The 121,896-nt window shown below is 45.9% G+C and overlaps 5 protein-coding genes across 12 annotated transcripts in view; 2 read left to right on the plus strand and 3 right to left on the minus strand.

The window, feature by feature from the left end:
* The window catches only part of yap1 (Yes1 associated transcriptional regulator), a 28,715-nt gene extending 18,613 nt beyond the window's left edge, over nucleotides 1–10,102 (minus strand). The window contains exons 1-2 of one of the 2 annotated variants that reach the window (XM_030381165.1): nucleotides 9,447–10,102; nucleotides 8,135–8,370 (exon numbers count right to left, since the gene is read on the minus strand). In XM_030381165.1, the coding sequence (XP_030237025.1) occupies nucleotides 8,135–8,370; nucleotides 9,447–9,650 (440 nt within the window). In that variant the 5' untranslated portion in view covers nucleotides 9,651–10,102. The remainder of the gene's footprint in view (nucleotides 1–8,134; nucleotides 8,371–9,446) is intronic. The other variant, XM_030381164.1, reaches the window with a different exon arrangement.
* Nucleotides 10,103–14,376: 4,274 nt separating this feature from the next.
* Nucleotides 14,377–26,569, minus strand: cep126 (centrosomal protein 126). The gene is made up of 11 exons (XM_030380401.1): nucleotides 26,268–26,569; nucleotides 26,020–26,139; nucleotides 24,718–24,872; nucleotides 23,596–23,695; nucleotides 22,886–23,093; nucleotides 19,297–21,361; nucleotides 18,184–18,341; nucleotides 17,345–17,414; nucleotides 16,094–16,273; nucleotides 15,384–15,442; nucleotides 14,377–15,243 (listed from the first exon to the last, which is right to left on the minus strand). Exons 1-11 carry the CDS (start codon nucleotides 26,300–26,302, stop codon nucleotides 15,157–15,159), a joined length of 3,237 nt encoding a protein of 1,078 aa, XP_030236261.1. The 5' UTR covers nucleotides 26,303–26,569; the 3' UTR covers nucleotides 14,377–15,156.
* A 179-nt stretch (nucleotides 26,570–26,748) lies between these two features.
* Nucleotides 26,749–41,279, plus strand: trpc6b (transient receptor potential cation channel, subfamily C, member 6b). Its single transcript, XM_030380409.1, has 13 exons — nucleotides 26,749–27,412; nucleotides 28,229–28,288; nucleotides 29,410–30,251; nucleotides 30,915–31,103; nucleotides 31,786–31,950; nucleotides 33,476–33,692; nucleotides 34,718–34,945; nucleotides 36,366–36,630; nucleotides 38,121–38,316; nucleotides 38,999–39,205; nucleotides 39,580–39,636; nucleotides 40,245–40,320; nucleotides 40,590–41,279. The coding sequence occupies exons 3-13, from the start codon at nucleotides 29,526–29,528 to the stop codon at nucleotides 40,742–40,744; spliced, it is 2,481 nt and encodes an 826-aa protein (XP_030236269.1). The 5' UTR covers nucleotides 26,749–27,412; nucleotides 28,229–28,288; nucleotides 29,410–29,525; the 3' UTR covers nucleotides 40,745–41,279.
* A 2,136-nt stretch (nucleotides 41,280–43,415) lies between these two features.
* On the plus strand, nucleotides 43,416–53,563 carry pgr (progesterone receptor). 2 transcript variants are annotated; one of them, XM_030380410.1, is made up of 8 exons: nucleotides 43,416–44,748; nucleotides 45,029–45,138; nucleotides 46,649–46,768; nucleotides 47,099–47,395; nucleotides 48,102–48,246; nucleotides 50,255–50,385; nucleotides 51,051–51,208; nucleotides 51,793–53,563. In XM_030380410.1, exons 1-8 carry the CDS (start codon nucleotides 43,787–43,789, stop codon nucleotides 51,946–51,948), a joined length of 2,079 nt encoding a protein of 692 aa, XP_030236270.1. In that variant the 5' UTR covers nucleotides 43,416–43,786; the 3' UTR covers nucleotides 51,949–53,563. The 2 variants fall into 2 exon arrangements, with proteins under 2 accessions (XP_030236270.1, XP_030236271.1); XM_030380411.1 differs by having other exon boundaries at nucleotides 43,417–44,748; nucleotides 46,652–46,768.
* arhgap42b (Rho GTPase activating protein 42b) lies at nucleotides 52,487–121,394 on the minus strand. Of its 6 annotated transcripts, XM_030380403.1 has the most exons (27): nucleotides 121,052–121,393; nucleotides 105,540–105,635; nucleotides 99,789–99,850; nucleotides 84,057–84,128; nucleotides 74,810–74,911; nucleotides 73,730–73,840; nucleotides 71,946–72,050; nucleotides 69,529–69,658; nucleotides 68,928–69,028; nucleotides 68,689–68,798; nucleotides 68,199–68,309; nucleotides 67,657–67,713; nucleotides 65,861–65,939; nucleotides 65,038–65,077; nucleotides 64,527–64,589; nucleotides 63,570–63,644; nucleotides 62,731–62,815; nucleotides 62,403–62,461; nucleotides 61,671–61,776; nucleotides 60,800–60,959; nucleotides 60,416–60,566; nucleotides 58,641–59,060; nucleotides 58,309–58,468; nucleotides 55,874–55,936; nucleotides 55,691–55,770; nucleotides 53,963–54,058; nucleotides 52,487–53,009 (listed from the first exon to the last, which is right to left on the minus strand). In XM_030380403.1, exons 1-26 carry the CDS (start codon nucleotides 121,203–121,205, stop codon nucleotides 53,970–53,972), a joined length of 2,841 nt encoding a protein of 946 aa, XP_030236263.1. In that variant the 5' UTR covers nucleotides 121,206–121,393; the 3' UTR covers nucleotides 52,487–53,009; nucleotides 53,963–53,969. The 6 variants fall into 6 exon arrangements, with proteins under 6 accessions (XP_030236263.1, XP_030236264.1, XP_030236262.1 ...); XM_030380404.1 differs by lacking the exon at nucleotides 52,487–53,009 and having other exon boundaries at nucleotides 53,199–54,058; nucleotides 58,641–59,048; nucleotides 121,052–121,394; XM_030380402.1 differs by lacking the exon at nucleotides 52,487–53,009 and having other exon boundaries at nucleotides 53,199–54,058.
* Nucleotides 121,395–121,896: the final 502 nt, after the last annotated feature.

Below are 121,896 nucleotides of genomic sequence, written 5' to 3' on the forward strand. Positions count from 1 at the left end.
AGAGAGAGAGAGAGAGACAGAGAGACAGAGAGAGAGAGAGAGAGACAGAGAGAGAGACACAGACAGACAGAGACCCAGAGGTTGGAGGGCCACTGTGGTAATCCCAGGCTGTTTGTCTGCTCGCTCTCCCAAAGAGATAGAGACAGACTGACTCAGCACTCTCCCCCTTACCACACACACACACACACACCCCAAACACACCCACACCCACACCCACCCACACACACACCCACCCACAAGCCCATTTTGAAGCCTCTTGTTTATGCTTTACTAATCAAAGGAGTCCCCCCCCCCCTGAATCACCACACACACACCTCCCCCCAACTAGCCTATTCTCTCACGCACAACCACACACACACACACACACACACACACACACACACACACACACACACACACACACACACACACACACACACACACACACACACACACACACACACACACACCAAGCTGTAACTGCTCTCTGCAGAGGGGCCCCATGAGACAGGTCACGGGGGGGAGGGGAGGGAAAAGGGGGGAGAGAGAGGAAACAACAGCGCTACGGAAACAGTCCCGGGCGACCCCATTGGCTGTTGGAGTTGCTGAGGTCCTGTTACACTCCCCGGAACTCCACCCTCTTTTTAGCTCTTCCAACTCAGGAAACCATCCCATTTACAATGGTGGGTGGGGGGGGGGGGGGGGTGTCCTGCTAGACCCTGACTTGTTTCGATTGGTGCTCCAGGACTCGAAGATGATTCCTATTGGAGCAGTGTGTCTGGAGTCGGAACCACAACACAACACTGGCCACATTCTAACCAACGACTCCCCCTCCCTCCCCCCCCCCCCCGCCCCGTTATTATCGTTATTATAATAATATCAGTATCACAGAGAACAGATAAAAGTTACAAAACAAAAAAGGCTGGAGCTGAACAATGGTGGAGCGGGGGACGCACAAGGCTGGCTGTGTGTGCGACAGAGCAGAGATAAAACACCAGGTGCCCGAGCCTCTCCCCCACAGAGCCTCCCTGTGTGTCCGCAGTCGTCGTCGTGGATCGCTGGGCGACGAGGAGTGGTAAATGAGTGACCAACGGCCGGTGATTCATCAGCCAGTTTTAAAGACTAAAACATAATCCATTCACCATCTTCAAAAGTCTACCGCCACATTACTGCGCTGCACCAACCTCAAACATGGCCCCGCAACCACGGCAACGGCCACGGTAGTTTCCCTGAAAAGTGACTGGTTTTCCCGAGAAAGTCGGAACCTGGCACGTTTTATCCCCGGCCGTGCATAACATAAAACGGTCAGCCGCGGGTTTAAGGGTAAGTCTATTGATTACCCAGGCAGATCCTTAAAAAATAGCCTTAGTTTCACTAATCAGATTATGACATTGAGAGAGAAAGCCGGTTAAAGAACAGCTAGCTTACTACTAGCTACTGACTTGGCGCCTAGCCGTGCTAGGTTCCCTCAGCCCTTTTCTTCCCCTGGCCACGAGCAAGAGCAGTTGCGATGAACCAACTGCTACCGTTTACAGGATTTTAATCTGAGGATTAAAAAAAAAAAAGCCCAACCCATTGAGGAATCCTGTTCCTAGATAGAATTGTGATAAAAGATGGTTTGGTAAAAAAAAAAAACAGCACTCATACCTTTTTTGGCAGCGAAACAAAGAGAGGCCTCTGCCAGCAGCAGGATAGCCCACCAACTCGTACAGTTATGAAGTTGCCGAAGTCCCACACAGACACATCAACTGATTATTCCTGCCTTAAAGTGTGTGTGTGTGTGTGTGTGTGTGTGAACGGAGCAAGTTCCTACGTGACCCCTGGGCACAGCCCCGCCCTACGCTCCCTGTGTTTGTGTTTACATGTCCTGCTGATAAAAAGCACAAAACCTCCGCAGGATAGCCAGACCTAACAGCCACGGCCCCCTACCCTACTACCCTACCCCACCCCACCCTCACACCCCCATCTAATCACCCCTAGGGAAAGACAGACAGACCAAACTGGTTCCAGCTTGTTGTGGTTTCTTGGCTATGGTTACATATCTGTATGTTATTTCGCTTTGGCCATTAGGGCTGGGCTGGGTCAAAGGGTGGGCCATGACAAAAATATATGGTTAACCGAAAAGTTGTTCAAATATAGCCACGACCAGTATTTTTGTACGACAGCAATCTAGCACAATAGTGACAGTAAAAAAACAAATGGGAATGTGTGGCTTTGTGGGAATTTAGGAATGAAGACTCAATTTCGACCCAAAACCCAGACTCTCCATTTGTTTTCTCTGTTAAAACGTTAACGATCACAAACACAACTTCTCGCCTGGTCATAGTTATAGGGGAACTTTTTGAATGAAGCGACTTGACAGAAATCATCAAAAGCACAACACACACTTTGAATGCGTTTTTTTAAAAAAACAACAGTTTTCTTAAGGGTGGAGGAGGGGACTAAAAGCAGCTTGGTGAGGGAGTTGTCGTTCCTGGGTGACAAGATAGATTGCGATCCCCCCTGACTGAGCTGGAGGCATGGAGCCTGCAGCTTGCCTTGCAGAATTCTCCCCCAAGCTGTCATTACTGTGGCTTGTGAGGGGACTCGATCCACCAGCCACTCCGCGTCTCTCTGAGTGATGGCCCAATTATCAAGGTGCTGTTTATTGTGGCAGTGTTATTTATAACGCCACATGTGCAAAGGGGTCGTGGGGGTGGAGCCTTCACATAGAGGCTAGGCCTGATGTCACTAGGTTTACTGAAACTGATGTGGCAAGGCAAGTGTCTTCTTGAGACACAGACAGACAGACAGACAGACAGACAGACAGACAGACGGCTTAACAGCGCTAATCAGTTCCGGGCCGCGCCCGAGCTGCGGGTTCCAGGCGCTGATTTCACGAGAATTCAGGAGTTATGTGCGAGTGGCGGCAGTAAAGCACAAATAATGTTGAATCGGGGTTGGTCTGAACTGTGGAGTGTGTATCATAGACACTACACATGATACATTTAAGCCAGCTGATGCCGTTGTTGTTGTTGCTGCGAGAGAGAGACGTAAACACGAGAGCCTCGGGTCATGGAACCACAATGACTTTCCCGCCACTTCTCGTGGCGGGAAACTTGTTTTTCTAGCGATGAAAGCGATGGCCATGCCTGTGTGGTGTAAAACGGCACGCTGAGCACCACTTCCAAGAGGTGCTGGTCGTACAGAACTAACAAAAGGAAGCAGATCAAAGCTGGTTTGTTGTTAAACTCAGACTGAGCGCAACATTCGCCAGACCATAATAAAAACAGGGGTAAAATGTTGTGTGTGTGAGAGAGACAGAAAGAGACAGGCGGACAGACATTGAGTCATAGAGGAAGGTTCCCCGGCCAGGGACCAGGATAAAAAGTGGGCGGAGTTTCCAGGAGGGAGAACAGATCTCGTCACAGCTCTGAAGTAACGATGACGACGATGAGGAAGATGTTAATGATGATGAGACCTCCGCCCTGCCCTATCGGGGTTTTCCGGTCGGGTGGCTGCACCTCTGTGACCCCGGCTGTGGATTTAGGATCTAGCCTTTGAAGTGGCGCCCGCTCTCGCCTTCTCTTTCCCCTTCTTCTCTCCCTCTCTCATTGGCCCCTTATCCTCATCATTACCAAGCAGGCCAGTGATTCAGCCGTGATTCAGCCGTTCAAGACAGTTTATTTACGGTTTTTCAGTTGCTCAACACAACCCCCCCCCCCCCCCCCTGCACGCACACACTAGTTAAACAAATGCAGAACTCAACAGGCTGACCAAGTGGTTTAAAACAACAGCTATAAAAGAGTCGTGTTTGAGCCCAACAGACATTTGGCGCAACGACGTGCCCCTGAGCAAAGTGTTAGGGTCGGGTCAATGCAAGGTGAAACTTTATGTTAGGTGGATCCCAACCATCTATCTGTCCACCTCAGATAATACATTACTTCATGATGGATGAAAATTGAGGTGATCTGTCTATATATCAATCAAGGTGTCCTAGTGCTAAAATAAAGCGTGTTCACAAATGCCACGCCCCCAGAATACAATGTTTACTTTCTTTTTTTAGATATAGATTATAGATTGATTAGATTAGATATATGCCTAAGCAGGAGACAACGAAACAAAGCAATGTGTCAGCTCCGTTATCTGACTGCAGTTAGCCTGGCTTGTGTGTGTAGCAACGGTGAGGTGGCGGTGAGTGGGGGGCCGGTGAGGACCAGATAGAGGCACTCTGTGAAGATGCCTTCACTGACAGTGGAGCTATTGATGTCTGGAGAAGGTGTCACACCAGGGCTTCGGTAAACACCAGCTTTCTCACACTCCCATTTGTGTACTGAGCTGAACAGGAAGGGGCCTGTGTGTGTGTGTGTGTGTGTGTGTGTGTGTGTGTGTGTGTGTGTGTGTGTGTGTGTGTGTGTGTGTGTGTGTGTGTGTGTGTGTGTGTGTGTGTGTGTGTTGTGTGTGTGTGTGTGTGTGTATGGTCAATAAACCAGAAGTTTGACAAACACAAAGTTTCTCCAAATGAGGGTGGGGGGGGGGGGGGGGGGGGGGCTGCAGTACCATTTGTGAGGTCCCTCAATTCAAAACAGCTTCAGATAAAAACCTAGTTAGCATATTTAGCAACTCTAATTTCCGATGTGTGGTTCGAAGCTTAATTGCCAGACTAGATGAGGACTCGAAAACACTGTAATTACAAAGTGATGGTGGTTTTGTTATAACGTAGCTACAGAACTGAATTGTTGTGCAGTTTAATGGCAGGTTGGGGAAACAAAGTTTAAATGGGGTTAAAATGGAATACACAATGCTAGATTAAGTTAATAGACACAACAACAATGGCATTGTAGTTTATAGAGCTTTATTCTCCTGCAAGCTCTGTATCCTTCGGATAAAGGCTACTGCTATCCTATGGTTGCAGAAATAGGCTACACTAGTAAACAGTGTGACTAGTGCTTTGGAGTATATACTTACACCACTTCCTGAACATCTGTTGAATGAGGAGGACAAAGTCCTCCATCCCCCCCCCCCCCCCTCCCACCCTGAAGGAAAAGATTAGTGTCGACCAAGACTATCTGGGACCACAGCAAAGCACAGCAACTATTGGAGAACAAGCTAGATTAGCCTAGCACAAACTAGCACAGCACAAAGAACGTCAGCCACCCATGCGCAAAGTTGCATGGCGTGAACTACATTAGCCTTGCACAAACTAGCCTTGCCTAGCAAAAGTGAGGCAACAAAAAATTTGCCCGGTCTAGTAAAAACTAGCATAGTCTAGCAAAGACTAGCAAAGCGCAAACCAATAAGACTAAATCGACCTATCAAAGACAAGTTATCTAACCGTGACAGCCAAACAGATATCAATACATTAAATATCAATATAATTAAAGACACAAATAAAAAAAAATAGTGTAGCATTTGAAAATAGTGTAGCATTTGTTGTCGCAAAAAGACTACCAGCAACAACAACAGACTCATCCCCAAAGAGGAGTTAAAAGCAAACCCCCATTTAGAGAGCACAATGGGTTGTCTAATGAAGCAGTGCTACCTGGCCCCCGAGGTCACATGGAGCCCTCTCACCCCTCTAGAAGCCTGCTCTCTGCTTGGGACCGACTTCCCACAGAGACAAGCTTCATTCAAAGCTCCATTTAATAAGCCCCCGGAAACACTGATTACCCCCCCCCCCCCCCCCCCCCCCCCCCCCCCTCACCCCTCCTGCTCCACTGGTGTGTCTAAATTAGAAACCACCATTAGTGTATGACCCAGCTCTAGAGAGCCCTTCCCCCAACCCTCTAGTTCTCAGTCCCAGGCAGGGGTGACCCATGTCCTCATATCCCCCCCCCCCCAGATACATGGACCAGAGTTACGGGAAGACAAGCAGCAGGGATAGCCCAGCACCCAGACTATGTTGACCTTCTCCCAAACTTCTACTTCTTCTTCTTCTTCTTCTTCTTCTTCTTCTTCTTCTTCTTCTTCTTCTTCTTCTTCTTCTTCTTCTTCTTCTTCTTCTTCTTCTTCTTCCCCTTGTTTTATGAAACTGGCTGAGGGTAACCTGAGAGCCTGAGGCGGAACATTACCCCCCCCCCCCCCCCCCCCCCTTTCTTCATTCAGGAGAAGAAAATAGACGGTTCCCCCCAAGCTCAGGATCCAGAGATCATGACACAGCCACAGCACTGAAAACACCCAAAAACCACTCCAGTTCCCCCGCGTCTGTCTCGAAACTCACCAGCCGCTGAAGTACGCCGTGAACACATCTAAACACCCCCCCCCCCTTCTCTTTCCCACCCCCACCACTACCACCATCTTAAAACTCCCATGGCAGCCATTTGTCTATTTTTGGAGGGCTCACATGAGTCTCAACAGACCTGCAGTGTGAATAAAGATCACTGTTTCTGTGCCGGGACAAAGGCAGGGCTCCCCCCAAGCCCCCCCCCCCCAGCCCCCCCTAGCCCCCCCTAGCCCAGCCCAGCCCACTTCCCCAGCCTCTGCTCTAGTCATCTCCACATGGCTGCCATTTAAAGTCCAGCAACACAAAGGGAGGGCCACGGTGCCGTCATGGCCCCTATTCAGCCCCGTCCCCAGAACGGAACCTCGCGCTCGAGCCACGTCAGCTCCGCAGCGCCACTCTGACTCACCCCTATATTCACCCCCTCACCCCACCATTCAACCCCCCACCGTCCCTGTCCTCCGTCCCCCCACCACCACCCTCCATTCACCACCTCAACAACCCCACCCCTCCTCCTCCTCCCCCCCTTTATCCCCTCGCTGCCAAAAATCAGGGCTCATGACTCATATTCAACCAAACAACCGTGAGAGAGAGACATAGAGGGAGAGACCAATATAGAGAGGGAAGACAGAGATAGAAAGATAGAAAGAGACAGAAGCTGAGGAAGACAGAGAGAATCCGAAAGAGGAGGAGAGAGGAAGGAGAGGGAAAGTGAGATTCACAGAAAAAACGACTTCTGACAGAGAGAAAGAGATAGAGAGAGAAACAGGGGGAATCCACAGTGAGAAAGAGAGAGTGAGATAAAAAAAAAACTGAGAGTGAGATGGAGAGTTCAGCTTCTGCGTTTCTGTCTTACAGCCTCCTCTCCATGTGTGAACAAACGGTACGAACCCTGACAGCGGCGGCGGTCACCTGAGTGAAACGTGAGCTACCTCTTCTCCTGACCACTCCCGCTGCGTGTGTGGGGGTGGGTGTGGGGGTTGTAGAGGGGTGGTCAGTCACTACACCACCAGCCCTCCCTCCCTCCCCAGTCCAACCTTTGTACCATCTCAAGAAGACCTCCCCTAATAACACACCAGATGTTCCCCAGATGTGGGACCTGCAAACATCTGGTTTGCAAAGCCTTGCCTTTTTTATTTGAGCCAATTTCTTTATAAGTTATATTCTTTTGGTGGGGTTGCCAAGAACCCATTGTCTATAAAGGCTCATATTTGGGCTGACAACTGACATTTTCTATCTTGCCCAAGGATAAATATTGTCTTTAGGAGTTCTCCAGATCCATCTCTATCTCTCAATGTTAGGGTGTACGTTGATCTTATTTTGAGGACACAGAGAACTGTTGACCTCCAGGCAACACAGGAGAATTATTTAAAGATGCTAATAAATAAGCATAACAAATGTTGAACTGTCAATAAACATAAAAACAAAGCAACATCCCGCTTCACATGCTGGCACTTGTCTGTGACAAAAAGTTCTGTACATGAAAATACGACCTTCATTTGCAACTACAGTCTCCGGTAAAAAACGCAAAAGTTGTGTTTTGGCTGGTGGTGGTGGTGGTGGTGGTGGTGGACAGACAGACTACTTCGGAGATGAGTTTAGCAGAGCAGTGAGTTCGGCGGCGGCTGGGACTGCTACAGTGCTCCTTTGTTTGGACTGAAATCTGAGCTCTGGAGAAGGAGCAGCGAGGAGCAGCGAGCTCAGGGCTCCTCTCCTTCTCCACGCCACCAAATTTAATAACCCACCGTTTCACAACGGAAACTTTCCCTTCTGAGTCTCGCCAACCTCGACCAGTATGCTTTAAACGATTGGAAAAGTGTATATGTTTAAGGGATGTTTCAAAATAAAAGCGTTTTTTTTGTATTTTATTTCAAAGTAAAAGCGCTGAAAGCGTTATTTCTTTTTCATCATTTTTGGTTTCTGATTTGATTAAAGATGCTTTTTTAGCAAACTCACTTGAGGAAGTATCTCTGTCCCGAGGCGGTCTTGGCCATCTCCCATCCAGGGGGCAGGGGCACGTCATCGGGGATCTCGTACGAGGACTGGCGGTGGTGCTGTGGAGAGGTTCCTGGGGGGCCCAGGACCGACAGGGCCCCCGGAGTTACGGCCCCAAGCTGCAGGGAGGCCGGGGACGAGTGGGCCCGGACGTGGTGTGGAGTCAGGGCCCCCGCGGTGCCTCCGTCAGTGCTGGCCTGGGGTTAGGGTGGGTGGGCGGGCGGGAGGTGGGCGGGGGTGGGCAGATTAGAGATAGGATAAATAGTTAGCTTGAGATTCTCGTCTACGGGGAGGGTTAAGCACGTTAACTGGGCAGTACGACCTTTTGTTGTGCTTTGAGTCACTTTAAATGTTGTCTCCGGGGTTTAATCGCAGAGCAGCTATTGAGAGTTGTGTTTACTGTTCTGAAAATCCCGATCTGGGATGAATAAAGTTTATACTATGCTATTTTTTTTATATGCTTACATAATTACATACGTATATATACATATATGTATCGTTTTTTTAAATATTTCATAAAATTTGTATACAGATATATTCGATATTTATGTATATTTTATACATTTGTAATATTTACGTATATTAGATGGGATCAATTTTAAGCAAAAGAAACACTGATGAATTGAAGTTAGTACAGGGGCCCCCACTCCCAACTCAAGTCTGGGCCACTATGAAGAGCGCATGCGCAATTCGACCAAACTTCACAAGGATCACAGACGAAAAAGAGGAGAGAAGGAGGGGTGGGGGTAAATAGGACGAATAATGCTGGCATCATATGATGTCGCATAAACGATTGTTTTCAGTCTAAAAAAAACAAAAACATCGTTCGGGAGTCGCAGTCGATAAACTCACTTGAACTTACAAAAAACGTCCACAAAAGTTGTAAACAAATGGGCTTTCAATGGATCACTGTTTTGTAATTATGTTCTTTGCATAACATCAAGCTCACACACGTAACGAAAACCAAAAGTTTGACAATAAGGCCTACTCACAAACTTTTAATTAATTTTGAAAACGGATATTTGTCGGTTAAATTCTACAGGCTACTTTTCTCGGGCTTATAAAGTGAAGTGTGTCAAGGCCTAGGCTTAAACCAGCGAGGTTTTAACAACCGGAGAGGTTTTATCCTACCAATTGCTCTTAAATGCATTTGCACCTCTAGCTGACTTGTTAGTTGTAGTTAATAACTAATATCTAAATTAAGATTTGTGGGCCCATGTTATTTCAAAGAGAGGGAGAAATGGAGAAAGGGGGACAGACGGTGTGGTCTTACTTGTCTAGAGTGGGACTTGGGTTCAGGCGGTTTGAAGAAGGAGTCTGGTAGTTTCCTCATCCTCATGGGTACAGAGGGGGGAAGGATCGTGTTTTTCGGGTTCATCACGGCGTTGAAGAGCGCCTCCAGGTCGGTCTCCGAGTCCCCCCGGACGTGGACGATCTGGTGGCCGGCGGGCGGGTTGTGCTGACCCTGGTCCATCATTCGGGCGAGAATGGGGTAAAGTTGTGGAGGAAAAGCTTCAAACCAATCCAAACTTTAACGGAGTAGGGAAAAGGAAAAAGCTAAGGAGCGATCGGTCGGCTAAAAGTTATTCCATGTCATCTTTAAAAAAAACGGAAAAGGCTGGTTTCTTTTCGTTTTTTTCTTAGTTTGATCAAACTATTCGCTAGTCAAAGTGTTCAGCGACAGAATACGCTTTCCTGTTGTTTTTCGAGCGCATAATTAAAACGCCACAAAGCGCATAACCGCTTCTAACTCATACCTACATACACTTGTAGAAAAAATACATATAAAATGCCAAACAAAATAATCCCAGCAGTTGTTTGATTCCAACTTTAGACTGTTATTGACTGTGTCTAAATAAGATACATGATAAGCGAACGCAAATCACTGCCACTCACTAATCGCAAAGTTTTGTTTGAGTCTAAACTTTGGGCAGGACGTCAAAGTTTATGAGTCACCGCTGTAGGGGCGGGGCTTAGAGGCTTTAAAGGTACAGTCTTCCCGGACGTCCCATAATGGCCAAATGGACTCAGAGACCCAATTAATTCAGTGTCTACTTAATAATATCACCCAGTCATAATAAGGGGTTTTCCGGGCTAAAATAACGTATTGTTACTTATGTTTGTGGTCAATGGGTCGCTAATGTTGATCTCAATCATCAATCACAATCAAACTCCAGAAATATACAATTTCCCTTTATGTCAGTGTCATGTAACAAGGTGTTTTTTATTGTATTTATTTGTAACTTTTTTTGCACGCATTTTCTCTATAAACGATGTTTATCACGAAAAACGTTCTTTAATATGTACCTAACTACTAACGATGATGCTACTACACAAATAAAATCGTGTCCCAGTTTTATATGGCACCGGTTTTATATTTATTTATTACATTTTAATTTATTTTTTAATTTATCTTATTTAATTTGTTTATGGAAGTCTTAAATCACAACCACATAAAATGTTTCACATGTGCTTCTTGCATTCAATTTTGTACAGTGTGGATGAGAAGTAGATCCATGCAGTTCCCACAATTGTTATGCAAATGAGGCCCCTCGTTCCATTCAAAAATCATTTTGTCAAGATCTACTTTCAGCGGATATAGGGGCTCTGTTTCAGCTCTTTCCCATATATTGTGCGAATGAATGATCATCGATCGCCAATGAGACCCCGCCGACTGTAAAGCCACGACGACAGATCCAACACTTGCAGTTCAACTTTGTTCTGTCAATCACACACACAAGCACACACACACACACACACACACACACACACACACACACACACACACACACACACACACACACACACACACACACACACACACACGCGCGCAAACATATTTTTTTTCTTCAATGTTATTTATAGGCTATTATCTACGCAAGCACAAAGATGCATACAAATAAGTAGTAACCAAAAGCAACGCTAAAATGTAGGTAGGCCTACCACATGCTATTGAAAAGTGTGGTTATCAAACTTATATGTATGTTATTCATGAGCAATGCCTATTATAACATCAATCCAGCATTGAGAAGTAAACAACGCCATGGGCTCGCAGTTTTTAATCCGCATTCACTTCCGTTGGAAACCGAAAAAAGGGCCAAACATTGCATGCACCCATGCAGCAAATAAATGTCCATTGTCCCTTGGAAAGTACTCATTTTCAGATCATTGTAAGGCACTCGGACGCATTAAATAGATGTGCAACAGCAGCGCCACCAGACCAGACCACCCAGCCTGCAGGCAAGAGAGGGGGAATCCCGGGCATGGGACAACGGCGTCGTCTTTCCAACGGTTGAAAAAAACCTACACACACACGCACGCGCACACACAGACACACACACACACACACACACACACACACACACACACACACACACACACACACACACACACACACACACACACACACACACACACACACACACACACACATATTCAATCGACTTTTTTCTCGTTGTGTTTCTTAGCACGCCGAATAACTAAGGTTGGCTGATTTAACAAAACACAAAACATGATGTGGGTGCACTGTGTTGATCATATTTAATCTGGCACCAAACTAAACATGAACGGACAGATCAGTTCTAGATGTGGGTCGGAGTTGTGATCGCCCCCTGCAGTCTGATACAGTCGTTAAACAATTAAAGGGGAAAACATTTTATGTTTTAAAAATACCTATACAATTAATTCAAATATATTTATCATTTTTATGACAGGCACGTTAAATCAACTATTTAATTAAGCAATATATCTATATATTGAATGATTTATCTATCTATCCATGTAAGTGATCTTAACTGCGTTTGCACTCTTGACGCTGTGCTCCTGCTAATTTGACGTGGTAATGCAATTTAATTATTTTTAAAGCCTTCAGGGATGTCAGCTAAAAGAGAGAACCTGAGAAATCAGGGGACCTTTGATGGATCTTCTGAATACTATCATTGGCTTGTGTTATCTAGTAATGGAGAATACAGTGCAATGTAGAATGCACTATGTTGAAATGTCTAATGTAACTACCAATGAATGCCAATATTTCTACTTACTGTGTCCTCTTGATTTGTGGAGAATCCTCCTTCTACAGGATTGTCTTGTAGCTATGCTCCAATTTGTATTGTACACTTTTATTGTGCTCATCCTCTGTTGTAGGTCACTTTGGATGAAAGAGTCTGCTTATTGATTTATTTTAAATGCATGTCCTCTCTCCAAGGTAACCCTATTGGAGCCTTCTGATTCCGGCTAGATGTCCTGTATGGTTTCGATCTGTAAGTTTGACAGAACTAATGCAAGAAACGCAATAAGGCGAAAGTGGTACATCATAAAAATGATCATCATATGTTTACTGTCAAATCTATAGTGTTTTTATAAAAGCACATTGTGGCTCCATGTCTCAACTGATCTTGGGATCAGAGAACCGTAAACAGGGTTTAAGTGAGTCATTCAGGTCTGGTTGAAATGAATGACTTTAAGCCATGACTTTAAATGTTGTGCAAGTGGCTGCTGATACTACATGCAGACAGGGGAGCACTGGCGTCTTACTCCATCCCACAAATATGCACAGGCTAAACACCCCCAACCCAAAACTACCTGGCCTACCTTAGCCCCGCTGCAGCTTGTCATCCCCCTCCCTCAAAACCTGTAGTTACACAGAAATGTCATGTTGTACTTCTGACAGTGTAAAGAGATCCTCCTCTCTCTTCTCTACCTCCACCTCATAGGTCATCCCCCACCTCCTCCTCCTCCTTTTTCTTCACCTACACCTCAAGCTCTTCCGCCTCCTCCTTCAACTCTTACCTCACCTTCATCACCACCTCCTCCTCCTCCTCCTCCTCCTGGGACAGGCCCTGGCAGGCCGTCGGCAGGGCAGACCCAGGCACGCCAGGGGGAGGGTGGGTCGCAGTGACTCTCCTCCCTAATCCCCCCCCTCCCCTCACCCTCCTCTTCCTCCTGGTGAAGGCTGCTGGAGGGGGCGCATTTAACAGGAGCTTCACGTGATTCCCGCTTTCTATTCTCGGGAAACACAGGTCGCACACACACGCACAAATGTACTCACACGCTTACACATATACACGCACAAACATTTATGTAAACACACACACATATACGCTCACACATGCACACATCATTTCTCACATACATATACACACACACCCATGCATTAACACACACACACCCATGCATTAACACACACAACCACCCACGCATACTAACACACACTCCCTCTTTATTTTTTTTTATTCCTTCCTCTTGTGCAGGAGGACCAGAAAGCAAATCAAGTAAATCAGGTTACTGCTTCTTGATCTGGTTCCGTAGAAGAATAAACAAAACTACCTATTTTACTATTCTTTTGATTACATTTTGTTCAAGACTTGGAGTAACTAACATCAGGACTCAAAACTTTTTGTGACGCAGCTTTTTAGGAAATGTTTGTCTGCACACTGCCTTATCTTAACCTTCCTATAGGCTACTTGTATTTGTCATGGCCTTGTAGTGTTTTTATAGATATTTTTTGCAATGCATCGATTGTCTTTTAAACCGGGTTAAAATGTGATTCCCGCCTGTGTACACCAATCTATCAATTGTCTTTTTGAGGGGAGGGGGCTATCCCCATGAACCTGTTTTGCATAAAAAGACAAGGCAATCTCCCTCATATCACATGCATGTCGCCAGAGACTTGTCTCTTCCTTGATAGGAGGGCGAAGGCAAGCGCGGTTGGGCGTTGACACGGAGAAACCTTCAGTTGATGTGGTTTCGGGAGGAAGAGGCTGAAGGCTGCCAGCTGGTCCATCCAGTAGGTTGAGTCTGGTTCAGAAGGACAATCCACCCTCTACCTCCTCCCTCCCTCATCCCCCCTTCCTTTCTTCTGTCCCCTATCGCACGCCTGTACGCAAGGCCATCGAAACAAACAAGCAAGTACACCTTGCGACACCTTCACGCTGCCATAAAACACTTAACGTCACCTGAGTCACCAGAGCTCTGGGCCAACCGGATGGTCCGGTCGTCTTTACGACGCCATATCATTATGCTTAAGTAGGTGCTCTTGTGTTTTCCCATTATCATTATATTAGGTTTTAAAGTCATGATGACTTAATGGTTGACCTGCTCCGAGGGATCGACTCACTAAAAACCACATGGGTGAATCCGGATTACATCAGAGGTTTCATTACTCGGAAGAACTTCGGACATCGACCACAAGGAAATAAATAATATAATGTAAAAAGTGTTCACCGTATTTATTCAAGATGTATAAAGCATGAAGAAGCTACATGTTATATTATATATATATTTTAATATAGACATATTTATAAAAATAGAAATGATCTTCCTGTAAACTAGATGCACTAAGTGAACCAAAGAGGCAGTCTAACGCTCCGGTAATTAACATTACTGAGGGTTAAGATAAAGATCTCAAACTATACGAAACCCAGATTGCTTTTACACACCCACTATCAGTTTTAATGGCATCCACACGTTACAGCATGGAAAACTCCCACACACTTCAGGTATCCTGAGGTCTCACTCGCGTTTAGATAACGTTAAGATTAATATCAATTATTGATTAATATTTCCCATCTGCTTTAAGCAAAACGGAACAACGAAATGACACATCTAAAATAGGTAGATGCATTCATAGCCAGATCTTATATCTCTATGCACTTAATATGAAAAATAACTAATAAATAACATGAATAATTTATTCTTGTTTGTGGGGAGTTGTTGTTCAGCTATGTGCTACGGAGGAAGCTGTGCACTCCAGATCTGAGATCCAGGTTCCTCACAGAAAGAAAAAAATACATAGAACAGCGGTCAGTTCTTTGGAGACAGGCTTTGCCCTGAACTGCTCGGAGCAAGGACTGGTAGGTCGTAAAGTGCTTGGTGAGTAAGGAGAGAAGGGACAGACTGAAGGAGGGCGTCAGAGAGAAGTCCCATGGTAGGATATATAGAAAGAATCGACCAGGATCCCAATCCCGGACCTCTCTCCCCCAACATCAGAACCTCCTGTGGTTGTGGGTGCGGCCGTTCACAGAAAACAGGGTCTGTTTGTGATTGGTCAAGGCCTTGCCTTGATCCCTGATCTGTATCCCAGATGCGGGGTGGAGGAGGAGGAGAAAGAGCAGAGGGAAACAACAGGGGATGTCATCGAAAGCGGTTGAATGGATGAATGAATTAATATGTTTGGAGGCTGTCGTGGTTTCCCTCAAGTCCTCATACTTACTGCCGCCATGTTGAGCGCCATCGGCCCCCTGGGATCTGCCTCTTCCTGCTCCTCAATGCCTGCAGAGCAGGGCAAGCAGGTTGATCCAGCAGTGTTAAGGAAAGCACATTGAATTTCATCCATACTGCATAGTTTATGAACATTAATAAGCAGCGCCATCTGCTGTCATTATTTGTTAATTAACTGTAAAGATTTTCAAGATCAATTATTTCGAGACTGTTATTGAACACCCTGATACAGGACGCATTGGGAAGGATAGTGCCGCGGCCGAAAGGCACCGGGTTCGATTTCCCCCGGCACCGCAGCCTCGAGGTAGAGTTACGGTTTGACGTCGACGCAACGTAAGGGGGCTTTCCGACCCGTCCCGTCCTGACGGACCCGCCTTGCGTCCTCCTCAAGGGCCTGACGTGCGCCTCCGAAAAAACTGCAACCTTGCGTCAAGGCGACGTAGCAGGGCTGGGATTGGTCCGCCAAACCCGACGTAAACCCCCGACGCAGAACCAAAGCAGGTTCACGACTGCGTCGAAAGCAACTTTGCGTTGCGTAAATGTCCGAGCATAACTCTACCTTAAACCCATAGTTATAGCTTAAGCGCTTCGCTGCTCCTTCAAGATAAACGTTTGAATTCACTGTCTGTTACTCGGGATAAAGTCACCTGCTCCATGACTAAAGTGGGATTAAAAGTGAGCTAGCGTTGCAGAGTGTCTTACAGTGGAGCTGGAGGTTAAGTCGGTCCAAGGACTGCAGGATCCTCTGCTCCTCAAGAGAGAGGGTCGTCGATGAGGAGCTATGAGGGGCCCCACCTGGGAGTGCTGATCTCCATGTTTGGGTGGTTGCCATGGAGCCCGCGACCTTGGCGTGATGTTGTCCTGTTGTGGGAGATTCAGCACCTGGCAGCAGAGATAACAAGAGTAGGACGAAATGCATTGAAAAAAACATGATGAGGGCTTCCCAAACTGTGAACCGCCTAATCTGTGGTGGTTCTGTTGGCCCAGGACCCACCAAACATCGTCGTTGCCAATGCAAAACAGGGGGGATGATTAGCTATTCTCATATTGCTCATTGCCTTTCCGTCTTCCAGCATGCTAATGATCAAAGGAAACAGACGAGACATGAAGGCATGGCATATTGTTGGCATCTATTGCCCTCCCTTCCGACTATGCAATCCACCCTAAACTGTGGTCCTTCTACGGGTTCCTTCCCTCTCTGGGTCTTTGGGAGTTGTCATATACTAATATCGGTATTCGGTACTATTTATTGCAGTGTTTTAACTTCATGTGCTGCTTCCCTTCTTGGTCAAGTCGCTCTTGTAAAATAGATATCTAACCTCACCGTTAAAATATGGGCAAAAAATATATATTTTGGTGATATTTGGAATGAATAGATAATGTGATCCTTGGAAGCCCTTTGAGAGTGTAATCATGATGAAGGAGCTGTACAAATGAAACAGACCTTAAATTGACAGTGTTCACTCAAGAAAGACGACCTCATTCCACGGTTCAGGGGAAGGACAAAGGATGTGGAACGATGTGCAATTTGTTGATGTAATGCAACACTATCATCTATTGTACCAGCATATCGTCCTATTTACTGGATGAAGGTGACATCTAGTTAACTTTGACCTCTCTTCCGCACGTTATCCCCTTGACAGATAGTGCTGGAGGTGCGTTCACAGATGGGTATGCGGGTTGGTTACTAAGCAGTGTCTTGTCTTTGGGTTAGTTAGCAGTCCTTAGTCACTAGTAGTGTGAAGGATAATTAGGATTTGTTCAGCTTTTTGATGTGCATGTGCGTGTGTGTGTGTGTGTGTGTGTGTGTGTGTGTGTGTGTGTGTGTGTGTGTGTGTGTGTGTGTGTGTGCGTGTTATGTCTCAGGGTGTGTGAACCCTTCACACACTTTAAATGGAATTAAAGTCTAAATTAAATGTATTATTATTATTATTATTACTTTACACATTATACCTTCATCTGTAGGCCACACATCCCGGTTATAGAGGAAGGACGCGACAAGCTCCTTGGACGGTTTCAAGGACTGAAAGATTAAAATGAAAATAAATGAATAATATCCCACGAGGAAGACCGAGACAGGATATCACTCACACTCACACACAATCACCCCCCCCCCCCTCCCCCGTTCTCTCTCTCACACACACACAACCTCACTCCCTCTTTCTTTTTCTTTATCTCCCTTCCTCTCTCACACACACACACACAAGCACGCACACACTTGTAAACACACAGGCATATATACTTGCATGACGCATATCACGTTCAAGCCTCACACACTCTCTTTCTTACACACACACAAACACACACACATTCTCACTCACTCACTCACTCTCTCGCATGCAAGCAGGCACACACACACACACGCACACAGTCAGATAACTGGTGACTCATGGGCAGAATACAGGTGCCTCTAGTCCATCCGGACGGCCAGGTCTTGCAGCAGCAATAGCAGCAGCAGCAGCAGCTGTAGCTGTTCTGCATCTCCTGCAGACTGCTGCAGCACCAGGCAGAGAGAGAGAGGGAGAGGGAGAGAGAGAGAGAGGGACAGGGAGAGAGAGAGAGAGAGAGAGAGAGAGAGAGAGAGAGAGAGAGAGAGAGAGAGAGAGAGAGAGAGAGAGAGAGAGAGAGAGAGAGAGGGAGGGAGAGAGAGAGAGAGGGAGAGAGAGAGAGAGAGGCCCACAGAAACCCATTTGACGAGTTCCAACACACCCTGTTTTGTTCTGTGAAAGGGAAGAGCTGCTGCTGCTGCCGGCCACGCATGGCTGCAGGGCGCCACGCGAGCGTGCACGTACCTGCGAGGGAGGAGGAGAAGGAGGTGGAGGTGGAGGAAGCCGTCTGTTCCCCACGCCAGGGGCCTGTCTGCCTGGCCTCACCACCACCTGCCTGGGCCCCAGTGCTACTGCTCCCCCAGAGGCCTCCAGGTTCTGTCGCTTCACCTGGTTCCTGGCCGCTGCACCCGCAGAGACAATGTTTACATCAGGGTCTCAACGTGTGATATCCAAGCATTTGATGTATATATATTGTGGCTATATTGTTGCGTATAACATGCATGCTTTTCAATGTTTCATATTTTATTTTGTGTCTTCCCCCGTTTATCGTTAAAATTGTGATTAAATCTCTATTTTTAGGATTGTTGTTCCTGTCTTGAGCCGAGCAATTGTGATGGAAACCGTTTATTTCCCTGGGGATTACTGACGCACTCTGCATCTAAATCCAGTCACAACAAGAACAACAGCTTAAGACGGACGTGATGTGTGATCCATTTGTGGGCAGATGTGTCGGTGTGAGCCACTGCCTGAGTCCTGCTTTTGGGATGGTCAGGACGGTCTGGTGGCTTGTTTGCTTCTCTCCCCAAAAGGTCCTGGCTTCGAACCCCCAACATCCTCTTAGGTGTAGATAAGCAGTGCAGCCAATAACATGGCTTCGCTTTCAATCCCCTCCGGATACAATCTCAACTAGAACATGCTCATCTTCGTATTTGTTTTTCTTATCACTACTATCAAGTTCCGGGAAAGGAAACAAACCAGTTACCGTGCATATATTTAGGATGTAATGCTTCCTCGTGATAATAATGAGGTGGAGACATCGCTGGAAAACGTTTTCGGAAATCAGTGTTTGCTCTGACCTACAGCTGAAAAGCCATTTAAACATTGCGGGCTGAATGCTTAATGGAACTTTATTGCAGCATATATATTTGACCTAAATGTGCAGCTAAAAATATTCGCTGTCACGGTGCTGTCAGAGGGCTTAGCTCAGCCCTACGAAGTACACGCTCCGTTCCAAAGACTAGATGTCAAAAGACTTCTGACTACATCACCTAGGTTTTGGATTGCTACATTTTCAAAAGCAACAAAAAATACAGCAAAATATACGTATAGGTTGTCCGCATAGCAGACCGACATTACCTTCCCTGGTGGCCAAGGCACTGCGCACCCCGTGCCAGAGCCTGGAGATCTCCTCGTCCGTGGGGGTACAGTGTAACCCCAGCCCCCTCTCCGGGCCCCCAGCGGCCCTCCTCGCAGAGCCGGCCCTGGGCCCCTGCTGGAGGCTCTGTGGGGGCGGGCCCTCGGCGAAGGAGAACCTATAGGAGGGCAGGAGGGGCGTGACCAGGACGTCCCCTTCCACTCGGATCGTGACGTGTGTGCGAGGGGAGAACCTGAGCTCGCCGCCGCCGTCGCCGTTCCTGCCGGGGCCCCCGGGGGCCTGGTCCCCGATGGGGGGCGCGGGCTTAAAGGTCCGCTCCGCACTGTAGGGCGTCCGGCAGGGGCCCCGCGCCGCCGCCGCCGCCTCCTCGGCCCTGGACGGCGGGCGTGGCACCAGCACCCTCCCCGGGGCCCGCCCGGCCCAGCCGGCCTCCGCGGCGGACTGGGGCCGCATCAGCGAGCCCTTCCTGACCCGCCGCGGGGCGGGAGCCACAGGGGCCCTGCCGCCGGGGCGGTCCCTCCGGGGGGCCCGGGGGCCGGCCGGCCGCGCGGGGGGGTTCTGTCCCCGCGGGGCCCCCCTGACCTCCCGCACGCCGACCTGCACCCCTGCGTCGGCCCACGCCAGCCTGGTGAGATCCGCCTCCGAGACTGAGGAGGGGCCCGGGGCGGCCGCAGGGCAGGGGCCCCTCTGGAGGTCCGGGGGCCTGGCGTAGAACCCGCCGGGGTCCTGGAGGCCGGGAGTGTCCGCGGTCTGCTCCTGTCTCCGCGTGGCGGTGGCGGTGGCGGTGGCGTTGGCGTTGTCGTAGTTCTGGGGCAATCGGTCCGCCTCGTCCAGCCAGCGGATCTTCTTCCTCACCGCCTGGGCGGCCACGCCCTCTTGGGTCCTGCACCTCCCCCTCGCCAGCTCCATGCTGTCCCGGATCGACTTTGCCACCTGTTTGGCAAAAACCAGCTTCCCCAGGCCGCCCGAGGGGCTTCGGGGGGGCGGGGCGTACTTGGACTGCTTCTTGAGGATCCCTTTGACAAACCGAACCTGGTGCGACTCGCTGGGGTCCGCTTGGAACGAGATCCCAGCGGTGTTAGCGTTAGCGCTGTTCATGCTGTTAGCGTCGTTAGCGTTGTTAGCGCTGTTCATGCCGTTAGCGTTGTTAGCGCTGTTCATGCCGTCAGCGTCGTTAGTGGTGTCGGCGGCGTTAGCACTGTCGGCGCCGTTGACGTTGTTAGCTCTGTTAGCGGTGTTAGCTCTGTTAGCGCTGTTAGCGGTGTTAGGGGCTCCCTGGTGTCTGGACATGTCCAGCAGGAGTTGGGATGAGCTCTCCTGCTGCAGGGTCCGGGTGCCCTTGAAGCTCTCCGCCCTGGTCCAGTCGTTGGAGAACGTGTTTAGGTTGGCAATGAGGTCCTGGAGTGAGCTGTTCTCCTCGAGCACGCGGCTGCCGTGGCCGCTCACTGCTTGTCGGTTGGTGGCGTGAGACTTCCCGTCGTCGTCGGGCTCACAGATCGGCTCGCGCGGCGCCTCATGGGACTTTGTGAGCTTTTCGGCGGGAAAAAAGAGATGCGTCGCTAAGGGAGGTCTGGACGCGGCGTCGCGGTCGCCGCGGGGACCGAGGTCAGACCGTTCCTCCCGTTCCAAAAAGTAACTATCGGGCTTCCAGTCGGCGGCGGCGGCGCTGTTGGTGGTTACCGTGGTGACGTCGTCCTCGCTACGCTGGCTCTCCGCGGCGGCGATGGTTTCGCACAGCGATAAGAGGGCGCAGCGTCCGGGAGGGGGCGTGGCCCCTCTATGGTTAGAGGACCCTTCCTGCACGCCGACGTAAGAACGGCCGTCCTCCGCCCTGCGGAGCGTCTCGCCGGACCTGCTGCCGTGACGCGGGCTGCCGCCATTTTGGATTGGTTGCGCGGCTGCCTGACCGCCCTTGGGGTCCAGCGAGAAGGAGGCCGCCCACGGTCCCTGATTCTGGGCCGACGGGGAGGGGCGGTCGAGGTCCTCGTTCTCCAGGCTGTCCAAACTCGACAGGCTCCCGGAGCAGTTGGTGTCGTGCATACGTTCCTGAGACGCAACGATAGTTCAGCAGATGATAGGATAAATGATGATACATACAAGAGGATGAATAATTTGATCCGCAATCAAATCATTAATACAACAAATAAGACGATACGTTTCACGATAAATGAATGATGATGAAGCACAAGATTTATAGGGACCATAATTCACTCTCAAATCGTAAAATTGTAAAACGATTTACGATTTTCCAGGCAAGCACAGCGGAGATCTTTGCTATCGCCAACTCTGCGATAAAAATGACTAAGCTCCAATTAGATATTCTAGAAATGTCATATGCATAATATATACTATAGGACTGTGCCATATATATATCAACGATATAATGTATTATTGCATGTGCCATGTCTTAAAATCATAATTGTGTGTCTCCGAGAGAGTGCTCACTGTCTCTCTTATAAACACACACAGACACAAGAACACAGACACACACACACATACACACAGAAAGGGAAGATCGACAGATGGAAAAAGAGACAGCGGGAAATAGAGAGTGGGAGCGAGAGAAAGAAAGATAGATGGAAAGAGTGAGTAAACAGAGATAGAAAGAGAAAAGTAAAGGGAGAGCTAGTGGAGAGAGGGGAAGACAGAGAGAGAGAGACAGAGAGACAGAGAGAGAGATAGAGGGAGAAAGAGGGAGAGAAAGAGAGAAGCTAAAGCGAGCCAGTGTTAATGGTCTCTCTCTCTAGAAGGGGGTCTTGTTTGCTCTGGTGAGACTCAGGAAGATCCTGACAGGCAAGTTCAAGGCTGGGACTACAGAAGACCTCCCTTCGGTGCCTTATTAAAACACACATCATTAAAATGTTCCACTGCTACACATATTTATGATATATGTGCAGATAGGCGGTTGCTCTGCATTCTGAACTATTACCACGGGCACTGGGGTGTTGAGCAGAGTAGTCTAATCTGACAGACAGACACCCATGTGTTACGGACCGGTGTGTCTGTCGCTCTGCGACAGACACACCGTCAAAACGCACGTCACACACGTCAAAACGTCAAAGGGAGAGATAAAGAACGATAGAAGGAAAGTGAGAGAGAGAGAGAGAGAGAGAGAGAGAGAGAGAGAGAGAGAGAGAGAGAGAGAGAGAGAGAGAGAGAGAGAGAGGGAGAGGGAGAGAGAGAGAGAGAGAGAGAGAGAGAGAGAGAGAGAGAGAGAGAGAGAGAGCGAGCTGTTGGATATTATAGTGCATCTATGCTAGCGCTTTGTTCTGGCGCCCCCTGCTGGCCAACATGTGTAACTGTAATTTAGGTCAGCATAAAACGAAAGACAATTCATAACTTTATTTATACTTGTATTCATATTTACTGTCGATCTGGTCCTTCAGATGTAATAATATGTATTTTTAAGTTATACACATTTTTATTTTTTGTCACTGTAATTCCGATCGACAACATTGAAAAAAGGGAATAAATTAACAAAACAATACCTTTGAAAGCAGGGCAGATCCGATTAGCCTTTCCATCTATTACGGACACCACATCAACGTAGTACTGTAGGCTGACACTTACCGACGGGCTGATAGCCCCCTGCCGTGCCTGCTGCTCCCCCTGCTCCTGCTTGGCCTCCGGGGGGGGTTTGTGGAGGAGGTGCTGGTGGCTCTTGAGGAGGTGCTTGCGGGGTTCCAGGAGCAGCTTGCTGTAGGCCTCCACAGCGGAGAGCCCGCGTTGGGAGCGCGAGGTCGTCCCAGCGGTGGGCTTCAGGGAGGGGGTGTAGCTCCTGGGGAAGAACAGGACATCCAGATCCATGTTCAAGTCACCTGCTACTATCACTTCATTTAATATATTGGATTTATCATTTTTATTCATTATTATTGTATATATTATTGTTGATTTTTCTTCAAGAGATGGATGATCTATAACAGGGCAAAGGGGAATGGTCATGTTGATCTTTTAAATAAACATTTACAGATTGACTTTTAAAAAGTATCTTGTATCTCACTATCTCCATAAAGCATGTGAAGTCTCTGTGTGACTCTCACAGATGAGCACAATGCAAAGTGCTGACACGTTTTAAATATGATAGAAGCACGTCAGCATAACCGTCTCCAAGTAGAGACATAAGACACCACATGGTAGCGAGCCCCAGCCAGGCAAACTAACTTCGCTGACTTTTCCGCAAGGGAAAAATAGATTATTGAGCGTTGTATTCATTAATTTACGTAGACTAACAGGTCTCTACTATGTCCGTATGTCTGTGTGCTTGTCCCTCTGTGTGTCACCTGGTGCTGGCCACCGGGGCGGACTGACAGCCGAAGGAGCCGCTGCTGTACTGGATCTGGTGCAGAGCTTCCTCCATGTTGGGCCCGGTCCTCCATAGGCCTGAAACACCACAACAACACGTCGGCTCATTGACTCCCTCCTTACCTGGACCTTTCTGTTATAGCACTTGGGATGGGATTTGCAATCCTAAACACAAGTTACAACATTTTGCTTTGTTGGGATGCAAATCCTAGTATGACATTTACTTCTACCACTACTGCTAATAATAGCAATTTATATAGAAGAACAAACAACCATTTTTTCTGATACCTATAGCTTCTCTGCGTTCTAATCGAGATGTTGTTATTTGTATTACATGCAGCTGTTTCTTTTGACTCCAATACTGATGTTATGCTATGTCATGTCACTTGGGAGCGTTCTTAAGGCACTGGGGTGGAGGTGGACCCTGGAGAACGTGTCTCTCAGTTTCACTCCCCTTCCTAGCCCTTGCTTCCAATCAGGGCCAAGCCTCCAATGTGACACAGATTTTACGCACCGGGGACTCGAACCGGCGACCCGAGAGATTGGAAGACGGCAAACGCTCCCAATCACTAAACCAAATGACTTCAGCGGTTTTGGTGGCGGTCAGAGCATTCTCAAGGCATTCGGGACGAGGTCTGTTTAAATAATACTAATAGTGAATTGCATTGCTATAGCCCTCAGTAAGACACCCACATCGCTTTACATAATAAGTGTTGGGGGAGAGGTGAGGCCTCATCCTCGCACACACCTAGGTGATGCTCCGCCGCCAGTCTGCGTCAGGGCGCTCAGCGCTCACGGGACGGCTGAGGAGTGTAACACGTAACTGGAGACCGCAGGACGATTAGGTGGCCGTGTTGGGACCAGAGCCAGGTAAGGGAATTTGGCCAGGAAACTGTGGGTAGCACCCAATAGTCCATGGGAACTTTAGTGACCACAGGAGGTCAGGCCTCCTCCGACATTAGCAGAATGTTTACCCTGGAACGCCTTTCACTATAACGCTACACTGACCCAGGAGGGAGGGAGGGAGGGACGACGGACCCAGGGTGAGGTGTGACTGAGCCAGGGGGGGGCAGTAGGACCTAGGGGGGAGTAACACTGACCAAGGGGGAGGTAGGTCCTCCTCTGGGACGGGGGGAGGTGGGCCCTCTGGAACCTCTCGGTGGCCTCCTGCACCTTATGATGTCGCTGCTGCAAGATGGCGTCCCTGAGACGCTCCTCCTGCAGCCGCCACTGCTTCTGCCTCTCCTCCAACGCCCTGGGACAGAGAGAGAGAGAGGGAGAGGGAGAGAGAGAGGGAGAGGGAGAGAAGGAGAGAGAGAGAGAGAGAGAGAGAGAGAGAGAGAGAGAGAGAGAGAGAGAGAGAGAGAGAGAGAGAGAGAGAGAGAGAGAGAGAGAGAGAGAGAGAGAGAGAGAGAGAGAGAGAGAGAGAGAGACGGACAGACACAGAGAGAGAGTGGGAGAAGAGATGATTACAATGTTATTTGCAAAACTACTTTTTTCCTCCTATTTCCACACTTCAAAGAAGAAACAAATCGTTTTTTGAGCATATGGCATTATGGCGTTATATTCTTTGATTGCTTTCATAATACATGGTCAACAAGTGACTATTTTTAACTGCAAATATAACGAATATAATTGTAGGCTACCGTTATCAAGGCTTAGTTATATTATCACTATTTATATGCTATTGACTTGCTGTGGAAACGTAGATGTTTGTCCCCCTTGCCAAAAAACCTTTTAACTGAACGTAACTGGAGAGTTAGATGGAGAGAGACATAGAAAGAGAGACAAGAGAGATAAGACGGGGTGATGGATATGAAGTGGTGAGCGTTATTAGGGGTTAGTTAAGGGACTAAAGGCCTAGAAGCGAGTGCTAGGCCAGAAATCCGAGTCCAATCCTTCAGGTGCGGTATCAACCGGAGCATTAATAACTTACAGCATTCACTTAGATAAGCAGTTGCCGCATATTTTCACTTCGGCCTAGTGCAGGGGAATATCTTTAGCACATTTTCACTTCATACAAGTTTAAATCTTTAGCCTATATTTTCACTTAATAAGAGTTACCACCTTTAGCATCTTATTTTTTTACCGACAACAGGTTAGCATCATTAGCATATTGCTTTCAATCGCCTATCAAAGCCAATATCGATTTCAGATATTCAACAGCCAAAGTAAATATTGATATTGAATATCTGACAGGATTATAGGCTACATATAAACCAAACCTCACCATTATGGCAAACCAAATCAACTTATGCGTTACACTTTTTTCAAAAATAAAATCGATTGATTTATAAAATAAATATAAAGGACTAGGCCTTTATCCTCCTCATCATTATACTTTTTTTTTTTTTTAACAATTGTCATTATGCCAGACTCATCCCATATAGAGTGAAACCTACTTTCTGCGTCGATTGGTTTCATGGGAGAATCTGCGGGCTCTGGCTCGACACAACTTCTGCTCCTCCTGCAGGAGCAGCTTCTCGTCCTCCGGGCCCCCATCGGCCCCTAGCCTTGCGTTACTGACAGCACATCGTTAAGGAGCCCCACGGTTTTACACACATCGCCAACTACACACAAACACTCACTACAACAACAACAACAACCAACAGCAACAGAAACCAACATAACTCGTTCATGAAGCGGATACGAGTGGTAGAAGAAGTTGTCCTTCAGAACTTGCATGACAGGAGAGCAGAGGCCTTTGTTTTGTTGTTAAAATTTTTAAAAAAGAAGATCCGGTGTCCTCCACCGGAGATGCGGAGACGAGCGGTGGGCCTGCTGGTGCCCCTCACACAAGCGGTGGACGCAGGGAATCCCTGCAGATTGGCGTTGGAAGCGTCATTGAGTCTATTGGATCGTACAAGGCACACGAAAAATGTCACTAAATGGACATTGTGTCACTTCTCCGAGTCGCTGTCACCTCTGTTCGTCCCGCCCCGCCATGATGATGGCAACAGAGGACGCGCTTCCTTGGCAACGCGAGCGGCGCGCTGAAGGTGCGCTGCCGCCTCGCAGCCGGTAGGCGGCGCGGATTTCACACAATGAGGATCCTAGACGGGTAGCTGCCGGATAAATTAGCCACCGCTACGTTATTATTAGCCTAAACGACCGGACGGTTTCCCCAAAGACGAACGGCAAACAGCAATATTCATTTAGACGATACATCATTTTTAATATCTCCTAACGTGGGCCCATTGATCAGTGTTTAATTCCAAGTGAGCGGCGGTGCGTTTGGAACAAGGTTAAGCGGATTTAGGACAACGTGCTTTTTCATTATTGTCCATAAATAGACGAGACGGGGATTTACCTGTCTCTCCCGTCTATTTTCAGACGAGCTTTCTAATGTCAGGTGGAAGTACTGTCGCACATCTGGGGCGGCAGAGATCCCGCAGCGGTGGACCGAACTTCTGTCGTCCTCTCCTCAGACCGACGGCAGGACAGGGGCTGTGCACACTGGTACCTGAACACCGCTGCGATGGAGCACAATGCTCTGCTGCTGTTGCGCTCGACGGATGCTGCTTGGATGTGCGTAACGATGATGGTCCTGCATAGTTTTGGAGAGTGACATTACTGAAGAATCACACGCACACACACACACGCACACGCACACACACACACACACACACACACACACACACACACACACACACACACACACACACACACAGACACACACACACACACACACACACACACACACACACACACACACACACACACACACACACACACACACACACACACTTGACGACCAAGCGCCCGGTGCGGATGGAGCAAGAAATTGTCGTTGAGGTGAGTGAATCAAGAATATTAATATTGTATGTTTGATTGTAACAATGGATTAGGTCAAATGTTAAACCTATTTGTATATATAAGCGTGATATATTATGCTGGTTTCAAATGGATTAATAAGAAAACAGAGTTAGAATAACCTTTATTTTATCTCATTGAGATCATCTAATCTGTTTTGCAGGGATTACTGAAACAATTACATATAGGACCACCGAACACTTCAGCAGGAACATTATTGAGATTAAGATACATCAATACACAGATTATATAAAGTTTCAGATTTGCTGTAGCTCATTCCAGGGATGAGGTGCATACTATAACCATTATAACATCCAGTCTTCCCTGATACTGTTTTTGTCTGAGGTCATCCAGTCGTTGATTTAGTGTTATGTGAATTCAAATGGGGTTTAGGCTGTTTGATTTTGGCAATTTAAATAATGATCCTAATATAAAATCACAGACATGCATATTTGTTCTAGATGCAAGGGACGACCATTCAACTTTGTAATATAGCTCACAGTGGGGGTAGAATCGTAATAGATCTGATTTGGATTGGAATACCACGTGGTCTAAACAACAATACGGTTCTACTCAAATGGCAAGAGTGGAAAAACATGCCGATCAGTACGCTTTTAATTAGACCTGAGGTCCTGCATAATTGACCCTAAATGAATTAGTGACAGTAGAATGAGAACATGTATTATGTTCAACACGTGTGCTTGTGGTTGTGGCTTGTTGCTTGTGGTTGCTGCTCCTCCATGAAGAAACATCAATTAACAACTGGTTTTTATTGTGTTTCATTATTTTAAATCTCAGGAGCGCTTATAGTAGGCTACAGCAGCATCCTTTTCACAGCCGCACAACCTCCCCAAACAGGTAATTTCTGAATCTATCTGAACAATCTCAGGAATATGTATTTCATTGTTTTGGCATTTAATATACTACCTGTGTTTTTTGTCAAGGACAACAGGAAATTGTATTTTGTATTCTTTGTTTTTCCTCTTCTTTAGAAAACAAGTCTGTGACATTTTGTCTCACTGTGTGGCATGACCGATAGTGGAGTACGGCTGTTTCCCGTTAATCTCTTCACCGGCCCTTATGGGATTCAATTAATTATCCACTAAGCCCCCACCGCCCTCTGTAGTTTGCTTTGCCTGCTTACGTCTGGAAATCTCATAAACACAAACTATGACTGAATGTGGGGACGTTTTTTATCGTCAAACCTACACCCATGTGGGAAAAAGAGTGTGTTTGCGTGCACTAAATCATCTATTTGCTAATTGTGCGATTTCAGACCATGTACCAAAAATATCTCACCGTGAAATCCTCAGATGTGACAGTTTGTGATTTTCAACCAACTGCCGCACCGGGGGAATATTAGATTGGATTGTACGGCCTAAACAAAATCAAAGCTTTACTTGTAAAAACCACCAGAGGCTGACAGGAAACAGTAGGTCAGAATATGAGTGACAACAGATGAAGAGGACGTGGGTGGTGTGACACACACACACACACACACACACACACATCCACACAGATACACGAGGTAACATATGAACACTCACACGTTGAAAACATACACAGACACAAAGACACAAACACAAACACTGCAGGGAAGCATATGAACAAAAACACACACGCATGGAAACATGCTGTACATACACAGATACACACATGGAAAGACAAACACACACACGCCACACACACACTGGGAGTGATAATTTGGCCCAACCAGCTGTCCGTTTTCTCACGTAGGGCCATCTATTGTCTGATTTACCTTCACACCTGACTGGCTCGGCTCACCTTAGGAGGACGTTTCTCATTTGTTTCCTATTGGCTATGTTCCAGACAGGAGTAAAAGGGGTTGTCATCTGTTGATGTCGTTCAGAGCCCAGGAAACAGTATGCTGGACTGCCCTTTATCACACAAAAAACGTTTTGATCAATAAATACGAGTGGCTGTCTATACCAATCTGGCTGTAACTTTTCGGCCCCCAGGTTGCGGTCTCCAGCTTGTGGCCCCCACTTTGCCCCCCCCTCCCCCCCCCCCAAAGTCTGCAGTCCTCAACCTGCGGCCCTCAGCTTGCGGCCCCTCCTCCTTGCGTCAGCAGGTGATGGCTAAGCCCAGAAGGCAGGCGTTGCGGGGTCCCGGCTACCTCTTCCGCGCCCACTCCTGCAGCCTGTCCGTCACAGAGGAGATCTTCCTGGACGCGGCCGAGTACGGGAACATCCCCGAGGTGAGGCGCATGCTGGAGGAGCTGCCCCACCTGGACGTCAACTGCGTGAACTACATGGGCCAGAATGCACTGCAGCTGGCGGTGGCCAACGAGCACCTGGAGGTGGCCAAGCTGCTGCTGAGGCGGGACAACCTGGAGCGCATCGGCGACGCCCTGCTGCTCGCCGTCAGCAAGGGCTACGTGCGCATCGTGGAGGCCATCCTGTGCCACCGGGCCTTCGCCGACGGGCGCCGGCTGAGCTACAGCCCCGGCCACGCCCAGACGCACGGCGAGTTCTTCGCCTACGACGAGGACGGCACGCGCTTCTCCCACGACGTCACGCCCATCATCCTGGCGGCGCACTGCCACCAGTACGAGATCGTGCACGTGCTGCTGGCGCGGGGCGCGCGCATCGAGCGCCCCCACGACTACTTCTGCCAGTGCTCGGCGTGCGGTCAGCGCCAGGGCCTGGACGCCTTCAGCCACTCCCAGTCGCGCATCAACGCCTACAAGGGCCTGGCCAGCCCCGCCTACCTGTCGCTGTCCAATCAGGACCCGGTGATGGCCGCGCTGGAGCTGAGCAACGAGCTGGCCGTGCTCGCCAACATTGAGAAGGAGTTCAAGGTAGGGGTTGCTAAATGGCAGACCGAATGTGTTTTATGTGATTATTATAATTATTACAATGTCCCTCTTCGGTTTAATGTGGATGAGGGTAATTCTAAACCAATTAATAAAGTAATTTGATTACTTCAGTAATTTGATTACTTTATGGGCGCTAATGTGAATAGGATCTCATAGTCTGATGAAACTAATTTCGTTTTATGCATAGGAATAATATCGACAGCATGTCATGGGTTCAATGCAAATGCATCTTTCTAGCAATTTTGCACATCAATCAAACTAGCTGAAAATGGACGACACACATACAAACGATTCAAATAATTTATTGTTGTTTATGTGTTTGTGTGTGGGAGCAAGCGCATGTATGGGGCGTTTGACCTTTCTTCAGCTCGGCAGTTACTATTGACCTGCGACAACCCTACGGCGAGCTTACCCCTCATCAATACATGTATTGATCTGTAATCAACAACATCAGGGTGTAGAACTCCTCAGGAATCAACCTTTAAACGAAAACAAAGAAACATTTCAGTAGGGTGGAGAGGTCTGTAGTTGTTTGCGGTAAATAAATTAAAAAAGACGGAGCAGGCTTCATATAAGGGACTGCACCGTAATCTCATCGTTGGCCTGCTCTGAGTTATTTGTGTTTTTTTTTTTTAAACCGTGCAGAACGACTACAAGAAGCTGTCCATGCAGTGCAAGGACTTCGTGGTGGGTCTGCTGGACCTGTGCCGCAACACGCAGGAAGTGGACGCCATCTTGAACGGCGACGCCGAGGCCTGTGACGAGCCGCAGGTGCGCTCGGCCAGACAGGGCCTCGTCCGACTCAAGCTGGCCATTAAATATGAAGTGAAGAAGGTACGTCCCTCTAGGGGATTAGGTGACTGGTCTGAATGGTAATTAAACATATTGATTGGATGGACGTTTCGGCTTGTTGGGGTGATGCCATAAATTACTATTATTCTTCGCCTTCTCCCTTTTCTTAACTTTTTCTCCCGCTAAATCCCATAATTACTAATTCCCCCTCTCTCTCTCTCCCTCCCTCCCTCCACTTCCCCCTCTCCCCCCCCCCCCCCTCTCTCTCTCTCTCTCCCTCACACACACAAATGCTCATTCACTCAATCATACTCTCTCTCTCTCTCTCTCTCTCTCTCTCTCTCTCTCTCTCTCTCTCTCTCTCTCTCACACACACACAAATGCTCATTCACTCAATCATACTCATTCTCTCTCTCTCTCGCTTCCTCTCCCAATGTCAATACTTCCTCACTCACTCAACCCCGCCATCCTCACTCCCCCACTCCCACGGCCTCCCACACTCTCACTCCCACTCCCTTTCACTCCATCCCCCACACGCCCCTCCCCCACACACACCTCACTCACAAACCCACTCCCACAACGCCCGCACACACATCTCCCCCCACTCTCACCCCTCCCCCCCAACACACACACACACACACCTCACTCACCAACCCACTCCCACCACGCCCACACTCGCATCTTCCCCCACTCCCCCGCATACACCCCCTACCTGTTACCCTAGTTTGTGGCCCATCCGAACTGCCAGCAGCAACTGCTGTCCATCTGGTACGAGAACCTGTCGGGTCTGCGGCAGCAGAACACGGCGGTGAAGCTGCTGCTGGTGCTGGCCGTGGCGCTGGGCCTGCCGCTGCTCGCCATCTTGTACTGGCTGGCCCCCTCTAGCCAGGTGAGGAGGGGCGGAGGGGCCGCAGGCACACGCACGCACGCACGCGCGCACGCGCACACAAGCTCATATGCACATGCACAAGCAATCTCGCGCACACACACACACACACACACACACACACACACACACACACACACACACACACACACACACACACACACACACACACACACACACGCGCACGCAAGCTCACATGCACACTCACTGAGATTGAATCGCTCAGTGGCTCACTCACGTCCACACTCACTCCCGCATTCACTCCCTCACTCAGACACAATCACTGATTCACTAAGACCCTCATTCAAAAGACATAATCACCCACTCACTCAGACAGACATACACATACATCTAAATCTTTCATATGAATTATTTATATTCAGTCTAAAGGAATGTGTTAAACATGCATGAAACAACAAAAGGAAAAAATCACTTGTAGTTCTCTCCGCACAGCGAAAGAGGCAATCTTCCTTAAATTCAGGACACGATAATACTTGTGGATTTGTGGCATGAACAGACATTTATCCTTCACCAGTCAGTCAGCGCTAAATCCCCGCGCTCACCAGCACCGTCTGTCCTTCCGACGGCACGCTGAAAGCTAGACAGAAGCACGTCCTTCTTCGCACACAAATCCACCATCACTGTCACCACACAGATGTTCCAGGGACGAAGGCGCCGCACAAGTGAGCCTGCAAAGAAAGCATTCTGCTGACCGAAGCAGTGCCTCAGGACATGTTTTAACGCGCTCTCCAACAAGAGGGACAAATTAAACAGCCGCTGAAGCTAAGCGACTGTTTGCCGTCTGTTTTGCCGAGAGAGACCGACGGCACTTATGAGCTGGAGACGATCATCGCTGTTTTAAATCACGTCGTCCTCACCTGCCTTCAGGCTCCAGGGGCGAGTTGGTCTCCAGGGGTTAGGGGTTAGAGAAAAGCTTCTGGGTTCAGACACCAAGGTGGGGATGATGCACCCAACGACCGTAGCCGCTCCTTAATGATCTGCCTCTAAGGAAGTATCCACTGTGAGGCTCTGTGGATAAAAGCCTCTGCCAAGGAACTAGAATCTGTCGTGGGAAGTGCCCTTCCCCCCAGCGGATGGTCCATCTGGCGCCGTTTCCCCCCCGCTGGGGGGGCCCACGGGACGTCACTTGACACTTTAGTCCCTTACACACTTTAGTCTTAGACATAGTTTTGCAATATGGCATAATGTATTGATGAACCGTTTCAATAGCATATACTGCACACTTAAGTCACTTCTGCTATTATTGTTAATGAACCGCCGATAATGTTGACATTAATTTTGTATCTATATTTGGACTACTTTTACGGCACATGCAGACATATGGTTATAATGCCTATATAAACGGGTATAGATGCATCTATACCCGTATCTCTTTGACACACATGTTGTAGTTTTATTATTATTTTATTTTTTACTTGCCGTCCGTCCTTTCTACTGTGACACCCTACCCTCCCCTCCGGTGTTAACGCAGCACAACGTTCCTTGCCTCACCTTTCCCCCTCTCCAGCTGGGCAGGGTGATGCGGGGGCCCTTCCTGAAGTTCGTGGCCCACGCCGCGTCCCTCATGGTGTTCCTGTTCCTGCTGGTGATGAACGCCGCCGACCGCTTCCAAGGCACGGCGCTGCTGCCCAACATGACCACCCAGGACCACCCCTCCCAGCTGTTCCGCATGAAGACCACCCCCTTCACCTGGATGGAGATCCTCATCATATCCTGGGTCATAGGTCAGGGGGGGGAGGTCACTGAGCGACGCAATGAGACGCACTGCACACGCACTCTCACATGGAACCGGCGCACGCACGCACGCACGCACGCACGAACGAAGGCACGTACACACACACACACACACACGCACTCTCTATTCCGGTCACATGATTTCCATTTCATCTGTTATCAGATAATTTCTGCTGAGAATGAGAAAGAATTCAGTCTGCCATATTGCATTAACACACATACACACATCCAGACACACACACGACACACGCTCACATAGGCAAACACACAAGGATGCACTCACATCCGTGCACACACTAGTGTACACACACACACACACACTGTAATAACTATAAGTGAGTCTGCCGGAGCTTGCGATCGTTAGTGAGAGCAGGAAACCGCCCACGCAGGGGAAATTATGTTTACTCTGCCCACACTCATACCAGAATATTAGAAAATAATATATAATAAGATAATAACGTTGACCTCCATTAGCATATAAAAAAGGAACCTACTTAGCCAGTATGAGCCAGGGTTCAATTGTAACTTTTAGAATTGTGTTGTTTTACCCGTTACTGATACAATTTAACAGCCAAGCAATTGATATGTAGCAGTGAGTTTTTTGCCATTGGCTGGTAGCAGGGGTTCATGTTGGACCCTGGTTAGCCATAATGTCCGCTAAATGATGATGTATGATTCTGCAACGTAAAATACGCTCTGCATTCACCCATACACAAATAATGACTGATCATTAACAACTTCATAAGCATACATGTTTGCTAGTTTTGTTAATGCTGGTTTAGAAAAGGAAGGAAAATACTTCAGACTTCCCAATTTGGTGTGAACATTTGTATCCTTTCTTCAAGCTGAATTAGGTAAGATAAGTCTACTTTGTCGATTAATCAGTGACAATGTCCAAACAGACATGAGGCTCAATGAGAAGAGACGCAAGTTAGCACCTCGCTAGCTTCCATCCGCTTGGCTAAATACAGGCTACGATACACAACACATCTGTGACAATGCTCTCTTTGTCCAGGTAAGATCTGCGCCGAGTGTAAACACATCTGGTCGCAGGACATCAGGGAGTACGTGTCCGAGCCCTGGAACCTCCTGGACTTCGGCATCCTGGCCATCTTCGTGACGTCCTTCACGGCGCGGTGGATGGCCTTCTGGCACGCGCACGCCGCCCAGCTCTACGTGGACGTGCGCTACACCGACCTGGCCAACGTCACGCTGCCCGCGGAGGTCCAGTACTTCCACCTGGGTCAGTCTCCAGACCGCCTCTTTATTAGTAGGATTGTTTTGGTTGCTTTTGATATATCTATGTTTTATTTTTTGGTATTTTAAGTTTTTATTTTTTATCAGTTGTATTTGACAATAATTATTATTGCGTTATTGTATGATTGTTAATTTTTGCATATATTATTACATTTGTATTGCTTATAATGGGAAAAAAGCACTGTAAGTCATTTTGGATGAAATCTCTAGATTGCAAAAATTGTACATAGTTATATTGATTATCTTATAATTATTATTTCATGTATCATAGTATTATTTATGTTATTATTATTTGCTTATTATTAGGATATTATTATAAACAGTATATAGGTCGTTATTATATAGAGCATGGTAGCATCAGGGTGAGAGCTTCAGTGTCTATGTGTCCATGTTGATCTCCAGGCAGCCTTGAGCCAGATGCTTGACCTCACGACCTCATCTCAATGCTCTGAAGTCACTTTGGATAAAAGCATCTGCTCATTTATTCAATAATAATTAATCAGACATGTGTGTGTGTGTGTGCGTTTGAGTATGTATGTTTAATGTATGCACAAACACAAACGTGCGCATTCCTGCGAGCGTGTGTGTGTGTGTGTGTGTGTGTTTCTTTGTGTGTGTGTGTGTGTGTTTCTTAGTGTGTGTGTGTGTGTTTCTTTGTGTGTGTGTTTCTTTGTGTGTGTGTGTGTGTGTGTGTGTGTTGTGGCAACCCGGTTCCGTAAGACTCTATTTGTCACGGCAAGTACCACGCACTGGATGCTGGTTTAAGCCGCACCCTGGGTTTATTCACAGAATACGCAAAAGAACAAGGTCAATCACACTGTGCTAGGGTCTCCGGGAGCCTCGTAGCCTGGGACGCGTCAATGGCCCCCTCCTTGTAGGTCCCACTGCCCTGGAATGAGTCCTCGGCTGCCTTACAAGATGTCCGCCCGCTCGTTTCCTCCCTCCGGCCAGGTGTTCCCCGTCAGGCTGATGAGGGCGAGGAATGTGGTGCTCTCTACCTCCGGCTAGTGGATGGCGGTGGTACACGCCCTCCACCAGGAGCTCAGGAGGTAGAGCGGGTTGGCCGGTAACCTGAAGGTTGTTGGTTTGATCCCCCGGCTCCTCCTAGCGTGTAGAGTGTCGAGGTGTCCTTGAGCAAGGCACCTAACCCTGACTGTTAGCTCCCGACGAGCTGGCTGTCGCCTCGCCTTGCATGGTTCACTCCGCCGTCGGTGTGTGAATGTGTGCGTGACTGGTTAATGTGAGGCAATATTGTAAAGCGCTTTGGGTGGCCAATGGCGCTATATAAATGCAGTCCATTTACATTTCACCACTCGCCCCCGGATCCCCCTGGTGGGGAGCGGGTTGTCACACTGTGTGTTTGTGTGTGTTCGCGCGCGCGTGTGTGCGTGCGTGCGTACCTCCAGCACGGATCCACTGGATGCCGTCGGACCCCCAGCTGCTCTCTGAGGGGCTGTACGCGGTGGCGGTGGTCCTGAGCTTCTCCCGCATTGCCTACATCCTGCCGGCCAACGAGAGCTTCGGGCCGCTGCAGATCTCGCTGGGCCGCACCGTCAAGGACATCTTCAAGTTCATGGTGATCTTCATCACCGTGTTCGTGGCCTTCATGATCGGCATGTTCATCCTGTACTCCTACTACCTGGGCGCCAAGCAGAACGACGCCTTCACCACGTGAGTTCACATCTGATTCATCACAAGTACGTTTTATGTAGAATTATGTTTATTAAAAGATATATTCATAAATGTATAGATATTATTAAAAAAATATATATATATATATAGATTAACATAATTTGCATTTATTTTTATAAAAATAAACATATTTTCCGAAATGTATATATTTGTATATCTTTGATGTATTTACATTTCTCTATTCAAACTTTCTAAAATCCCTAAATCCTATTTGAATTTGTGAAACTGTCCTGAACGTTATGCTCTGGCAACTGCTCAAGTACCTGTTTGGGATTAATAAAGTACCGAATACATTCATAAAAGGATTTCGGCTTCAATATAATGCCATTTAAAGGTGAGGCTAAGATCAATCAAAACATACAATCCAAAAAGTGCCACTTGACCAAGTTTTTAAATCAACCAGCAAAGTACTGAGTAGCCATATCAGAACAAGAGTCGGTACAGAGTAGCGTCACACATCAGAACACGGTTACAATGTGTGCTAGTGGCTGATCTGTGTATCGTTTGAACCGCTGTGCCCCAGCTGCACAGCAATAACCAAGATGCTAAGGGCTCTGGCTACATTCTGCAGCATGTAGATATTAAAAAACTGCAGTAAAACTAGTGCTTCTTCTATTGTGATTGCTTCCATCGTTTGTTCTCAACCTCGCTTCCCTTGTAAGTCGCTTCAATACAGGGTCTGATCAATCAGTTGTACCCACCTGGGGTACAATTTGTACAAGCAGCCTGGACCAGGGGCAGAAATACGCCGTCCATTTTAAACCCCACTACAGTATTAACAGTATGGTTTAAGTTTATAGGCCACTAAAATATTAATAATGAAGCTAAATGATCCTACTATAATATGAGTTCCTAGGCAACAACCATATTAACAAGGACTGAAGGCAGTCACAAAAGGTATTCATAGCCCACCCAGCAGCCACCCTTTTTGACCAAATCTCGGCTGTAGCCATTACCGATGACAGTTTTTTCATTTTAGTCACATAATACACACACACACACACACACACACACACACACACACACACACACACACACACACACACACACACACACACACACACACACACACACACACACACACACACACACACACACACACAGAAGATGCCGTTTATGTGTCATTCTGTGCCACCTGCTGGCGAAGTAGTGCATTACGCTTAAAGGCAATTACTTTAACTGACGGACGTCATGGGATGAGGTATCTGCATACAACTTTTGTATGTTAAGGTAGGTGCCCTCTGTGTTCATTGCGATGTTCACTGCACAGCTTAATGTATCCCGACGGACATTATGGGTCCAAATTGAATAACATTTGTGGTTTGGTGTGGATGACGGGGTACTGATTGTAATGTGATTGTAGTGACTGAAGTGTGGGTTCATAACACAAAAGGTTGGAAATCATTGTGCTGCCTGAGCGACTGAACCTCACACCAACAGAGAGCTCCTTGTGTTTCCTCCTCACCCAGCGTGGAGGAGAGCTTCAAGACCTTGTTCTGGGCCATCTTCGGCCTCTCCGAGGTGCGATCCGTCGTACTGGACACCAACCACAAGTTCATCGAGAACACGGGCTACATCCTCTACGGCGTCTACAACATCATCATGGTGATCGTCCTCCTCAACATGCTCATCGCCATGTTCAACAGCTCCTTCCAGGAGATCGAGGTGAGTCCAGAACATCCCGGTGACATCGCTCGCGGTTGGTTCTTTTAGGTTCCAAAGCTGTGATTCCAAGCCTTATTCGGCCCTGTGTCACATTTTTTCTTGCTCGGTTGTGCAAATGCTTCCACGTATAGTTTTAAAGGTCACATAATACACCACCTGGTGTGAGTGTGATTAGTCATTAAAAGCCGTTTTAGAAAATCTGCCTCTTCTTATTTTACAAGTGGGCGTGTCCACCTAGATGTGTGCTGGATAGATGAGTCTACCAGCCTACCCAGTGGACCGTAGCAAACGTTCCTCATCTATCCATCATACATCTGGGTGGACACGCCCACTTGTGATGTCAGAAGAGGCAGATTCAACGCGGGTTGTAACGGCTTGTAGTTAGTAGTATGTTTTTTGAGGCCTTTACCCTCAAACACTATGATTGGTCTTAACAAATCACCCAAGCATTGAGCTCGTCTACTATCAGACTTTAAATTGTTAATCTGAGGTCTGATCTGTGAGACGAAATAAGCTAGCGAGCCCCGGCAACCCCACATGAATTCCAAGAGGGATCGTAACATAGATTTATCCCTCTGACGCATGAACACTTCATCTCTCTTATGAATTAATAAATCCTTTCTCTCATGAATAATTGAATGATGGACCGGCACCTCTTACCTCCCTCCCTGTCGTGCTGCAGGACGATTCCGACGTGGAGTGGAAGTTTGCCCGCTCCAAACTCTGGTTCTCTTACTTTGAGCATGGCGGAACGCTGCCCGTGCCCTTCAACCTCGTGCCAAGCCCCAAGTGCATCCTGGGAACGACACTGGGAATCCTCAAACTTCTCTGTAGACTTCCTCACCTGGAGGTCAAGGACCAGCCGGAGCTCAACCCGGAGCTCAACAAGGTCTGAGGAAACGGGGGTAGTCTAGTCTGGGGGTTCCGGGCTGGGGGTCCGGGCACCACCGGGGGTCTCCTGATATGCATTTTGGGGTCATGGGAGATGGCTGACTTAAAAGCTTACCGATGTTTGATAATACATTTGTTAATGTTAGGGGTGTTTACCAAAGGTGATTCTCTATCAACTACTGATTCGTGGCCATAAGCAAACTAAAATGAACTACTTCTCTGGGATATGATGATATAATGCAGATATTCACGGGGTCATAGGTCAAAAGACTTGGAAACCACTGGTTGAGAGTGTTTGACTCAGAGTCCAAAAGGTTCTGTGTTCGATACCCCCAATGTCCACGTCAACATTTATTATCTTTTAACCGTTAGCTGAATCCGCCAGATGAAGAAAATGTTGCTACATCCACGGCCCCGAGCGCACACCAGGTAAAGCACCTTTAAACGATCGCTTCACAGTATTTATTCATTTATGTATTCCACACAGATTCATATGCAGTATTAGATTCATATGAAAGTATTCATTTGTTTTCATGTTCCGAACGCTTACATCATCCATTGTACACTCTCCATGTAATTCTTCCTTTTTAGGATTGTGAGGTTGCGCGCACACACACACACACACACACAAACACACACACACACACACACACACAGCAGCGGCAGGCTTCCATTTATTATGGCTATTAAAACATGTCTTAAGGCACCAGTGATTAGATTGGATGACTAAACACACTTCCATAATAATATCATCTCTTCCTCTCCTTGTCTAGCGACACACAAATAGATAAACACACAAACACAGAAAGATATTACCAACACACACAAACATACACACACATGCCCCTGGTCTATATTTTTTCTTATCAGTGTTGGCAACCTTCCACTGACACACTCACAGCTCAAGGGCACTAGGGAGTTGAGTGGTTTTATCACCAACCGATTCTGAAACCTCCGGAATGCTGTCGAATGGAGATGGTAACATTCTTCTTTGTGCGTATGCGTGTGCGCGTGTGTGCGTGTGTGTATTTGAACAGAAAATTATGAACCGCCTGGTGAAGAGGTACATCATCAACGCCCAGTCAGACCGCGACCATGACGAGGTCAACGAAGGTAGGCGGAGTCAACTGTCACTCTCATCGTCAGATCTTTGGGCAATTGTTATTGGTTCCAAACATGTATCACTGAGCATTTAGATTCAGAATATTAATCTTTATATTAATCCTAAATACTTGATAGTAATTCAGCAAAGTATTCAGAATAAGTAATCGTTGGTGAAGGAGTAAAATCAAATATATAACCTCGTATGCAAAGCGACAATACAAAGCAATAAAGTTGGAGTAAAATCTAATAAAAGCCGATGCTTTTGGCGCCCCCTGCAGGCGAGCTGAAGGAGATCAAGCAGGACATCTCCAGCCTGCGCTTTGAGCTGCTGGAGTGCAAGAGCTATAACATGGACGCCATGGCTGGCCTCATCCGACGGCTGGAGGAGGTGACACGCGCCACCTCCAACAGAAAAGCGCGCGACACTAATTGATGCAATGTTATTATTATTCTTATATATAGTAATTTAGCAGATGCCTGCCTCCAGAGCGACTAACGTTGAAAAAAACAGCGAGAAAGGTCACTGCGGACAAGTTAGCTTGTGGTCTTCACACCCAGAACATGTTATCACTAGACTATCCTTAAGATATTAGTTATTGTACATATGGATATGTGTCTATATTAGAGGTGTATTCCACACAGTTTAGAACTGCAGAAATGTCTTGTTTTTTTTAAGCCTATACATAAAATACGTGTTCATTAGAACATTTTTCCCGAATGAAATAACACTATTTTACACAACCTGAATATTTAATTCAGAATGTTATTATGTGTTTACTCCGGTAGTCGTTCCCCTTTTGAGCCTCTAGATGGTGCTACAGAGACTCCTGCTGCCAGTTGCATTGTTTTTATTTTCCTTCCACACCAACAGCTCTGTGAGTTGTTAATAATTTCTCCCCGCATCAATGTTTGATTTCCCCTGAGTTATTGAATATAAATCATTAATAAAGTTATAATGTTCAAGCGATCAGGCAGGGTCAAATTAATAAGTCGGAAATGTTTTAACTGTACAGACAGCAATCCCTTAAATAAAGTTAATTTACTTTCTGCCACAAAACAGGGTTATTGAAACCAAGCCTAACCAAGATCAATATAAGTCCTTATTATCATAGAATAGACAAATAAGAAAAAAATATTGGCCTCTAACACATCAATAAATCTTAGAATTTCTTCTTGTATCAACACATGGAAACCATAACAGAAATGAGACGCGTTGTATTGACACACAAAACACACACACACACACACACACACACACACACACACACACACACACACACACACACACACACACACACACACACACACACACACAGGACCCTCCTGTTCACACAAACACACACACGTGTCCGTCTCGCTCCCTCTCTTTCACTTTATTTTCCCTCTCCCTGCCCCATCTCTCACAAACACACACAAGCGGGGGAACTGTCTGACCTGTCACGCGAGCCTCCTCCACCAAAATCAGATCATAAAAAATTGAGATAATAGCTTTTTAAGGCTTGACTATCAACCCCGGGAAACCGTTGGTTGCAGTGTTATTTTTGGTTGATAATTACAAGAACACTAGACCCTACGTGACTGAAGAGGCCGAAGCTCAGACCCGGATAAAATCTTACCGGTTGATGGGAAATTCTTCAGACAAGGATAATTGGGACGACAAGCTTGTGGGCACATACTGCGTAGGCAATGCATTTTTTGTTTTATCAATATTTTGTGCAAATCTACTCCCATTTTCGGTGAGTCAACTTGCACAACTGGGAACTTTAATTATCGGCCTACATTTTGGAATTAGAAGCCAATATCTTCACTCCTTGACCAGTTTTACATCCGGATAAAAGATAAGGTGGGGGAAGGAGAGGGGGACACTACTCCATCCAGTGTTTAAATGAGGCAGCCATGACGCAACGGCAAGCCTTAAGATAGTGGTCCCTGATGCCCACTGATAGCAGGCGTGTGACGGGGGAGATATGGACCCAAGGTCGCGATGTGCATCATAACCACACACCTCAACATCAGCAACACGAACGCACCACTGATTATGACAAACAAAAACAACACTCACTACGCCCACTCATGAATTCTGGGAAAATCCTTCCATGTAGTAGGCCTACATGACCAACTCATGAATCAAATGGGCGTGGGATTATATTATGTCATAAGGTTCTGGTTTTATCATGTTGTGGGGTTACAGTTATGTTTAATTTAAGAATCAAGGCCTTGTTATCACAACATATGCCCTGTGGTTGGAGTGATTTGCCCGAAGATATGGACAGTGCATTATTCAAGCTCCACTTATTCAATATTACATTTTTGGAAACCACAAATTCATCCGCAATTGTTTGTCTACTCCAAACATGCTGTCACGTTTCTGAAAGTTTTGTATTACATTTTGTAATACAAATACCTTATATTCCTAATAAAAATATGATCAAATATAATAAACATATATATATAAAGATACATTTGTTTCATATAATTATAGACGAAATTAAATGTAAAAATGTATGTCAAGTATTAGTGTTTATTTTCGGAAAGGGAGCCCCTAAATCATCCATGAATCCTGTTCGTCTTTGTCTTCATCAATGTCAATGTAATAAAAATCCTCACTCGAAGCCAATCGAGGCAATATTCTCTCCTCTCTCCCAACATTTAAAAGCTCCAATGTCACGACGGCTTGAAGAGGTCAATCATATAGAGGACGACCCCGGCTGCGTCCAACTGTTTGCTCTCTGTAGCCTGCGGGTACAGCTTCAGCACCACACTGCAGGACCAGCCACTACTTTTAATCCATATGTACATTCTTCCTATACAAGTAATAGGCCTAGTTATATTGCATTCATTTAGGACCAAGTGTGTGCGTAATATGTCCAGTAGTTTCCTATACGATCATTTAGATACACTTTATGTGTGTAATATAATTAAATGTTTAGCATTAGATAGGTCCTCTATCATAGCTTGTCTATCTAGCATTATCTAATGAGTTTTATCACATCTATATGGTGTGAGAAACAGGGAGACGCGATAAACTCGGATTATAAACTGAGGCACGTCCCCCCGGGGTGGAGACTTCTTGTTCACCACCCAGGGTGGAGACTGAGAGGACGGAGGAAACGGCTTTCTGCTGGACTGAAAAGGGAAAAGGGAAAAGGAAAAGTAATGGGCCGCCGGATAGTTTTGAAAGATGACAGCGAAAGGCGAACAGAAACGTGTCAGTTCTACTTTTTTTCATCAGACTCGGATACTTATTTTCTCTAATGGTACTTATTTTAGGCTTTATAATTGATTAGTAGGCTAGTATTATTTGAATCATTAGTATTATAATTAAACGATCCATTTCATAAACCATTTATTAAATAGCCAACTTTTAATGTGAAAGACAGCAGGAAAAAACAAAGCGTCAAAGCGAGAGTGTGTTCAGGGGGAGGGCTGAGGAGCAGCGTGGGGGTTTCAGAACGCGCGCTTTCCCCGGACGCAGATGGAGAATAAACCCAATGGGAGGATGGACGCAGTAAGCACTTCTCTCGCCGACTCCACGGAATCCAGAGACAACACGACCATCAGTAAACTGAACGACATGGGATTCAGCCACGGGAAATCACCAGCGTCGACCTGCGTGTCCACCGCCGTGCGTCACTTCGGCAACATCAGCACTCTGTTGCACCAGGGCGCACCGCTTCTGGACCACGACGGTTACAAAGAATGCCCCCTGGTGGATCACCCGCTGGCCCTGAAGCAGCACTCCTACGGCCGGGTTGAGGAACACTTGAAGACGGACAACATGAACATGTCGTGGGCTGATTATGTCAAAGTGCCGAGAGCCAAAGAATCAACGGTGCAAAGGTTGCAGGCGCAACGCGCGTCGACCGCGACCTGTAAGTTTATAAAGGACGAGAAAGAGCCGTCGCTCATCATGGACCATCCCGGTGGCCCCGGGTTCGGACTGCCCGCGGAGATGGCCGCACTAGACGCTTTTTATGACGTCGAGAAGAAACAGCCGCCGCCGGGTTTCGCGGATGACGCGTCGAGCTTCACTTCGACGAGTTCCCAGGGGATAGAGGGGTCCCCAAACTTCCTGGTCGAACTGAACCAGCAGGACCCGCTCGCACCTGTAGTCCTGCCCCAAGTAAGAACTGAGTTGAGGGGTGGGCAGCCCAGCAAGGGCATCATGCCCAACTTCGACGCACACATGACCAACGCACACGCACATGCACAACAGCAGCAGCACCATCATCTGCAGCAGCAGCAGCACCATCATCTGCAGCAGCTGATGGTGTACAAGAATGAAGTCCCGCGGTGGTCCTTCCCGACTGGGAACGCGGCGGACGCGCAGTTCTGGAGCCAGTCTGCGGGTCTGTCCGACGACCTGTACCCGTATGGGGCCCATGGTGCCAGTCCCGCATCACAGAGGCACTCGCCTTCGTACTCCACCTTTCCCGGGTAATTATGAGATAACAGGTCGACAATAAACGACAACTTTAGTCAGCTCACAGAGTCACTTCATAAAAAAACATCAAATTTATTTTGTGTGTGTGTCTGTGCGCGCGTGCGTGTGTGTCTCCGTGCCCGTGTATACGCGTGTGTGTATTGGTGGTGTGTATGTGTGTGTGTGTGTGTGTGTGTGTGTGTGAGAGTGTGTGTGAGTGTGTGTGTGTGTGTGTGTGTGTGTGTGTGTGTGTGCGTGCGTGCGTGTATACGTGTATTTCCGTTATTTCTACAGCATGCCACCCCAGAGGCTGTGCATGATCTGCGGGGACGAGGCGTCCGGGTGTCATTACGGGGTTCTAACCTGCGGCAGCTGCAAGGTGTTCTTCAAGCGAGCGGTAGAAGGTGAGGGCACGTACACGTGCTATCGGTAAGCAGGGTATGCGGGCGCGTACGGGCCCGGGCCAATCAGGGGCCCCAAAAAAATAAATAAATAAATCGCTCCAAACCCCCCCCCCCCTCAACAATCGTAACGAACCCCCCCCCCCCGTCAACAATCGTAACGAAGCCCCCCGGGGGGGGGGGGGCGCGCCTTGAACATGCTGCATACGGACCCGTCGTTGCCTTGTTACGCCACTGGTGCTGACGTTGACGTCTTTCTCCCCAAATAAGGGACCTTGTGTCGCTTCAACCTGCGGGGGCCTTGGTTCACCAAATTGTATCCTTCAATTCTAGCACTTCAACATTTGATGGCTCTCACACAACTAGTTTGTCGTTAAATGTTTTCATATATATGCATATTTGACATATATTTCTGTATTAGGCGTTCATGATCCTTGGTCTTGTTAGACAAAACGATTAATAAAATGTAATCACAATAAAAAAGATACTATAGCCTAATAAATCAAAAATAATAGCCACAAACAAATAAATTAAAAGAATTCCAACAAAAGGTACACAACTGTGAAAATCAATTGATCAAGCCGATTAGGGAATAGTTTAATTGCCACTGAAGCAATTATAGCTTATTTAGCTAATGCTCACATTGTGGCGGTAACAGAGGCTTTAGCTATGCTAAGCTCACATCGTGGCGGTTACAGGGGCGTTAGCTACGCCAAGCTCACATCGTGGCAGTTAGAGGGGCTCTAGCCAGTGTCGCTCACATTGTGGCAGTAAGAGGGGCTTTAGCTAGTGACGCTAACACTGTGGCTAGAGGGGCTTAAGCTATATGCTAAGCTGAGATTGTGGCGGCTAGAGGGACTTTAGCTAGTAACACTTATATTGCGGAGATTATAGGAGCTTTAGCTAGAGTAACGCTCACATTGTGGCGATTAGAGCTAGTTTTGCTTCAGCTAGTTATGCAAATATCTTGGTCCTTAGAGGGGCTATTGCTAATGCTCATACCTTGGCAGTTGGGGATTTAACTAGTTACGCTTACATCCTGACGTTGAAGGTGCTATAGCTAGACTAAAACTAACAATGTGGCGGTTAGAGGTGCTGTAGCTGGACTAACACTAACAATGTGGCGGTTAGAGGTACTTTAGCTACAGTATCGCTCACATCTTGCCGATGGAGGGGGGTGCCTAATTAGAGTAAGGCTCACAGTGTTCTGGTCACCCAGCTGTGGTTATTTGGCAACTAGTGAGTGTCACAGTGTCCTATCTATTCTCCGAAACTCACCTCAGAGGAAAAGCTGTGTGTTTGTCGAGCAGTTGTGTATTTTACAGAAGGACACAATTTCTGCGTGGTTGTTGTGTTGGAAAAGTCAGAGGGAGCATGGGAGTGGACAAGAAAAGAGAGAAAAGAAGAGAGAAGGGAGGGGGGGAGAGAGAAGAGATGAGAAAGAGATAAGAGACAGCCATTGTCAGTGAATGATGTTAAAATTGGGTATATTGTGTTTCTTTTTCTCCTTGAGCAGGCCATCATAATTACCTCTGCGCTGGACGGAATGACTGCATCGTAGACAAGATCCGGAGGAAGAACTGCCCCGCGTGTCGCTTGAGGAAGTGCTACCAGGCTGGGATGATGCTAGGAGGTACGGATGCATGCTATGTTTCGCCTTACGCTGGCCTCTATCTGGGCTCCATCTTGGGGGAGGGAGCTAGTCTGTTGACGGAGCAACCCCCCCCCCCCCCTATATACACTGATACACACTCTTGCTGAAGGAACAGCCCTCTGAATTCATTTGGAATCATTGTAGATAAAAAAAAAAGCACTATCTCACTATCGCTAGAGAACCTCAAAAACATTTGTTGAGATTTTATTATGTTTTGAACATGAACCAAAGATGTCTTCATGAGTTGGATCGTTTGAATATCTAACCAGTGCTCCGTGTTTGTCCACTCCCCCCCCCTTCCCACTACAGGGAGGAAGTTGAAGCGTTTCGGGGCCCTCAAGGCAATAGGCATGTCCCCCGGGAACCTGATGTTCCAGTCCCACCTGGCGATGACAGGCGACGGCTCCGCGTCCTGCATGCCGGGCATCCGAGAGGTGCAGCTGTCCTCCCAGATCCTGGCCATCCTGGAGAACATCGAGCCGGAGATGGCGTACTCGGGCTTCGACAACACCCAGCTCGACCTGCCGCATGTGCTGCTCAACAGCCTCAACCGGCTGTGCGAGATGCAGCTGCTGTGGATTGTCAGGTGGTCCAAGTCCCTGCCAGGTAACTGTGCTTACCCCACCCTCCCCGCTCTTCCCTGGCCCTCACTCCGTATCCCCCATTCTGGTCAGGGTCACCCACAGTCTGTTGCGTAGGGAAAGCAGCTAGTTTGCCCCCCCCCCCAGCTGGCCTCGGCTTCGTAGATACCGGCCGCCATTGTGGTTGTCATGGTTGTTAACCGGCAGGAAGCGGTTAAGCTACAGCTTTGATAACTAGGGGTCTGAGCTGGTCACAACACAGGTTGTTTTTAAACGGGATGGATGGTAATGTGTGGGAAATTAGTTCTGTCTACGTCATACACTGGTTTTGTTTGTGCTCAGGATTGGGAGAGCGACCAGGAGTGTTTTTAGAGTTTTACAATTGTCGTCCCCTGAAAGAGATTCTGGGAAAAGAGGAGTGAAAGCGAGACAGAGGCTAAACAGATAAACCACTCTACTTTGTAGCCAAAACTTTCAACAACTTAGTGTCTACAACATTGTTTTTGAAAGTTACAACCCTCTCTCGTTGAGTACATCGTGTGCAAAAACGTTTGCCTTGGCATCAAAAGGAGAAACAAGTGTCTGTAATGTTTCCAAGCAAATGACCAACCTTAGCATTTTAATCAAAAACTGAAAGGTCAATATTAAATTAACGATTAACATTAGCGGTTACTCATATCAAAGCCAAGTGTTTGCGATGTGAGTTGTTAATTTTCCTGTGTGTCTGGCAGGCTTTCGTAACCTGCACATCTCGGACCAGATGACCTTGATCCAGTACTCCTGGATGAACCTGATGGTCTTCTCTCTGGGCTGGAGGTCATTCAAGAACGTCACCAGTGAATTCTTATACTTTGCCCCGGATCTGATTCTTAACCAGTAAGTACCTTCCGATTCGCCCCTAGCGATAATTATAATTAGTCGGGGCCTTATTCAACTAGCGACCAGGAATAAGCGATTGGAAAATCGAACAACTATGTGCAGAGAGCAGAGTATTTGTATTTATATCTTTATTCTTTGAGGCAACAAAACTATTTGCAATTGAATAAAAGTGGAAATAGACGTAAATTAGAGAAAGTAATCCTGCTTTAGATCATTCTACTTATTCGTATTCTTCAATAAACTGTTAAAATAATTCTGAACACTTAAAAGTTAGGGAAGGCCTTTGCCTTCCCTAAAAGAGGCCTCTGAAAAGAGGCCTTTTCAATAAATAATTATATCAACTATTATAATAATTATGAACACTTAAAGGCATGAGAATAATAAAAATAAACTAAACTCTCAACTGATAATTTACTATTTGAACATTATGAAACACGCCACCACCCACCCTAATTGGTGGATGCCGGACAGACAGCATTTAAACAAACCAAAAAAGGCCCAACAGATCAAATAAGCGTTCTTATTTGTTACACAAAGGCTGAGTGAACACAGCGTGTGGTGTACTGGCTACACTGCCAGAGCAAAGCTTATCTCCGCCTCCATAAACCACTCTCCCCGCCACTCTCCCGTCTGAAGGATTAGGCAGAGCACAGATAATATAACATATTAAATATAGGAACACCAGCTATTTGGCATGTTATTTTTGTATATATTTTTAAATATACTTGCATGCAATAAATATTTGGAAAAACAAACTATTTCTGCTTTGCCGAATATTGTATTCAGATTTGGCTCCACCACTACTATCCACTGGGTATAAGTGGGACTGTTATGGCGCGTTCAGATCGCTGGGAATTTGGGAAAACATTTCCGCGACGTCGGAAAGTTCTCATGAATGACACTCTGATGATTTTATTCTTCCTTTCGGCAACTGGGGCCAGATTTTGATAACATAGTTGCCCAGGTGGTGACGTATTATAAACTAGTGACGCGCATGAATATGGCGCGACATGAAAGTTTTACTCAATATAAAATAATCAACCATAATATCACATACTTTACTATTGATTGACGTTGTAACCGTTTGTTGGCATCGACTTTGCTCAGTTTTAAATGTTGTGTACTGGTAAACCAGCTCTAGAAGCAAGGCAAGTGTTGCCTTCTATACCGTGGCAGTACAATGTGCTTCTCATAAATAAAAGCAAAAGGATAGTAGGTGATAGGCTACAAAGAAATATAGGCTTGGAAACTTGCAACTGATCCTAATGAATTGTGATTTTTTCCAACTGGTTAGATAAAAAAAACCTGCTGTGAAGAACTTTTAGATTTCGAATGCAGTGCACAATGAACGGTCGCTGTCGGGAACACGCATAAGCCTGAGTGTGATTACTGTCGAGAAGTCTCATTATTACCAGGACACATGAATGCACCTTTAACACAGATATATGATGGATAGATCCAACTTCACCAGTACAATCCACCAGGGAGTTGATATACAAAACAGGGTAATCTCAGCAGTAGATTTTTTATCAGCCTTAGACATGCTGGTCAAATAATGGCCCTTTAACATAGACACAAAAGCTCTGCCAAATTTAATCAAACCATACAACTGAATGATATCGACCGAAAGTTAAGGTCTCTATGGCCGTAATACCTAAAGTTGTTCAGTTTCATTGAACTATCTTAATATGTACAAAAACTAAAATAACTTGTGGATTGTCTTGTCTTGTGGATAAACTGACAAGCTATCGTTTATCCAACTTAGCTACAACAATTTGAAGAACAGACAATCACCTACAATCTCCTTTGTACTGTACGATATCATTCAAACAAAACAACGATATACACAAGCTCTCATGTAGTGCCACAATAACATTTCAAACATGTTATTTCCAAGCCCTGCCAACCGGAAGTGTCAAAGCATCACGTGCTGTATATAATGGATTCATGCTACAAAACGTTGGGTTTTGCGCACAAAGACGAGTCAGTGGTTCCTTCTTCTCAGGGACCAGATGAGGCAGTCCCCCATCTACGACCTGTGTCTGGCCATGCAGTTCATACCCCAGGAGTTTGCCAACCTTCAGGTCACCCGTGAGGAGTTCCTCTGTATGAAGGCCATCATTCTGCTCAACACAGGTAAGCCGAGGAAAGCCATACGAAACTTAACCCAAATAGGCTTAACCATGCAAAACCAGCCAAATCCAGGTCAAACCAAGCACAACCAATCCAAAATGAAATTGGAATCGTTGCATTTTCTAATATAAGAGAGTGGGAAGGTACTGGGTTTGATCCACCTTGTCCGCAGAATAACCGTCTTGCTCTAGCATATCTAGCATAGCTAGAGCAAGATACCCTAACACATACACACTCCTTTTTGACATGTATCGGAATTTAACGTTAATCCAAACCCAAGGCAAAGAGTGAACTCATGTTCCTGAAGGGGTGCAATGCTACTCTGAATAAGAACGATCCATGGACACAGCTGTGAAGCATTCCCAGCTGTGAGTCAATGGCACACGGCCTGATTTATGGAGCAGATGTTATCAATTCAATTTGAAAGGGCCCTTTAATCGCAAATTGCCCTTTATGTATCGACCCAGCGATGACTTCAACAAGATGGTCGTGATTGAGCGCTGGACATCAGCTGGACATAGATAGTGGTGAATAAATAATGGACCCAGCTTTATGATGAACGCATCAAAAGCTTTGACCCAAGGGTTCATCCAAAACAACATGACATAACGTGGCTGTGCGTAGCTTGACTCTAACCTCAACCCATTCTCCCCGCCGCCCTCCTGCAGTGCCCCTGGAGGGACTGAAGAGCCAGGCGGCCTTCGACGAGATGCGTCAGAGCTACATCCGGGAGCTGACCAAAGCCATCCACCAGCGGGAGAAGGGCATGGCTGGGAGCTCCCAGCTGTTCTACCACCTCACCAAGCTGATGGACTCTATGCACGAGGTACGCTTCAAGCCTTATCTTATCGAGGGCTGCTCGATTATGGCAAAAAACATAGTCACGATTATTTTGGTCAGAATTGAAATCACGATTATTCAAACGATTATTTTTGGAGTTTGAGAACGTGATTCATTCATTCAGCATTTCTCTCCAAAAAAAACGTTTTGTAACCGAGGACCGTTTCAACTCGATTAGTATATTAGTTATAGTAGAAATTAAAAAATTTGATTACCGTATTTTCCGCACTATAAGGTGCACCGGAGTATAAGCCGCAGCAGCTAAATTGAATGAGGTTTACATATATAAGCCGCACTGGAGCCCGCCGCTTAAAAATCCATAGATTTAGGAGGTCCCCTAGTGGCCGTTAGCTATAAAATTCAAAGATTAGCTGCACCGTTATATAAGCCGCAGAATCGCAAAATGGGAAAAAAGGCACGGCTTATAGTCCGAAAATTACGGTAATTGTACAGCCCTATCACTCCCTCCCCCCCAGCCCTCTCCGCTGCCCCCCCGGGTGGGAGTACATGAGTTTTTCTGGCACCCGCCCGACAACTGGCTAATTGGCAGCGTGACCTTGGGCTTTTCAGATCGTCAAGAAGGTCAACCTGTACTGCCTGAGCACCTACATCCAGGCGGACGCCATGAAGGTGGAGTTCCCCGAGATGATGTCCGAGGTCATCTCGTCCCAGCTGCCCAAGGTGCTGGCGGGCATGGTCAAGCCGCTGCTGTTCCACACCAAGTGAGGTGGGAAATAAACCAACCTTGCATAGACACCATCTTCATCAGCGGCCCTCGTTGTCGGCTTCGTTATAACACAAACCTGAAGAAGGCGGTTTTATTCTTCATCCCAGAATTGTGTTACATTAACTTTACGGAAATATCTTTGTAAAATGTAAAGATATATTTTGCGGGATCTTTTGAAGCAGAGAAATGTTTTGACCTTTTTTTATATTATTATATTTAATATTTTAGGAAAGGGTTAGGGATGGACAGGGACAGACATAAAATTCTTAATCGACAGGATTCGGTCAGGACCCTTGATGGCCCCCAACGAGAAAAATGTTAAATGAAGATTTGCAGGCCAGGCTCTCTGCTGTTCCGATGAAGGTCATAGATCGCCATAGATAGACACAGAGAATAATTACATCTAAATGGTGGAAACAGCGAGAGAAAACAAGAACGAGAGCGAGGAGAAAAAGAAGAGCGAAAGAGAGTGACCAGCGGTTCCTTCCAAGTACAAAAACAGAAAATTGCCTCACTCCAGGGAACAGCTCCATGAAACACACTTCAATAAAAGCCTTTATTGGTTTCTTATTATCAAACAAAAAAAACTCGCCCTTTGATCCACCCGACAAACACCACCCGCTATAAGCTTTTTACTGAAGGCTGCTGATACCAATTGTTTCAGTGTCATCGAATAATGACGCAGGGAATTCATCCTGCGTACCCGCTGCTTAAAGCGTTAAGTGGATTGGGTTACCATGTCTTGTCCACCATCTTTCTCTGGACTCATTAAAAACGACAGAAACATGGAGGATGAGTCACACAGTTACATTGGTAGGTGTGTTGTTTAAAGGGCAACAAGCCTCTTGAGTGATTCAATCACTAATGTGCTTTTCTCGTTGCGCTATCCACCGCATAGTGGCGAGGGAGTAGCATTCCAGAGTGACAGTTCATGGCCACACATCACATCCTCATGTAGTCAAACGGAAAAGTACAGCTCGGTCTTGGCCAGCCATCGTAAATACCATGGTGGTGAATGTTTTGGTTCACCTCCACAAGAACCGCTCTTAATTTGGAGTCACTGTAAGTGAAAAGATATGAGAAGATACAAAGTTCTTCTTTGTTTGTTTCAGCGGATGTGTTACCAAGGTGATAGATATTTTTGTATCCACATTGGGCTACAGAAATTGTAAAAGCAGGACAATAATTAAATAATAAATCATCTTTACCATCATATGATTTGATATATGTCTAACACATTTGACATAAGTCCATATAATCATCTTTATTAAAACGGTGTACCATTGAGTACAGTTACAAAACAGCATTTAATGTTAAAAATGTAACATTTCATCGTCACTATTTTAAAAACAATAGTCTTTATAATAGAAAATATACAGAATGTGAAAATGTATAGGGATGCAGAGTGTGAAGAGGTAAATATTTTTGATTAGATTTTTGAAGCTGAAATGCACAGTACCATTGGGTTTACGATAGAAAGTGCAAAAAGGGATTTGGAGGGAGAGATTTAACACACAGGCCAAATATAATTCAACACTAAGGAGAGGACCAATCTTGCCATGCTATTAAAGATGTATTGTTATTTAGAAATAAATCGTTTTTTATCAAAATAAATGACTATTCTGAATGAAGCTGCTTATAATTGTTTAAAAGGTTCAGCTGACTCTGAGTGTGCTGTTGATGTTGATATTGTTAGTATGCAATATTTATATATTACAGTGAAACAATATGAATACAGATTTATATTGATCATACAGAGGGTATGATCAACCGCAAACTTCTTCAACTTATAATAGCCGGAGATGGTAAACACAAATATGTTTGAATTGTGAGAAGTATGTACTTTTGGCATTATTATTATTAAAAAAAACAGCCACCATTTTTTGTTGTTGTTGCTTCGAATGCAGTGAAAAAAGGATTCTACAACAACCAGTCAAATCATACCTTGTTTCCATGGATACCATGAAAAAAAGTTTACACATATATGCGTGCCTTTATGTGTTCATAATTTACCAGCTGGTCAAAGGTAGACAACATAGTTCTCTGGTATCAGACCCGTCTTGCCATCCAGTGTCGCTTGGAGCCAGCCCGGTTCGATGGAAGGGTAAACTAAAGTTGGAATGAAGAGACAAACAAAACCAATGAATGAAGTGAGACAAGCCGGGACAACACACAACCAAACTATAATAAGGAGCGCATCTTAAGTACCCAGGTACCCAGTGTTGCAAGAAACCACATGCATAAACCTCAACTTCCCTGCCCTGAACTAATAGAGGCAGTGGCGTAGGCCCACTATTGGCAGGTAATAATACACTCACTCCAGACATGATGAACAGCGAGGGATCTGAGGTCAGGTTGTTCTCTTTAAACGACCCCCTAAGTCAGCTGAGTCATTCGACTGACGTCAAAGACGCTGCTGCTCACTAGATCCATAGTACTTACAAGAAGACACGACCATATAAGACGAATCAAAGTAATAACAATAGACTGACGCACAAACAATCGATAGAGGCAAAAAAAATGGCCTTTGAAACAATTAGACAACGTAATTATTTATACGGTAGGGTGCATGGCAGCGTGAATGAGGAGGTGAGGGCAAAGAGCAGGGCCAAACGGAGTAATAAATGCGTGTGTGTGTGTGCCAAAGCTAATACTGGGAGGATGTTGATGTTAGCTGGGGCACGCTGCCAGCTACGCTACGCTAACAGAGAGCATGCTCAAAGCCATTACCGGGTTAGAGTGACCTGACACGCCCTGCGAGACCGCCGAGACATTTCTTAAAAAATTCAGGTAATTAAAAGGAGCAGAACAGGAGAAGGACAAAATGTGTGGGCCATTTGGATGTGTGTAATAGTGGTTGTATAGGGCTGTCGTCACTGCCCGTGAAGAGCACAATGCCAGGGAACGACCCAATTTCCTGGTTCCTTGGGGGTTTATGCTCTTTGTTCGATTTTTTATTGTACAGGAGAATCGTACATGTTGGCATTCCCTCTGCTAGGGGAGACGGTCTGGATCAGGGATGGGCAACTGGCGGCCCGCGGGCCGCATGCGGCCCGCATCCTCACTCAGTGCGGCCCGCATCCTCACTCAGTCAGGCCCGCACATAAAAAAAAAAAAAAAAAAAAAAAGAATAATAATAATTGATCGAGTTACAGAAAACTCGGTCAAGAAAAATGAGAAGAATTCATAGAATTCGAAGGCAAACCCATGCGTCTAGTTTGCTTAGAAGCGATATCAGTCATTAAAGATATCCACTTAAGTCGCCACTACAACTACTACAACTGCTTGTTGGGTTTGAGTTCATTGAGTTGTTGCACTTAATGTTGGGCCACTGTTCTTCAGTTTTTTGACTTCATTGAATGATGATGTATGTGAGCCCTTTGCACTGATAAAAATACTGACCATTCATGTGGCTGTTTCAGCATGGAAAACATGAAATGAATGTATGTTGGTTCAATTAACATACCGTACATAGGTTATGATTCTGGATGATTTTTTAGGTAGTGGCCATCCCCAAAATGCACCAGAATACAGGAAATCATATCTACCAAATTCAAAATTGTGTAGCTTCTCTCAGCTCCCGTTTAGTTGAAGTGTGCAGTCATGTGGCCCTCCGATGGTTATGATGAAAAATGTGGCCCTCTTTATCATGAAAGTTGCCCATCCCTGGTCTGGATGAAGGTTGTATCAGCGGAATCGGTTTGACTGCTTGACTGTTATCGGTTTGGGGTTCGAACTTACCGTTTGTGAACATCGCTCCCTGCGGGAAGCTCAGCTCATGGCTGTGCTCGGCTTCGCAGGAATACAGCGCTTTAGCGTCCCTGATAGATAGATAATAAATACAATAATTTACACCATAAATAAATGATCAGCTCGTGAAACAATTCAACCGCTTAGTTATAACTAAAATGTTGGCTAGCTTACCTTCCGACTGGTTGCGACTGCGATGATGGGGCACTTTCAAATAGCATTGCTCGTGAAGCCACCCTGAAGGGAAGAAAACACATTCGGTCTTCTTACTTGGTTGTCAAACAAAAACGTACATATGAAACAACATTCCCACAGAAAATTGTAGAGAACCATGAGAGAAACTTATCAAACCATTGACTGTTTAGAATTTCTAAAAAATAGCATAAACAGGGGAAACGCCAGCTGAAGTTTGTTATTATTTTCATTATTTGTAGCACAGCGAAAGCATAGCGAAATATTGGACAACCATGCATGAACATTGCAAACCACAGGTGCGTTTGGATGATCTAATGCTAGCTTAACTAGCTTAATCTCCAAATACATTTTTAGTACTCTCATATACACTTAGGGCAGAAATAGATGGGAATAATTAAAGTGTCCATCGGCTTAGAGCTTGGTTTGATGCAAGCCCAAACCAGTTATGGTGAGGGGGATGTGGACCACAACAATGAATTTAAGAGTCTAACGTTGGTCGGTAGTCCAAATAAGTTATTGACCAAAATCTCTGCAATTCTATGCTAGCCTCTAAACGGTCACACATATTTTCATTGAAATCAAACAAGAATTTTGAGTCTCTGGTGGAGCAAGTGGGATGGTCGCACATCCCACTTCAACATCCTCCCTGTATTAGCTTTGGCACACAAACACGCATTTATTACTCCCAGTATGGCCCTGCTCCTTGCCCTTACCTCCTCATTCACGCAGCCATGCTCCCTACCGTATAAATAATTATGTTGTCTAGTTGTTTCAAAGGCCATTTTTTTTGTGCCTCTATCGATTGTTTGTGCGTCAGTCTATTGTTATTACTTTAATTTATCTTATATGGTCGTGTTTCCTTTTTAGTACTATGGATCTAGTGAGAAGCAGCGTCTTCGACGTCAGTTGAATGACTCAGCTGTCTGTCTGCTCCAGATGTGTCTGTGTGTGCTCCAGACCTGGCTGTCTGCTCCAGATGTGTCTGTCGGCTTTAGACCTGTCTGTGTGCTCCAAACCTGTCTGTGTGCTCCAGATGTGTTTGTGTGCTCCAGGCCAGTATGTCTGCTGCAGACCTGTCCGTGTGCTCCCAGCCTGTCTGTCTGCTCCAGATATGTGTGCGTGTGTGTGTGTGTGTGTCTGCTCCAGGCCTGTCTGTCTGCTGCAGACCTGTCTGTGCTCCAAACCTGTCCGTCTACTCCAGATTTGTTTGTGTGCTCCAGGCCCGTCTGTGTGCTCCAGACCTGTCTGTGTGACTCAGAACTGTCTGTCGGCCTCAAGTGTGTCTTTCAGCTCCAGAGCTGTCTAGTGGCCGGCGTCCTGAGAGAGCTGCTGGGTCAAGTCAACCTGAAGCGGCTTACAGGAGACATAAATCGGAGGCTGCCGCCATCTGCTCTTAACACCCTCCCTCTTCTTCTCCCTCTCCGTCGGTCTCTCTCTCTCTTCATTTCTACATCTCTCCCTCTCACTGTTTCCCTCTAACTCCCTTCATTTCCTCATATCTCAATCTCTCCATCCCTTTATCTTTGTTTCTATATGTCTCACTCTCTCTGTCACTTTCTATCACTCCCTTTATCTCTGTATCTGCTTTTCTAATTTTTTTGTTTCTCTGTCTCTTCCTTTCTCACGCTATATCTCTCCCTTTCTTTTATCTCGGTGACTCTTTGTTTATCTTGCCATACCGCCGACTTTCTTCCTTTATCTCCCTCTCTCTTTATCTCTCCCTTTATCTTTGTTTAACTCTGTGTGTCTCCCTCTTATTTTCCCTCTCCCGTAGTACTGCAACTAGCAGAGAGAGAGAGAGAGAGAGAGAGAGAGAGAGAGAGAGAGAGAGAGAGAGAGAGAGAGAGAGAGAGAGAGAGAGAGAGAGAGAGAGAGAGAGAGAGAGAGAGAGAGAGAGAAAATAGGTGGGGAGTGAGAGGGGATTATATAGTGTGAAGCAATGGATAACACAGGAGAAGGACACAACAAGGAAATAAACAGATTAAGACCGGAAAGAGAAAGGGCCTTGAGGGACAGAACAGAGAAGATAGAATAAAGATATACTAAGAGCCACAAAAACAGGGCTGAGAGGGCAGAGATATGCCTACAAAACCTCCAATTATTTAGCCTATGTGACTGAACCCTGTACGTTCACGCACAATGTGGATATAGGCAGCTGACAGCTGTTACACTCACCTCACCCTAATATAAACATGCTTTTAGAAATCACAGCTAGGCTTATAAAAATATCACGGTCCACCATTGTATGTCATATACTGTATCAGACCTTTAGCATAGCTTGTATTAGCATAGCAGCATCAGCATAACCATAATAAGCAGAGCCTGTGTTGGTATAGTGTTCATTAAGATAGCTTTAATTAGCATAGCCTGCATTAGCAAAGCTAGGATTAGCCTAGCGTTTATTGGTGTATTACACTGATCCGGGGCGCTGGTAGCCGTTGGTGACGGTTCCGTCCGCCTTCCGGCGGATCACGGATTGTTTTGGCGGGAGGTCCGGGTCGTTCGCGGGTTGGGAGCTCTCTCTGGGCTCCGGCCCCGAGAGGTTCTGGGTTGATCCAGAACAGCTTCTCCGGCCTGGATAGGACATTTCAAACAATACAAGTTATAGAGAAGACAGCTACATTCCCCACACTCTCTAAACACTTAGCTAGTTGTTAGCTAGAATTAACACCAAAAAAATTGATTACAGGATTACAGAATTATCTAGTGAATAAATCAATGACAATCAGCCGGAAGAGACTCTCACCTTCAGAAATCAGCAGCGATCTGAGGGATGAGGCTGGTAGTAAGACTGGCTGGGAGGGAACCACCTGGGGGCTGCTGTGAGGGGCCTTCACGGGGCCCTTGGGGGTCGACCTGTTGGTCCCCCCTCCATCAACGCTCCCGGGGAGGGATGCCATGCTGAGGGTGTCGTCGGACTCCCCGTCTGTCGGGACCGCGCTGAACTCGGGACCGCTGAACCAGGCACTGCTCCGACGCTCTTCGTTGGACCCCCCCGGTGAGGAGGGACGACGGGGGACCACCACGGGGCCACGCTCCGCCAGCAGGTTGGGCGAAGCGGTCTTAGAGAAGTGGTTCTGCTCAGAGGAGTGTGAGGACAGGGACTCCATGCTGCCCATTGGTGTGCTACCGGGACTGCTGCTAAGGGTGTCGCCTATACAGGGACCAGAGAACGGTAGACCAGAAGCACATTAAAACCTGGTTTACAGGGACCAGAGAACGGTAGACGAGAAGAACATTAAAACCTGGTTTACAGGGACCAGAGAACGGTAGACCAGAAGCACATTAAAACCTGGTTTACAGGGACCAGAGAACGGTAGACGAGAAGAACATTAAAACCTGGTTTACAGGGACCAGAGAACGGTAGACCAGAAGAACATTAAGACCTGGTTTACAGGGACCAGAGAACGGTAGACCAGAAGAACATTAACACCTGGTTTACAGGGACCAGAGAATGTGGTTTACAGGGACCAGTGAACGGTAGACCAGAAGAACATTAAAACCGGGTTTACAGGGACCAGCAGAACATTAAAACCTGGTTTACAGGGACCAGAGAACGGTAGACCAAAATAACATTAAAACCTGGTTTACAGGGACCAGGAGACCAGAAGAACATTAAAACCTGGTTTACAGGGACCAGGAGACCAGAAGAACATTAAAACCTGGTTTACAGGGACCAGGAGACCAGAAGAACATTAAAACCTGGTTTACAGGGACCAGAGAACGGTAGACAAGAAGAACATTAAAACCTGGTTTACAGGGACCAGAGAACGGTAGACCAGAAGAACATTAAAACCTGATTTACAGGGACCAAAGAACGGTAGACCAGAAGAACATTAAAACCTGGATTACAGGGACCAGAGAACAGTAGACGAGAAGAACATTAAAACCTGGATTACAGGGACCAGGAGACCAGAAGCACATTAAAATCTGATTTACAGGGACCAGAGAACAGTAAAATCTGGTTTACAATCGGGACATTCTTCAGTAGCTTCCCCTGGGGATGGCATGACATGAGCTATGCTAGCACCCTAGGTAAGAATATACAAAGTTTTGTAAACAGCTCAAGCAGTGTGCACCCAAAATAACTTCCAACTGCCAATTTATCTCAGAGTCAATCGATCATTAACCAAGGCTGACAAAAGAAGGTAGGGCTAACAGACTCTCTCTCACTGCACAGCTCACAAACAATAATAAATCTATGCTCCATATTTTACACAAACATGTACTTTTGAATTGGGCTAAATGGGGTTTTATTGCAAGGTTTTAAAGCTACGGTAGGCCATTTTCGTCAAGGCAAATTTGTTGGAATTATCTTCACATCCTGAAAGCAATCAATAAATCAAATGCTCTGACAAAAAGAAAAGCCCAGGGACTGCAGATATGAATACGCTACAACGCTAACTTTGCTTATAGCTAAAATCGACTGACTTACAACCAATTGACCAACTAGCCTTACTAGCCTTTCCCAAACTGCGGGGCTGGGTGTGACACTCTGGCACTGGCGGCGCTGGTACTCACTGTCCACGTCGGCCAGGCAGAGGGTGGGGGTGTAGAGGCTGCGAGGCTTCCGGGGGAGGGTGGAGAGGCCGATGGCCCGGTTCCTGCGGGACTCGGGACGGCTCTGCGGCGTGGGCAGGGGCACGTTGGGGTCTGGCTCCTGGTGGAACACCTGGAGGAACCACCGGCGGATTGGCAAAAAAATGTACTAGCAAAAAACGACCTTTTAAAAAAAGTTTATGCATATATATTTATAGTGTCCAATATAAAGAAAACTTTCTTTATCAAATTTTTTTTCAGATATATTTTTTAGATAACACTAATAAAGACACACTATACCTATACATATATCATAATATTGATATAAATAATATAATATATGAGGTATGAACTAAGGCTGCTTACCTTGTCAAAGTTCTCGATCAGTATCTCCATCACAATGTTCTGGAACTTGATGTTCATCATGGCCGCCACCGTCTCCTCCTGTGACCTCATCAGCGTGGGACCGAAGATCACGCCCAGGTTGGACACCGTCATCAGGTTGAACTTGCTCTGGGTGGAGACCCTATAGCAAACACCACCACATGGACTGAGCTGGAGTCGCACCATGAACCATAACGGCCACTATCTTACAACAACAACAGCAACAATAAAGACAATAACTGGACAGTGTATTGAGTTGCTAGATAATCACAAATTCACTGTAAATAAAAAGAAATGTAACAGCTACAGCTACAGTAGATATAACACATCAAAGTCTTACAAAATCTAAATTCAACAACAGATTGTAGAGGTTGTTAGTGTGTCTCTTTAGCCCCTCCAGCTGTGAACTTTCTGGATCAGAAGGGACCCCTCTCCTGATCCATCTAGGGTTGTGTCTCCTCTGGGGTGGGGGAGTGTTTCCTCTGGGTGACGGGCTTGTGTTACTGTGACTAAGGGCTCTACAAAAACAAAAGGGACGTTTTACAGCTCCTCCCGTTGCTATGCCAACCACTGCTGGTATATATATATAAAAAAAAAGTAGAAGCCACAGAAGACCTCAGTAGAAGAAAGAAAATAAGATAGAATAGATGGAAGAGAACACCAATGTACTTCCCTTTAGAATAATAAAGGGGAGATTAATCGATTAATTAAAAAAAAAGAGGTTATATTACGTAAAGTAATATAAGTAGGATTATCTGAACAGGGGGGTGGATGGGGCTTTGAAGCTATCGAACGAGTGACCTCCAAACTGAATTAGCTCCGCGGAGGTTGTGGGAGACGGGACGGGACGTACGTGACGAGGTGTTGGATCAGCAGCTCCAGCATCTCCTTGTTCCTGTCAGGGAGCTTGTGGACCAGGGCGTGGACAGCACACACTCTGTAGTTCTGATCGTCCGACTCTGGGGGGGGGGGGGGGGGGGGGGGGAGGAGGAGAAAGCCTCGTTAACATCATCATTCAACTATTGGACGGGGCGGCGGAGTGCCAGGGGTTTCTCACTACAAACTGAAAAAGTTAGCGGGATCGACCCCTGATGACTTTAGACTAGCTGTCGGCATGGTTTAGCAAGAAACCGCTTGCTCGATACGCCAAGACTCCAAACGAGGACAACCCTCAATGAGGCTTACCACTCAAAATACATTTTTTACCAGGGCTTACCATTTACAAGGCTAGCCCACTAATGAGGCAAACCCCTAACGAGGCTAACCCCTAACAAGGCTAACCCACTAACTGGGCTAACCCACTAACGAGGCTAACCCACTAACTAGGCTAACCCACTAACGAGGCTAACCCACTAACGAGGCTAGCCCACTAATGAGGCAAACCCCTAACAAGGCTAACCCCTAACAAGGCTAACCCCTAACAAGGCTAACCCACTAACTAGGCTAACCCACTAACAAGGCTAACCCACTAACGAGGCTAACCCACTAACAAGGCTAGCCCACTAATGAGGCTAACCCATAATGAGGCTAACCCACTAGTCCTTAACGAGGCTTACCATTAACAAGGCTAGGATGAGGTACTTACTGACAGCCAGAATGAAGTCCTTGTGCAGCTTGAATGTCATTAGGGGCTCAGACAGACACCTGGTGGGGGAGAGAGGAAAACACTTGAATAATTTCTCTCTAAGAGAACATGTGCATGTGAGATTGAGAAAGATGGTGAGAGAGAGAGAGAGAGAGAGAGAGAGAGAGAGAGAGAGAGAGAGAGAGAGAGAGAGAGAGAGAGAGAGAGAGAGAGAGACTTCAGAGAGCTACCTAGCCCACTCAGCAGGTGGGCTTCAACGAATCAATGAAGCCAGGCGCGGCTGGCGTAAAGAGGTATTAATGTAGCCTCCGGCTGCGGCCACTCTGACCTGAGGTAGTTCTTCAGGCCACTCGTGATGGTTTTGTTGTCCCAGGCCTCAGCATCCAGATCCATATCCACCGCCGCTTTGGTTGCTGTTGGAAACACTTTGATCAACCAATGACGTCCTTCACCTTGCTTCCAACACACCCCACGACCCAAAACATCTAAAACATGTATGGAAGATGCGTTTAACGATATATGAGATTAAAATTCTGATTTTTTGTATTGAATTATGCAGGAAATATTCAAAATGCCTGAAACAATGTTATAAATGTAAAATAACAACTTTTTTTCGACAAAGGAGAATTACGATGTGATTACACAAAACTACCACTACCACCTCCAACACAGCCCACGACCCAAAACACCTAAAACATGTACAAAAGATGCGTTGAACGATTTATGAGATAAATAAATATAAATGTAAAATAACAACTATTTTTCGACAGAGCAGAATTATGATGCGATTACACAAAACTACCACTAGATGGACACCTTTTACCATTCAGCAGTTTCACCTTAGTAGTACACACAGTTACGTTGAAGCATTTGGTGTGAACGCAGAAAACCCGGAATGAATATCCTTACTACATTATGTACTCAAACCAGATGCCGCTTTATTCATTATAATAGTACTTATATAAATATATGCCATTTGGTCAACTGCATTTTGTTGACCATGAGTAGGATGGTGCTCCCAACCCTGGCAGATGAGCTACACAGACATGGTGATGTCCTTTAGAGTTACACAGGACCATCATGTCCTCGGCAGTCCCCACCACTTGTGGTGGGCAGTCCCCACCACTTGTGGTGTCACCATCATCCCCTGAGACGAGTGATACTTACAGAAGGCCGTGCTCATCAGTTTCTGCACCTTGGAGTTGACCCCGCCGATCCGGTACAGACCCAGAGTGTTGATCCCTGTAGGGCAATGACAACACATGCACGCACGCACACACACACACACACACACACACACACACACACACACACACACACACACACACACACACACACACACACACACACACACACACACACACACACACACACACACACACAAGGGGTCAGTAATCATCCATCCTAGTTGCATACAGTCTCAGTTTCATATATATATATATAGACATGGAGAGCTATAATAAAGATATTGATATAAAAAAGATATGTGTATTTATGGTAGTGAACGTGTGGGCTTTTAACTGTATTTTTCATGTCCGTCTAATAATTCGACAAGTGTGTTTTTTTAACCATACTTTTAACTCGGTATTCAATGGTTTTGGGAGTATAGTCCACTCTATAGGGAAGTATGGCAGCATTAAATATGTAAGCTACCATACTATATTCTTCCGTAGGAGAATATCTTGATTATATAACCAGGTCTGATCGTTCAGTGTTGGAGTGGCAGATGGCTTTGTCAATAGGTATAGATGTGATCAATCGAGCATAAACATCATAATATTATGTTCCAACAGAATATATTACGTAACATTCTGGGTGGGTTTTTATTGGCTTCACTTCATTGGATGTGTGCATCATTTTCTGATTCAGAGATTGCTTTCTGAATCCCTGGGGAAATCGTTGTCATTACCATGCCTCTGCTCAAGATAATAAGAGATAGAGAAAGAGGATAGAATACATGGAAGCAAAGAAATATATAAAATGCAGAAACTGTAATCCAATGAATAAATGGAAATTGATGAAAAATGTGAAGGTGTATAAAAGTGAGCAGGCGGAAAGGTTAAAAAAGGCTACGTTTCCGTGTGAAGTCAGTGTTCGGTAAAACAGAGACTGTGCCGTGCCCACCTCGGTTCTCCACCAGGTCGATGCATTTCCTCACAAAGTTGAAGCCAGCCTCGTTGAGGAACGCTGAAAACCCCAGATTAAAGCGTGACTGACAAATCGATCGCTGCTGTGTGCTAACCTGACAGCCAGGAAGGAATACAGAGGCTGCTGCCACCCGTGAACAGGGACCTTATAGTTTCATGTACTGTGTGTGTTCTATATATGTACTTGTGTTCTATATATGTAAATATTTTATATGTTTACACGTATGTATATACACATGTATGTATACAAATATCTACAGTACATATATAGACATCTATATCTATATATATCTATGTCTGCATGTATGTATCAATATACATATATTTATATAGAGTGTTAAACATCTCTAGCATGTTGTATATCTATATGTTATGTTTCTATAAGGCTGCGTGTCTTTGAGAAGACTGAATTTCTGCTGATAAATAAATAAATATGAATTTGAATATAATTTGTTCAACTTCTATTCTGCACATGCACACACACTTACTTTCCTCCTTCTTGCTCAGTATTGCAGGCAGGTTATAGATCTGGGAAGTGTAGAGAATAATAAAGCGTAAATAATGACCAACATCGACAGGTGAAGTACACAGAAGCACCGGAAGCACATAATAGCAGATCAGGGCTTTCTCGGCCACTGTAGCAGATAGTTGTTATATAAACTGTGGATGAATTAATTCACGAGGCAGACAGACATACAGACAGACCAAACCAGGTGTGCTTCTGGCAGATCTCTCTTGAGTACTAAACAATGCTTTCTAAGATAATCTGTAGGGTGGGGGGGAGGGGGATAGAGAGAGAGAGACACACACAGAGAAAACTGCTATGGCATTGCAAATGTGTATTTAACATGCCAATAAAGCGTTTTTGGATTGAATTGAATTCAGTGAGAGAGTGACAGTAAGAAGGAGCGAGTGACAGCGAGAGAGAGAGAGACCAATGTAAACAGAGCATGAGAGAGCGTGAGAGAGAGAGAGACCAATGTACACAGAGCATGAGAGAGTGTGACAGAGAGAGAGAGAGAGAGAGAGAGAGAGAGAGACAGAGAGACAGAGAGACAGAGAGACAGAGAGAGAGAGAGAGAGAGAGAGAGAGAGAGAGAGAGAGAGAGACAGAGACAGAGACAGAGACAGAGACAGAGACAGAGACAGAGAGAGAGAGACAGAGACAGAGAGAGAGAGACAGAGACAGAGAGAGAGAGAGAGAGAGCGAGTGAGAGACTGAGCGAGTGAGAGACTGAGCGAGTCTGACAGAGACAAAGAAAGAGAGAGAGAGAAAAAAGGCCGAGAGCGAGAGGTCAGAGGTCAGCTCACCGGCTCCTTGCCGTCCATGGCTTCCAGCCAGAGACGACGGTTGGTCTCGGACAGAGCCTGTAGCGTCACCACGCCGTGCCTGGGGGCAGCACAACAGACACCTTACACACAGCTCGCCACACACACACACACACACACACACACACACACATCTTACACACAAATCTTACATCTACTCATCACATACACTATACTTCTCAATCAAACCGCTTACATTCACACAAACCCCTTACACAAACACAAACACACACACACACACACACACACACACACACCTCACCTATACCCCCATCACACATGCACTCTCCTTACAGCCTCCTCACTGAAGACCAGATTCTACTTCTGCGTTGAATATCCCCAGCGTAGCCCAGAGTGGTCGTCGCCATGGGTTACGGGAACCTATAAAACCACCATTAGGGCGACGGATGGCCCTTCATTAACGTTTCAGTTCATTTATGACGGACCAGGTGGAGAGGTTCCTTTGATTTGATCATCTCCACTTAATTAAGACCAGCAGATGTCACCGAATGAGTGACTTTTGGGGACCTTTTTTGGTGTGATGGCGATGATGTCAGAATGATGAAAACGCGAAATGCCAGTTGCCGGCCACAGTGGAGGCATTAGAAGTCTATTCAACACAGGAGTACAGTTTGGCCTTCACACACAGCCCCACCGACCAGGTATCAATCACGGCAAGGGATGGGTGATTAAAGTATCAGGTGCACGTGTTTCATTACATCACCACACTGTGACCCCGCCCACTACCACCACCGGCCACACCCCCACCATCAACAACCAAATTAAACATCCTAAGACATTCAACTGATTAAGTCATGAACAGTTTTCCGTTCTTCTCATTCAGCACACACTTTCATCCGAAGCAACTTGTGCCGGTGAACTTCTTTATAGAGATTCCCTGTAACCACGACGACCTGAGACTACCACCTCGCTCTGTGTCTCTTACTTTATCGTCCCCCCCTCAGTCACCTCCCGTTACAAACAGTGAGACGCCGTCACCCCGGCGTGCATCTGACACAAACAACAAACAGCCTCCTGTCATCGTCTCGTCGCAGCATCGCACACCACAACATCAGGTGTCTGGTCTGCTTCCGACTGATTGACACCAGTCACTGCACGCCGCGCCTCATCTCCTACGGTTTCTCCTCGGGTAGCATCGCTCGCATAATCAGCATCAGACCCCCCCCCCCCACACACACACACACACACACACACTGGGGGGGAGGGGGGCGTTACAGCTAGCATCGTCGCATGGAGAGAGTAAACAACTCATCCAAAGTCTGTCATCACCTCATGTACCCTCCCATCCCATTCTAAACGGCGTCTGGAGGAATCTCACTGTGACCGTTTCCCCCCGGTGGGAAACAATCAGGCAGAAATTAAAAATGAATGTTCCCTGAAGGCCTGGAAGGTCTGCTGATTTTTTTTCCCCCCCTCTTCCAATCAGCAACAGAAAGATTAACAATTTATTATTCATTTGATTCTCGGAATAACTATAATAACGAATAATCATGGCATCATTCTGGTTAATTTCACGAATCAATAGCAAATCGCGGGGGGAGACCCTTCAGCCGTGGCTGGTGATTGTGTGGCAGGTGATTCTGAGCAGTGATTGGAGTTGCTGCTGTGGTGGCGGAGGAGGAGGGCAGATTGGTCGACGCAGAGTTTTAGCGATTGGCTACTTCGGGGTTTACTAGCAGCAGCAGACATGCAGCAGCGCATGCACCTGCTGGGGGGGGGGGGGGGGGGTTTCGGGAAGCACTGGTCAGCTCACGTACCGGACTTTACCGAATAACAGTAGGGGTCTTAAAAGAGTTCCTCGACAGAGGGCCTGACTGCATCGACACAGACACAGGAGAGAGAACATGAACAGGGTTCAGGCAGGCGATGGATACCCTCTACCGTCACAGGAAGCAGGAAGTACATACAGTGGATGGGAGGGGGGGGGGGGGGAGGGGGGGGAGGGGGGGGAGGGGGGGAGGCAGAGGAAGGCATGCAAGGAGGAACAGAACAGAGAACATTGGGATAGGAAATTTATACTAACAGAACAGTAGACTAATTTGTAATAACAGCTCATTAAATACTGGTATTCTTATCCGATTAGTTCGCCGTGACTTATGCAAATTATATTTTCGCTTACGTTATTGCTGCTTATGATCAAAACCAAAGAACAAAACAGACTGGAGATGAAGATCTCCGTCTCTTATGTCTTAGAGTAAACTTGTAAGGCAAAGTGAGTTTAGGGAGTTGGTTGTTGTAACATTTCGGAGAAGAAGGAAAAGGGAATAGATCAGAAAGATTTGACAGTTGGAACAAACACTTTAATTTCCTGCGTCGGACAAGGATCCTATTTGCAGTGCTATTCCAGCGCAGCCTTAATTTATCCTGGGGAGGAAGGTTACAGTGGGTCCCTGCGGATAGATCACCCTCCCTAGACAGGGATATTATAGAGCAGAACAGCTATCGTCAATTGGGGAATAGCCATTCCAAACTGTATGAGAAGAATATTTTTTTCAATTCACATGAGATATGAGAAGTACAACATCAATATAAATAGTGAATCTACAACGCAAACTACTTTAAAAAGTTAATTTGTTTTGTAAAACACCAAGTTCAATAAAGTCATAAGTCAAGGAACATGCAACTTAAATAGTTAGGCAACACTCTAAGGTAAGGAGGAACACCGTAAGGAACGTGTTATGTGGTTAACAAGTTCCATAACGTGCAAGGGAACATGTTAGGGACATGTTAGGGAACATGTTAAGGAGCATGGTTAGGGAACACCTGGAAGATTGAGTACAGCCACACACCTCTCCACCACCTCAACGTCGAAGCAGAAGCGCTTGTCGATGGAGTCCGTCTTCCTGCGGATGCAAGACTTAAGCTTGAACATCTCCGCCGGGCTCAGAACGAGACCGTTCTGGAACATAGGAACACAACTATCATCAAAACGAACAAATGTATTCAGACGCAAGCTTAACATCCAGATAATATAAAAACAAACACTTCTACTAGGTAGCTACAACTCTGACTGTCTGTCTGTGACTACCTGTTTGCCGGCTGACTTGTGCTCAGTGCTGCTCATGGTAAAGGTCTTACTGCCCTTCTCGAAGGTGCAGTAGTGACGGGTCCAGGTGCAACCCAGAGGACCTGCACCACAACAACAGGGAAAATACACAATCATCGTCAATAACAACAACGTTGATAAACAACAACAACGGTGAAAAACAAAATGAACAGTGAAACACCCAAAAACAATAAACTACAATGGTGAAAGAAATAATTAACCACCAGTAAAAGACAAAAACAATTCTCAACATGGGTGGAATACAGCAACCCACAACAAACCTCATGAAGGGGAAAAACAACAACATTAACAGTCAACAACAACCCACACAAGGCCTTGTATCTATCGGATATTCAAAAGTGACCAAAGCCGATGTTATTCAAGTAAATGAGTGAGTACACGGTATTTCATTATTATTGAGCTATTTCATTTTTGCGATTTATTTACGTGTTTCCGTCTCCTCGTTTATACTGTCAGATACTTTGGGCCGTTGAACAGAGCTGTGTTCCGGTCACCTGGAGGAAATGTCAATAAAGTTAGGAGAGAAAGTTTGATCGGGAGGGGCCACGCTGGAGGGACTCACGTTTCTCCTGGACATAGAGGAAGCCCTCCATCGTCCACTGGCCCGGGGGTTTGTAGTCCTGGTCTGCCGACCTCATCCTCTTCATCAGCTTCTCCACCTCCTGCTTGGTGCTCACAAAGTTGTTCCGCGCCTGAACAACGACAGGTAATCCCACCGGAACGTTAACCGAAATGTCCTCGGGATTATCCCGTAATCCAGAGTGTCCAGTGGTGTCGTGGGGGGGGGGGGGGGTCCACCTGGATGACGTGTCTGTATCTCCCTGCCCTTTGCCACGGAGAGCTGTCAGTCCGTTTCAAATGACGATTCCCTCGCTTGCCGCCTCTCATGTCTCCTTCTCTCCTCTCATGTCTCCTCATCTCCTCTCATGTCTCCTCCTCTTATGTCTCCTCCTCTCCTCTCATGTCTCCTCATCTCCTCTCACGTCTCCTCCTCTTATGTCTCCTCTTCTCCTCTCATGTCTCCTCATCTGCTCGTGTCTCCTCATCTCCCCTCATGTCTCATCATCTCCTCTCTTCTCATGTCTTCTCATCTCCTCTCTTCTCATGTCCCCTCATCTCCTCTCATGTCTCCTCATCTCCTCTCATGTCTCCTCAACTCCTCTCACATCTCCTCAACTCTTCTCATGCCTCCTCAACTCCTCTCATGTCTTCTCAATTCCTCTCATGTCTCCTCAACTCCTCTCATATCTCCTCACCTCTTCTCATGTCTCCTCTCCTCACTCTTCATTTGACTTCATCTCTCTCCTCTCCCATCTCGGATGTGCCGAGCGACGCATCATGCAAAGGAATGTGTTTCTGAGAGGACTGCTCCCCGGTCTGGCTCGTGATAGTCAAACAGGCCTTCATAATTTCCCCGACCTCTTGATATACAGTCGGTAGGCGCAGACGCCTCACCTCTGAAGGAATGCGTCGTACGTAATAAAACAGGCGGCTGACAGCTCAGAGTGTGCACCGCCCTGCGATGCCTCCTGCTTTCAAGAGTTTACGACATCTTAACAGACGGGAGTTAACCGGGACTCATCAATTAAGGCTCAACGTTGAAGGTAGGACGTAAAAAACCTGTTCCGGTCGATGCTACAATCTGGGTGACGGGGGGCGATGGGGAGGGGCCGGGGTTTATGAAGAGATTAGTGATAAAGGTCATGTGACACAGTGTGTGTGTGTGTGTGTGTGTGTGTGTGTGTGTGTGTGTGTGTGTGTGTGTGTGTGTGTGTGTGTGTGTGTGTGTGTGTGTGTGTGTGTGTGTGTGTCTAGGTGTGTGGATGAAGATGGATCATCAAGTCAAATGTTAATGAAATTTAGATTTCCTGACGCATCAAATCATGTTTTCATCATTCAACAGACAGGGTAGAATCACAATGTCAAGGATTCATAACCAATTCATATTTATTAGATGCATGTGTATATTGATTATATATATATATATTTATAATATATTGATGATATATATATATATATACATATATATTTTATAAAAGCTGTTCACTCGTAAATACTAAAAGATGATGGAATACGAGGACATTGCGTCATTGATCTACAGTATAAAACAGGCTGCGTACTACCGGACCGCCTTTCTTTTATGAAAGATGTGTGACCCAAAAACCCTGAGGAGGTGCTCTGTGGACACAACACCGACATGTCAAGCCAACACGTCTGAGAAACGGGCGCGGCCGCACTCTACCTCTGCCGTCACAGCAAGTACCCGTTTTATCAGAAGATACCATTAAACATCCCCGTGGTCTCCACATGAAATCCTACACTCTGGAACTATCGATTTCCAGTAGGAGGCGGCAGAATATCAGTCAATCACCCGCAGATCGCCTGCCGCTGAAGCTACGCTACGCCTAGCCGCACCTGAAACGATAAGCCCCCCCCCTCCCCATCTGATTATGTGGGCTGTCCGTCCGGCGTGTGTGACTTATGGGTGTGTGACTTGTGTGTGACTTGTGTGTGTGTGTGTGACGTGTGTGTATATATGTGTGTGTGTGACATGTGTGTGTGTATGCGTAAATATGTGACGTGTGTGTATATGTATACGTGTGTGCATATGTATATGTGTGTGTGTATATGAACTGTATGTGTGCGTGATTATGTGTGTTTGTGACTTGTGTGTCGTGTATGTATGTATGTATGTATGTATTGTATGTATGTATGCATGCATGTATGCATGTATGTATGTATGTGTATGTGTGTGTGTGTGTGTGTATGTGTGTGAAAGAGTGAAAGAGTGAGCGAGTAAAAGCACGAGTTAGAGTAGCGAGTAACGAATAACAGTGTGGGTGCACACATTCATCGTGTGTGATTGTGTGAGACTGTGTACGTATGCGTATGTGTTCAACTCATCCCCAGAGGCCAAGGAGGAGAGGAGCCAAGACGCGTGTGTGTGTGGGTATGCATGTGTGTGTGGGGTCTCCTTACATTCTGCAGGTTAAACTGCAGCTGCTGCTTGTAGGGCTCCAGCTCGTGAGCCAGCTCGTATCCCTCGTGGTAGAAGGTGAAGAGACCCTGGAGGAACGCCAGGAGCTGGGGGAGGAGAGGAGAGGGGGGGAGGAGGGGAGGGGAGGAGGGGAGGGGAGGGGAGGGGAGGAGAGGAGAGGGGGGGAGGAGGGGAGGGGAGGGGAGGGGAGGAGAGGAGGGGAGGAGAGGAGTGGAGGGGAGGAGGGGAGAGGGGAGAGGATCAGAGGAGGTGAAGAGGAGAGGAGAGGAGAGGAGAGGAGAGGAGAGGAGAGGAGAGGAGGAGGAGAGGAGGGAATGTTCGTAAAATGACGAGGTGAGAGAATAAAAGAAGATCGGAGATGAGAGGGGAGAGGAGATGGGAGAGGTGAGTGGAGTTGAGAGGAGAGGAGTTTGGAGAGGAGAGAGGAAATGCGAGAAGATGAAATGAGAGAGGGGATAAGAGTTAGGTCCTTTACCACGAAACGGCCACTGTGTATTTAATGTCTGGACTGGAGAGAATGACACTGCCCACCCTTGAAGACAATGATCCTGTGATTGCCAGTGGAAGTCTGTGAAGGGTCTTCACAGGACATTGTAATGTCCGTCTAATGGACAGCTCATTAAACCGTTCATATCTCTTATATAAACTATGATAACACCATGCTACTCTGCTGGAACAAATCACGTGTAGCTGCATTTGTAGGACACAAGATTGCACACAACAATCGAATCCCCACAAGTAATACGTTGTGGCGTTGGGCGGACAGAAAGGGATTCTATATCACCTGCTGTCTAAACGGCGGCGGCATAGTTGACGGCAGTGTATAATCGGTTGGGGTATGTATTGAGTGTAAGGCTTGGGAAATGAAGCTCCCGCATGGATAAAAACCAGCAAAGAGAAGGCGCTGGGTGAGAAGAAGCTCTTTTCCACCCACAGTGGAACACTGACAGAACAAACGTTGATGTGATACGGTAGGCAGGGGAGGGCCGTTGTGGGGGTATTGGGGGTGGTGGTGGTGGTGGTGGTGGAGTATCAGCAGCAGAATCACAGCCCAGATTCATCACAGAGCCAGGAAGAGCCGTGTCATATTCAACGGCCTGCTCTGCAGCTGGGAGATTTACATTTGTGGCCCGGGCTGAGGCTGAGCTGCCAGGGGAGGTAAACAGATGGGAAGGAGGGGGGGGGGGGGGGGTTCAGGAGAGCTTGTTAGCTCCCAGCTCACGTCCGCTCCCCATTTAATACCTGGAGAACCGCACGATTTATGCTAACTTCTCCGCTAAGTATTTCAGCCGTGGCTGCAATCTTTTCCCGGCAACGGACAAGGAGAGAGTGCCAACGCAGGCCCTCTCGGTTAAAATTGTTTTTTATGTTGTTTTATGTGATGGGGGGGGGGGGGGGGGGGGGGGAAACTGTTTTTAATCTTATTTTATCCGTGAGCCTGGCCTAAAGGGATCGGGCCGGATAATGTTTCATTCCGAGCAACGATAATGCCGGCGCACAAGGGACAGACTTCCATGATTGTACATTTCTGTACCTTAATTTGGCAGACGCTTAAACAGAGTTTCCTTAACAAGCTAATTTACTCTGAAGCGTGTTTAAAATTACCCCCGCCGTAGACTCGCCTATAAACGTAGAAAATGAGCTCCTGGAATGTCCATCAGCCTGTGTAGTTAGGGTGTTTCGCGTGAAAACACACCATTTACGGATAACTTAGGAGACAACTGAAATAACGTCAAAATAACACCGTCAGGCAATTGTCGTTTACCGGCTCCACAAACTCAAATTTCTTCTTCTCTTGGACTTCTTGTATCTTGAAGACGTATTCGAGCGAGGCATCGTAAAACAGCTGCCTCTCCTTATCGATCTGGGAGTCGGCCTTTGGGGGGGGGGGGGGGGGGGGGGGAGAAGAATGGGGGAGATGGGGGAGAAGGGGGGAGAGAGACACACACAGAGGTCGCACTCAAAGACAGAACATTAAAACATCCCAGACCTACCTCACTGTGGAGCGGAGGACACTCTTTTTGCTAGAAAAGGCGGCAATGAAATGATCAGGGCTTTCTTGTTCCAGAAGTGCTCACTGAATTCGTGAACAATCAAGGTTTATTCAATAGCACACAATAGGAACAGGGGTTCTTATCTACACCTTGGATGTCACTGTAGTAGAATCTTAATCATCCTGCGTTTAATAATACAGGCCTCTTCTATAGTCTATGTTAATGAAGACTCCCGCACACGACGTAATGAGATAACGTAATTGATGAAGCAGACACACACAAACAGATGTTACATAATAGAAAAAACATATGCAACACACCACGTAATAGAACAACCCCCACACACACACACACACACACACAGACGCACATGCACAACTTGCAACACAAAAGAGAAACACATACAGCATAATAGAAAACACACATCTCCCTACAGATGTTTGTGTGTACGTGGGTATCATACGTCTTGTGTATTCATTCACCATGTCACCCCTAGCCGTTTCTTAACGACCCTTATCTGTATTCACTGTAAAGCACTTGGGCACGTCAGCATACAGTGGTGTCGTCTAAATGACTGAATGCAGTAATAATAACAGTAAGTAAAGGCTCTTGAGCTGCTATAAGATCTGCTCCTAGAAGCGTCTGCCTCTAGTACCCTGATCAACACACCCAAGGCGTTTGCCAGCCTCCACTTATTTTGATTTGAGGCTGGTTGTTCAGGATCGAAGTGCTCTTCATCGAAATTGTGAAAGGGTAAAATGAATAAAAAAATAACAACACGCACTAAAAACGTCCTTATGCGTCATTTTTATGATCATGTGGAGATGAGGTTCAAGCAGAGTTAACCGCACCTCTTGGAGAAAGGAGTCTTTCTTTTTGGACGACAGGCTGAGGTGTCTTTCCAGCGTTGAGTAGTACTTTTCTGTTTCCTTGTCAAACTTCTTCTTCCCCTCCTGAAAAGGTCAACAAGACACGGGGGAGAGGGGATAAGAAGGAAAAAAAGAAAAAAGGAAAGGACCGGTTATTATTACGGCGCGTTCCTCCTCATCACGTTAATCCTAAACCCGCCACTAGGGGGCGGTCAAACTGCATTTGCTTCTGCTGCGTTTCCCTTCAGAAAAAAAACAACAACACTAACTTCTCAAATACATTACAGCAGGTCAGGACAAAGCCAGCACGGTCGATGGGAACGATGCATTACGGACAGACTTTCAGATCTATGGACCCCCACCTCCACCCACACCACCACCTCCACCGCCCACTCTCTCCAGCTCCTCCCCCTCCACCCTCCCCCTCCTCCCCCTCCACCCTCCCCCTCCACCCCAGTCAGAGTGAGCCATCGGCAGGGGGGGGGGGGGACAGAACCACCTGAGTCATGGTGCGGTGTGACGTTAAGGATGCAATGACTCTGGAATCAAACCGCTCTCGCCGGAGATGTCAGCGACGGGAGATAAATAAGAGAGTGGCGAGGGCGCCGGGACGCCCCGGCTTGGGGGGGGGGGCGGCGGGGGGGCACTCTGAGCAGAGAGGGGAGGGGGGAGAGGACATTCTCACGGTCAGGGAGAGGCAGACGGTGGCAGCCTGAGGGTTCTACGGAGATGGAACCGGGACCCTTTCAGAACGTGGACCCTCGGGTCATCAAGGCAATGTTTGTATTGTGAGTGAGTGAGTGAGTGAGTGAGTGAGTGAGTGAGTGAGTGAGTGAGTGAGTGAGTGAGTGAGTGAGTGAGTGAGTGAGTGAGTTGGTGTGTGTGGGGCATAGGTTATTTTAGATGGGGGGGTGGGTAAGAAGTTTGTTTGTAGGTGTGCGTGTGCGTATATAGGTGTGTGTGTGTGTGTGTGTGTGTGTATATAGGTGTGTGTGTGTGTGTGTGTATATAGGTGTGTGTGTGTGTGTGTGTGTGTGTGTGTGTGTGTAGGTGTCTGTCGGTGTAGGTGTCTGTAGGAGTCTGTAGGTGTGTGTGTGTTTTTCCATACGGCGTCTGAGCATGTCCTTTGCATGTCTAGACTAACCCCACCCCCCTAGTAAACAACATTCTCACTACACAGTACAAACACACACAATAGAGGAAGCAGAGACCAGTAAATAAGCTGGTAAATAATTGTGTGTCTGTGTGTGTGTGTGTGTGTGTGTGTGTGTGTGTGTGTGTGTGTGTGTGTGTGTGTGTGTGTGTGTGTGTGTGTGTGTGTGTGTGTGTGTGTGTGTGTGTGTGTGTGTTTCTCTAGTGGGGGTCTTCATGAGGAGGAAATAGTTGGTCTGTTTGTTTTCATTCCCATGGCCCTCAGATAGAACTCTGTGGAATCTCCCCAGACACTGAAAGCACCAAGACCAATCCCAGGGGTGTGATTAGCCAAGGCTTCTGATGCTTAAGGTTTCTGGTTGGTCCAGGGTTCTAATTGGGCCAGAGGTTGAATTGGAGAAGGGTGCGGAGAACTTGTCTTGGGTTCTGAGTAGTCCAGGCCCTACGCATAGCAAGTCCTCACAAAGACAATTGCATTGCAAAGCACAACCCCTCAAAGCACAACTGTTACCGACTCAACCCCTCCCTTTACTCCCCTCTCCCCGTTTCCCTCTCTTACCCTCTTCCTCCCTCCACCTCACCGCTTGGCCTAGCCTTCTCCCCAGGGCCGGGGGGGGTGAAGGTAATCAATTAGGTGTCACGCCCGTTCTCGCGAGAGATAAAATGGGACGAGGGTAGTTGGAAATGGTGAATAAATACGTCATCATGTTGACAGAATACAAATTTCCCATAAGGATGAAATAGTTCTGTTGATATCTGACAAAATAAAGTTGAACACAGCGATCGTCTGCCATCGAGCTGACACGAGGACGCACAATCTGGCAAATGGGGAACACACAAACACACACGCACACACATAGACCTACCTGACAAGAACTGGACCCACAACTCACACTCGCATACTCATGAACACACAAACACACACATGCAGGCAGGCTCACAAAACACAAACAAAAGAGAGACACACACACCTCACACACACCCTTTTGCACACTGGGGACCAGATCAAATTAAAAGCTTTATATGAAGCCGGTGGGCTCTCTCTGGGCGGGCGAGATGTGATGTTACAATACGGCTTCCAGAAGTGAGAAACTGCTCTCTCGCACAACAAAGATGTGTGTGTCTGTGTGTGTGTGTGTGTGTGTGTGTGTGTGTGTGTGTGTGTGTGTCTGTGTGTGTGTGTGTCTGTGTCTGTGTGTGTGTGTGTGTGTGTGTGTGTGTGTGTGTGTGTGTGTGTGTCTGTGTCTGTGTCTGTGTGTGTGTGTGTGTGTGTGTGTGCCCGACATGTCCACTCTGATTGGCTTCACTGGATGTCTGATGGGTTTGTTTTGATCCAGAGTTAACCGTTTCCAAGGCGATGACACACAACCACACCCACAAAGCTTGAGATTCCCCGACAGGCGGCCAGATTCTTGACTCTGTTGCGGTGTGTGTGTGAGCGTGTGTGCATGTGCGTGTGCGTGTGCGTATGCATGCGTCAGTGTATGCGCGCGTGCGTGCGTACCTATAAACAGTATGTGTTTGCAAACTCTTATAACCACAATCCAGCAATCCTGTGCTCATTCACCTGCTTTGATCTGAAACGTTCAAATCAAGTTGAATCAACTCAATCGTCAAAATGTTGAGGACATAAAAGCACATTTTGCCAGTTCATTATTATTGTTCCCATGCCACAAAGAATGTGTCAATCCAGCCGGCAAAATTGTTATGTTAATTTCAATCTATTTGACTGTGGTGCAAGTCAAGCGTTCTGCTCCCCCTCTTGCCCCATTGAACGGACGAGAAGAGGTTGACAGCGATTGAGGATTGTGGTGATCGAGGTTTCTTTTGGGTGGGGGGGAGGGAGGGGGGGGAGAGAGAGAGAGAGAGAGAGAGAGAGAGAGAGAGAGAGAGAGAGAGAGAGAGAGAGAGAGAGAGAGAGAGAGAGAGAGAGAGAGAGAGAGAGAGAGAGAGAGAGAGAGAGAGAGAGAGAGAGAGAGAGAGGTTAAAGAAGTAAGCGAGAGGGCAAGGAAATGTTAATGTTCCATGCCAATAAAGTTATTTGGAATTTGGAGAGAGAGCGAGAGAGAGAGTCAGATGTAGAGTGGCAGATGGTGTCACTCTCCCTCTCCATCCGTTGACAGGAAGTGAAGGAGAGCGAGACTGCGTGGGGACATGTAATATTCTGATGTCGGACACACACGGCCACGTACACACTGCCACACACACACACACCACCACCACCACCACCCTGCTTCAACACAGGCCTTAATGAGCATCGCGGTTATCACATCAGAGCATCCCAGTGCAATGGAAACAGCTATCGCAATTTTATGTCTAGATATATAGACATACATGGATTGCGCATGGAGGGGTTGGTGTGTGTGTGTGTGTGTGTGTGTGTGTGTGTGTGTGTGTGTGTGTGTGTGTGTGTGTGTGTGTGCGTGGGTGTGTTTTCGTGTCTCTACAGCTTCAGCAAGGAAGATTCAATAATATTCTTTAGTTCTCCATTATCGTCTTATTAACACAACATGAATCTATTTCCAATTGTGATACAGTTTCCAGAAACACAGCCACTATAATCAAACTGAATTATGACGCAACACTGGGTCCTGAGAACAACATAATTGACATTATCAGCCTGATTCGTTCACATGGAACAGATCAAAAGAAAGAATATTGCTATCATTCTGTATTTGTAAACTGTAGCACTATGCCAATAGACGTGTTTTTTAACCAGCCCATACTCTTAAGAACTAGTGACTAAATTGCTATCACACACCTAATATCGTAAATGCATTCTTTTTATTCTTTTAAACTTGTCCGGATATTACTCATGTGTCAGTATAATTTTGTTTGTTATGCTTGTTTATTTCATTGTGGCACTATTAGCAATTTGTATGTCCATTAAGGGATCACAGCGATTATATTCTGTGTTTTTTTTTACAAATTAGAGTTTACTTCCATTTATCAATTCTGTTGTGAAAACTATTATCTGGTGATGGAAACTTGGACTCACTTCAAATTGGAAGTTGGCCCTACAATGATCGTATACTTAAAATGTACGACCTCACTAGCCAAAACTAGTTGTCACTAAGTGCCCTCGGTGCCAAGCCAATCTCAGCACCACCACAGGCAGGTTACTAAACGTCTCGATCTCCATTGTCCAAAAGCTCGTTAAGGTGACACTAATTAGGGCCAGGGTCCACAGTGGCGATTACAAACCAAGAGCTTGATTATTCCGACATCGCACACGCACACGCACACACACACATACACACACACACACACACACACGCTGGCGTTTGTCTTTCCACAGAGAGCGACAGTTTGAACACAAACCGACAAACAAGACTGAAATCCTGCAGCTGAAATATGAAGCCTGTTGATTCTGCGACTTGCTGGTTTGTCTCTTTCATCAAACCTTTCAATCAAATGACTCATCCGCTGTGGAGATGGAGCTGACCGGGAAGGTTGAAAAAAATACGCAGAATAATCATGTACCTTGAGCTAGATATCACAATGTACGTGAAGACATATAATATGTGTACATTTAGATATACATATGGCTTGTACTTTCAGATGTTGTGTGTGCACTGAAATAAATGATAGGCCTACGACGAATTGCCGTTGCAACTCTTTTTATAATTAATTGTACGTTTATCAGGTTCTCAATAGATGATAAAACCGCCTTATACCTCCCAAGATATAGCCCCGCCCCAGGAAGTTGACCACCAATCAATCAGTCTCACTGACACAACTTAACATAGAACCTGGTAGAATATTTACACTGTAACAGCGACATGCCATGGACCATTACAATATTCCAACAATATTCCTGCACACTGCATGGCTGCCTCTTTCCCAGCCCCTGCCATTAAGAATCTAACACGGGTGTATATGGTGGGAAATGAAATGAAAAGCAACATCGAGGAAATATCAAACTATAACCCCGGATGGCTGCCCGGTTTGAAGTATTCCACTGTGCTGGGTTTCGATGCCGCTGCGAACAACAGCACCACACTAAAGCTAACCTTTAAAGACGGTGTGGATTACTCTCCATGTGGTAGCTGACACTGAGTTAAGGCATCATACGTGAGAGAGAGAGAGAGAGAGAGAGAGAGAGAGAGAGAGAGAGAGAGAGAGAGAGAGAGAGAGAGAGAGAGAGAGAGAGAGAGAGAGAGAGAGAGAGAGAGAGAGAGAGAGAGAGAGAGAGAGAGAATGAGAGAGAGAGAGAATGAGAGATGCAGAAAAAGAGAGAAACAAATGAGGAAGAGAGACAGACAGCAGGAGAGCTGGAAAGCGCGAGACGCCAAATCTCCATGACATCAATTCACACTTTTCATTTTCTTTACACCAGAGTTACAGAAAACCAAGCCAGCAGGGCTACAGTTTTGCTCCTAACAGAGATTCTATAGGCATTAGTATTGAGATCAAGTCGAAACTTGAATTTATGATGGGCAACTTGGATGTGGAAGGAAGACATTGAATCAAAACTCAATGGTCCGCGTAGAACAGCACCGGACCATTGGTCCGTTGCCCAGTGCTCATGTGTATCTGTTCCTTGAGGTCTGCAGCGGTGGCTGGAGTTTGAACAGTAACCATGCATTGTTTACATGGTTGATGGTTTATATTCCAGCCCAGAGAACTTTGCTCGTTTTTAATGTTTCGGTTCCACCGTAATCATCTCGCTCACTGTTGAATTGTCATGTCCTGTTTACTTTGAACGGGACGATAACGAGCAGGAACTTTCCCTCGCTTCCGCTGTTCCGTGGTTGTTTGACAACACAGGGCACCACGGGGACAAACAGATTCAGCTCTGCGTCTTTGGTTCCTCCCTGCCACTTTCTCCGTTTTTTTACTTTGTTTCTTTCTTCTCTTTGTCTTTCTGTTGTTAGCGGTTTTCCCTCTTCTCCTCCGCTCCTTGGGGCTTTTATTTTGTCACATTCTCTCCTTATCATCGCACGCTCCTTTATTATAATAAACAAAACACTGGTGTGAATGTAAAATAAAGCTGCATTGGGGAGGATAAGCCCTGTGGCTTTGAAGCTGGGGTGATCTTGTGATAGAGACCCCAACAGAAACACAACACAACAACATGAGAACATACAAAATAATAGAAAAGACCAAATCAAAATGACTTTTCCCGGGATCACAGGGAAGCAGGCGTTGCGGGTCTCGGTTTCTGCACGCAAATCCTTTTCTGACACGCCCTGATACTCTCAGACGGTCAGTGCAAAATGCTGGGGCCCCCCATCCCCTGGGGCCTGCCCGGGGCCAGGGATCATGTGATGGTAGTGAACTCTTGGTGGAACGACTACAATCTCTGATCTCAGATCATCCATGACTATCTCGCTCCCGACTGGAGCTGTTTCAGCTTGTTCCCTGACAAAATGAGCCAAAAGAGAGATTTCTTGCGGAGCCCTTGTACGCCTCGGGACAGTGAAGACGGGCGAGGTGTTTTGAAGAAAGAGACGACTGACGAAATCGAACCTGCGGTCGCTTCGAGGCACAGACCGAAGAAGCTTCCTCTAGGCTGTTTTATAAGACCTTACAAGAACTGACAAGTGCATGAGCATGGGCATGATACACCAACCTCTACATCGACATGTTTACAGCTCCCTCTCTCACAATATATAACATGCACACACATTGACACACATGTACACACACACAAACAGCAGACGCTACTTGCAGACATTCTGTGGAGCCAGTTGGTCGGCAGGCTGCTTGCTCCGGCTTGGTAACCCAGAGAGCAGCAGCTCTGTGTGGGGGAACCAGGGCCCAAGGTGTGGGTCCGAGGTAGAGGTGGAGGAGTGTGTGTTGACACTATAAGAGCTGAGAGTAGCAGATGATGCAGATGCTGATGGAGCCAGCGGGTCGCTACGGTTTCCCCCAGAACAAACTGAGCAGAACAAGCCCCCAGCCTGTACTGTGCTCTCCTCCTTGGACGGTTGATGCTAGCCGATGTCGCAAATCTCCAAACGAAAGGATGTTCCTGGAACACCGACCAAGAGCCGACACGGCTCTGTATTCATCTGTTTATTTACTCTCAGCCCTGACACACTCGGAAGAAGTCTTGTCGAGAGCCCTTTTTCCTCTTTCTGTTTTACAAGAGTGACCTGGCTAAGAAACCAGCACTAAATTAACAAGGACTACATGAAAACCTCAGAATAAAAACACGGAAACAGACAAACGAATACAAACCCAGGAATAAAGCCTCCCAAGGCCGACGAAGTAACCAAGTAAGACCAAGGAGTTTGGATTATTCAGCCTTTAGAATAGATCGGGTGTTCTCCCTCCACCCCAACAGATGGGACGAAGCTAGAAGCAGACAGGAGGAGAGGAGAAGAGAGGAGAGGAGAGGAGAGGAGAGGAGAGGAGAGGAGAGGAGAGGAGAGGAGAGGAGAGGGCGGCTGAGCAGAGAAGAGGAGAGGAGGAGAGGAGAGGAGAGGGGAGAGGAGAGGAGAGGAGAGGAGAGGAGAGGAGAGGAGAGGAGAGGAGAGGAGAGGAGAGGAGAGGAGGAGGCAGCTGAGCAGAGGAGAGGAGAGCAGAGGAGAGGAGAGGAGAGGAGAGGAGAGGAGAGGAGAGGAGGAGGCAGCTGAGCAGAGAAGAGGAGAGGAGAAGGTTGCTGAGCAGATGAGAGGAGAGGAGAAGAGGGACCGGCTGAGCAGAGGAAGGGCATGTGATGGTATGTGTTCTGGACGTGGTGCAGAGAGTCAGCGTAGCGCGCCACGCGGTGCGGCATGCGCACTGGGTCCGGCGCACTGTATGACCTCAGAGAGAGAGAGAGAGAGAGAGAGGGAGAGAGACAGAGAGACAGAGAGAGACAGAGAGAGAGAGAGAGAGAGAGAGAGAGAGAGAGACAGAGAGAGAGAGAGAGAGAGAGAGACCGAGAGACAGAGAGAGACAGAGAGAGACAGAGAGAGACAGAGAGAGACAGAGAGAGAGAGAGAGACAGAGAGAGAGAGAGAGAGACATAGAGGGAGAGGGAGAGAGAGAGAGAACCAGGGAGCATTCCCAAATAAGGGCACAGCGTCTCTCTGCCTCCCCGACTCTCTGATGTGTTCCGACGGGGACGATAATTGGACGGGTCATGCTGTCGGCTGCCCAGGCCGCGCTGCCGATTCTTGGAAAAATGGTTTGAAAAGTTGCCCGCGCCACTCGTGATATATTTATCTCCCTCCAGCTGGGCTAATGTCTAGCAGGGGGAGGGGTGGAGGGGGAATGAGTTGGAAGAGGAAGCCATTAAGGGGAAGTGGTGAGGAGAGGCGGAGAGTGACACTGGCTCTGGCTTTTAAGAAACCATCTTGTAAACAGAGTGAATGGGAGCAATAACACTGGGACTGTGATGGAAAGAGAGAAAGAGAGGGAGAGAGAAAGAGAGAAAGAGAGAAAGAGAGAGAGAGAGAGAGAGAGAGAGAGAGAGAGAGAGAGAGAGAGAGAGAGAGAGAGAGAGAGAGAGAGATTTGCGATAACTTGAGTAGCCCGACAAGAAATGGACACGGCAAATGAAAAAAAATAAAAAAAGTAACAAGAAAGAGATTGATGTTTCCCTTCCACAGCCGAGAGGAGAAATGTTGTCTTTAGTCCACCGCTCATATAACATCATAGTCCAACATTTTACATTTAGTCTTTGGACCTTTGGCTTTACTTTACAACCAGGAGAAACCAAAACAACTAATGGTGCGTTCCAGAGCCCATCCAAACCAGTTGGACGTGGGACTTATCCAACCTCCAACTAAGAAGAGTGCACTGGAACGCATGTCGAAGTGGAACATCCCACCGTCGAAGTGGAACCTCCTACTATCGAACTGGGGGGTGATCGACCTGCCCCCACTTCACCAAGTAGGAGCTAGTACAGTTCAGGTAGGATAAGTCCCACATCCCATTGCTTTGGATGGGCTCTGGAACGCACCATAAGTCTAGTCCGACCAAATCTATGTCCAACGTGGTCCCATTTAAAGAGGTCAGTACGGTGGTGGTTCCACGCGTTTGGTAGTTACATCTACAGCATCCGCATCCTGCACCATGGGTGGGGGTGGAGTCAACATAGGGGCGCGGGGTTGGATGTGTACGTGAGTGGGCGGGGTCTTGCCTTTGCAGCTCCAATCTGCTCCTTTCGGAACTTCTCCAACGGCGTGATGAGGACGTCGTCCGCGTTCTGGATCTGAAGAGCAAATAAAAACACATTCAAATAAAATAGGGAACACTTTGCATAAGGTACATGGATTAACGTTAGTAAATGCCGTAATAAGCATTACCATAGGTCATTCAAAGTTAACTAATGGTCTTATCTAATGGTTCATGCCAACTAAGGATATATACGGCATTAGCCAACACTAATGCAATAATAATGCCAATTATTGCATTCACTAATGTTTATGAGCGGTAAATGAATGTACCCTAAATGATAGTGATACCAAAGAAAAAACATAGCACACAGGAAAGCTAGACAACAGATGCGCAAACAAGATTGAGGACAGACAAAGACGATTGACTATTCAAAATTGTACAGGCGCTTTTATCCAAAACAACTTAGAATCCAGATACAGGTCTTTAAGGAGCAGGCCCCCTGAGCATCATGGCCCCTAGGGGTACCCCAGGAAGCCTGCAGGTAGACTGTGGACCACGGGGCCCGCCCTAGATCACAACTTCACTACCCTACCCTCTATTACCTGGGGTAAAATAAGATTATTGAATAATTCATTAGCTATTGATTGGTCTGGTCTGTGGTTCTGTCGGTCCGTCTACCACTCTGTCTGGTCTACTGTCTGTGTAATAACCTCACATTTCTTTCATCACACAGGGTCGGCCATAACGGCAAATCGATCGGTGGAATCTTCCAGCGGAAAAGGACCACATTCATTCATTTCATGTCTTCTGACCGCGGTCATTATTCTGTCTGGGTTTCTCCGCAGTGCGGTAAGGCGCTGCTGACACAACGACCCAACAAACACATAAGCCCTACTGGATGATGTTGGTCAATGTTGGCCAACGCTGGTTCATCATGGTCACAGACAAAAACAAAAAGCTTCACAGCAACCTCCAAACCATATCCTGGCCCGGGCCCGATGCCCGAAGTGTTTTGCTGTTTTTTGTCGGGGCAGTGTGCAAGCAACCTTTGAAACAAATACAGTGGGTATCCCGGATAGATGTACTCAACAAAACCCCTTTTATTAAAGCATAAATCTGAGGTGAAATACGACAAAGAGCCGGAAATGGGGGCTGGTGGGGGGGGGGGAGGCTGTAGTGGCCGGGGTTTTTGACCCGCAGCCGAGAGATTCTAGCGTCCAACCCCAATTTTAGTCTAACCTGTAGTTATCTTGACGCAAGATTCCCTAACCCCTAGCTGTTTCTTAATTACATGCATTTAAATGAACCGTAAGACGCTTTGCAGCTAAATGGCTAACTGTAACGGTAAACAGTAAATGACGATGAGTTCCACGCCGGCAGAATCCCCGAAATGTTTCCATTTGAACGGTTCTGTCGGCACAATCCCTGCACACCCCCACCTGGGTGGCTCATAAAGCGGAGCGGGTGGGGGGGGGTGGGGGGTGGGGGGTGGGGGAGGTAAGAGTTTCCACCCAGGCCTCCTCACATAGATAACAGCTGATATATGAGGCCAATTACAGCCCCTGCTCAGACCCGTTTCCTAAACGGGCCTTGAACAAGTAGTTCATCCACGTTTAGCCAAAGTGACTGGGAGGGAATTATTTGAGATAGGTGTCATTACGGAGCCGGTAGGTGGATGGGGGGGGGGGGGGGGGGGGGGGGTTGGAGGGCATCCGGCTCAAGGATGCAGACGTGTCGACCGCAGACTTTGGGAATCGAACGGACAACCTTTCAGCCTGGGAGTCACTGACTAGACTAGACTGGCCGGTATCACCATAATCAATCAGACACACAGGTGACATCCCCACTGGTGGCTGGGTTTGGCTTTGATGTTCGGTGTGTGTGTGTGCTAGGGAGGGGGAGAAGGGGAAAGAGAGAGATAAAGAGGGAGGGCCGATAGAGCAAGATAAAGAGTTGAGGGAGAAGTGGGGGGAGAGAGAGAGAGAAGAGGGAAGTCATCACGGGCATGGCCCTTAGCATGATTTAGGGTGTTATTCTGTAGGGTGAGTATGTGTGATAAACTAAAGTCTGATCTCTATCACCCACCTAAAGTACCTGGGCTATATCACAAGAATAAAATACCTGTACTCTCTCAGCTGTCACTGAGACGGACTAGTAACTTCCTGGACAGCATCATATCCCTCTCTCCCCATTTCTCTTGCCTCTCGCTCTCTTTATCCATTACCCTCTCTCTCTCTTTCGCCTGCTTGCTTGAACGCTGTCCCTCTCTTCTTCTATAAAGCTCCAGCTCGCTTTTACGATCCAAAAGGAGGATCAGGCAGGGTTTTGGTTCTGGTACATAAATCTGTCCATCTTCAAAACAGAGTAGAGCCAGGGTCGGTCAACACACCAAACATCTCCTCTTCCCTCCACACCCAATGCTGGAGCATAATCACAGAGCGCCTTCAATTTTTCAATCTTTAATCACTGAGGAATTAGTTCTCTAGAATTCATTATGTTTATGAGGCTGTAGGAGTGTGATTGTACACACCGTTTATAAACTGAACTGAAACTAGGAGGAAAGGGCCATAGAATCAATGGTTGAACATAGTTGTAAACCAGCAGACATAAAGGGTGTACTCACAAGTACAAATAAGCATAGACACATACAAGTAACGACCCCTTACATTTCGTTTGTCATACCATTCTTTTGTGACACATAGCATGACAAAAGAACACTACCTTGACATGTTTTTCACTTGTCAGCGCAACTTTATAGCTCATTTAACCCATTAAACTCAGTTCATGTCTATGTCTCGTTTATGAAACGTTTTTGAATTAAAAAGGATGATATCTCAGATTAGTATTCAATAGGCTTTGTAGGATATGGAGCTCTATAGGCACCATGATTGTTGTCGGATAATGTTTCAAAAGTTCAACTTTAACTGCCAGGTAAAGTACAACCAAGTTCAGCATGTGAGGCGCAACGGAACACAGGTGCACATTGTGAGTGACATTAACTTGTCCGCCTATAATTGTCCACTTCATTCTCCCGCCTGCAGGTGTACGATTGCAAGCGGCGGGCCAGAATGAGTCCTTTCAACGATCAAAGATCCCCCACATCGGTTCGTGCCAATTAATTTCCAATAAGCTGGGGTTTTTTTTGCCGGAGTTTCACATTCCGACTGGGAGTCAGACGTTGGTGTGTTTCATGGGAAGGGTGGAATGGATTTTGGTTTGAATTTAAACTCGACGTGGCTGCGGCGTGCTGGCCAGGATTAAATCCATGCGTGCGAGCGAGCGTAACGGGGCAGCCGGGCGGACGAGGAACCACAAAGTGGGTTTCATTACCCGTCTTCACAGGAGGAACGCCAACGCGCCACTGGCTCTCCTCCTCCTCGCACTCCCACTCACTGCAGCCACTTCCTCCCCCGGTCAGAATATCATCAGATCAGAAGGACATGGAGGGTTCACACACACCCACACCCACACACACACACACACACACACACACGGTGATGGGCACGCAGTGGGGGTTACCCCTGACACCATCTCCTTACTTCATTTCTTAAGGGGTTCATTGTTCTGTGGAGAGGCCTTGTTACTATGGGGTAGATTAGGGGAACATCAATTGTCTAGATTTGATAGTAGATCCCTAGTATTATGTCCATTCCATTTGGAGGGATTCATTTAAAAAAAGTAGTTTTTAAAAGTATTTTTTCTATATATGATGGTTTTATAAAAGTTAGATAGTACAGCTTCTATCTGAGAGAGTTTAATGTTATAATGTCAATGTGTCTTGAATACTTTTCATGTACAATTATCATGGTCTTAAAAATATCCATAACTAAATGGATCAAAGAAGGAGAAGACATGGTTCCCAGAACAGTGTGAGTGAGATCAGGTTTCAGTTCAACAGAATGTACTATTCCCAGTTCCAGTTCACCTTTCACAACAGAGCCATGTCCCCTGCTTTAAGGAGTTACACATAACTCTATGAGGGGAAAGTGAAAACATATCAGGCTGAAGCTTCCTTCAGTCCACTTTCTAAACATTTTGACTCGTTACTAGGGAATTGTTTAGTGAAACTGTCAAGAGATAGGCAATGCTTCCTAAAGACTGCGCTTTGAAGTTGTCTTGGAGACTAAGCTTAAGGTTTCTAATATTATAACAGTGTTTACTGTGAGACTTTTATGGCGTTTCACTTAAATCTATTCAGAACTTTTCGTGTGTATCCTAGAGACGGTTAAATTCGGTCATTTCAATTCCTCAAGCAAAGATCAATCCTAAAAGTCCCAGAAGGTCACTGGGGAGGAAGAGGATCCGGGCTGTCACAACTAAACATTTCACTTCTAGTTTATTAAAATACAGTTGGAACCACTTCTGCTACAACTCAGCTAGTCATGAGTCAAGAAAAGCACCACGCTTATGGCCTTATTACGCATTTTAATGTTGACAAAATATTGATATATCTCCTATACTTTCACCTGTGCCAAGAGTTTATGCACTCGATTTATTGTTAGACACTCTGGATAAAAGTGTCTACCAAATTGAATATATTTATAAGGTATTCATCTATAAATGATTACTATTATTAGTAAAATTTTCTCATGAAAAAAAAAAAAAAAAAAAGAAAAAGAATCAAACGAATGGATTGTAAATTAGTATTTATTTATTAATAATAATAATAATGATAATAATAACAATATTCGAATTATTATCATCATTACAATATTGTTATGAAGTCCAAGTAAAATGGGGTACTCAAAAAACATCCACCCAATGAAATATACATAAATTCATCACAAGATGGTTCTAACTTCATAATGCTATTGAAAATAGCACAACTGGGGGTCATTATATTGAAGTTGATGGTAATTTAATAGCGGCGCATCAGACAGTGTTCCCTTTCTCTCAGACATTTTAACCTCGTATTTGGTCTTTAAATGTCATCTCCCTGGCTCATAATCAATTCGGTCTACAAAACAGGACGATAAGTCAATATCTTTATATGGCCATTCAATACCACTCAGACTGTAAGACCCATAATATTGAACTATGGCCCCGTGCTTGGATTATGCCAGACAGCAGTCCTCAGACAACAGAAAAATGAATTACACCTGCGTCAAATACATCCCGTAATACACCTCTACGCTCAGACATACCGAGGGCGTAACCTGTCTTCCGATCAATACGTCAAAATACAACAAGCGGTTGTTATGAATCCAGTGCGTCGCTGTAAACCGTGTCACTGCACGTTGCTTACAGGCTTGATACAATTATGGATTTTTTATTATCCAAAGATAACAAGAAATCTAGCATCGTTACGATACAGCCGGTTCGGTCAAATAGTTGGCATAGCCATCTGTCCAGTCCAGTATGCCTCTGTTGTGTAGTTTGGCCGCAGTAATGTAAATGTTTACGGTTCTTAAGAGACCCAGAGTATATTCTAATGTAGCCATGTCTTAGCCCTGATGCTAATTGGCAGGCTTGCAGGTGTGTGTGTGTGTGTGTGCGCGTGCGTGTGTGTGTGTTAGCAGAAGGCTCGATTGCCTTGTAGATTGCCTAAATAAGATGAGGCTCCAGACTGTGGAAAACACATTGCAGTAAACCTTCTTAAAATTCAGAGGAAGAGAAGAGTATAAACAACTACCAGAAAATTGTCCCTTTCAAATGCCCATGACCTGCCTAAACACTCAAGGTTAAAAATCCTCCAGGCTGAGAACTAGTGGAGGTAGCAAGCAGTGTTTTGCATTATTGTAATTGGTTGGATACATTTCTTCGAGTAACAAACTCCATGCTGTGGAGGTCCTCTATTGAAAATACCTGGTCACGATCAAATGACGGTTGACCAATGACAACATATTAATTGTCCTATTCTCGCAATATTGAACAATTATGTCGGAATCGCCAGTATTGGCTAACAGTGCATGTCTCAACTCATGTTGCAACACTTTGTGGATGGTTGGAGGTTTTGGGCCAGTCCGTTGGCTTGGGATTGCGGTGTTGCGTCGTCTCAGAGCTAGCCAGACGGTCTTCCAAATTTCTATTAGACACCATGAAATGAAATGTTATTTTGCACGTCCCAACATATCATATTTTCGTATTTATATATCATCACATCGTTTCATCATATTTACATCCGAATCGAATAAACATAACTTTCGAGACGATATGTCTGATGATATTCGAACAATTCAACCAGTAATATTACAATACACAATCTTCCTTCCCACTATTGCTTGTGTAACTGTTACGCAATATAAACACATTTATTAGTCATTTGAAGCTCAGTTGAACTTTTGAAACATTATCTGACAAGTTATTTGAAGCTCACATTGAAGCTCAGCTAGTTGTATTTGGGGATGAGTTTCTTTCATGGAAGATATGCTCTGCGTGCCTCTTCACCTTGAAAATACATTTCAAGAAATCCTTCTAAGCACCTCATTCTGGCAGGGCTACCAAAGGTGTGATACATGCTCAAACATACATTTGACATTTATTTTAATCTGCAGTAACCTCATTACAAAAAGGATCAGCGTATGTAACCTGACCTTCATTGTCCTGAAATTCATCACGGCTGCAAATATACAGCAGCACCCAATTATAATATCATCAGCATTTACACATTTAAAAACCAAAATCTGAATGAGTATTGCCCATTAAAGGGCAGCTGCTGTAAGATGTGTGCTGTGATTCATGAATGTAATGAACCTGTAAAATGCATTGTAAACATAACGGCCTCATTGTGATGGATCAAAAGCTCCCGTTGCTCATCAACTTCGCAATGTGACCTTTAAAAATACAGACCTACGATGATGGCCCGAGTGTGTGTGTGAGTGAGTGAGTGAGTGAGTGAGTGAGTGAGTGAGTGAGTGAGTCCGAAAACATCCAGATGCAAGCTTAACATCACACTAATGTAAAAACAAACACATACTACTAACTTGCTGCAACTGAAAACCCAATCACATTACGTGTGTGTGTGTGTGTGTGTGTGTGTGTGTGTGTGTGTGTGTGTGTGTGTGTGTGTGTGTGTCCACATATTGTGTGTGTGAGTGCTTTTGTGTGCATAGTAGGCATTTGTATGTGTGCATGCCCAGGCATGTGTGGATTTGCACACGTGCAAGTTTATGTGGAGTGAGTTTGCACGGGGAAAGCAGTTGACTGCAGCTTTGCAGCAGTTCAAATCATTACACGGTGCAGCCACATCATCTAATATAATTTCAAACTTCTTATTGATTATTGGTACAACTTTTATCAGCACACAATAAAGGAGCTATTCAGGCCAAAATATATGGCAACATTAACTGAAAATAAATGTCATTTTTTTCTAGATGTTTTGCTGGGCCTGGAAATGATAGTGCTGAGGGTGTTTATAGAGGAGTAGCCATTTGTAATTGTGTCTGAATTCACTGTGTTGCTTGGGAAAAAAGCGTCTGCAAAATGACTAAATGAAAGCCAGGAAAGTATTTGGACACTGGCTATGTCTCACTTCCTCAGGGACATGAAATATTGTTGTTTTCAACACGACTGCTTCCAAATCTATGAAGGTTGACATTGAACGTTTAAACTGACATTTTTAACAGCCTTCTTTGTGACAAGGGACGGGTTTGTTTGGAAGCAGCCCCTTTCATTCTCTCAGACAGGCTCTAAGAAGGCTAGGCGTTGTATATCTGACTTTAGAGTTCAGTCCCTGAACAAGACCCATACACCAGTTAATAAATAACAACCAACAAAGGAGCAAGCCTCAGAGAAACAAGTCAAAGACTTCCATGACATTTAATCCAAAAACATCTAATCCGATAAACGACACCGTTTATTTCCCTTTCCTTTCTATTCCTTCAGTAACTATCTCGGAGGCTAAGGTTTTGCATCTTAACTTCTGTTTAGCAGCTACAGAGACGGAGCTTTCCCCAAGAACAAGGACCCCCAAGAACAAGGACCCCCCCCCCCCCCCCCCCCCCCCCCCCCCCCGGTCTCCAACTATACAGCCCTCATTTTAACGCCACCAGCAAAATAATGATCCTAACAGATCCTAGCAACCATGGCTGACAGGCAGCCAGTTTTATAAAACTGTGGAAGAGTATATAGTGAACCTTGATCTGACTATAAATTACTATTTATATGTTGAACATAAACATTGTGTGTGTGTGTGTGTGTGTGTGTGTGTGTGTGTGTGTGTGTGTGTGTGTGTGTGTGTGTGTGTGTGTGTGTGTGTGTGTGTGTGTGTGTGACCGTGGGATCCAGTTCCGACTTATGTCATTCGAAAGATATTCAAAACCCCCCTGAAGCAACCAGTCCTCCCACACACACAACCAGTCTGTCTCAACCAGTCCTCCCACACACACAACCAGTCTGTCTCAACCAGTCCTCCCACACACACAACCAGTCTGTCTCAACCAGTAAACTCAAAAAAAGAAAAAAAGAAAAAGCCTTCCGCCCCTGAAACATGTGACCTTAGGACGGATGTGACCACACACACACACACACACACGAACACACACACACACAGCTAGAGAAATGGGTCAGCCACTCTGTGATGATATAGCTGGGCCAGATACTGTTGTCCCTAAGGAGGAGGGATGGTGTGTGTGTGTGTGTGTGTGTGTGTGTGTGTGTGTGTGTGTGTGTGTGTGTGTGTGTGTGTGTGTGTGTGTGTGTGTGTGTGTGTGTGTGTGTGTGTGTGTGTGTGTGTGTGTGTGTGTGAGAGAGAGAGTAACAGAGCTTGTTTATCAGGATGGATCCCCCTGTCCCCTGGCAGGACTCACCTTTACCAGACACACTCCGTGCGCCTCGGCGCGCTGGAGATGACCCGAGTGGGTCTTTCGCAGGCGAAGACAAAGCGAGGTGTGCGAGGGAGTGCGTTTGATGCGTCTGCGTTTTGGCGGGAATCTGGAGGGATGACGATGATGATGGTGATGGTGATGACGATGTGTGTAAGGTATATGTGTGTGTAGTGATTGTGGGCAACACTAAACTAAGCTTAATGTTAGCCACCAAGAGTTTTCAGTGGAAATCTAGACAGAAAACGAAAAAAAATCCAAACTAATTATGCGTTAAAAATGAATGTTGTTGTACCGGCAAGACAGAGAATCCGAGACTGAAGACAAAACACATAATCTGTACTGTTCCCTATAATACTCCGCCATTTGGCAGGAGGATTACCTAGCTGTCTAAACACAAAGTGGTTAGGCTCTTTTTGTGTGTGTGTTGCATGTGTGTGTACGCTATGTGTGGGTGTGTGCGTGTATGTGTGTACTGTGTGTGTGTTATGTTTGTTATTTGTGTTATGTCTGTGCAATGTGTGTGTGTTTACTCAGTGTATGTGTGTTTAATTGATCGTGTAGGTGGGTTGTGTGTGTGTATTTATGTAACTTATATTTTATTGTAGGAAGCACATTACGCCATTCACACAACTTGAGCAATGAGTACCTTGTCATCAGCAACTGAAACAACCACATGGCCGAGGTCGACATGGGCACGAGATGCTACCCAACACGTAGCATGTAGCACGTAGCCTGTAGCTACTCAGCACGTGATGGAGGTCGAGTAAGTATCAATTGAAAGGCAACTAGCCGAGCTTCACAGTAGCACATGAGCCTTGAGACTGTGTCGTTTTTCTCCCTTTTTTCCCCCCCATTCTTTTTCTCCTTTCATTTTACTTTATTTTATCTTCACGCAACCGGCTGGAGGCTTGTGGGAAGAATGGCTGCCTTTGTTTTGCTAAGGTATGCCAGGGTCAGCGGGGGATTCTCCATTTTACGGCCCAGGGAGCTTGGCTTGTTCTCGGGCCGTCAGAACGATGCTGTAGGAACGACTGAGGCAGGAGAGCCAACAAACAAAAGCTAAAAGAAACACACAACCCAACAGACATATTCCGTGGAAATGGGTGGAAATCGTCGGGCCGCAGATTAATCAGCTCATCCCTGTGTTTTTGCCGTCGGTTCGGGAAGAAATACGTAAACAGTGCTTAATGAAAATTCTCGCTCGCCATGGGAAATAAAGAGGGGATGACAGGACAGGAAGTGAAGCGGCGGCCCCCTGGGAACCGTGGCGGGTTCTTTGACGTTTCTCCGAAAACACCAGAACGGGATCTAACAGAGCTGTGATTTGTTTTGTCGGGAGGAAGATGAAGGAACGGTGAACGCTTGCAACATGAGCGTACCTTTAAATAACAACCACTGCTGCGCAGACTCTAGTCACATAGAAAATATGAAACATTTTCTATTCCGCAACTGTAGATTCTCCAGATATTGTTATGACAGCTACCCTGCGATTTCTAAAATGGGTTAACTGACAGCGCGGAAACAAGTAAATGTCAAATTGTTCTGAAACACCGGTTACTGAAAGGACTTACCATGCGTTGTTCCGGTAAAGGGTCAGGGGTCATGATTACGGTGGTTTCGAAAACACGTATCAAACCTGTACCAATCATGTACCAAAGGATATGAGCTGGCGTTGGTAATTAGTAGCCATGGCAACAGATGATGGGCATCCAGTTTCCAGGCATCCAGCTTCCAGGCTCTGTACCACTGACCGCAAGCAGCTTCATATTCATATTCAGGAATATGCATATTCATGCATATTCACAAATATGTATATTCATGCATATTTATTCAAAATCGTTTCTTCAGCATTGCTTCTCGGTTTGCATTGAATTGTCATTTGTATTATATTTAGAACACATATTCAGAACATAGGTACGATATGATATTTAAATAGTGCTGCCATGTTGTTTATTTGTATCCTATTCATTTGTGGGCTATAAAATATGGGCATTCAAGCACGAGCCATTCTAAACACGAGCCAAAACACAGTGACCTTTACTCTGGCCCGTTATAATGACGGGAACAAAGGGAGAAGTGGGAGAGAGCAAGAGAAAAAGGCCTATTTTCATCCTGGCCAGAGAGAGAGAATCACTAAAGGTTTCCTCCCATGAGGGAGGGGGGGGGGGGGGGGGGGGCAACCCGTCATCACCTCCACTCACACGCCAACTACAGGCTGAGCCCCGTCTGAAACCAACCAGAACCAATATCTCTCTGTCCATCTCTCCCCCTCACCCAACACTCCTCTTCCTCCCTCTGCCCATCTTCGTCTCTCTCTCTCTCTCTCTCTCGCTCTCTCTCTCTCTCTCTCTCTCTCTCTCACTCTCTTTCCTGCTTTCTGCCCCAGTTTTCATCTTTTCCTCTGCCCTATCTCTTTCTCTCCCTATCTCTCTCATCCATCTCTCTCTCTCCAACACCTCACCCGTTTCCCTCACCTCAACCCCTTTCTCTCGCCCTATCACTCTCTCCCCACACTCTCGCCCTATCGCTCTCTCCCCTCTCTCTTCAGCACCCTCTCTCTCTCTCTCTCTCTCTCTCTCTCTTCAGCACCCTCTCTCTCTCTCTCTCTCTCCCTCCCTCTTCAGCACCCTCTCTCTCTCTCTCTCTCTCTCTCTCTCTCTCTCTCTCTCTCTCTCTCTCTCTCTCTCTCTCTCTCTCTCTCTCTCTCTCTCTCTCTCTCTCTCTCTCTCTCTCTCTCTCTCTCTCTCTCCCTCTTCAGCACCCTCTCTCTCTCTCTCTCTCTCTCTACCTCTCTCTACCTCTCTCTCTACCTACCTCTCTCTCTCTCTCTACCTCTCTCTCTCTCTCTCTACCTCTACCTCTCTCTACCTCTCTCTACCTCTGTTTCCTCTGCTGAAAGGCGCAGCGCCAGGGGAATTAGAGCAGGATCCTCTGGAAAAAGAAAGAATCCAATAAGTCATCCCGAGGAATAACACGAGCAATCAGCCAGTGTACAAGCAAGAGAGGTTCTCGGCCCCTGGCTTCTCGCCAAGCACACACACACACAATCAAAGGCTTGGAGGTGGACGAGGCCTGCAGAAACATTGGCCAGAACCAGCCAGAACCTGCCACCAGCGATGCTACCGCCTTGGATATAAGCTAGTTAAAGAGACGCGGGGGGGAGTGGATGTAATTTGAGACAAAAATCCTTCCCGCTCACTCTCTCTTCACAGGGTTCACAGGGTATGGTGCGCGCGTGCGTGCGTGCGTGCGTGCGTGCGTGCGTGCGTCCTCAGTCTGAAGCAAGACTATTTTTAGCCCAAAGATGTGGTCCAGATGTGAGAATGGAGGGCTGGCGGGGGAGGGGTGCGGGGGCTTCAGATCAGAAGGTGACGCTGTAAGTCACAGCCCATAAATTAAGATCAACATTTAACAAAACGCCATGCTTTCTTTTCTTCACTTTCTCCTCTCTTCCCTGCGTCTGGCTACCGCTGGCGCATCTGTGCTCGTTTAACCACTACCGTTCCAAATTACAAATAGACCTGCCATCTGCCGACTATTTCGGTATAAGCGGCTGCTAGGGTGTAAATTCTCATGTGATTATCGGGCATGATTCAAAGATGCTCCGCTATTGTATTGTTAAAACCCACCTCACACTTTGTAGCAAATGTGTTAGTTATGAATAACTCAACGGGTGGCTTGCCCAGAATGTCTTTCATGCAATGTCGTTCCGAGACGCATGAATACCTCAGCTTTTTTTTTCCCGCCCCGGCCATAAATAATGAGACCCTGGAGGAATATAGTTGGATACAGACGATTCCCGGTAAACACTGAGAATTTACTTTGAACAATTTGCATTGTTCTCCTGGCATCGCTGTGTGATAAAAAGGTATCTCGCCAAACTGAGTTAAGGTACTTTGCCGTGTCAGCGTTGTGATGCACTTCACCTCGACCCCCGCTTGTTAAATCAAGGGCCTCGCTCTTTCATATCATTTGTGATAATAGGCTGATAAATATGCACTAGTGCACATGCTTTGTAAATCCTGCTTCTTGCCAATTAGGCACACCTCCCCTCCTCTTTGCATCCCATCATTCCACTTATGAAGTCCCGCCATATCTCATCCCGCATGTTAAACAGGCCGTCCCTGCCGTCCCCTGCATGTTGATCGGGATTCCCACCGAAACACCCCCAGGGTCTGTTCACATTCACCCCAAAAGCGATGATTGTGTTGCTTCTCCATCGTACAACCTCGTTGTAGATGAAAGGCCGGGGACCAACATGTGCTGCTATTGTTGCTGTTATTTGACGTCCAGACGGACCGCTACCCTTTTTCTTCGTTGTGAAAACTGAAAAGCTGCTTCTGTGCCGAGCACCCCCCGCTGATAAACTCAACACACAAGGCGTAACAAATCACCGTCACGAGAGCGAAGACACAACACGCGGAGCCACGACAGAAGGTCTTTTGTTCTGCTGGCTCAACCCACAAACAGGCTAACCACGTGGGCGAAATGCCTTACAGTGACCCTGGTTTGACTCTGGTCCGAAGCTCAATGACTCCCCCCCTCTCAACTCACTGTCCTGTTTCTTAAGTACGTTGGACTTAAGAATTCAAAATTCAAACCTCTCTCCACCACAGAGTGTGACTGATGTGACAGACAGACAGACAGACGCTGAGCGAGAGAGAGACGCATAAATTGACCTATCTACCCAGCAAGTGTGAAGGTGGGAGTCACAGGGAGACCGTATTCACGAGGGAGAGACATCTGAATCGTACCGGGCAGCAGAGAGCCATAGAGTGAAAAACTGGGAGAGAGAGTATTTGATTTAATACAAAAATGGGTTCCCTTTCTGGTTCATCTGCTGGTATGGCAATCTTGGCTTGAATACAACTGAACCTCCCATCATTAACCTCAGGAGCAATGGTAGCCTACTGAATGGTTAAACTCAGTGAGCACCAAGTCAAAGCAAGTCGTTTACAAATCGCCTATTCGTTGGGGATTTGAAGTTCAAGTATTTAATTGTTTAATTTTAAAATTCTGTACACGTGTGCACACACACACACACCACACCTTAATCATCACAAATATAGTTAATAGTTATCATTTTCAAATTCTGTACACGTGCACACACACACACACACACACACACACACACACACCTTAATCATCACAAATATAGTTAATAATTATCACGGCTAAAATCGAAAAGCTAATTATAAAACTGGGATGACTTTGCTGTGCGTCGCCACTAATTACCGAGTCAATCGGGTGACGGTGGCATGCGGGCCGTTCAGGAAACGGTAAACGCCAGCTAATGGCTGAACTGTGAACTCCCTCCGCTTGGAGCTTTGGATCCCTAAAGCCCAAGCGTCTCCCACGCTGGGGCTCTCATTAAGAGCTGCCCGGGTGTTCACAACAACACCTTTAACCTTACGACACTGGGGCAGTTTCATCAGTTTCCATCCACGAAAAAAAAGAGAAAAAAGAAAAGAAACCCGACTTTATAGTTTTATCAGACTTGCATGAATGTTTGTGCAATTCAGTATAATACTATCTTACAGTTCAAACTGTATATAATGGGATTCCTTGTGGAGGCATTTATTGAATATATCCCAGTAAAAAAAATAAGTAAAAGTAAAATGAGAAACAGGGTACTTTGACCTGACCCTTGCTCCTGGTTGGAGAATTTGTGAAACTACACGCTGTGTAGCTCCTGTATGAACGCTCACCTGTCCAAAATTGTTATTATGTTGATGTTCTTTGGCTTGTTCAGATATTTTTATTGCATTACCGCAAAGAGCACAGGCTTTTAGTTTAATCTTACCGCAATGCACATTTCCTCCTTGGTTATTCATTTTTGTGTGTGCATAAAAACACAAAATAAAAATGTAATTCATAAAAGTGTTCATAAACTCATACAAGAGGAGGAGAAAGAGAAAGAATACTTTCTCCATTCATGTTCTATGGATTTGCTCCGTGCATTTGACCCCTCAAAACACGCTGAAAAAGAAGGGCTGACAGCCTGCCACACAGTGTAGCGCCCAGAAACCAATTCTAGTCGTTAGTGCCCTTGTTCATGGTCAGGAGTTTTCTGAATTTATATGAATTGAGTTCTACCTAACATCTTTCTCTTTCTCGTTTTCCTTTCAGGACCCTCTTTCGCTAACATGTCAGAACCATCAGTCAAATAGATCTTGTATTCCACATATCTTTATTGTATGAATGGCCAACATGATCACAAGGAAACTGTCGTTTAAGGGAAAGCAACGTTTATCAAGTAATTCCTATATTAGGATTAATAAAAAAAAAAGGGTCAGCTAATAATAACTTTATTTTGAGGTAGGATAGTAAAAAAATCATATTGCATGCGTTTGTGGCTATTCATACTGCTACTTAAATCCTAAGGATCCTTAGAGAAAGAGGAAGATGCATTGAGAGAGGGAGAGAGAGGAAGGGGGGGGGAGGATGGAAAGAGAACAAGAGAGAGAGAAGGAGGATAAAGTGGGATATGGAAAGGAGGGGGGAGAGAGAGAGAGAGGGTGAGAGAGAGCTCTGCCGTGTCTATCAGTTAGCGTTTTGTGATCCCCAGCAGTGAAGTCCACATGCACTCTGCTGTATGCTCCTCACAGCGAGCGCTGGTTACATAGTCACGTGATCACTCCTGGTAACCCCTGACTGTGAGAGTCAAGTACAGTGTCACTGACGGTACGGACGTTTCTCTAAACGGATCTCATTAAAAAGGCTGTTACGTCCAGTGCAATGGGTCAAACACCAAAGCAGCATTCTCTACTCTAAACTAAGAGTTAGGAAAATAAGTGGAAAAACATAACAGAAAACCTGGTTCAATTGGTCCGCTTTTTTTAATTTTATGTCAAAGAATGAATGATTATTAATAAGAGGTAGAGGAAAATGAAGCACAAAGTATCTATACATAAATAGGAGGTGGAAATGGCAACAGCTACAAACAGCAGTTGGTCAGAGTAACCCCGGAAATAAAAGGCAACTCTTACCAGTCGTCTTCGCTCCTCTTCCACTGTGTTCAAGAGCTGGGAGAACTCCTTGAACGACTGGGCTGAAACAAACAAAAACACCAACAGGATTAATATCACGTTTGGATCGGTCGGTAACAACCCAGATGGATTTGGGCAGAAAAAACAACACAATCAAAAAGTGGTACAAAAATACGGTACTTCACAATCGTTTCCATCGATCGAGAAGATGGCTTTCTTCCATCTCCTTGTGCCGCCTTGGCTGCTCTTGATACCCCAGAGAGGCCCCGATATCCGCATCGCCACGGTAACCCAGATCTCATTCAGCGTTGACAGATGTGTTCCATTCCTTTTTATGGCAGGGCCATAACAGTGCCAGATTGTAATGCTATACATGCTAGAAATGTATGCACTCAAGGTATCCTAAGACGCTTTGGGTTGATAAAAGTGTCAAACCAAACGACCCATGTCACGATATGCTTTACTCTTCAGCCTATAATGAATACAGCCTTCTGGGGGACTGATGTGGCAAGGGTGTTTGACTCCCAAATAATACTGGGTTCGATCCCCATGTCCACAGCCTATATCCTGATCCTACATAACTATATTATATTCTACATTATATTAGCTTACAAAGCTGACAGCGTCATATACATAGTGCATTGTTTAGTCTGCCTTTATAAAACAACGTATTATGCGTTATCGCAACTAATCATTGTGATTAACAGAAAATTATTCAATCATATTCTGTGGCGCCAACTGTTTATAAAGAAGAATGAGAATGAAGAAAATGCTCAGTTTGATTTTAATGTTATGGGCATCAGATTTAGAATGATTTCATAAAATGTAGCATTTTCTTGATTATTAATTGACTGCTGCCTTTCAAGATGAATTTATTGAAGAAGCCAGTCGGGATTGAAATGAATATGAAATGACTGCGCAGCCCTACTCCGATAAAACACATGATTTAATGTAAGCACAGATCTCCCAGACCGCTGGTTAGCAGACAACCCTCTCTCTCTCTTTGTCTACACTTAGTTCTGATCTCACAGACAGTTAAAACATAAACACAACATTTAATGGTCTCATGCCCTCCCTGCTCAATATGCTTTGCCTCTACTCACCTCTCCTTCTCTCTGATCACCGCAAAGAACGTTTAGCTGAACACACTTCTCTCGGTACATAAATAAATCAAAAAATTGCTGTTCCTGTGTCTGTGGTTTCTTATTCACTTCTCGGAAACCCTTGTAATTCCTGGACACTAGGGATCGACCGATATATCGATCGGCCGATATTATCGGCCGATATTCGCGTTTTTTACGTGTATTACTTGTTCTACCTCACCTGTTTTTACTATTGGTTAAATATTGTTTTTTATATTGAAGTTCAATAAATGTTCCTTTTTTTTAACTTGAGACTTGTAACATTTGTTATCAGTGTAATTTTTTGATTGAGGGAGCAAAAGCAGTATCGGCTCTAAATATCGGCTCTAAATATCGGCTCAAGAAAATCGATATCGGCGTATCGGCGTATCGGCTAAGGCTGATGAAAAAATATCGGTATCGTATCGGCCCTAAAAAATCTGTATCGGTCAATCCCTACTGGACGCTAACTGTCGGACCAGGTAGGGGTTAAGGTAAGGGCGTCTGGCTAGAGGACGCCTTCAGGTAGACTGCAAAGTGCAAACATCGTGGTTGGAACGCATTACCCTTTAGCTTGGATCCAGCGTTTTTTGGTTTTACCCCTTTTTACATTTTCTAACTTCAACTTTCGTCATACTGTTCTGTACTTTCTGCTGAAGCACCAAAATGTCCCGTCTGGGATTAAAAACCTAGCGACCCATCTTGTCCAACCACTAGACCAGCCTGCCCATGTGGGTCATCCTCCCCCCTTACCAACGCCGTCGTCCCGGCGACGGAGGAGGCCTCCTGCTAACGGCGCCGGGTCCTTTGTCAGCTAACGGCTAACCTAGCGGGGGGGGCTAAAGGCCACAGCTGTTGCTGCTGATGTGAGGACGGGATTAGACTCGGAAGGACGGGAATTGGTGTCAGAGTGGGGTGACCACCTGCATATTACTCACCACTAAATGGGGAGGAGGAGACGGGGTCGTAAAAGAGCTGATGAATCACGGGACGGAATGAGTTTCTGACGCGCTTTACCGGAACGAGAAAACTGACTGAAAAGACAGGAGCTGGAAGGAATTTCATTCATGGTTTCATTTGTTTGTCACTGCGTGTTTTTTCTCCTTTTCTGTGTGTGTGTGTGTGTGTGTGTGTGTGTGTGTGTGTGTGTGTGTGTGTGTGTGTGTGTGTGTGTGTGTGTGTGTGTGTGTGTGTGTGTGTGTGTGTGTGTGTGTGTGTGTGTGTGTGTGTGTGTGTGTGTGTGGCAGGGGAGAAGGAAACCTTTCAGTCACGTTTCATCGGGGATGATATTTCGTTCCACGTCAAAAATAAGATTGAATGGGTCATGTCTTTTTTGCGGTGACCCGCAGGATTTCAGCCCAACTTAAACCTCATCCCGGGATGGTTCCGGGGCAGTGGACAGTGAGCCCAACAGACTGGATGAGTGACCTTCCAAGATCAGGGCTCTGTAACATTTCTAAAAAATTAAAATTTCAATAGCCACATCAATCTTACGACCCCCATCGATTTCTCTGGATAGCGGCCCTGGAATGAGAATGTCATCGTAGGAAGCCATGGAGGTAAAATCGATAAAAGGTCAGGCGAACAAGTCTCGCGGCGTACAGGATTCTGATGCCTTGCGGGAGGTCGAGGAGCATCAAAGAGAACCGTGGTTGGACCACCAACCGCCCCCCCCCCCTCCCCCACCTCCTCCAACGGGTTGTTCGCTGTGCGTGGGCGTGCTTGTGTCACTAAGAAAGCATCAGCTTTGTTGATGACAATGTTGATTGCAATAGGTTGGTTTTCATCCTGCCTTTTTGTTGGTGTAATCATGATCTGATTCCCCCCCCCCCCCGAGGGACGGCAGAGGCAGGTGATGCAGATACCAGAGAGATAGCAGAGTTTTGGCCTTCAAAGATGTTCTGTAATGATGTTTTGGAACACTCTTGGCCTCAGGAAAATCATAATCCGACAGGATTACAAAAATGTTTACCCACCCTTTAAAAAAAAGCCTAATCATTTTAGCATTTAACATTTAGTCATCAGAAAACAACCAACGGCACTTTTTGAATTTAGACTGAGCATGTCAGGGTTGCAAAAGAGTTCAACCTTAAATCAACAATTAATTAGGAATTAATTAACTGAAGATGATAAAAAATATACATAAGAAGAAGACATGTGACAAATATATTCATGTCTAATGAGCTGGACTTATGTCAATATGCAACCATAGTAGACGAGAATACTACCTACATGAAAGGGCATCTATACAAGTAGAAAATGTGAGTGAACAGCTCTTGAAAAGAAGTTCAATAAATCGTTTTTTCTTAGAGTGCTAAACATAACCTCTTAATCGCTGACATTTCAATTAGTCATACCACTCAACTCATACCATACCCGTGGTTTGAGAAGTTGACGGATATACTTGATGAACTTGAAGTTAGTGCCAACAGCACGTGCTATATATCGTGCTACACGGGGACAGCTTTGGTTTACATATCACCCACACACACGCACACACACTTCAGCATCACAGTCCTTAAAGTCACGCAGTGTGAAGACGGACAGCAGGGCCGCCAGCGGAACAGTCATGGATTGTATGCATGGCCCGCCACGTGGCGCTCCGAGCCGCGGAGAGACGGGAGATAATTGTAGTCAGTGTGGGAACACAGGTTCCCCCGTGGATCTGGTACACGACACAACGCGCTGGTGATTACGGGCGGCTGCCGTTTAGTGGTTCCAAATGAGGTGTGGAATCACACCGTCTCAGAGTACGTCGCGTTGGCTGGAGAACGCCATCGGCGTTCGGTCACGTACACGGATAAAACAACGAGGTTGGTGAACGTTGATTTTTCATTTTTTGCATCGCATTGATCAAAATGAACTACTTTAATTGGATTCCTTCTAGTCACAATAAGCCTCTTATTTTTTAGCACAGAACAGAGTACAGTACAGTACCTCACAGTACAGAGACGCAGAACAATACGCTCCGGGTGTCACTGGGCACATTTAAATACCAACCCCTGTGTGCGCGCTTCCGTTTTGTCGAACTGTAAAAACATATTATCTGGAATTAACAAGCCCCTATACAAAAAGGAGCAGCAGAGATTACATCAAGTTGTTGACTCTGGAAAGTGAACCTGCTGAGCTGTGTACTCTGTACTACGCTGCATCCACAGCCCTGATTAAACAACCTCCCAAATGAATTGCTTAGCGCCAGCATTACACAGTCAATAAAGCTCCAGCCGGCAGATGCCCGTGGCCGTTCGGGGGCTGGTTGGAGACAGGCAGCGTAGGAGGCCGCGGTCGGCACGGTAACCGCTGGCAAGAAGGACAGTCAGCTTAATAAGCAGCCCTCACTCAGAGCTCCTCTTGACCGACCTCCCAGAAAGAGGTGGCTCTCTATGAAATTAAAGTACGCTGAACCTTGTCCGGCCTCCGGGTCATAAGCGGTCATCTTCAACCCTGCGTATCGGGGCAATTAAGTGTTTCCCAACCTGCTATGCCTCCCATACCCCCAGAGCCCCCCCTCAGTATGGCATTGGCTCACTCACCCCTTCTCCCACACCAAACCATAAACATTTACCCCTTCAAACTAATGATGCAGTCAAGCATTATGTATCACAATGCATATCATAGACACTGTATTGATCGAGACACGTTTGAGACGGAAAGAGCACATCTATACTCCCACTTCTGGTCCTCCATTTAATGCACCGCAACAATCAACAAATATTATATTTGACAAATTCAACAAAATGTGAATCGATGGGACTTTATCATAATCTTCCCCAAATCTTTAGGAGTAGCCTGCTTAACCTGCCTGGGTATCCCCCAAGGGTATAAGTGCACCTTTGGTGTGGGAAACTCTGCGTCTAAGCACCATGTTGGATGTGGTGCTGTCCGGTGTAAAGGAAGACCGCAGATGGACAGTGTTGCAGCAGCACAGCCTGGCAGCATGGAGCGGCGGGGAATAGGGAGGAACCTGAAGCAGCAGCTGAGTGAGCCAGATGGAGACACCTGCCCATTAGAGGCCCTGGGAAGCTCTCCGAACATCTGGAGAGGTGTGGACCCCGGAGAGGTCCACACCTCCATTAATCTCTGACACGGATCACAATTAGTGCCTCTGATCTTTTCTAAAAGGCACGAGGAGAAGCATCATAAGCAAATCAATAGCATTAATTATACATGCAGATCTATAGTCACGAGGGCACAATCCTCCTTCCTGGAATTAGTATGCTGGACTTATCTCTCGATAACTTCTCCCAATAAGCCGGGCTTCTTGTCCTACCGTTTCCCCCTGTGGACACCGGCCGGTCGACGGCCCCAAAAGAAAAACACACGGATAAAAAGAAAAAAAAAAGTAGGGGCCACATTGGAGGGCGACCGTCATTTGTTCCAGGAGCAGGAGTCGATATCTGCTCCTGGCTTAAGCCTAATGAGCTTACAGCGGTAGCTTTGGGGAAGAAGCCCCCCATCACTGAAGGCGAGGGGCCTAGGGAAATACAGCTGAAAGGTCATAACTGGGGTGACAGTGGAACTAATTGGGAAACTGCAGAGAAAGAAGTGACCCCCCACCCACACACACACACACACACCCCACCCTCTGTCCTCTAATCCCCCCGTTCCCTCCTTGGCATCCCGGACTTACCGATGTTCACCTCGTCATCAGTTTCGGCGTCACCTATGCACTCGAACTGGAACTCCTGCAGAGACTGGGAGAACTTCTGGACCGCGGCGGAGAGGTCTGTCAGGGGGGGGGGGGGGGGGGGGGAAAGATAGAAGAATGGAGAATGAAGAACACTTATTATAGAATAGCCATTGTTTTAAGATGCATTTGTTTCTGATATGCAATATCCTATCTTGACATAAAAGCCTTCTGGAGCATCCCTTAGAAACAAACACCTTTTTTTGATTTGACTAGATGGAATGGTTCCTTAAACTGAAATTATAACCCCCAGCCTTTCCTGCCTCCGGGAATACATCGTTCTCCAAAAAAATCTATTCTTTACCTCAGAGGGTTATTTGGTACAGTCAAAGAGTTTGCAGTGCGCAAATGGGCCAACTCTCCGTTCAAACAGGAAGCAATTCCGTCCCCAGCCATGCTTCATGCCGGGGGGTGTCAGCCCCGCACACCACCCTACACTGCCGTCTGACTGAATACTCTGTTTGCCACCATGTCAGAGTTATTAAGTCTCAGAAAATGGCCGTCTTCTGGGAGTGACAATCCCCTGAGAGGCGCAGGCAGTGGGGGAGGGGAGCGTTTGATTTGCAGGACGTCTCTCAATATCATGGCTGGGGCGGAGGTGTCTTTAGACACAAGGGCAGGGCAGCAGACATGTGCAGACTACAGAGTGTCAGTCGATGGATTGACATGTTTATCGTGGACTCGTGTAATTACGGTTACGCCTGGGGGGAGTCTTGGGGGGGGGGGGGTAGCATTTGAGATATGTATAATGAACATTCTACTATGTGTGTGTGCACCCGACAATGCAACGGCTGAAACGTGCGGGAGTGCGACTAGCAGTGCTTCTACGGAACACCGCGAGAGGGCCGGCCCTGTGAAGAGAAGACATCCCAAACCCACGTCCACCTCTCTCCGCGTTTCTTCACACAACCCCCAGATGACCTTATTAGTGCACTTTGGGTCATTGACTAATTTCAAGACTATTTTGGCTTGAAATCTCCCAGCGCACTCGTTGCCATAACGACGTTACATGCTGGAAGTGTGAACTTGGTTGGTCCCGCAATTAACAGCGTTTAGTTTTAATTAATCAATAACTTTCATTAAGTACTGCAGTCAACGTTATTATAAAATAATTGTATCATTGTTTCAGTGCTAGTTTGGTCACTAGTGCTAGTTTGAGATTTGATAGCCCGGACAGATTTGGTTAGGGTGTCAGCTGAATATTTGGTCCGCAGACCTCTATCCTTGTGATCTTTCTCGCCTGTCCGTCTGTTCTCCTAGGCTTCATTACAGCTGCCCAACGGTGACAGCCAGGACCCTTGGGGGCCCTGTGACCCCCCCCCCCCCCCCCCCCTTCAACGTCTGGTCTAGTATATGAATGAGGGCCTCGAGGAAATGCGAGTAAAAATTTGGTGTTTGTAGCCCGACAGAAAGTGATGCAATTCCTCACTTAGACGTCATCAGACGATACAAGAGCAACACACCATTTATGGGGGCAGAGAATGAACTGGGAGCATGATTGAGACGTCTGGTCCCTGTTATATGAATGAGGGCATTAAACTCTAGTAAAACAATACATTTGAGGGCTCTAGCCTGACAGGAAGTGATGCAATGTATGGTTGACCTAGGGGTCTAGCACACTTGGGAATGAGCTAGAGACCTTTGGTCGTTTTTATATGAAAGAGGAACTAACGGAAATACAAGATTATACAATTGGTGGTTCTAGCCCGAACGGAATAAACGTTATCCCTCCTTGACTGGTCATCCGAAGAAAAGAAAAAAACACAATTTATCTAAATCCAAAGTCTAGAATGATTTTGGAGTAAGATCAAGATGTCTGTTCTCTTTTATAATAATCAGGGCATAAAGCAGGAACATTTGGGGCGTTCCAGCCCACAGTAAGGGACTCACAAAGGATAACCAAATACTCCATTGAAACGCATTGGAAATAAAAGGCGTTGCTGTAAATTTATCTATAAAGGAGAATTACATTCTAAACATGAAGAACTCATCACAGCATCCCACAGGATCGTTAACAATTTTCTGTTTACATGACATGTTCAACTATAAAATACAGGAAATATGAGTGTGTGTCACAGAAAATGAAATGATTGCTAAAGGCTGTTAACAATTGCATATGCATTTATACGACAACTCTGGGAATTCTGAACAAAGGATCCCTAGACATGAAATTAGAAAACAGGACACCAGGGTGGGATCGGGGAAGGATCATTATTGATTTCGAATAGTGGGAATCTTTGGAGGATGACCATAATATGTTATCAACATTTTTACTGGGTGGTTGAAATATAATAACAGCACTTGAGTGACTGAATTACCAAAAAGTGCACAAGAGGTAACTAGACAACAAGCTCAACAAATAAACATATCTATTTTAGCTTATTTTCCTGAAGCAGAATCCATCGTAACAAAAGAAGCCTGGGGGGGAAGAACTAGGTAGAAGGTAGAAAAACAATCTCTTTTTCTATTCCTGGCCATCTATACGGCCCTCAGAAGGTCCACAAGTGTACATTTTGTCGGAAGATAAATGGTCTGCTCGACCCATTATATCTTGAACCCCTGCACAATGTAAAACATTGAACCAGTTTGGTCTTTAAAATAAAAAATGTAACGCATACAATCTATATAAAAGGGTTTTTATAGGTCAGAATTATGTTCAGATGATCTGTACATTTCTATAAGAGTTAGTCATTTTATAAAAACTGATATGCATTATATCATAAGCTCTAACCGAAATTATGAATAAACATGATATTTATCATGTCAGGCCAACCCAAAAGGTCATTCTAGAAAACATGATCGCTATCCTTGCATGATACAACACAGTTGTGAACCCTCCATTCAGCACATCAAGGAGAGAATATATCAAGGAGAGAGTACAGGCATATATTATCTTACTAAGCCTAACCTATGTTTACACTAGCTAGGCCTTGGTGCTTCAGCACAGCGATAGCTTCTAGCAGAACAGAAGTTGGTTTAAGAGGCACAAAAAAACAAAAACAAGAGTGGGATGATGAAATAACTAGCTATATTTTCGTTCCAAGCCTGCACAGTTTGGGGAAAAGCCATGCTTCTCCTCATGTTCCATTCTGACAGTATTTCTTTTTAAAAGCCCTAGCTATCTCTCTACAGCGAAGGTGTTTGCTAGAAAGAGAAGCAGAACAGGGAAATGGATTTGTGGATTTCGGGATATTGTAAACTGTAAATTCCGACTTTAAGAGTGAAAATCCTCATGAGAGTGGAATCTAACGTTGACGTGAAACATTCCTCAAAACAATTTTTTATTTTTCAGCAAACATAATAACAACTAAATAAAATGCTACCCTCCTTTGTTCTAGGTTAATTCAAAAAAGATTCCCACAAGATGGTTTAATTACAGGTTATTAATAATAGATTTAGAACCATTGAATGTGACCAAAATGTCCATTCTGGAAACAATACAATGCAATACTATCCGAGCTTCCACATATTGGCATTAAAAAAAAGTTGGAAAAAGGTCCAAACGGGTTCAACCTTTCAAAAAACATTCATGTCCAAAGAAAATGTATACAGTATATATATATATATTATTTTTTTAACCGCCAATGCAGAATCCTTGAGAGAAACCTGGTGGCTGCTTGGGCAGTTGTCCATTAGATGGTCTGAGATAAAGCCACTTACTGTGACCATCATATTTCATCAAAGTCGAGGCACCCCAAAGTGTGAACTGACCATAAAAGCCCTGAAAAATCAATCTTGCCGCTTCCCAAGGGAAAAAAGGAATTGTTTTTAAAAGCTTGATAAAGAAATAGGGGGGCATTGCTATTTCTGACTGCAGGCCCTCTTTTTCTCTGTGTTCCGCTAGACTGAAGTTCACTCGCTGCAAAGTACATGATGCTACGCTTTTTACACTTTTTTAAAAAGGGGCATTTTTTAATCAATATCTTACAGGGGAATGCAATCTCAAATAATATAAATAACATTTGTGAAAATCCTAAAACAGTGTGTCATCCAAAATGGAGGACTCTTTGGAAGATTAATTGTGCCAGCGATCACTCTGCCCCTTCTTTCGTTCTGCAGCGGCTTGCTTCGGATCAATATGAAGCTTGGTGGCCTGGCTCACACAGGGTATCATCAATAATGGATGAACCTCTAGCCCTGGACACCCAGACAGAGCCTGACCTCCTGGCTTACACCAATCTCTACATAGCACCTTAGTGACACCAAAATAAAAGACAGTGGCGCACAGACGCCATCGACTGAAATCACCATCTGATTTTACTACCTGAGAGAAAGCATTAGGTAGTCCATTACATGCTCTCTTTCTCTCTCTCAGAGTCCTCAACATCCACATCATATTCTGCCCGCAATGAATTAAATAACAGACCATTATAGTGTTGATCATAATAACACAATAACACATAGAGCCTGATGTTTCAGCAGATCAGCAGGTTTTACTTATATTAAGAACCTTCACGATCATACCTTTGACCCTTGATGCTTTCTACCGCTCAACTTTAAATTACCGCACAGATAGAGACACACACAGAGACAGAGAGAGACACACAGATAGACAGAGAGAGGGAGAGAGAGACAGAGGAAGGCTGCGAGAGACATAATAATCTACCATCCTTGACCATCCTATTAAATAACAATTTTCATTATAATAACAATACTTTAGTCAAGGCCACTTTTGTGAGGAAACATTGTTAGCTTGTATCTGGTATTAGTGTGAGGTCACTCTAATGGTTTGTCTGTTTCTCGAATGTCTATGTTTATGTGAGGGGATAGGATAGTCTAGTCGTTAGGGTTTCCATCCCTCAGCTAGAAGGTACTGGGTTCGATCCCTAACGCGTTGTCTACGAGATGCCTTAAATCCCTTCCCGCTCCTTATTGACATGTGACTAAATTTACTGTCAGTTCCTTTGTTTAAAAGCATCTGTTAAATGATTGAATGGTTACAGTTGCTCTCATTGGCTGCCGAACAGGAAGGCTATATGACATACATCAAGTGGGTCTGGTATTCATCATGTGGTTGGACATTATAACACACTTTAACATGAATGGCCGATAGCATTTACCACATCAGGGGCAAACAATGACCACAATTCTGTTCTAAAATCAACAGATACTATCAAGTAATCACACACACACACACACACACACACACACACACACACACACACACACACACACACACACACACACACACACACACACACACACACACACACACACACACACTAGCAAGACCAAATAAGATTTTTCCAAAAATACCCTTTGGTTCTCAATATTGCAGAGCGGGATCTCTTTCTCACATGACGTGTCAGTGCTCTGGTACTGTATCATTCCTCAGACCATAATTAGACCTCACAAACCAGGCTGAAGAGACAATGGCCAATGCCCCCCCCCCCCCCCCCCCCCCCCCCCCCCCCCCCCCCCGACTCCAGCCTACTCAACCCCACACAATGAGCCTTGAGAGCAGAAAGGCAGGCCAGGGTCTATATACTGGGCAGACTTTTTTATTTTTTATTATATAGTCTTATTCGAGCACTTTTCACAGCACACACATTTTGTTACTTCGATTTAATCCTTTTTTTTTTGACTGCAAAATATATCCTGTTTTGACTATTTTTTGTATCCTAATATTTTATTTTGCTTGGGCAATGTAAATGTATATTTCCTATGCAAATCAAACCCTATGAATCAGAGTGTGGGAGAGACAGAGAGAGGGAGATCGAGATTGAGAAAAGGAAACGGGAGAGAAAGAGAATAGCCCTGACAGACCCTAGGCTAGAACCTTTATCTGGTCTCCAGGGCAACGGCACACTACCACATTCCATCGCTCGCTAAACAGACACACACACACACACACACACACACACACACACACACACACACACACACACACACACACACACACACACACACACACACACACACACACACACACACACACACACACACACACACACGCTGGCAGCTAAGGCTAATAAGCCATGAGAATATGTAACCAGTCACTGCTTCGAATGTAAGTTTAAGTAGCAAATGAATGTTGCAAAAGGTAGGTTATCAGGTACATGTAGTCTATTATTTAGTTGGCTGTAGACAGAGACACATGGACAGGCAGACAAGACCAATAGATTTACGGACATAGACAGAATCAGACAGACGGATAGCTATGCAGAAAGACAGATATCAAATAACAACGGCAATGCAGGCCACAAATAACAGTAATTATCATTGAAGAATTTGAGACTGTGTGCGTGTGTGTGTGCGCGTGTGCGTGCGTGTGTGTTAAAGAGTAGGTTGAGAGAGAGAGAAAGGTGTTAATCATCAAACCACTTTTGTTTTTTTGTTTGTAGCAGGAGATGACTTGTGTTTGTTATGCAGGTGCTGCTCCGCGTCCTGTCGCTTGTGTCCTCAATGCCCGAATCTCTACCAAGTTTAAATCTCGCCTAACACAAATTAGTACATGTGCAGGTTAGTGAATCTCGATTCTACGTGTGCAATAAATATTTTCTAAATAAAACCAACAACAATTTTTCAAAACTCTCCGTCAAAGCTCCTCATGATATTCAGTGGTGAACTTTTTACATCTTTGTCTACATCCACACACATAAGCACATGCACACAGCTTTTCTCTTGTCTCTACATTTCTGCCTACATTCTTTATGTCGGGTTCCTTTTTTATTTCATTTTTAAGTCACGTCTTTTATCCTCTTTTAATGGCAGTTACCTTGAGGTGCTTAAAAGGTGATCCGTGCCTCTGTACGGCCTTTGTGTTTGAGAGGCGTGATATAAATAAGTCTGCGACGCATTACATGCTGGAATTTAGTGGAGGGCGGTGAACAGTGTACACTCGTGACACCTCCATCTTGTCTCCTTGCCACTCTAGACACTCCGTTATTCAAGTTGAGATGTCTGCCTTCAAAATAAACAACGTACCTCGTACACCCTCCTGGCCTCACAGGGAAGAGGGGAGGGGGGGGGGGGGTCTTTGATGCAGGCTGTGTGGGCGAGGGGGGGGGGGGGGGGGTGAAGGAGAGGAGAGAGGAGGTAGGAGAGGTGCTTTATGTGTCACTTTGATTCCATTTGCTCCGAACCTGATAGCAGAGCAGCACTCCAGATTAGTTCCCGACTCACCTGCTAATGATTACGCTGGGTCCGCTGGGTCATACAGTGGGGGGGGGGAGGCCCTGGACCCCCATCCAAGAACCCTGAACCTGAACCCGTCTCCCAAGGCTGGGGGAGGGAAAACTCTTCCCCCCCTCCCGCCCCTCCCCCAAGGAACCCATAGCCAATCGCTTGATTCTAGGCTGAGCGGGCTGCGCGGGCTGCGCTTACAGCTTTGGAACATCCGTTAGCCTGTAGGGCTACGGGTTAGCACCCCTTAGCATCGCTGCAATGGTAGGACTGGATGGAAGAGTGTGCGACACACTAAATGGTTTGAATTCCCAATTGTAATTTTAAGAGTTGTTGAAAACTCTAGCCTCATGGTCAAGGGTGTCTTTTGACAGTTCCGAAAAAATACGCTAGAAATCCACTATAAAAACGGAAAGATACAACTATATATATCTATATATATATATATATATACATATATGTATAAAACTATTTATGTTAATAGACTGGAGGTTTCAACGCACAAACAATATGTTCATGGCACCGCAGAACGTCGTAACTCACTGTATATCTAATCATCGTTGGTAAATCTGGTGTAGGCTTAATAAGAGAATTTTTTAATCGCAATTTTTCACATTGTGTTTCTTTATATTTAAAACTTACAACGTCTGAGTTTTAAAGGGCGTAAACGAATACCTTTTAGATTCTAAATGAATGGTTTGAAATATATAAATGGCTCAAGAAATGCTAAAATGCAGGAAAGGAAAAAACAATTACGACCAGGGCATATCTCAGTGTGTGTGTGTGTGTGTGTGTGTGTGTGTGTGTGTGTGTGTGTGTGTGTGTGTGTGTGTGTGTGTGTGTGTGTGTGTGTGTGTGTGTGTGTGTGTGTGTGTGTGTGTGTGTGTGGTTTTTCTTTCTAGTTGTTTCTCCAGAGAATCTTTTTTTTTTGGTTTCAAATATGTGACTGGTGAAAGATTTCCGTCAGAGACACAGTGTTCCTACCGAGCTATGAAAGCACAGCACTTTTTTTCAGCCATTGATTCGGTTGGTTTTTGTGGAATGAGTACGCAGGGTCAGTGATGATAAATAATTTAAAATAAACTGCATCAAATGTTTTACGTCACTACACACACGAAAAGCAAGAGCTCACTTATCCCTTTCCTAGAAACAAAAACACACCTAAAAACAACTCTCCTAAATAAATCTTTGTGATAATGATCCCCTGCGTTTCAAAGTGTTGAAAGATAAATAATTTGGGGAAATACACAACTTTACCCGTGTTTTCTCTTTGTATTTGACAAGATTTAACACACGCACATAGATAGAACAAATATCTTTCCCACTTTACTAATACAACATTGGCAGGCGTAGTGAGTTATTATAATAATAATAACTCAGTCGGTTACTTAAGGTTTTTCCAATGTGTAGCCCACAGAAAGACACCTGGATCTCCACAGAAAGACACCTGGATCTCCACACAAACACCTCTTGATTTATTAGAGAAATGTACCGCCAATACACACACACACACACACACACACACACACACACACACACACACACACACACACACACACACACACACACACACACACACACACACACACACACACACACACACACACACACACTAGCAGAAAGACTGAGTCTGTCTATCGAGGAAATGTGTTTTGGGTCTTGAGGATTATGATTTGCTCAGCAGACATATATATACCAGACAGATTCAAGTCAGGGAGAGAGGTCAATAAAAATAAAGCAAAAAGGAAGGAATAAGGAAAAACAGCAACACGGTCACAATATTTACCCCTTTTTGCATAACAATAAAAACATATCTATCAGCCGAAGCCGATGCGAAGTTGACACAAGGTTCGGTTGAGACAGGGAATGAGGGGACAAAATGTCTGCCTCTGTGTGTGAGTGACAGATTGAATTCCAGGTTACTACGGCAACACAACGCCCCCATTTGAATTCCGAAACATTTGTCCGCGAGCGCTGTCCGAGGTTTCAGAGATAAAACTAGCTGGCTAATCCCTTTATCAAAACGTCCGTCCGCACACAGTCACACACAGAGAGCAACACACACAAAACCCTGAATAGATGTCCCGCAGGGGTAGTAGAACCTTCCAGCTCTCTCTCCTACACCCAGAGTGTGATTCACCGAGGGCTGAGATGAGAAGAGAGGGGGAGAAGAGACGTACATGGTGATCTGTTGTCTGTGGGGACCCCAGAGACCCAAGAATATTCCCCTTCCTTAGAATGGAGGGGGGTAAACATAAGAGAGAAACACAAACACACAATCATGGCCACAATCACACACACACACACACACGCACTCACAAACGAAGTAGACACAATCTCGCGAGCACACCCGCACATGCACAAAATTCAGTCGCTAAACAATCGCACAAACATACAGATACAAACACTCACACACACACACACACACACACACACAAAGCTGTTTCAAAAACAGAATTACAGATAAACACAATCACGCGCACACACACACACACAAACGCACACTCACACATACACACAAGTACAAAGAAACCTCTACATGGTCGGACCACACAGCCTAAATGATGTCAGACCGGGGGGAGAGTGTGTACGAGAGTGTGTTTACAGCACACTTCCTGTGGCTGAGCCTTTCTCAACATCATGTGTACTCAGACAAACAAACAAACAAACGGCTAACCCTCTTAGCTACATCGAGAGCCCCCCAGCACCCAGCACTCCGCCCTCATTACAGTACCACGCAATACTCATTAGCGGGGCATTTAAGTGCCTTAAATCTTCACATTGATGAGCATAAACACTCGCAAACACCTCTTTAAACACAGGGTGCCTTCATTATGACAGGCGTAAAGAGAATTCAAACAGATATCTTTAGCTAGGGGTGGGTGGGGGGGTAGGGCGGTTGGCGATGCTAGGCAGTGACAGTGATTTTCCTCATCGCTAATAGCCTAGCTTTATTACGAAGTGCGCTATTGCAGAACGCACACCGCGCCTCCGAATTGCCGGTGTCTGAGTAGGTTGGCGTGCAGAGCATTCTGTCAACAACAATATTGATGATGTTTTCACGCGGTATCCAAAGCTATTTACATTGTTTACAAATTATCAAGAATCGAAGTATATAAAATGTTGACAGTGAATCATGAACGTTTGTTTTTCGGTTTAGCTTTCCTTTAATCACTTAATTTGCAGCACTTCTCTGATTAATTCCACCTCTCAAATGTCTCTCTCTTCTCAGTTATTTTTAACTAATTTCTTGTTCTTGGTGGCTTGTTTCACTTTGAAAAGTCCTTTGTAAAGATGTTTTGAACGAAAAGCGCTCTATAAAAAAAGTTTGAGATTGATCCATCGTCTTGTTTTGAGAAATGAACTGCTATAATTCACTCAACGGGAAGCGGGTCCAATAAAACCACACCCTTTTACCACTCTGACTTATCCTGCCTTCAAGACCAGGAACACTGAATCATCCCATAATATCCCAGCAGCTTCTATATATTCCGTTCATGCACCTTGTTGCTTCAGGGGTGTGCATGGGGGCAGAGATATTAGTCCAGGATATTTATAAGCCCTGTCTGCTCCTATGAACCTGGGTTCCCTCCCCTGGCCTACTTCTTGCTACACTCGCGGTGAGAGGCAGGGTAACATGTCGGTGCTTGCCTTATCACTTTGTCACCCAGCGTTAGCCAGGTTGCCCCAGGGGGCCGTCTGAATAAGTGGTGTTCTCGACGGACACCTCTGACCTACCCCCGTCACACTACCCTCCTAAAACACACACACACACACACACACACACACACACACACACACACACACACACACACACACACACACACACACACACACACACACACCCTGGAAAGGCCCCTGTTGTACGACCAGGCGAAGGTATGTCTTTGTTGTTCACTGCCTCACTTGTAGGTTGCTGTGGATACGAGTCTGCTAAAATACATTTATAAAGGTTGATTGTCCAATTACAGACCAATTAAAAATTGTGAAGATGTATGATGGATGAATCAACTTAACAGTTGGTATAGTCTAGTGCATAGGCAGATCTACATATCCACAATCTACAGTACAAGTGCAGTGTACATCCGTATATACAGTATGCATGGGGACTGCAGAACCACCACTGAGTGAACCAACAGATAAGAGCTCTGCTCAAGGGCAACCAGGGATGTGAAACAGGTCTTCTCTGAATCCATGTGTGTGAGCACTGCATGCCTGTGTGTGTGTGTGTGTGTGTGTGTGTGTGTGTGTGTGTGTGTGTGTGTGTGTGTGTGTGTGTGTGTGTGTGTGTGTGTGTGTGTGTGTGTGTGTGTGTGTGTGTGTGTGTGTGTGTGTGTGTGTGTGTGTGTAAAACGTGTGCCTGAGTCCCAGCATGGTTTTTATATCTCATCTCGGTGTGTCTCCAGTCGACGGTGGTCTCTGTAAACAGCGGAAACTCTGCAGCGAGTACACAGTGTGCACACAGAGTGTAAACACACACACAAACACACACACACACACACACACACACACATAGAGCCCTGAGCCAATGTTGGCTCTGGTATTCTGAATCACTCCACCAATCTCACATTCTACACTTTCCTCTTCTAAGACTAGAACAGACCCAATGCATATGGAGAAGAAAAGAAGAAATCCAGAGGCAGATGCACTCTTAAATAATGTTGGTGACTTTGGACAAGGTATCATATAATTTGAATGACATCATAGAATAGTCAATAAAAGTATTGATGTTTGTAATAAAAACGCAGAATATAAATCAAATCGAATCTCAAATAACGGTGATGACATAACTTATTAAAACATATACCAGAATAGAATATGCAATATCAAATATCGTTGGTGTCATGGCTATGCGCCCAGAAGAATAATCATGGGCAAGGAACAAATAAAAGAAAGACAAAGCCAAACAAATGAATAAATAGCGGCTCATTGGGCCGGTGTCTTGGTTCTTTGGAGCTTTCATCACAAACAAGTTGATTAGAGTGTTGTGGTTGGAATAATAAGCAGCACGGCACTCGTATCAGGGGTAGATATGTACAGCAGGTGTGGCCTGCAGGTGAACCTACAATCCTATTCAGAACAGTGCCACTTGGGCACACTCGGTACCGGGGGATTGGATCTTATCAAACACCAGATCCCGTGGCACACTGGCACGACAAGGGATCGAGGGAGGGCCGGAAATATGTTAATGGGACGAAGATACGCCAATGTGATTCTGTTCACACACTGTCTATCTCAAGGTTTCTAGTTCTATCACTGAGCTCATGTTCTATTTTCCTACATAAGCTTTGTGTTTTTCATGTCTGCCTGTTAGGAAGCTACTGCAGTCCTAACCATCCTTGGAAGGAGGAATCCCTCTTCTTTCGGACTGTTATTAAGGGTTATACAAATAATTAACTTGATATGGTGGCAGGATGCTTGTGCTGCGAAATGTTATTGTTAATATTTGGCATGCCGGCAGGAGACTGGCTCTGGCGCTTTGCTTCACTCCCTCTCTTCTGGCGCTCTCCCTCTCACAGAAACACAAAAAATACACAAGAAGACAAGAAATATATATTTTTAAAACATACGTCACATCACACGCTTCCTCTTCCAGGCTGACCATTCTCGTGGTGAGTGTGTGTGACGTATGATGAGGTGTGTGTTTTTGTATCTTGAAGGAGGCAGGGAGCCGGAAAGAGAGCAAAATAAAACCCTGAATCGCCAAAGCGAGTTTATACGTTTGGAGTTCAGCTCAGAAACGGAAGAAGGAGTCAGACGTATTGGTTCCGAAAATAAAAAGCATTGGGTCGTACGAACCCTCGATTAGTGGGTTAGCAAGGTATGTTGCGCTCAAAGCCTGGGTTAGCTGGGACACGAAAGTCGATCTCTTTAAGAGCTCCTCGCTGTATCACCATGGTGACTCATGCGCTCAACCAAACCTGGTCAGGAGCAGGTTTTCAGCTAAGTCTATCGGGTCAGATCGGCGTGCGCAGCTTCCTAGCCCCTCCTTTCACAATGGTGTCACCATTTGTGGGTGTTCCCGTGGACCCCGGAGCCGGTATCGTACAGGGGTCTCTCCGACAAAGGCTCTTTCGGGAACGTTTCCTTGGCATTGCCTGAGAATATTCTGTATGAGAGATACAGGCTCTCATCAGAGGGTATTCTCTCGCCACCGCCGCTAACTCTCAGAGGTTGAAAACATATGCCATACATTTCTTACATAGGGTGTATTTAAAGAGAATTCCCTAAATTACAGAATAAGGCAGGTTGGATGTTGCTTATGCCTTTTGAAATCATCAACACTCCATTAGGATTAATGGTGAACAATTCTGCATTTGGCAGTTATTTTGTAGACAATATGGAGAATCTTTTCACTTATACACATCTATACTTTTTTTTGCCAGCACCCCCCCCCTTGCCTTATTATGTGGAACTGTGTTGCCCCTAGCTGTTATCTGATTTTTGAACTCCTCCTATGAGGTCATTAAGTCTGTTCCTCTTGAGTGAAATAGACTGCCCTTGATCCAGTTTGTAAAGGTGAGTAAAATGACACGATAAACGCCCCTTTCCTTGAACGCGCATTGAACCTAAAGCGGAAAACCTGGCTTGACTAATCGAATCCCAAGTGAGCGTCGTAATACCATTTGACTCTGATCGCGGGTTGCGTCCCTGTCAATCCAGGCTTTCCCAAGAAAGCCTGGGTATGTTCAGCGAGGTTCGTAGTATAGCCCACAGGTCAAGATTGCCTACACCGGTAGTTGACGAGGGGGGTCAAACCCAGAGACTATGAGCTTGGAGGCAAACTCTATTAGGCTATACTGTCCCATGTCCCCATTTCCACAGGCTGAACCAAAGACAACACAATAATGCCAAGTTATTATAAGTCATGTTAATTTGCACATTATGCTTCCCTGACAGAATGAGGTTACGCTTTGGAAGAAAAAAATCTTTTTAAAAACATCTCTCCATTCTAATGCCGTTTAAAGGCCTGAAATTGCCTTCTTGAAAGGAAATAAATAACACAATTTGTGCTACAGAATGTAACCATGAAATCACACTGTGATGAGTTTGTGGGAATATTTATTTATGCTAATGTTGCGTTTAGCACCGCACACTGTTTAGCTAACCAATCGCTAAGCATGGAGTCTGCGCTGGGTAACCCAGACACCCACTGGGGATTAGTGGATTTGGTACGAAGTGGCGCCCAATCTCAAGTAGTTTGCTTCAACACTTCCCTCATTTTGAATGAACACGTTAATTTAGTAAATCAATTGATGGTGAATGGATGAACAGAAATGGTGGACAGATGGAGCAATTATTGGATAAATGGATGAATGAACTACATGGATAGGTAGATAGAAGAAGGATGTATCAATGAACATATTACTAAATGAATGGATGGATTTCATCCTTACTGTGTCTGGTGATTCATTTAAAAGGGCCCTGGTCGGCCAGTGAGTGTGAGTTTTTGATTGACATGCGATAGGTGGAGTGTGGTGGTGTTACTGAAGCAGTTGTCAACGCTGGAGACAAAGGTGACCCAGCGAAGCGTCACAAACCATCTCCTTAATAACTCTAAGAAATCAAGAAAAGATTGCATTTAATAATCATAATCGTAAGATTATTATTGTTCTGGTGAAATTACATAATAAATTAGGCATAGTATATATATCCTTAAATAACTAAGGTTTTTAGGTGAAATTCCTTCCTGGTATTGACTAGTATAAAAACACATGAAGATAAATATTAACTCCCGATTACTTATTAGGTCTATAGGAATGTAGGCCTAAAGAAAGGCTGAACCACGTTATCCATCCTAAAGTTCACTCATTCCTAGCATTTGGCCAGAAACCTCAAGTTGTGGTGCGACTGTGTATGTTTACTCTGAATGATGCCGGACTTAATAACAGAGAAATATAGAACGCAGAGACGTCATGCTGGGAGAAAGTAGAAGGGATTCATCCGTTCTAGCTAGTGTCCGTGTGTTTCGGAGACTGATCGAGGAGACGTGATAGCGGTCGGATCAGGTACAGCCCACTGATCCTATCGGCTGGGGATCGTCATGCCTGCAGGGTGTTGGTTCTATCTCCACTTCAAAAAGATTTGACTGATTTCACGGATCCTTCAGAAAATGCGAAAAACCTAAAACCCTTCTATTGTTTAGCACAATTGGGTGGCTTTTTGACCGCAAACAATGCACAGTTGTGTGTATTTTGTGTGTTAGGCTGCATGATTTGTATGCTCTTCTGTCAATTCATTACAATAATAAAAAGTTTATCAACTTAACCAAACTTTTCATTAATGGCATTGCTGTTTCTGGTAGAACAGGTCTGAGATCAGCTACTCACTCTTAAACGCCGTGATCAGCATATTCCCATCTTTGATCAGATCTTTGATGAATTTATTCGTCCTCTCCAACTCGAATTCATGGCATTTCAGGCGCTCTCTGAAATCCGGACTATCCAGGAAAGAATCACTGAATTCCAGAGTAGGGAGTCCCATCTCACTGAGTCGGTTTAGACGAGGGTTAAACACGGCGGGTCTGTGTGTGAACCGTGTCTGCTCTCATCACGGACTGCCGGTGCGATATCAGCCCCCCAAAAAAGCTTTGTCAAAGTTTGGTTTACATTTGTGAAACAGTCCTTTTTCCTCTCACTTCCGCTTTGCGTTCATCTCCCTCTGCAGCAGCGGACCCTGTGTGACTCCTGCTGGTTAGATGCTGTTCAGTTTAATTGTTGGATCAGTTTAAAAAAGGACTCACAACCCCAAAGACTACTTTCAAAGTTGATCTGCAAACCTCCATGGGTTTTTGTTTGTTAGATGTCTGTTTTTTGTTTGGGTTAAAAAACATCGTAGGCTTTTCAATTATTAAATTGTTTCCTGATAATAAAAAATAATAATAATAATCTCTATTACTTAGGCTACTATAAGGCCTACCGCTAGAATGCCTGAGTAGGCCTATGGGTTAAGTATTCAAACTTAACAAAGGAATACACAAGAAAAACAAGATAACAACTACAAGTAAGAGGTTAGGGAATTAAAGAAATGTAAGCATTGCATCGCAATTAGTGACTGCTGCTCTTTCTTCTCTCTGTGCCCACGTGACGACAATGAAGTTTCATTTTTAACTCCCGAGCTCATTATCTCCGCATCCTCATCCAATGTGTGTTAGTCCATCACTCAATGTTCATTT

The sequence above is a fragment of the Gadus morhua genome, chromosome 16, assembly GCF_902167405.1.
Source record: "Gadus morhua chromosome 16, gadMor3.0, whole genome shotgun sequence".
In the NCBI taxonomy this organism is placed as follows: domain Eukaryota; kingdom Metazoa; phylum Chordata; class Actinopteri; order Gadiformes; family Gadidae; genus Gadus; species Gadus morhua.

Coding starts and splice junctions, on each gene's coding strand:
- cep126 (XM_030380401.1), bottom strand. CDS start 26,302: ATGCAAGTTCTGAAGGACAACTTCTTCTACCACTC. Junction 26,140..26,267: donor GACAACTTCTTCTACCACTC/GTATCCGCTTCA, acceptor ATGTGCTGTCAG/TAACGCAAGGCTAGGGGCCG. Junction 15,443..16,093: donor ACTTAACCTCCAGCTCCACT/GTAAGACACTCT, acceptor CCTGCTCTGCAG/GCATTGAGGAGCAGGAAGAG.
- trpc6b (XM_030380409.1), top strand. CDS start 29,526: ATGGCTAAGCCCAGAAGGCAGGCGTTGCGGGGTCCCGGCTACCTCTTC. Junction 31,104..31,785: donor TTAAATATGAAGTGAAGAAG/GTACGTCCCTCT, acceptor CTGTTACCCTAG/TTTGTGGCCCATCCGAACTG. Junction 31,951..33,475: donor GGCTGGCCCCCTCTAGCCAG/GTGAGGAGGGGC, acceptor CCCCCTCTCCAG/CTGGGCAGGGTGATGCGGGG.
- pgr (XM_030380410.1), top strand. CDS start 43,787: ATGGAGAATAAACCCAATGGGAGGATGGACGCAGTAAGCACTTCTCTC. Junction 47,396..48,101: donor GTGGTCCAAGTCCCTGCCAG/GTAACTGTGCTT, acceptor TGTGTCTGGCAG/GCTTTCGTAACCTGCACATC. Junction 48,247..50,254: donor CCGGATCTGATTCTTAACCA/GTAAGTACCTTC, acceptor CCTTCTTCTCAG/GGACCAGATGAGGCAGTCCC.
- arhgap42b (XM_030380403.1), bottom strand. CDS start 121,205: ATGGGACTCCCTACTCTGGAATTCAGTGATTCTTTCCTGGATAGTCCG. Junction 68,799..68,927: donor ACAAGTCAGCCGGCAAACAG/GTAGTCACAGAC, acceptor CCTATGTTCCAG/AACGGTCTCGTTCTGAGCCC. Junction 68,310..68,688: donor GACGTTGAGGTGGTGGAGAG/GTGTGTGGCTGT, acceptor ATCCCTGTCTAG/GGAGGGTGATCTATCCGCAG.